Below are 144,179 nucleotides of genomic sequence, written 5' to 3' on the forward strand. Positions count from 1 at the left end.
GCCAAGTTTATATGCGCTAATACTAGAATTATGAAAATGCGTTGAGAGTAATAATATGGGTTGAAGCAAGGAACAACAAAGTCCTATTCCCGCTTTGGAAAATTGAAAACAAAAGTCCTAGTGCTTTGCCAGTTAAATCAGTTTTTAGTGTAATATATTTTGATGAGATTTATAACTTTGAGCAGGGAGAAAAACGAGGTTATTGCACTTTTGGTCTGCGTTGGCGAAGTTTAATATGCAGGGTTATGATGAATAGTACTAGGACGCTTGAATGGATGACCAATTGTTAGATCATAATTTGCAAGTTGTGCTATATGATGATGTTCTAAATTTTGTACACTTTTGAAGAAATTATGCGCGGTCATCAGGAATTTTTAATCCTGATGTATCTGTTGATTTCTGACAAACCACGGTGAATTTGTTAGGCTTTTAGGGATTTTAATTTGGAGGACGATGATCTTGAGACGATAATATTTTGGCGCAGTGGCCCAACACGGAGCTGCATAAAAACGTATTGGGCGAATTACCGCTAGATACAAAGTTCTCTTAATATTGAGATTCAATTTTGATTTTCGCCCTATTAAACTGTAGATCGACTGAAGGCGGCGTTGGCTTTGTTTAAAGCATATGCCGCAGGATCTTGAAACTTTAATTGTTTATCTAGAATGACGCCTAGATATTTTGTTGAACTGACAACTGGAAGTGGAGAATTATCTATTGTAATGTTAATATTAACGAAGTCAGTAGAACTTTAAAGTTAAATACTTTTTCTCCTCATTTGCATTTGACCGCGATTCTGAAAATACATTTCGGCCGGTAGGTGTACGCTGAAATTAAGAATAGACAGGAAAGTAACTTTAACTAAAACTTGACTGTTAGATAACGTAGGATAAACCTCACAAATGTATGAGACAACTTCTTCGCTTTCCAAAGTCAAGTAAAAATACCAAATCATACCCACTAAAATCTTAAAATTAAATAACATTGTATCATAATACATCAATTATGTAAGTAACAGTGTAGCCATTTTTATATGATACGTATGCAGCTCAAATTAACCGAAAGAACATATAACTTTAATTCAGTAGTGTATTTTTACCTTCCAGTATTTGGAAGATAGCCTGAAGAACAGCATTATAAATGTTGGTCATCAGGGAGTCCTCGCATACTATGTCTCCATGCCTGTAGTTCTTCGGTTTGGAGAGTTCATGATACATATATTTATGCTACTTTAATTAATTCTTAGTGTATTGCATTGGAAGTGTCTTCTTCTAATTCTTAGTGTATTGCATAGTGAAATGGGATATTTCTTTTTATGTTTCCTAATATTGTAGGAAGACAAAAACAAATGTTGGAAATTTTACTAGTAGTTAATAATTTCATGTAAAAGTGTCACTGTAAACTGAGTAGTTCAAAATTCACCGCAGAATCACTGTTCGAATCTATCAGATCAGCTATATTTCCAATTTCTTAGCCTGAGAATCCCAATATCTAAAGTCGAATTATGTTATCCGGTTTATTGTCTGATGTAAAGTCTTAAAGCAAGACACATGCTTGACTGTTTTTATTTATATGAATCATCTGCCTTGCAGTTATTTTAAGGCAATTAAAACACTCCGCAAAATTACCAGAAATATTTACGTGTTTTTTCAAGATCTGAATCACAGTTTTTGCCAAATACCGTATAAAAAGGGCTCTAAACAGTACATTAACTTTCTAGCTTCTTCCGTAAAAAAGAAAATCCTCTTCGAATTTCTTTCATAAATTAAAGAAGACTATTAATGGTATTCACTGAAGTAAAGAAGGGAATAATCGTATAAGCATAGACAAAACAGGAAAATGGAGCTGTTAACAATTAAGCTCAAAGAATTATTCGAAAAATGTAATTAGCTCTAAGTTCTTGGGAACTTTTATAGCCCTTTTCTTGTAAAGTTTCACTTTTAATACCTATCAAAAAGCAACTTCAGTTTTATAAAAGTGTGTATAAAAAGGGACATTTTATTTAAAAAGAAAATATAGCACTAAATTATGGAATAAAAAATGCTTTTATTGTTTATACGTTCCGCATTTATGAATTCATCTACATATGCCAAACATATTTATAAAATAAGAGTGCTATTCTTAGTTGCTTATGTTTTTCTTTATCTTTCTAAAGTTTTCATTCTGGAAATGTAAGAATGAAATTTAATGTAAGTATGAGAACTGTTTTGCATTCAGATCTATGCCTATGACAAATTTCTTTTGAACTCTGACAAAATATAATTCTACAAAGTTGAAAGAGCCCCGATATTTTGAAGAAGTTTTAATAAAAATACAGTTTAAATATAAAAATAAACAGTTTAATTTGACTGCTGTAACAATGCGGCTAGACACTTTTTTGCTCTTTTAAATTTTCTCTGGGGAAGGGGGGAGTCCTAGGAAAAAAAACATTTCGAAAAGTACTCTTTTCAGACTTTAATGTCGCCTATTCCGGCTTTCCACCAACACTCCTAATCAATGCTGGGAACGGGAAAAACACAAAAACACTCAACTTTCCACCCCGTATATACAACACCCCTCTTCCACTCTCTTTGGTACCCACCCATACACCGCAACTTCTCTTTTCCTCACATACGACTCTGATCTAAGCCAATGGGAGAGGGAAGTTTTCCGAAAATGTCCCTGACCAAAATCCCTACTGCATCCAACGCGCAAGCGCCATCCGATCCTACGCTGAATCACACAACCTCGGCCTAGACTGGATTCAGAAACGTGCAAGGATAGAGAGCGTTCACTGGGCTTTGTTTTCGAAGGATCCGGGGAAGTGCAAGACTTAGCTCATCTTGACCAGAACAGCAATGGACAAAGATACGCTACGCAAGCAGATTGAGAATATGCGATACCAGGCCCAGATGGAACGTTGGCCACTTTCCAAATCCATCCAGGCGTAAGTAAAAAGGTCTTCTTGATTTAATCCTCACTCTAGGTTCTTGTTAGCTGGGCATATAACAAATATGGCGGTTGTATGTTGATGGGGTGAACTTCTGAACTATATACTTAAAATACTTATTATATTTGCTCTACTAAGAACTATTGTAATCGGACTTTGATATATAATGAACTTCCGAAGCTATAAGAATCTAGTAGTAAAGATAGGTATGTTTTGAAATTCAGCATAACACCGATTTGTTTATGTCTTGAGAAGGATACAAAGATGCATTTAGTTGTTTCATAATATACATAATATATATTCTCAGCAACTGATATACTTACCGATATTCTGAGTAACTAATATGAAATTTTTTAACAATTTCCCGATTTTAATTTTTTCCCTATTGTGTTGTTTAATGAAAATAAACGGGGGTAAAAAAGCTTGGATGTCTAATAGTTATTTAGTTTGCGTAAAATAAATCAAGATGCATGTATATGCGTATTTTTAAATTTAACGATTTTTTTTAAATATGTGAAGAAGCCTTAAATATTTTATTTTTAACAAACATTAACTAAATATTCTAAGTAACGTTAAGTATTAATAATTCATATACAAATCTTTCACTTTAAAAAGTAAAATTATTTTATTATTTATAGTTATTTATTTAATTAATTGAAATAGAGCTGAAAATATATTTGAATGTAAATGTTCGATGTGAAATGAAATATCGAAAAAACAAATGAAGAGTCCAATTTTAAAAAATTATAAAATTGGCATCAATGAGAAGGGATTATTTTTATACCTTCATAGCCAAATTTATTTTTCAGAAATATATAGAACCTATGTATTAAATCACAATTTACAAAATACCATTTATTGAAATTTCAGTTTATGTTGAAACGGGATGTGCTCTTAAATATATATGCAATACTGAATTCAAAATGTTTAGTTTCTATGAGCTGTAAAAGGAACACGCCACTATAAAATTTGAAATTACACAAAAAAGGCTACTTTAGTTTGGCTTAGATGATGACTAAAACTATCGATTTCGAGGGCGATCAGACGCAGGCCTCTTTTCTTAAAGAGCAAATACTTTTTTGCTCCGGAAGAAGAAAGACCTATCTTTAGTCGCCCAACAAATGGCTCAATTTCCATTCAAAAATCTACGCTGAACTAAGATTTCTCTTTCACTAATTTTATAGATGCTATGTTTATTGAAATTAAAATAATTTAATTTCCACTGAAAAGCAATTCATACACCTTTTGTGAAATGGCTAAACGCAACGTAACCTTTTTGTTTCAATATTAATTAAAAAATTTCATTCAATATTCACTAGTAAATAAGCCTCGTATTTCAAATATAATACCACTTATGGTCAGTATATAGTAATTTAGGTTTTTAAAACAATTTCTTTCAAATATCTGTAAGTCTATGTATTGTGAATTTTTAGAAATATCTTCTGAAATTGAATGTTGGAATACTGAAATTCTAAAATCTGTTAACTTCAGTTTTTGTGTATAAATTATTTAGCTTTTTCAAAAATTATGAATTCGTTCGTGTTTTAAGTTTTTCAGTAAATTCTGATTCTCTACTAAAATTATTTATCAAAATTAAATTTATGTAGTTGTTCAGTATTTTATCGATTTATTCCCTCGAAATAAAACTTTTATATCCTTACGAATGCTACGACTATTTCATATTTTTGCTTCTTTGTACGAAGTAAAGGAATTATAGTAATCTCGAAAAATTTCTTGTATCATAGTTCAACGGAAATATCCATTTTGACTATTCTCGAATCCATTTGAGCGATTTTTTGTGTAACATTTGTACGTACGGACAGAACAAACTACTCTTTTTTTTTCCAAAACGGATTGTAAAATAGATTCAAAAGGGATTTTTCGTGACGTCTGTACGAAAAACGATTAACCTCAGAAAGTTGAAATTTTGTATTACTTAATCAGAAAGTTTAAATTTTGTATTACGGGACTATTGTAACATCTAGTTTTATACCTCTATTTTTTATTGCAATCGCCAGTACCAAACTATATGTATTATGTACACCCATACCCTTACCTGACTTAAAAGTCCTTAACCAAGAAATTTTCGCAATCGATGTCTGAGTCATATACTACCAATGCAGAAATTTTTTAAATGGAGAAAATATTCAGGTTTTGGAAAGGCTATATTTTTTTAAAACCTTAATTTTCGACAACGAAATCTAACTTTTAATGCGATCACCCGCAATGCTACAATTAATGCTACAATGCTAGTTTTGCTATTTTTTATTATATTTAGAAAAAGGAATTAAGTAGTTAAAAAGGTTTTTTTCTGTGAAGTAGGCAATATTTTTGACAGAATTATATATTGAAAATATTTTTATTTGGCTTAACAAGCAACCTATTTTTATTTCAATTTAAAACCGAGCAGTGAAATGATTTTTATTTTTATTATTAGCGGCGATTTTCGAAGTAAAAATCGCCGCTACACAAAGATAAAATAACAAGACAAGAATAGCACAAACTCAATATCCATGTTCACATCGACCTATTTTCACTTAAAAAAATCAGAGAATTGCACAAACTTGGCATTTCGCACTCCCTTGACTTTATCCATGTACACATCGACCTATTTTCACTTAAAAAACATCAGAGAATTGCACAAACTAGGCATTGCATACTCCATTGATAATACAAGGGGCATCCTTCAATATACCTTATTTCAATTACAAAATTTCCTTTTTTTTTTTTTTTTTTTTTCAAAAACAACCGTAGGGATCGTTGCCTATAAAAGTGTGTGAATAAACGAAAATTATAACTCTGCAAAGTAAATGAAAGTAAAAGCTATCATTTAATCCGAATTATTCACATTTTTATATGACAACCAAATTTCGTGTCGAAATATCTTAATTACTACATAAATCAGAAAACACTTAAGTAGATTCTCATGCATATGAATTTTGAAAGATAAAGTGTAAGTTATCAAATAACATTGCCTAGTAAATGTTACCACTAAAATTTCTTAGGAGATAGAAACATAGTTAGGCTATTAATATATTGTTATTTAGTATTTAATTTCTTTACCTGTTTCCGAGAACCTCGAAAAGACCGTATTCTGAGATATTATTTTAGAAGCGTACCCTAAAATTTAACTCAGTAACGTTTATGTTCTAGTACAAATTTCTAACTGTAAGCTGGTTTACAGATAATTATTCATAGTAATTCGTTTAACTTTCAGCCAAATTCGCCCATGTTGAAAATTTGTTCTTTTCTCAATCGAAAAGAACGTAATTGAATGTACGTAAATTGAATCTATATCAATTTATAAAGTGCATTATTGGTTAAAAGACGTTTGAAGATTTGTAAAGTATTGATTCGCAAATGCAGCTTTTTAGAATTCCCGAAACAATAAAATACAAAGTTTACTTTTGTCTAACACTATTTAAATAAAGACTGGACCATTTTTGACATTCAGAAAATTTTTCATGCATGCGAAAATAATCCATTAAAACTTTTCTCTTAGTGGAAGTCTGACTGCTCTTTTTCACTTGGGAAAAGAATATATTGAATCACTCTTATAAGCTTAAGCACCCTTGGAGCAAATAAGATATGTTCAACAGAAAGAAAAATTGATTGGAATCATTTAGAATGATGGAATATAATCGAGACTAAATAATGAGCTAAAGTTATTTCGACCCACTTTGGGCAATAAATTTGCCGGCCATTATATTGACTTCATAGTAAAAATGCCCTTTTCAGATTGATTTTCTAGCATAAGCAAAACAAAATTAAAAGCGGGAAACTTTAATATTAAGCCCTGTAAAACTGACGTGAGGATAACTAAACTCGACATATTTTAAGTAATGTAACTGTCATTAGAATTTTAAAATCCCGACTAATAGAATCTATCTGAATATCCAAAAATCCCAGTAAACTGGTTTGTCGTCTATAAGCCAAAAAGGTTTGCTTATTTCTCTAATTGATTAAAGCAAAACACACGAATATTATTTAGGAAAAAACCACGAAAATTATAGAGTAACCAAAAACTACAGCCAAGACTATTCGCCTAGATTCGTGTTGAACAGCATTATATTCGGCGGTCTTACCTTTGTCTCTGGGTAGACAACTTTAACCATATTTGCTACAAAGCTAGTTTTGCTATTTTTAATTATATTATATTTAGAAAAAGGAATCAAGTAGTTAAAAAGGTTTTTTTCTGTGAAGTAGGCAATATTTTTGACAGAATTATATATTGAAAATATTTTTATTTGGCTTAACACGCAACCTGTTTTTATTTCAATTTAAAACCGAGCAGTGAAATGACTTTTATTTACATAGGTAAGACCTAAAACTAAACATATAATCTTGTTTTTATTTTATTATTTTTTTGGTGCTAGGATTGAGTGAACAAAAACGTTTAACAATAACCAAATGTATAACCTACTTTCATTTTTAATTCGTTTACTTACTTTTAGACATAAAATTAAAATAAAGTTAGATGATTCTTAAGCAAAATCAGAACTGAAAAATAACAGCTATCGTCGGCATACAAAATGAGTATCTCTTTCTTGCATGGTTTAGCTTTTCCTCTTGATGTGTTCGTCCACAACAAAAAAGAGTGCACAGTTTTCTGAGATTATTTTTAGCCTTTCAAACTAAACGTTTAGGTTTGAGGGCCACCTCATTCATATTAACTACTGATGATTAGGTTTTTATTTCTATGCTTCTAACAAAACAGTTCACGAACATATTTAACCGTGCCATTTACTTATTAGACAGGTATCGCTAACATGTTTTGCCGTAGTCTAAATAATCCAATCCAATTGCTAATTTTCATGAACATGTGCAGCAATTTTGTAATTAATAAGAAATATTTCCACCGCCATATATTGATGCAGAATCGTTTGGTTTTATGTTAGCAGAACTTACTCGACTATTTTTGATAAATTTCTGTATTATATTTTGAAGAATTTTTTAATTTGAATCTCAGATCAATATTTACGGAAATTTATTCAACTTCTGATGCCGAATAATTACTATTGAATAAAATGAATTTGGTTTTGCCGTTACATTTTTGTATCTCTAGGTATTCCGTTACATTCAAGCTAAGAAATAGTAAAAGGATTCATATAAAACTGAATTCATCATTTTCTAATATATGAGCTATTTATTTTTAGTAGTGTAATCTGGATGCAAATAGCACGGTCATTTCAATGAAATATTAAGTTTCGCTGTGCTTCAGGCAGTTATGCTGCACAATATTCGAAGTACTTAAATCTCACATCCATCTGTGTAGACACATAATCTAGATTCGAAATATGAATTACTCATCTATTACAAATGACTTCGAAGCGGAAGGTATTATTCCCTTGGGTTGGTTTCAGATTGTCATGATATTCGAATCTAAACTGTAGTTTAGGTGGCATTCGAAACTACGTGGATGTTTCGAAGTAACATTGCGTGAACTTGGTAACAAAGTAAACGACCGCTTTCATAATAAGTTTGAAATGAATAAGTAATTTGCTGTAAAGTAATTAAGTAATTAGCCATTTGCAATTTAAATTCTATGGAATGAAACTTTTTATTCATTTATCTGTTCTTAATTTGAAGAAATATTACCGAAACAAATCGTGTATATCGAAAACAATTTATATCGAAATAAATCATGCTTTCTGCCACTTCAGGATACTTAGTTTGAGATACTCGATGTCACTCTGTTATCGGTTTTAGTGTCAGCAGATTATATATTTTATCATAATAAATTTTGCGAAAATTCATGAAATTTTTTCTCTGTTAGTTACGTATATATTTCCCATTAAAAATAAATTAAATTTTTTCCTAAAGATTAGGGATGATATTTTGTGCTTTCTTCTGTAAACTTCATCAAGTCACGAAGAACAGGAACCAAATGAAACCTTGGAATAAACGTATTATTCAGTAAATGCTATTTATCGTGCCTTTTCTCCAGTTCTGTGAGAAAATTACTCTAAGCTAGGTAACGAGATGTGATAGTTATATAATAAGAGAGATGTCATTGAATAAAATAGAAACAATACAATGAAATCTGCTGTTATTTTATGAAATACATCTCTTTGGTGTTAGCAAGATGATCTCCATGCTGTGCCAATATCTGAAATGACTTCTGCCAATCGTCTTTTGATATGGCTCAAATCATGAAAAACGTCTTTTCAAATAATATTGATTTAAGAAACAGGAATTGCTGTTTATAGAAATATTAAAAGAATAAAGTGACGAAGAAATAATAGACGAAGAAAGATTAAAAGAATAAAGTGGATGATTTCACATTACACATTTTTTCCGGCCAAAATCTGCTGGAAAATGACTAGTATTGAGTAAACTATCGGGAATTAGATGCGGGAGGAAACATCTGCCTGCTGTCGATTAACTGGGTCGGATGCGACGGATCTTTTTTAGTAAGCGTAACTTTCAAATAAACATTGTCTGTTGACAGTTTATGCTTCAGGGGCAGTTTCTTTATGAAACTCTGCATCTTTTGACTTCTGAAGATACTTTTTGCCCTTTGATGATGTAGGTGACTTCCATTCAACACTTTGACGTTTAGTTGTATAAGATCATAATGAAAACTCGAAATTTTACCTCATCTGTAGTTAAAGCATGGAATGATGTGTCATCCATTATTTAGAGACATAATATACAAAAAGACTTTCAAATGCCTTTTTAATACCGTGATAGATCATACCATTCAAGAGTACTGGATAAATATATTTCTATTAGAATACAGGTCGCTTTATTTCTGTTTTACTTACTTTACTGTAATTATACAGTCAAACCCCTGGATATAAGGAGCGAATCTTTTTGTCCCTTCCGATTTCCGATATATTTAATGTTATGTTATACTGTTACAGCGAACTTCTAAGGTATGAAACTCTGATATAGAGAACTATACGGATAGCTTCGATTGTAACTTTTTAGTATTTTCTGTAGAAGTTTTAACGACAAAATTACTAATCCTTAAAATATTAAACGTTTAAGATGTTAGGATCCGCATTTCGAATTACTTCCATAAAGGGAAATACCTTTACATTGCCTTTCTCTCATGTTCAACACCAACGAATTTTGTATATATGTGAATAATTTTAGTCAAATTTTATGTAAAATTGTTGTATTTTTTGTATAATTCAACATGAAGTGCCTCAAGAAACAAAGCTGTGATGTAAAAATAAGGCTAAAGTGGCAATTCTAAGTAACACTGAGTAAATTTTTATCTCTAAAAATTGGCGAGAGATCATCAAATTGGCGATGTTTTTGGCGACAAGCTTGGCCCACAATTTAGTGACATTTTGATCCGATCTCTGAATAACTGCAATTGATTCCTATATGTAACTAAAACCATGTTCGGCCCTTATATGTAACTTTAAGCGTATATCCTTCCAGTAATTTCGAGAAATCGTGAAAAATTCTCGGCGCCAGGGAAAAATTATATAAGACCGAAGAACGCATCAGCTTTCAGTTTTTAGTTTAAAATCGAATTCAGAGTATTGAGAGATCTCCGTGCTAGCTTTGCTCTTTAGATGCGCTTTGCATTTCGTTGTTTTTAACGTTCTTAATAATTTAAACTGGTAACTGCTGATTTTGCTTAATTTTGATGAGAAGAGCTGTTCGAGTAATTTTGTGGGAAGTTCCAGAAAGATAAAGTGTTTCTTATGTGATAATAAATTTCATTTTTATTATTATTTTATCATCGGTTCTGTGTGCATTCAGTCCATTACGAACCCATAGGTACATAACAATATTTGTACGGAGGATATAATATGGAAACTAAAAGTCGATTCAATTCTAGCAAACAATTTTAGTGATGTTTTTCGCATGCTAAGTATATTGATATTTTTGATAATCTTACAAAGCAGGAAAGAAATAGGGAAACGATCTTCTTACCCATAGTTTTCTGAATAATTCTCAGTGTTGCATGTCTGTCATCACCAGAGCCATTTGTAAGTAGTTTTAGACTATCACAAAGATTTTCGTTTATCTTTCCTTTTACTTTAGCAATGAGTTCCTCGCTCCAAACAGAAACTAGACGTCGGGGTTTGTTTTCGTGTTCTAAATCGTCCTTACCATCTCTAAATTACGTAAAGTATACAAAATCTCTACCTAATAAAAGTATATCTCTTTATTTCTTAATCTTCACAGACAAAGATGCGCTTTAATGGAGTTTGAAACATAATTTAACTATCGCTGTGCTAAAGAGATAATCATCTTTCTCTGTTCATGTAGCAAGATAGGTGCTGTCTGTGATGGTATACGTAGGGTAGGGGCATGCCATGTTGCAAGATTGGAGATTAAACGTATTGCTTGAATTTTCATAGCACGCTTGTTAGATGGCTTTCATGTCTTGATCAGTATTGTATAGAGCTGTTATAAATGATTCGTCAGACTCCAAATGCTGTATTTTTAAGAGTATTAAAAATACAGTAATATTTGATGCATGAAAAATAACTGGAAACTCGCAAAGTTTTCCTACAAATGTTTTGTTTGGGGCCTATTGTAGCTTGGTCCACATCCAAGAGGTAGCCGAATTCAGGCTATACGTTTTGTAGCATTTCGCTATCAATGGCTAGCTCATAAGCAATGACTACCACTTGTATGAGTGTCATGTAATATACGGGACACATGTAAAAAGATTTCAACCATGTGAGAAAAATCCGAATACTTTCATATTCTCTTCTTATGTCGATCATTAATGTTAGTGTAATGTTTTCGAAAAAGCAGTGTCTTGAAATTTGATGAATTATTTATATTAACATTGTATAACAATTTCCGTTCAATGTTGCATTGTATATTTCTATGTAAAAGATGTTACTAGTGTTATAACGCGTTAAAAAAAGGTCTGAGATATTTTTATAATCAAATACTAGTAATTTTCCGTTGCTTGAAACATCAATTATTTAAATTATAAAAACTAGATGTAATTTATACTTAGCAATATATTTTTCTAATTTTATTATACTTATCTCTTCAAATCCATCGTTTTCAACTCTTGGAGAACGGAAAATAAGTGGCACCGACAACTTGCTTTGTCTAAAATCCACGCCTGATTTTTCACTCTGCGAACACACAAGCTGCAGTAACCTAGATGCCCTGTGGTTATTAAAAATTATCAATTGATACATATTTAAAATGTTATGTGTGCTCTACATTGGAACCACATTTTGGATTCTTGCTATAAATAAGGATATTTTTTAAAGAGAAGGAAGTAGATATATATGTGAGATAAAAAAAAGATTATAAATCAAAATTATAAGCTAAACTATCTGTAACCCCTTAATTCCTCCTCTCTATTCTAAAAACTGTCATTTCTAGATCAGTCCATCTAGCATGGCTTGCGTAACGCTGATGACGTAACTAATTCGGAACCTAAACTCGCAATTTCGAGAACTGAAACCTTTCTATTCTAAACCAAAACCTTCTGTGGTTTGGTTTAGAATAGAAACCAAATTGGTTTGGCACTGTGAGCTGTGCTTAAAGCTCGGAATACAAATTTATGAAACGAAACGTTTATGTATTCACAGAGCTTACAAATGTAAAACGAAGCACGCCGCCGTTGGACTGAGTAACGGGACTAATGGGGGCAGGAAATAGTTCACTGTATGCAGAATAAGTTGTTTCTAGCAGACAAAAATTGATTCATCTATTCCTGTAGAAATCGCATCTGGATATCGCTAAAATTCAGTTTTTGTCAAAAGTTTAATTGCACAGTGCGCAAAATTATTTAAATGGGGAAGATAAGAGAAGAATCTTTTTACTAAACTTATTCATTACAAGTGTTTGTCGCCCAAACACCTAAAATTTATAATTTAGATATTTGAATGGCAGGCACTTTAAAATTGCTTTTCGGGTTTCTTCTTGCCCGTATGTTGCCAAACCCCTGTATTAGACCACAATCTGAAGTTTGTAAATTGTAATTTTTTCGTATTTACGAAATTTCATTTTTATATAATGAGACGAGAAATTGTTTCATTTTATGTATTCCGATATGATTCCTTAAATTTTTTTAAAAATTAATTTGAAAGACTCTTACTTTTCCACCTAGAACTGTATAATGCTGCATAACTACTTACCGTATGGCAATAATATAGCTATACGGCTTATTGCCATACGATTAGCTATATAATTTACTGTATGGCTTGTTGCCATGTGGCATATAAAATTCTAGGCAAAAAGTAACATATTAATATCTATTGTTTTGACAGGTAAACCTGGCATTATTAAACTGGCTGTATCCATTTCTATTTCTTATTGCCTTATTAAGAGAATTAATTCATCATTTAAGTGCATATATGTTTCTTGTATCAGTTTCTTAAATCAGTTTAATCTAACACATTTAATGTTGATAAACCTATATTTAATTTAGCCAGTTTCACGTAGAAAATAAGAGAGGAATGCCCCTTCTCGTAAGCCCACATCCATAGTGAGTTTCGCTGTAGTTAAAAAACCCATTCCAATTCTGTGTTTAATTTAATTGAACAATTAAAAATTCTAAAATGTCCTATCTTTTAAAACAACTCATTAACAATTTCTTTTGTAGCTTACACTAACCAAACTCATATTTGTTATAAGAACTGAATTGTGTTGCTTTAACGACGCATATCACGTGAGACAATTAAAATCGTTGTGATTGCTTGTAATTGACTGTCTAGAGAATTTCAAATTCGTAAAGAGAGCGGGGAGTTTTCCATGGAGTAGTTTCTGGAATGTTCTCATTTAACGGAGCTCGCAATTCATTTCAGACTGGAATTCATAAACTAATTATACCCAGTAGATTTCTAGTTGAAATCACTGAATAATTGGTTGCATTATTTTCTGTTTGACGCAGATGATGCTTTAGTCTCTTGGTCTGTTATTCGATATTTGAAATTTTAAGAGTAGGATTTGCAGCTTAGTGAATTGTTAAATAATTAACATTCCACAAATTAACTTCCTAAAATATACCTGTTTGATATTTAATATTTTAAGTGAATTCCTTTCCATGGTGTCTAAATCTTGTCCTTAATATTAAATAATCATGGAAGACACTTTCTTGTCATCTGATACATCTATACTGATAATCTGGACTTGACTGGACTCAACCTCTGTACTGTACTGGACTGATAATCTCATTTCGAGGAAAAGACGGTGATAAAAGGAGGTATCAATTATGTGTTGTATTTTACCTGTGAATATTGTTCTTAAAAGTCATCTTCAATGCATCTTCTTAACAAATGCGTAAAATTAGGAAGTTTACAGTAAAATTCTGTTTTTCAAAACCAGCTGCGGATCTGCTTCTATGATCTAGTGGTTAAGACCGCTAAATACTAGTAGTTCAACCGGGGTTCTAATCTAGACGAATGATCTTGTTGCGTGGGTAATTTTTATGGTTTGCCCCAAATGTCACGTGAACATGAGCCAATTTCGCTCCGAACGTCCTCCCTCAAGGCATCCCTTCCTTTAGGCAAATAGCCCTTGTGTGCTTTGCCACATCCAAATGACTTCATCTTAAAAAATTAATTAAGCGAGGCAATTTCAGATACTACATTTTAGAATAAATACTGGTAACTATTGTTAGGAATATAATATTAAATAATTTTGTTTACTGATTTACGGATCAAGTTCTTTCCGGTAAAAGAAACATAGGCTAATCTTTAGAATATGGTAACGGGTAGTTTGGCGACAGTTTGGTAAGGCGATAAAGGTTACTAGCTAGGACTTTAGCAATAATCTGAGAAGTACACAGTTCGAATCACAGATTATTTTGTCTCAGAGAAATGAGAGATCATGAGACATGTCATGTGACATTTTCCGGAAAATTCCGATCGTGATTTTAGCTAATAAGCACTTAGAAACAATTTCGCTGCTAAAGCGCAGAATCGCCCACTTATTTGTTTGGCGCTTTTTACAAGATTAAGAAGAATTGGATTTTTGTCAATTTTCTTTGACTTTTTAAGTGAAAATAGGTCGATGTGTACATAAAGTCAAGAGTGTGCGCAATGCTATTTTTGTGCAATTCTGAGATTTTTTTAATTGAAAATAGGTCGACGTGTACATGAATACCGTGTATGTGGAATTCTTAAAAACGTGGCAAGCAGTTTCCGATTCTGCACTTTCTCCCAATTTCGCACCTAATCTTCGCCATGATTAAGCATTTTTATTCCATAAAAGTTCTAGTATAAGCTAAATTCGGCTAGCAAATTGTTGGAAAAAATGTTCAGTTGTTGAGTTAAAAAAAAAAAAAATGCCTTTACTTCGTGAAAACAAAATGGCGTCCAAAACAAAACTAGCAGGTTGCTGTAGCAGGGTTGGTCGCCAAATTTTCGCCAAAAAATTGCCAAGTTACCATAATGTAAAGATTCACCGAAACATATTATTATGAACTTGTATTTTGTTGCAAACTAAAATCTTATGCGTAATCAATCACTTCAAAAAAAAAAAAAAAAAAAAAGACCGCTGTCCGCATCGATATACCTTTTATTAACGTTACGGCAGATTTCACAACCTTTTTTTTTTTTTTTTTTTTAATTGAGTTGATTTAGAAGCGAGAACGTCTGCCAGCCCTAATGAGCTTCATTGATGAAGGTCTCTTCAACAACGGCACGACCCAAGACGCCGGAAGTGTAGGTTTATTTTGGTTGAAACCCAAGAGGCCGGAAATGTAGGTTTATTTTCGTTGAAACTTAGGAAAACTTGCTCTTCATGTAAATTCCCGCCCATTAGCGGTCGAAAGGTAAAATCGCTGAACACTTGGCAATTGCCCCTTGGGTTCGATTCCAGGCGAAATGTCTGGCAGCATGAGTGTTTTCGTGGTTTTTCCCATGTGTGAAACATGTATGCGAATCAGTTTCGCTTAGAAAGCCCTCCTCGAAGGCATACCTCAGGCAGATAGCCGTAGTGTGCTTTGCCATAGTTAGCTAAACCAGACCATCATCTAAATTCTCATGGCCGTCTGTTTGACGAAGAGGCACACTTTTTATCCCTACGATGACAGGCTGAAACCACATATTTGTGAGGTCCTTAGACATTTGTCAGTGGCGGAGTGGATATTTCATAGTTCTAAGACCTTCGGAAGCTCATCTATAGTCAGTCCAAAGTAATGTACAGCGTAACGCCATCATTAAATTAAGGCCGAGCTTCAAGGGTAATATCACTATACCGAAATCGCGTAAATCAAAATCTTGCACCGAATGCTTTGATAGGTCTAATAAAATGCGATGTTAACTCTCTGATTAGACACCCTAATTTCAAGCTATAGAGCAGACGTATAAAAGAAAAATTTACTCAAAGATATTTTTTTATTTTACTTTATTTTACTTTTGAGTTTTTTCATATCGTTCCTGAGCAGGGATTTTTGAAAAGGCTAGAACATTCTCAACAAACTAATAAATCTCTTGAAGAAAGTTATATGGATCAATAATCGTTGGAAGCTTTTGTGTTTCCATTTATGGCAGCATAGCTGAATTTTGTTAATTATTTCTGTAAACTGCAAATTTTTACTGGCATATAACGCATTAATGAACATAAATGTATAGCATCTTCTGTGAAACAAAGAAATGGTGTAGGATTTTTTTATCTTCAATATACTGAGATCATTGGTTTTTCATTATAAAATATGTAATTAACTGTATAAAAGATAATAGAAATTAAAATAGAATTAAAAAAATAGAATAATGGTATTTTAAAAAAATTAGTTGTCACTGTTCCGAACTCGATGAATAGTCTTCTTTAGTTTCATCTTTTATATTTAGATGAATTTTCATTAAGTGGGCTTTTAAATGTCCTAAAAGCATATTTTATGCCGACATAAATTTTAAATATAAAAAATTAGAATACCAAATTATATTGTTTTGAGCGTCAAATTTTTATTGCAGAATTCCCTTTAAAATAAGTACTTTTAATGGCCCAAATTAATAATTTTGGTGACTTGCATTTCGCTTTTGAATTTATAGGCAAGATGTAACAAAGTCCAATACATTCTGCGTCATAATACTAATTGCATTATAGTATATGCTAATAAATAGGTAAATTATTTTGTTAATAAGGTTATTGCTTTCTGTTTTCGAAATAAAAATGCGAAGGTAATTTTAGTAAATTTATTTGTATTTGCTTTGAAGCTATAATTGAAAGTTCCTGCAGGAAGAAGCCCACCAGCGGTAGAGCGGTAAAGACGCTGAACACTGGTAGTTCGGTCCGAGGTTCGACTCCCTCGAACGGGCTGGCTGCATGGGCGTTTTCGTGGTTTTCCCCATGTCTAACGTGTATACGATCCAGTCTCCCTTAGAAAGTCCTCCGTGAATCTAAAAACGGAATACGCTGACGGGAATATGGAGCTCATAGTCTGAACATACTATGTGAAAAATAGGCAATTATAAATAAATAATAATCAATAAAAGAAAAATAAGTATTTTAATATATAAAATTCTGGCCTTTTTTTAACAATATATCAATTACGTTTTGGTAGAAAATGTGAAGAAATAAATTTTAGAATAGAATAAAAACAATCATTTTACCTTTTTCTTGGTCTTGTGACCATAGGAATTCAGGTAAGTAAAACTGGAGATGATGTCTGGCTGTACCCCGTTGTCTCTTATTCCTCCATTTGGCAGAAGCCCACATTCTTTCGATTATTTGGGTCTAAAGACCCATTTCGGAGTTAACAGAATTGTATTTATGATTGACTCTTAAATGATGAAATCCAGCCAGCGCCGTTTGATCAGTCTGATACGCTCTCCAAATATCAGAGTAAATCGCACTTCCTTCCTGAATGTTTTCAACAGTATTCTGGAGAAGATTATCTGCACTTTTATCAGAAACGGTTGTTAAAAACATTTCTTTGGTCTCTCGACAGACGCTGCCGAAAACCCATCGTTCCGACAATTTTCGAGCCGAATTATTTTTTCTTTTTCGTAAACAACCTTTTGCCTATTTCCACTATTCGGCCAGGTCCACCTATTTTTATTTTTTCTTTACTTTCCATGTCAAGAACACAAATCTCTCTCATATAAATATTCCAGTCTATAATTGATTTTTCAGCTAAATTAAACTCTTCATAACAACTTATGACTGAAGTTAATTCTTTTTGCCAGCAATAAATGAATGCTACTGCTGTTTTTAACGGGATACGATTTCCCTCAAAACCAATTACCTGTTCTTATTCCCAAGTGTTGATTACAAATTCCAACGTGGCACTTCCAAAGTTCTGCTTTCCAATGGTACGTTACCTATCGTCTGGAAAAATGGATATTTTTATAAAAATATAACGGCATCTTCTTCAGAATTTGGTAAGGCCCTGATTCGCATTTTAATATTTGAGTTTGCCATATCAACGAACGGATAGCTTAGAAAGGCGGCAAGCAGAAAAATATAAAACAAAGCACATGGTTGCCAATTTAGCGCCTAAAATACGTGCGAAATCGGGATTGCCAATTTGGCGAGTTATCCCGAAGATTGGCATGGTTTCGATAATACGTAAGTACTCTAATATAATTCTGAATGCGTACATATATTTTTTCGCTTCGGGGGGGGAGGACACTCAGCGAGCAAAATCGCAATGTTATAAAAATTTGGTGTTTGGGACTTCATAATATTAGAGGTTTATCAGATCCATTAATTCTGTTTAGGAACATCCATTAGCTCATAATGATATTCTTTAATTATATCACACGATTCAACACTAAGACGTTTAATATGTAGCATTAAAAACATCTTCTACAGATTACGAAGGCCCGTATTTTGCAAAGACATTTGCATTTTCTGAGTATATTTCTTCTTAAAAACATTTTTCGAAATTTAGATGATTTAGCTCATTTTGGAGCTTTGAAGAATATTTTTGGGAACTTTCAAGCCCATTCTAATATTCTAACTAATAACTGAAAAATTAAATTACTGTTGAAATAACGTTGTTTGACCTTCTGTGAACTCATTTCTATTAGGCAAGCATACCCTATCCATAAAAAACTGATTATGTTACCTATTAGTATAAGGTATAAATGTCACTTCCATAATTTCTCCTCACCAGCATTTCTCAACTCTTTAAGACATTTTGTGCATGTTCGGCTCCATTACATGCAGAAAGGAAAATGCCATTCCACATACATATTCTTAAAATTACACACTCACAGCTTTGTACAATACGTTTTTCTACTTCGATCAAATCCCCTTTTCTCCTTTTTTGCTCAGTTGGTGTAGTCCATCGGCGATAAGTTGGCGAATGTCCTTGGATCTTTCAATTTTTAAAAAGGGACTACCCGATTATAAATGTCATGAGTTCAAAAGACGTTTGACGATCGTACGTTTCGCCAAACGATTCGTTTGCCTCTAGCAAAATATAGAGCTTGTCAATGCAATAAAAGGCATTGACAAATTAGGCGACATTTTATAAAAGGTCAATTGTTAAGTTTCAAGTATTGCATCTGATAAATTCAGTATTGCTTAGACTAAAAACTGTGACTTCAATCTATGCAGAAAACATTTCTCATTTCGACAGAAGAAGCAGTGAAACTGAAGAAGCGTCAATTTTAAATGTTGATAATGATAAACGATTTTTTTTTCAAGTATGCTCCAACAACTGCAGTAAAAGTCGAAAACATCCCGCTATATAAAAACTTATATACTGACAACAGAAGATTCTTCACTTTCGAAAACGTCAAGAAGCACTTAATAATTCAAGGCAATGGTAATACATTTGTGTAAGATTGAAACTTTGGGAGGGAAAAAATAAAATTTAAGTGACACATATATTGTTTGGGTTTTGCTCTATTTGTGTGTCATTGTTTGTCAATTGTGTCACTTTTTATACTATTATTTGTTATGTTGGGGGACTCTGTTTGTTGTTTGTTTTTTTTGAGGTCATTTTTCCATTTTAAGTGCATTTTCCGGCCACTTTTAGAAGAATTTTCAGTAAATTTTTAGGTCATTAAAAATTGCTAAAGTTTAAAAAAAAATATTACTTAAATTTTAGATCATTAAAATCCGGACCCTAGTGATAACAATAATGTAGAAAATATATATACTTATCAATTGCTTTTGTTGGAAATTAAATGTATTTAAAATTTATGCCACATAAATTGTTAAAAATTAATTGTTAAAATTTTAATTACTAAGAAATGTCTATTATTTTTAAGTCTACAAGTTTGTTTAATTTATAATTACAATTATAACTTTAGAAATTACGGATGTTAGGTCTAGTTCTATAGAAGCTGTTGCCAAGATAAATAAATAATAGTGTGACTTAATATAACGTACAACGGCCGAAAATATGTAGCAAAACTCTTCTAAAGACATTTCTGCAAGCAAAATATGAGATATTTTTAACGTTTCTTTCATAAATAAAGGCAGCAATATTATTTAGAGACGTTTTTCAAAAATGTATGCAACCTAGTGAATAATTTTTGGTGAATTTTTATATAAGGGCGGCACCAGTTAATGTAATAAGGCTTTATATTTATCACTGATGAATATTTGAAATGAATGTTGCAGAAAACTTGGATTCCGCCACCAGAAACCATCAAAAACTGTACACCAAAACTGACGTCTAACACTGGACAAAATTCATGAAATTTTCTGAAAGTTTGAAATATGTGCTTACCATTCCATAGATCGTAATTCTTTTTCCTGAAAGGACAATGCTTCTCATCTTTCAGAATTTATGCTACTGTTACTCAACACATAAACAACTTAAGAAAAGCAGGGCTCTTGATTAGAATTGTACACCTTCCAACACTTTGTTTCTTGTTATTCGATAACTAATCTATTGCGTAGAAAAAATACAGAAAAACATATACCGATATTAACATTCAGTAGAATTGCTGCACCCCCTTATATATGCATTCAATAGGTTTGCCGTGTTTTTAGCGTAGTTCCCAGTATACGTGTCGGCAATAGCCAACACATACATTAGCGTAATACCCATGTATTTTCAATATAGAGTTTAGGGCTTTATCTTTAATCAAACTATGCCCAACCATCTGTCAAGATGTAAATATCAGCGGTATAATTTTTCGTTTTTTAATAACATTTATATTTTTATAGAATAGTTCGCTTTATTATTAGTATTAGATATGAGCAATGCGGTATTTGTGAGACGTAACAAGTAAATTTACAATTTCGTCAATGAATTAGCGAATTTTCAAGGAGATTAGGATAATTAAAAAGTACCAAAATACCTTTCTTAGCCTAAAAAAAAACTTTCATTTATAGCATATGTAAAAATATTTCGTTGTCTTAATTCGCATTTATGTTATGTTACAATTAAAATTAGAGATTATCTAACATCTTCTTTATGTTCGTCCTCTGATACATATATATAGCAAATTTTATCGTTTTAGTGATATAAGCATTAAATAAAAGTTTAAGTAATGACTAGATTTATATTATGTGGTTTATACAGGACATTCTGTCGTCATTTACTTTTAGTTGTAAGCAGTCGATCTATATATCAGTTTTAATATCATAACTTTGCCTCACATATCCTCGCTCTTTCTCGTTTGTATCTGACTTTGAGACCTAATTAATTTGAAGCTTCCGCACGTGAATCTCCTGCCTTTCGTAATAAGTACTAACACAGGATGAGTCTGCATTGTTATGTCCGTCGCTAAGTACACAAATAGACATTAGATTAGGAGAATTATTAGATATTGCGAGACAGGAACTGCATTTGTGCGGAGGAAATTAAGTTCTATGTAAGTATTATATACCGTACAGCACCTCACCCAGCAATGAAATTCACCAGCTTGCCAAACTAACGCATTTATCCCTGAAGAGAAAGCAATTAAGGTTTGTGCTGATTGTTTCGCATAATCCGAAAACATGTTTGACCTCTTTTACATGAAAATGTTCTTACAGTCTTTCTAATTGTTGCTATTTGATATTGAATTTTAAGCCATTAGTGGAGTTGAACCCCGCTATAGCAAAGCCGTTTTATAATGAACCCATTAAAAAAAACTTTCAAGAATATTGCATTCCTTCGGTGGTTACATGTTACCTACCTTCAGTGCTTACCTACATCATGTTAACAAAATTTGTAAAATCACTTAGGTTAATAGGGAAGGCTATATTTCGATAGTTTAATGAATAATGCCTTCGATGTCATCGCAATTCGACTCAAAGAATTTATTTTGGAGCAAAAATAAATATTTTACAAGCTGATACTCCTGAATGCACTTGTGCTGGTATAGGTGTAGATAAATAATAGTTTATTATATTGCAAAAGTAGAGCGGAGAAGTACATCAAATAATCGCAAAATAGAACTTGAATGTTTATAGATTTACATATACAAATCATGCATTTCTACAGTTGTTCTGAATTATGCTTCGGCATCTGTGCAGTTTCATTTTCTTGAACTGTTGGTTATTTCGGGGACTTTAGCGAAATAAAAAAAAAAAATAATAAACCAGAAGTTAGGCAAGAAAATATTTCTTTCTGTGATAAGGGAAAGTATCCGGTGAATTTCATAGCAGTATTTGCTTTGAAATTCATTTTTATTTTCTCGAAAAATTTCCGTTCGTAACAATAAATACCCTTATCTCTGCTTCAAATATGTTTTCAAGAAAATGTTAACGTTCCGTGAATTTTATACTATTCTGTGTGGCAGCCTTTGACAGAAGGAAGCTTTCAAATCCCCATCTTATTTTTTAGTTTGTCTTTTCAGCTCGCTTTTCCTTTCCAAATGTTTTCTGTCTGTTTGCATATTTGCATTTGAATTTTTCACGATTTTGATTTTCAGTGAGTGTAATCATTTCTTGAAATCACAGAAGTTGCTGGATTTACAGGATGTTAGAAAACGATGCCTACTGGCTTTAGTTTCTTAAATATTACCTTAGGCATGTATTTAAAGTTAAAATAAGAAAGGTTTCTAAAAGTACCTGTTATATAACAATTGTACGTATTATATATTCGATTAGTAAAAATGTAATCGTGCTTCAATTATGAAAATTCCATGTTTTACTTGCAGAATTCTCAAATATATTGGTAATTAAAAATTTCATGGAGTTAATAAACTACGTTAATAATAGATGCTGCTTTACTCAATATGGAAAATAGCAACATATGTTTTGAAGTAACTCCTAAAATCTGTTTGAAATCTCTTTGATATCTTTTCAGCACTTATCAATGTCACTAAAATTGTTTTCTAATATACCACATAATATTCTTACAATTCACAAGTAGGTCTTGAATACTCTCTCAAATGCGCATAGAATTCACACTAAATTTCTTATTTAAACTTCACTGAGTGTCATCGATACAACACTTTTGCGTATGAAGTAACAGCAAGGCCGAAATTTTGATGTGATAGATAAGTACTAAGAAACCGTAATAAAATTATACATGTAGTTAGTACTACTACAGAACAAAAAAAAAAAACCCCATCACTTCCATTTTGTATTTATATTTGTAAGAGAACAAGCGTTGCACAGACGACACACTTTTCAAAATTACTCTTGCCAAATTCAGAAACTTATTTTTATCCCAAAAGGAAGATAATTTTGCTATAATCGATTACAAGAATACCTGCTCTTTTTCGTATAATAGTAGCCGTTTTGTGGCGAGTAAGGATAATTTTATTATAAGCTTTTATTTAGCTCACTTATGGTGTTTGTCACTACGGTCAAAAGCTTGTCATCGATTTTTAACTACCTTCTAATAATCTATTCACTTCAAATTTTAAACACAACTGTTTGTAGATGACAATACAAAGCAATGATATCATCTTTCCAAAATTCGATTTAGAAACTATTTTACAAATAAAAAATTGCAGAATTTTATTATTTGCATCATCAGATATAGCAGAAAGCAATCTTTTAAATGCAATTTGAGTGAATATTGACAAAATTTCTCATTTGTAGGTGAATTTTCGAAAATCATTCGAATTAATTGGCTGTTTGACGTCTATTATATTAAAATCTCAGCATCTGAAGATACATCGGTTACAAAGTTTCGAAATTTTCACTGATTATAAACCAAACAATTTGCCCTCTACATTGTTTTAAAAATATACTAATAAGCGGAAGTACTGGTTCTTCCTTTCGCTTTGGAAACAATTTAAAAGCTAGTATTCTCATTACGTCACAATCAGTGAATTAAATTTAATTTCGATTTCGAATAAGTCGACATCGATATAAATCAGTGATCCCGATGATTTAAGGTGAGAAAAGGTTTTAGCAGTTTAGTTTATAATTCAAAGCATGTTGTAATTTCTAACTTAAAGAAAGACGAATTAAAACCCGTCGCTAAGGAATTAAGATTTAATAATTTTGGAAGGCGCAAAAAGTATTGCTCTAAAGAATCTAACAGAAACAATTACTGAAGAAAAATTGATCTTTAATTATGGATAACAATACAGTATGCTAAACCGATTTTTTCAAAATGTGAGTTTTTTAATTAAATGTTGAAATGATTTTTTGCACATATCTTCTTTTGATGGACAAACTACGCCCAATTTTATTGTTTTCATCATCGGATAGACCAGAAAATTCTTTTAAATGAACAATTTAAACATAATTTCTGATTTTGTTTCGATTATTTGATGGCCAACTGTTGTTGGATGTAAAGGAGTGATTACTGATTGTTGAAAAAGAAAGAGTTTTCAAATAATTAATTTGCTATACATCGTGTCGCTGAGTTTAAACGACAAATATTTAACGAAATATTTTGATGTGGACACCGTATGACTTCTTTGTACACATTTTTGCTGCACTTCATTTAACCTTATTTCCACGAATTGTTCGGCCCGCAACCGGCCGAGCGGTAAAGTCACTAAACAGTGGTAGTTCGGTCCGAGGTTCGAATCCCGCGAATGGGCTGGCTGCATAGACGCCTTCGTGGTTTTCCCCGTATGTGTGACGTGTATACGAGCCAGTTGCTCTTAGAAAGTGATCTCTCCTCCTAAGCAAATAGCTCTTGAGGTTTTGACGTAATCACATAAACTAATCCTCGAATTGTTTGTTCTAACTGAATTAACCGATCTTTCAAAGAAATTTGAAAATGATGTCAAAAATTAAAAATTTTGAAATAAAATATCCCGGTCTTTTTATCTTACGATAGTCAAATTTATGTAATTTTATGTTTTCATGCCGAACATAAAACTTTCTTAAATATAAGTTTGAATATAGTTTTCTTAAATATAGATGAATAGGGTATTGAAATAATAACTAAAACAATAAACGTTTTATGCGGGCGAACTCAGAAGTATCGAATTTGCTGCATTGCTTCAAGGAATTGAAAGTAAGTATACAGAAATTATTTAGTCGGAGTAGCTATATTAAAGCTGTTTTTTGATTTAACAAATGAAATAAAAATTTCTGTGACACATAAATAAATAAATAAAACTATCGACGTGATATAAAATAATAAATTGATAACAGATTTAGCATTTCTTATTGACTTAATCGTAAATTTGACCTCAGTCATTGGTGGGGCCTTCTGGCCCCTTTCTTCAAAATTTCTTTTCTGTCTAGTATTTTTCACATAATGCTATTTTTTGGCTTATACCATTTTTTCCTGATTTTTGTTAACCATTCTTCAACTAGCTCACTTAAAAGATGAGTATGTGCTGTCTTATGAAAATAATTCAGATTTTTACATTGAATAGAGTAAAACTGTTTCTTTACTACAATGTTTTTTTAGATTTCACATTGATCAGGGACATTTTAATAAAAAGCAAAACTAAGTATTTCTAATCACAAGCCCATTTTCTTCTAACTTGATAAATTAATCATTAATTTCATTATTTAGAGCTGGCACGTTATTCTATTGCTCTCCTACACGTATATTACTCTATACGTTCGACGATGAAAGCTGTGGGAAAAAAAATAAAATAGAATAACGAAGACTTCCTTTTCTTAGTCTCTTCAGTAATTATCGATAACATTGCTAAACTTATCTTATGAAGAAATAACTTTGCAGTAATATTTATGTAGTTTGATTTCATTTCTCAGAGCTTTCTTTCACGATTGTTTATAGGCGTGCGTGTTTCCGAAGTTTGTTGCTGATTGTTTAGATAAAGAATCTTTGATCATTGTGAATAATAAACGCAGTCTTTCAAGAACACATATAACGATAATATTTTCTTATTACAACTGCAGTGATATTTTGCGTGCTGACAGTTTGTTTTGTTGTGTATTTAAAGAAATTCTGTGTAAAAAATTTTCGTAAATGGTCAGCTATGTAAAAATTTGATAGTGATTTTGCAATGTTGTCAGTGTGTGTATATATCACGTTAAATGTTTTCACTATGAGAACTGCTGTCAATTATAGATACTGGAATGCGAAAATTGTTTATTATATGATTAACTTCAATTATTTCTCAATCTAAAATTCCCTTATTATATTTTTGATTGCATATCTCGTTGCTATGAGCCAAATGACTTGCATTACCAAATCAATCAAATCAATGTTTGACATGCCAGTTCAAGTTACTTTTTCTATTATCAATTTATCTATTATTTTCCTATTATCAAAAAAAGACATTGCGCATAGAAATTATGGTATGGTAGGTACTGACGTAAGTGAAGTGCTCATCAATGATCGAAAGGATAACACTGCTTGGATACTTGCTGATAGTTCAGTTTTACTCGGGTTCAAATTCCGGGGAACGAGCTGGATGCGTGAACATTTTTCGTGGTAAACGTAAATACGAGTTAGTTACCCGAAGAAAGTCGTCTACAAAAGACATCCGTCCCTTTACGAAGATAATCTTTCTTTGCTTTGTTATGAAGCCAATTTAGATCTAGCATGAGAACTGAATTTGCATTCTTTAAGCAATACAAAAAATGCTCCTTAATTCATTTAAAGCAAATAATTTTTCAATTAATCATATTTCTACCTAACCCAGATAACATTTCATTGCTGTCAATCTTCAGAAAATCTAGAATATGAACATATCTTGGAATTCGAATTGGGATACTTGGAATGGTTTATCATTCATTCTCAAAAATATATCGACACTAGAGTGCTTCTGAAGTACACTAATCAGTTCTAATGAAGTACACTAACCAGTTCTAATGACACGCTAAACATTTTTTTAAGGGAACGTAGCCGAATATGACCAAATATGTATTATACATTCTTTTAAGTATTTTGTTACAACAATTAAAATACGTATTATCATGAACTACTGTGGCAACAATTAAAAATTCTGCCATAGTAACGATAAGCTTGGAACAACAATCTCTACGTATAACAAAGGAAGAGTCTGTTTGTGTGTGTGTCTTTCGTTTGTGTTGCGCGTAAGCTAATAAACACAAGGTTACGAAATTTGGTATATAGATGCATCTAGACAAGAGCCAGTGCACCTCGAAGCGATTTTTTTCAAAATTTGAATGAGATTTTTTATTTTATGTTTTTTGATGAAATCGCATGAAATCGATAATTATTTTTCATTATATCAGGAACAATGGCATGCAGCCATTGTTGCTGGCCATTGTTGCTGATATCAGCGCTGTTGTTAAATAGGTCTGAGGCTGTGCTCCGTCTGTTTTTTTTTTTTTTTTTTTTTTTTTTTTTTTTTTTTTTTTTGCAGTAACTTCCAAATACCGGTCCTCATTCGGCATTGTAACTCTGGGGCGACCTGTGCTGTAACGTCTACTCACATTACCATCATCTTGGAATCGTTTCCAAAGCCTGGAGATGACACTCTGGGCAAATTCCAAGTTCATCTGATACTTCCAGTTGGGTACGACCACATTCCAGACGGCCGATAATTCTACCACGTAAAAAATCATCCAGATGCGTCCTTTGTGTCATAACTATTCGGTTATTGCACTGAAATGCTTATAAAGCGCCTGCAAACAATTTTACTTCTTTGCCTGTATTCCTTATATATCACTCACTCTCTTACACTCTCGTCATTGTGACGTACCATCGGTGTCATCTGGTTACTTCTTGAAATTTGCATATGATTCTTGAAGATGTGTGTAGTGATTTTATAGGTGATATATTTATTTTAGAGTTCGATTTCCGCGTGACTCCGAATTATCCTTAATTTATGGACATAAGTGTATTTTGATCTTTGAGTTGGTATCATCATGATATGTTGACTTGCTGTACTTAGATATTTTCAACTGTTAAATAAATAACAACAAATAAACAACATTTCATTATAAACCGAGATTTACAGACACCGTTCAAGAAATTTTAAATTAATAAGGTTTAGATTTGATGTCTCGAAAAATGTAGTAAAAAGTACTCTTTTTTAGAAGTCATTTCTCGTAGTTTGGAATTTATAATTGACAGAAAATGTGTTCATGTACTCTTTTAAAGTGAAGATTTTCAGGTAAGAGATTTCATTAATTTGGATATATTTCATCATATTATTAAAACCTCTCTAAAACCGTCATTCTTCTTAGGAATGTAACGCATCCATCCATGCATAATAGATTTTTTTTCAATGACATCCATCGAGAATTATGATGGCTGCGAAGGAAAAAAATTAAGTTTTTTTTGTCTCCTCATCGTTTGTTAATGTTAAGAAACTATGACAGCATTTTTCATGAAATGTTTTTAGGCTGTATGCTCGCGAATTAAGTATAGACTCTGTAATTTATTTACAACTGTATTATTTTGCATTTGGAAAAAATGTATTGATTTTTAAATATCTAATACCGGTGAAGAAATCATCAATATTCATTTTCCAAGTCCTCTAATGTAGAGTCGTATCTTTATAAACATCTTATTGTTCTCAAATGCTGTCCAACTTCTTAAGCGCGGTATGGATTAACGTCAATTTCTACACTTCTAAACTTTTTAAGCCACTTCTCATAATTATCCACAGATAAACTGTCGAGGATTTTACGTCTAAAATTTTCCTTCGAGCTACCTTTTTTGCAAGGGGGATTTAAACAGAAAAGCATAGAATGGTCTAGATGTACTTTTACTAGTTCAATTTGTACCTATTATAACATTATGACTTATTAAATTTTAAGATGCCTCGTATAAATTCCAACGTTTTGAATATGTGTTTAAAATTCTAAACTTCCGTAAAACATAAAGGTGTGTGAAACTCACAGTAACGTGTACTTACTTTCAGTCCTATGAACCTTTTCAAGCACTAATAAATTAAACAAATTACATATGGAAAAGCAAAAATTACATACAGAGCTATTACAACAACGTTCATGAGTTTTTTTTTAGTCCAAAGGGATTTGAATCCCGAAGGACTATTAGTTTCGTTTTGGCATTTTGCGTCGGACGGATAAATGTCGGTTCACTTTTCAAACTGTTGCCATAAAATGTTAGAGCCCTGCATTATATTTAAAGAAATTAATTAATGAAAATCTGCGTAAATGTATGTATATTTCTCACATTGTCACAAAATAACGGTACATAGAGTCATCGAATTTTGAATAACGTAATCCTCCAACGAATATGAGCATGTGGAAGACCAAATTTGAAATTTGAAATTTGTTTTATGATCGATTTCCTATTTTTTAAAACTTTGACGAATTTTTGATTAACAAACTCAAGGATTTCAAAGCGAGCAATGGCAACGTTGTGCAGAAAAAACATTTTTATCTCCAGCGCGTGAGTCTCTGTATCGGAAATTCTAAAGATATGCTCGTTTGAAAACTATTTTGCGATATTGCTGTTGCACTGGATCTTATGGTTTAAGTGCGAGGAACATGATATTTAAAATAAAGAAAGGTAACACACAAAATGTTAAATAAACGCCCCTTTGGACGTAATTTAAAATCTGAAACATTTCAGATTTTTTTTTTATAGAATTTACTTTGTATAGTTTCTTAAACAGAATGTAGACTTTAATCTATTTCTATTTAAAAAATTTCTGCGTATTCTTTGCAGTGAGATTAAATTCAGTTTCAGCAGAAAGGTATTTACTCGATTATCTTAAATAATACAAATATATGATTTTCTTTATGAATGACAGTAACAATTTGTTTTCCTATCATTACGTGATCAGAAGTATTGAAACATACCTGCCAATTCGCAGTACATCCATACATCCTAATTCAAGAAGATAATCCTGAAAACATGTAGGACAAAATAAACATAAAAAATGTCTTGATATAAATACTAAAATAGAATTTGTCTTTCCATAAATGTGCTTTATATTCTGTAAAATCAGGCAGAAGAACGTGTTAAAACTACATATTGTTTTTCTTCTGCTGTAAACAACTGATTCTTTACATTTATATGCCGGTAGATTGAATGGTTTAATACTTTAAGCGGGATTAGATAATGTTAATACAGTCTACCAACTTCCGAAGGATTAAAGCCTTTAAATCAGAAGATTTTAATGTTTATATCTCTGTGGAAGCGGTGAAATAGTATTTATGGTCTCAAGGAACCGGTGCGTACGTAATGATTCGAAATTATAGTTATGCATATGATAATCTTAGTTATCAATATTTTTGGGGGGACAGAACTTCACGAACACTACTGTTCTGTGGAGAAGCAACTGAAACTAGTTATTCTAATAACTCGTTATGCATTCCAATCTTATTTTCCTGTTACAAAGCGAAGTATCTTTGTAGGTTTTTTTATGATTTTTCCCATATATAACGTAAATGCGGCCTAATTTACTTAAGATATACTCTAGAAAGGCATCCTTTTTAAGGCAAACAAACTCACTGCATGCTTTACCAGAACAAAGCTTAACCTAGCCTTTAATTACGGATTTTATAACGCATCCAAAAGTATACATAATTCTTTAATTCTGTTTGTGAAATTATAATTGCATGCGGCATGTTATTGATTACATTGCTTTTAAATTTTTCGAAAATACTAAGGCTTTTGTGGAGCTGTAATTCAGCCTCATTTAACTTTTTACATTAAAAGGAAGCTTGACAAAAATCATTTCGTGACTTTAATCTAAAACTGTCATTTTTGTAATAAAAAGTAATAAAAGTGAAATATTTCGCTACGATAGAAATGAAGATGCACTTTTCCATATGGTAAAATGACAACCTTCAACCAAATAAAATATTCTTCAGAACATAATGCAAAAAAAAATAATATGCAGCATCGAACCAAAAAATAATATGCAGCATCGAACTGTTTTCTTTCTACATCATAATGGTATGAAATAAAGGAAATCAATATCGACGTGTCAATCTTTCGCTGGAGTTCTTGTCGCAGTACATTTACGATATCACACGAGTCAGCAACAATAGAAGGTGGAATAAAAGTGTGTATCCCTTAAGCTATTCCATGAATACTTCCTAAATTTCTAAGTAAGAGATTTTGTGCATTCATCGTGAATGACAGCTGTGCGGGAAACTCATTCAGTTATTGATTTGGTAGGGTGACTAAAATTCTTTAAAGAACTGTCGAATTGTGGTGAAACTTAAATATAAGCTGCACTTTTTAAGTAAAGCGAATTTGAAATGTGTGTTTTGTCCACGACCTTTTTAAGCAATGTTCTTATAAATATGATTAACGTCTTTTTGTTTTTCAAATTCTAGATGGGTTCTTTAAGTCTTAACATAGTAGGTGTTGGTAATTAAAATAACTGTATTGCGTGTAGTTTTGTAAATTATCTCTTTGTAAATGGAACATTTTCTTACGCCTGCAAACAGAGCGATAGTAGAACACTAATTGTCTGAACTGTCCGATTATCCGAATGCTTCAGTATCAAAGTGAAAGTTGAGACGATTCGTTACATTAGTTGATGAAACTGAATGATGTGATAATGAATATCAGAAACACAAAACGGATAATGCAGATGAGATAAAGGAATCTAAATTGGGATAGCAATGAAATTCCTGAATTGAATAAATGTCGTGAAATATTTCTGAGCATCAAATTTTCATGTCATTGGTACATATCTCTCTTCTCTGAAAGTAACATTGGATAAGGTTCACGAATTTGATTGTGATGAGGAGGTCGAGGATTTGATTATAGCAATGCACGCGAGGTCCTTCTGCCTAAAGGAAGGGATACCTTCTTGGAGGGCATTCTGGGGAAAACTGGTCCGTATCCACGTTACATGTAGAAACTAGAACAAAACGCCTATGCAGCAAGTCCGTTCGCCTGGAACTGAACCCAGATCGAACTACCAGGTTTCCACGCATTTATAGATCGGCCTTTAAAGGGTTCTAATGCCCAGAGATTGCGCCTCAGTGGTTTAATACTTCTGTTTCAAACGTACCTCAGACTACTTGCAAATGCCGAATAAAAATTGATATTTCGTTTTGAATCACTTGTAACTGAATAGGTTGGAAGAACATGTTTTTCCTTGCGCGTAACGGAATGTGTTTAGATTTATTAGATTATGACAAAACTATCTGCTAAGAAAAGGGATTCCTTCATTGTAAAACTAAAATTATAAAAGCATATTGTAAAAGCAGGCATGCTATGATAATACAAGCCAATTCAAAACAGAATATTGCACAGTGTTGTTTTTTCTTTTCAAACCGAATGGACGACGAACAGTGAGCTTGCTGAAAGGCTTAGAGATAGTAGTAGTTTTCATGTGTAGTGTTTGCTTAATATATTGGAGAGTTCGGTATTAGAAGATAACATAAAAAGAACAGGCCCGCTTATTAAACATAACATCCTCATTTAAAATTATTAATTTTATTAAGGCAAGTAGAGGACTAATGTCTAATACTTCTCCATTGCTGCCTGACTTAATTTTCGAAATTCGGCATTAGTAGTCTACTATCGTCTATGGAAGCTTTCTAATATTACAGTGTGCTTGACTGCTTAAATCGCTGTACTTTTTCATGCAGAATTTTTGTAGAGATTCGAAATATAATGCTAACCTGTATACCATTTTAAAAATGAGTCATGATATATTTCTCAATTATTGCAAAAACAAACTTTAAATGATGAAATTATTATAATTACTGTATTCACTCATTCCAATCCTAGCAGGTAAACAATAGCAAGTTGTTACGAGTCGACAAGACATCTTTGATGTATGTTTTATATTATGAAAGTGTGTTTCTCATCAGCTCACGAAAAAGATTATTTAAAAGTGATCTCTATATATTCTAAGTAAATGTAAGCAAGTAGTAAATTTTATTAATCTTAATGCCATAAATGTAATTAATTAAAGGCATTTTAACGCCAATACGATATGAAGCGCGATTTAAACATTCTTATTTTCTGTGTGTGTTATCTGCAGGAAAATCAAAAAGAAATTGTTTTGTTAAAATCCCATTGTAATTCATATTGCAGTTATCTGTTTTAGGGGGGTTCTTGTTTTATTTTATTCAAGTGGTATTTTGTATTTTTTCTAGTTTCTTGAGAGTTGGAAAAAAATTGGATTTTTTTTACTTGGATGCTATATGTCGATATGTGTAAAAATTTTCTCTTTTTTAAATTAACATTTTTTGATTAACTCCTGATTTCAAAGATAACGTTTTATTTTTTGTTTTGTCCCTGTTAGTGAAAGCAGGTACTAATGTGTATATTTTAAGTCAAGCGACATAAAGCTACTTTTCCTGAAAAAGAATATCTATGTCTCAAAATAAAATAATATATCTCATTTCGAAAATATAATATCCAACTAAATGCAATCTTCTACTCATTTGTACCACTTACTTTGCCACCTCTCCCCCTCAAAAAAAAAATAATAATAAATAAATAAATAAAACACCAAAGAGTACCAAGAAAACAGCTGTTGTAACTTAATAACCCTTCTACTACGAAACAGTCAAAAAAAAAAGGGGGGGGACAACTTCGTAAGCTATATTGCATTTTTCTTGTGTTGCAGTTGCAGATATCGAAACAAGGCCTCCTAAATCTTTCCTGTTATTTGACAAATACACTAGTTGAACAGGTACATGTTAAGAAGGAAAACAATGGCAGTTGGGACTTAAATGCAATAAATCTTGCGAAAATGCGCGATTAAGCCAATGGAGGCAGTGCGAGATACTGCTTGCATTCTAATGTTTCCTACCCTCATATTATTTCTTTCAAATAGGATCTTGCCTGTGAAAAGAATTCAGAAGTGAAATGAGCTGAGTCCAGTACAGATTTGCCTGTATTGTCCAGTACAGATATGCTAATTTAAATTAATATTTAGCATATATTTCTTATAAACATGGTGCATATCGCGATTTTGAAAATCTCTATAACCTGGCTTAGAATAGAAGAAACCTTACCATTTTGAATTTTTTAAACAATTTTTTTTTATAAGAAAGAATACGAAAAGTTAATTCTCTGCGTTGTTTATCATGTATTTGATAGAGATGCATAGCAGCTGAAATCAAAGTATTTCGATAACTATGCACTGTTCACAACTGTTATGCATTTCTTAAATTAGTTGTTTATAAGTTATTTAATCTTAACAATCCCTAATCGAAACAGTGTTTAACATAAACAGTGATAAATAAGATTAAATCCTCTGCTGAAATGTCTTCATGTATCTACAGTCATTGGTATGCTATATTAATTAAAATTTGTGCTATATAAAGAACGAAACTAAAAGCTGTCACGAAAGAATTATGAAATTAACTGAAAAAACATTTCCAATAACTAATAAGAAAACTTTGCAGTATATTCCGACTGAATTTTTATAATTCAGTAATCAAATTGGTCACTGGCTAGCCACTGAAATCGAAAGCGTTATAGAAGAAGTTTTCAGGATTTAAATTATAATAATCAGGGGGAAAGAAGTTCATATCTTACGCTTTTAGATTTTGGTGTTATAAGGTAATTAAAAAGTGTTCTTTCAGCAGTGTTGCTATTGAAAATATACTTCCTGAATCAATCCATACCTTATAATCACATGATTCCATCACGAAACATGCGGTTAATAAAAACTTTGCTGCACTTTGAGTAGTATAAGAAGATTGTGGCCATTTACTGATCACATAATTGCTACAAAATGCGTCTAAAGTGTAGATTTTCTCCATTTCCTTTTGTCTTCAAAAAGATGTGGGTTAGACATGGCTTATCAAATTAAGCGAAAACACGCTAGAACTATATGCCAAACTTCATCCAATTTTCGATCTAGAAAATCCCAAAGGATGAAAAATAACGGGTCTTTCAATACCCCTTCTCTTATCACCGCCCTTCGAGAGAACTTATGGATAAAATATATTAAGTACTTCTATTCATTAAAAAAAAGAGGAAAATATAGGAAAATCACAATCATCCATTCTTGAACGTGGAAACTAACCAACCGGAGTTCAAAGATCTGTCAATTCACCTGTATTTGTGAGCTATCATAGCCATCTCTAGAACAGGTGGATAAAAGCTGATTCTTGTCGTTCACTGATGATTTTCTGGTACCCTTTTGGTAAAGAGGGGATCTCGCTATGCAAACTTGCAAGTTTTCAGTTTCGCAAGGTCATGCGTTAGTATTCCTAAATAGATAATTGTGATCTAAAACACCAAATTTCTTATACGCTATAGAGTTTCCACTCGGCATTAATGGAAATGTAACTAGAGAACGATGCTTTCAATCAGACGAAAAAAGGGATTTGTCTTGCAGCAGGCCACAGACTTGTATCGAAAAATCATTTATAACTATATTTGTCAATGACTCAACTGCCATTATACTGGTTAAAGTGTACTGTAACTACTATAATTGCCATTATACTGGTTTCTTCAAAACAGAATGAATCCGTCAAACATTACAGTCCTCGAATGTAATTTTTTATCATTCCCATGCATTTTTAGCCCAAAGGGTGTTGGAATAAACATATTTTTAACGTTAGCCCAGAAGGGCTATTTATTCGTTAGCCCAGAAGGGCTATTAATTTCGTTTTGCCACTTTGAGTCGAAAACTTTAAATGTCTATTTCACTTTTCGAATTGTTGCCATCAAGTATTATCGTCTTCCGTTATATTTAAAGAAATTAAATAGTAAATATATGTATGTTTCGCCCATTGTGATAAAACAACGGTACCTAGAGCCATCAAATTTTGAATAACGTAATCCTTCACCGAATATGGGCATCTGGATGCCCGAATTTGGAATTATTTTTATTATCGATTTCGTATTTTGTAACACTTTAAAGAATTTTTGATTAACAAACTGAACGATTTCAATGCGAGCAATGAACTCAAAGCGAGTTCTGTACGAAAAAAAGAATATTTTTATCTTTAACGCTCGAGACTGTATATCGCATCGTAAATTCTAGAGCTATGCTCATTTTAAAATTAAATTGCGATATTGTTGTTGAATTGAATTTTATGGTTTTAGTACGAAGAACATATTTAATAAATTAAGGTAAAACACAAAATATTAAAAAATGCCCCTTTGGGCGTAATGTAAAATCCGAAAGCTTTCAGATTTTTGTTTATTTATTTTTAATATTAGGTTAATTATTGTTCCTCTTACAACGTAACCCTTTGAAAAAAATAAGTAAAATAAGTAGAATGTCCGTTATTTTTCAGATAAAATATGTTCTTGCCTCTTTACTTTAAAAATTCGTTTATAATTAAAACTTATATCTTGGAATAGATGTTGGTTACAACATGTCATATTGTATGTTGCAAAATAACTGTAAATCAAAAGGTTTGCACTTAATTTACTTATGCTTTCTGAATTTAAATGATATTGTAGATTAGTTCGAAAATTAATTCTTTTCTATGCTTGCAATTTATTTTAACTTTAAATTTGCTTTTTTACGTATTTACATGTTTGTTAAAATGTAAATCAAAAGATATTTATTTCTGTTGAATTTATTGTATTTGTAATTATTTACGAGTTTTGTTAACTTTCAACAACATATTCATATTAATTTATAAATTTATTTCAGTTTTTTTTTTAATTTGACTAGTTTGTAATAAATTTAAAATGTCTTCTCAGGAATACGTTTATTAGCCTTTGATCTCTATAATGAATTTTTTCATCTCGAAGAGATTACATGGAATGAGAGGTTTCAAGTTTCTGCGTGAAGCTTTCAGAACAAATACCCTTTTATTTCGAGATTAGCCCTTGTGCTGAATTAATGAAACCATTCATAATATTTATTTAGTTTTCGTTTTATCTTCAAGGTTTAATTACTCCGGAAATGTTTCTCATGCGCAATGTAGCACTTTTTTCAAGCGTGTGGGCATTATAACGCTTTTTACAGATGAATTATGAACGAAAGTACTTTTATCAACAGGCGTTAACGATGTGAAATATTTTCCTCTAAGTTTTAATTAAAATATTTCCTAATAACTGTAATTTTCATTCGAATCATCGATTTGAAACGCTTGGCAGAAGCAAATAAATTTTTGTAGTTTAATAAACATAAACAACACCATAATTTATTTCGTAGTCATATGAATATTTAAGCACACTTTATCTATTTGTTATGCATGTATTTAAGGACATCTATTTACAAATTTATAAAGTATATACAATATGTATCCTTTTCATTTATATATCGTTTAAATCAGTATATCTCATCCCCTTGCGAATTTTTTTAATTTAAACACATTTTATTTAATTCAGAAAGTCTTTATACAAAAATCGTATTGCACGTTTGCCATAAGGTTATAATACATAGGACTGAATAATAGGATAGGTTTGATTACGGCAAAATACACTAAACTCTTTTTCTTAGGAGAAGGATGATGTTGCAGAAGGCTTTTCATGGAAAACTGGGTCACAGAATACGTTGCATAACGAGAAAAGCATAATGCGCCTAGCGAATTCACAGAGAACTGCGAATATTCAGTGGTCTTATCCACTCGGCTAATATGAATATATGAATAATATTTTTGTTTCATAAAGTTGAAGAAAACTGAGAACACAAAACCATGACATAAGTGCAGAATTCAAGTCCTGGACCATGAGTGCCGTTCTCTTTTCTCGTGCTCATTTAATGCAAATGTGAACCAGTTTCCTTTATAAAAAGCCGAAGAAAGAGTGCACAAAGGTTGCTCCTCATCAGCTAATTTATCTTGAATGATCGTTTGTAATTTAGTAGTCCATTATTTTAGCATTAATTTCCTTCGAAAATTCCACTGACTAAACTTTTATGAGAGAAAGGAATTTTTGAACTAAAATCCTACCATTCAAGGGGAATTTGTAGACACTTTGGTCCTTTTATTTTGGATTTATACGAGATATCAGTCTCGTTTCAAATTAAAGGGACGTTTAAATTTTACATAAATTTGAAATTTATCTTTCTTTCGCGATTTCATACTTCTGTGAATCAGGATTTTTATAATCGAAATAGTGAAAACTTAGCAGACTCATAGTCATGGGGATCTCGAAGATTTTCATCATTATAATAGCCGTAAAAGCGCATCTGCATAAACTATGTAAAACACATCAAGCACAGACTTTACATTAATTAATTAAATGCTCATAAAATACTCAGAATACTGCTTGTAATAATATTTATTACGATAACAGTAATTTAAAATTACGCTGTTGCAAGGTCATGATCAAGGTTTGTCTTCAGTCGGAAACTGTCTGGAAATCCATGTCTGTATTATTTCATTTTGATAAGCTTTTATCTACATGCTCATATTTCAAGTGCTCAATAATATCTCCGCAGTATTCAGTTAATTAAAACATATGAACCGTTACTCGTTCCCTAAAAGATAGTCGTTTTTCCATTTTGGTACTGAGAATGTTGCTTTGGATGAATCGGAACGATATTGCATACGCTAGGGGAAAAAAGTAGTTACAAACATTCACACCTAACACAGTGTGGATATCGAGCCCGTGAACATGGTAGTTAGGGGCTGTAACCAAGAGAGATGACAGGAAAAAAATCGGATTACTTGAAATAAATCCCTATTTTAAATAATATAATGGATCACTGCATAACTGTGTCAGGATTTTTGATTGCTCCATTAATCAGCGTAGAAAGGTTATACTCTGCTTTAGCAATACAACAGTGTGTCAACATCTTTATAAAGGTATGTTATTTTTAAATTAAAAATTTTCTTCTACAGAGGCTGTTCGCACATTTTTTAGACGATTTGGTAAGCGGTAAAAAAAAATTGTTTGCTACAAAAGAAGTAATTGCAATTGTACTATGTTAAACGTCAAATTGGAGCCTCAAGTGGGACAAAAATTCCAAACAAGTATCCAAGGAAAAAACGGACATCTTCGACTATTGCAAAGGTACGTTGTTTAATGTTAAAAGAAAATCCCTCTAGTCAAAGGACAGTTGCAAAATCATTAAAATGCTCCGTGTTCACTGTAAACAAAATGATAAATGTTGATTTAAATCTTAAGAAAGCGAAAAAACGCAATGTGCATCGTCTTCTTCCAAAGCATATCGCTCAACGCAGGACACGTTGCAGAATTCTATATGAGAAACACTTATCCAAAGAAACACGAAAAACAATTGTCACACTAGATGAAGCATGGGTGTATTTAAATAATTGTAACAAAAAAAAATAGCCATTTATTATCATAAAAGGGGAGAAAAAATTTAAGTACATGGTTCAAGGAATCGAAAGTAAGTTTTTCTAAGGGATTCATGATTGTTGCTGGTTTTTGTTGTAATGGCAAGTTAAAAATAAAGAGAGTGCAAAAAAATGTCAAGATTAACTCCAAATACTATCAGGAACATAACATATTTTATCGCCAATTTTTCTGAATGAAATATCATCGCTTTACCCACAGTGCCATCAATCTGTGAGACTCCATCAGGACAAAGCTAGCAGTCACACATCAAAATCCACTGTAAATTTCCTAAAAGAAATGGAACAAAAAAACTGGTATCAAGGCCATACCCTTCACTGATATCCCTACTAAATCTCCCGAGTTGTCACGTATGGATTTTTGTGCTTTCGTACTTTTAAAAACTGCATTATCCAAATGTTGTCCCAAAACCCTAACAGGACTCTGGAAAGCTGTTCGGGAGGAATGGGATAGAATATCTCTTCTGCTACTTCAAAAGGCATTATTATCCTGGAATTTGCGGTGTCAAAAGATAGTTTAGAATAAGGTATGTCAAATAAAACATTTAAAACGCAAGAATTTTATGTAATTTAATTTTGTGAATACAATATGCATCGTCTAAAAAATGTGTGAACAGTCTGTATAAAGGCATATATAGCTCTGCATAGCTTTTTATTACGGAACACTGTTATGAAGATTTTTGCCTTGACGAATACTACCGATCGGCATAAGGGGGCCGGCAGCTTCATAATGGGGCACAGTTATGATGACGTTTTCGAATGCAAAATTGGAAGTCGGCGAGCTTTAACACGCTATACTTTTCTAGCTTCTATTATTGCGGACGCTATTTATATATCCACCGGTCTGAACGGTATAGTGGCTGCCGTATCGTGAGTCCGGGTTCGAATCCTGGAGACGGCTTAGGTCTTTGTAAATGTGTAATATCTTTGTGGCATGGCTTTACATAAACTACGTGGCGAATCGAAAGTTCTCGATAGTAGTGGTGTAAAGAAAGATTTGTAGAAATTTGTACCCGTCGCCTAGAGAGTCTGCCTTCAAACTGGGATAGAAATACAGTCGAGCTATCATCTATAAGGTGCCCAAAATCCATGTTGGTGATAGACACAATCTTGCTCTACTCGCCGCGATAAAACTCATGAACTTGATCTGATGTTACTGTTAGTCAAGCGACAGAAGTTACAATAACTACATTTATTTTTCCTTGTGATGTGCATATTTTATTTGAAAGTTATTACCGTTCTCTAAAGTCATCATGCATATCTAAAGTGGTATTAGATCCGAATATGCTTCTCCTCAAGAAATGTATGTTTCGTCCTAACGATACTAGAAATCTGCGCTAATTAATGTTTTAAATGTTGTGCAAGTTTACCGTTAAGTCGTATACTTACTGTTATATGTTTTAACTTTCTTTGAAACTTGATATATTCGTTACAAAGATGAAAATTTTCTGTTTGTGAAATTAAAAAACCAATAAAGTGTAAACTGATTAATTTATAACAACTCAAACGTCTTGATTAAAAATAGACTCAATGTGCCATTGTTTTTGTATATAATACTTAGATATTCTATCAGTTTTAAATTTGCAATTTATCCTTATCCCATTTTATTTTTAAAACTATACTGAAACTTGTAACTTCTTCTTTCTCTAAACTTTTATTCAGCTTTCTTACCTTAATCCTTTAAATCTTTCTTATCTTTCTTATTTCGTCAAGATTTTCGACACCTTTATTTTTCCAAGAGGGATATAAGGGAAAAAGTCAACCTGGGGCAGTAGAATACGCGCTTGGTAATGCGTAAGATTATAAGGTATTTCTCCCGCCTTCTAAACGTGCCCTCGTGGTGTAGTGGTCTGCAGGCACGTATTCCAGAGGTCCGTGGTTCGATTCCCGGGGGAGGCGTTGCTCATTTTTCATCTCTCCTACTCGAAATAAGCTAATGTCTCCACAAAATAACCGAGTAAAAGGTAATAATTGTAAAAATTCATACCTAGAACTAATATAGGTATCAGTCTTTAAGACAGGACTTTAAAAATTGTATGGAAAAGTAAAAAGATTATCAAACTATAGAGAACTGTTAAGGAGAAAGAGACAATTTCCTCGTGTATAATATAAGATAATCTTTCATAGTTATAATAATTAATTGGTCTCTTGTATTCAAAATCCATCCTGTCTTATGAAAATCTACAGTAAGCAAGTAAAACAATATAAGTTTCTTTACTGGTGTCCGTGAACGCATATTTGGGCTTCGTAAGGCATTTGAAGTAGAACATGGGACCAGAACCTCTGACTAGTTTAAAAATGAAGACTACTAACAGCTCTTCCAATACTGGATTCATAGTGTATTCAAAGATTTCAAAATATAGGCAATAAATACAATAAAAAGAAGCATTTCAACCAATACGGCAAGAAATACACCGGTGTTTTAAAACATTATAATACAGCTACAGTATCTTTAACAGAGCATCATATTTCTTTCATGGCTTTTAAGTGACAAGCGAGTGCTCCTTTTTGGCTCTTCTTGTTTCTATATTTTTTTTCTTAAGGTATGTAAAAAGCTTTCGTATTGCATTTTGGGGGGTTTAATATCCTGAAACTATAGAAATCACATTGAGCATTATGTAAATATGAATGCATCGTATTCGATGGAATGGGAACAATCTTTGTTCAAAATTTCCGTTTTTTGCATCATAATTCTTTATATTTCCTTAAAAAATAAAGCTCTTTTGTTGTTTCATTTATTTTTATCATATATGAATGAACATTTCGTTGGTATACAAAAATGAATTTCCTAAATATGTGTATTAATTCAAACGACTCACTACCAAAACTGAAATAACGTTTTCGGCATCTAAATATAATTTTAAAGCAATTGTCGCCCAAACTATAGCCAGTGGCCGATTGGTTAAGACCAGTGAATATTGAGAGTTTAACTTGGGTTCCATTCCAGGTAAACACGTTGGCAACATGGTTGTTTTTCGTGATTTTCATCGCGTGTAACGTGAATGCGAGCGAGTTTTTCTTTAGAAAATCTTTTACAAAGGCATCCCTCCCCTTAGGTGGATAATCCTCGTCGGCATTAAATAACATAATTTAACCGCCAAAACCGTAATTGTATGAAAATGTTTGCATACCTTTAGCAAATGATCAACAAATTCCATACACAAATAGGCTTTCAATGACTCAACGCAATTTCGAAAAGAATTCTTGCAGTCTACTTTTCTAAATTTGATCCTCTCTTTATATATCTCGACAATTTTCTAGTATTTTATGTTGCATTTAATGGCTGACTTTTTTCACGTTTTATACGACGGACAGTTTGAGTAATTACTCCCTCGAGGCTTGGTTACCCTGGTGATAGCGTAACGATTGTTAATTGCCTGAACGTATGGTAGCATCTTTATGCCTGAAGCTCTCTCTTTTAACGGCCTAAGAGAAGCATTGGATAAACAGAATTTTCAGAATATCTCTCTGCTTTTTTCAAGCGTGGAGTGAACAATTACGCTATTATCTCTAGCTTAACAGCTTTTGGAAAAGTAAATATTAGGCTTCTTTAAAAGTGATTTTAATAATAATTTTCTCCACTTCTATTGCTTCAGAATCGATTGAAATTTTACCTTTTGTTCCTTGGAGCAAATAAAACAATTTTCTTAGAGGGAAAGTCTTTGAATGCATTAAAAAGGCCGAGCTTTAAATTTCCATCTTCTTTGTGCGGATGAGAACAATTTCGTCTTTTTTAGCATGTATATTGAAGTTTATTATAATGGAAATTTTTCATACTCCCCAAATCCTTCAAAATAATTTGAAATGTCTAGAAACGGATATTTTAAGTCTTAAATAAGGATGTTAAGAAATGAAGTGGACCTTATTATTTTATCTTTTGGTATAAAAATTAGTTTGCCCCCTTTTTTGGTTACAAATTTCGACGAACATGCAGACTGTGATTTTGAGCTATTGTACCCACATTTCATTTTTCTTAGAATATGCACTTGATTTCGTTTATTTTATTGTTATTAGATGAGTTAAGAGAATCGGTACCTTTTTTTCATTTTTTCTTACAAATTGGAATTGGAAAGGACAAGACTTTTTTCTATTTGTTCCGTAGTTCATGGTAAAATGAATAGTTTATTATCAAAAAGGTTTGCAATTTTCAAATTTGTTGTTGTAGAAAATTAATATAAATTAGTCTGGCTTATTCTGTGATAACTGATATTCAAATTGTAAAAGCACCGATATTCGCCATTACCAGGAATACACAAAAAAAATATTCCACAAAGGACGTTCCTTGCTTTGCTTTAATGAATTAACCAAGCAGAGTGAAAACTTGTTTAATTATTAATTATTTAAATTACTTAAACTGAGATAGAAAAAACAGTATCTCCCATTTAATAAAATTTTCATTTTGTTTTTTTTTACTTAACATTTGCATTAATGCATCAAATTTATTTAAGGCATCAAAAGATAGATCACAGCAATGGGCTGAAAATAATAACATCTTGAAGGAAATCAGTGTAAGATTTGTATGCATCAATTTAATATTGCGGGAAACAGAGAAGACAAAAAAAGGTTTTTCAATCTGGTTTTGTCTGATTCATTTAATCACGGCAAAGCACACTGAGCTCTCTGTCTAAGGACAGTTGTGCCGTTGGGAAGGACGTTTTAAGGAACTCTTGCTCTTATCCACGCTACACATGGGGAAGCCACGAAAACGCCCCCGCATCTCGTTGGCTTGGAATCGATCGAATTTTTTCTTAGTTTATCACAAAAAAAAAAAAAAAAAAAAAAAATTTCAGTAAATATTAGGAAACCTAATAAATAAGTCATAAAAGTTTTAGGTACCTGTGAGCAGAAGTTGAGAAAAGGTACATCAAGCATAGAAAAATCACGTTTGGAGAAAAACGCGTCTTTACGTAAAAATCCTCATTTATTAAAGCATTCGATGACAAATTAAAACTAGAATTTTTACAGTTCTAATTTTCATAGAGATTAAACAATGGTATTTTTAGAAAGATAAAAGTGTGGAGAATTTGAAAATGCAAAAATCCTAAATCGCCATTTTTTGAAGATTTTTTGGGTTCCTACACCCCTTAAGATTTACATATAAAAGGCTATCGTAGAACTTTAAGAAAGGAAATTAAATATTGTGCGTTTCAGGGACCGAAATGGCTAAAGCCATGGAACACTAGTATTTCCCTCTGATTAACTTCCAAGCTAGCCTGATGTGCTATTATGTACAGATGCCTGCGGGATTTTTCCCGTATAAACATAAATCTGAACCAATTTTCCTTATGGAGTTCTTTAGTTTCTTCATGTACTACTTAAAGCAGATATTTGTCACAACTAAGTAAACATTATTGACACTACTGATTATCGATGCAATGAATATTAGATGAATACATTAAACGCGTACATCCAGAATTTGCAATGGGTTATGAATAACAGAGGTAAAGTGACGTATTCAGAAATCATTTCTGAAAGATAACCCCTAGATTAACTCAAATTTTAATGCATTTTATGATTAGTAAGATTTCATTGAAACTTTAGAGTAATTGTGATAAAATGACAAAACGTATAGAAACTATAAATGTTTTTAGAATTTAAATCCTTCTTTGATGCATACATTTTTTCATGCGTGTGGTAGTTAGAGTGATTTTGTCTTCCATTTTTTTAAGTTTTGAGAGTTTGCGCTCATTATAGGGCATGTCTTCTCTTCCGTCTTATATTTCAACTTATATCTCAAAATTATCTGCATGTTTTATTTATTTTATATAAATTAAATATAATCAAAAAAGTGGACAGTGGACCGGGTGGATTAGAATCAATCAAAAAAAGTGCAACAGATGAGTACTCTTTCCTATTATCGTTCTAACGGCACACCAGCTCTATCACGGAGTTAACTAAAGGGCGTTTAACGTGATGATCCCAAAAGCTCGCCAGATTTGGACTGTTAGAGTAACCATTAATAAAGAATGAGCAGTAACTACGTTTTGCCACTTAATGAAGGTTCACTGTGAGAATGATGGTAATAATTTCATTTAGATGTTGGGTAATAATTTTTTGAGGTACCTACAGTGGTCAAAATTGGATTACAGAGATTTCTAGACAAAACTTGAAGAAGACCCTAGACGAAACTTTGATGGTAAACGAAACCGAGAATTAGATATAAGAAAAACAAATTATAAACATGCTACAGAAGTTGTGTTATTTCTTCGAAAATCAGTCTCAGTTGAATATTATACTAATTATCTGTGTTTAAGGGTATTCATTATTATTTTCCACATCTGCGAAGACCAAGAAGATAACTTTTAATGGTTGCTGTTTAAAAAGAAAATATATAAAGTTAGAGGTAGTTAAATTTTGTTGGTAATTTTGTTAAAACGGTTGCTTCAGATTCTGTCACTACTTTGTAGGGTTTTGCATAACAAATTTATTTTAAGTTTGACACTTTTACTGAACTTCTCAACTTCCTTCACATTTTCTAGCCGAAATGTAAATTTAAAGTTAAGGGAAGTGCGTATTTAAACGGGTGAATCGCTGAGTTTATTCAGAGCGTGTTTTCGTTAGCCAGCGCACGTTTCGTTGTGGTTTCGCTATTACGCTAGTAAGCCTCTTGGCCAATTCGGATTATCATCATGCCTGGTTAGGTTTTTGTGAGTCAACCTGTTGGGCGTAACGTGTTATCCAGCACTACTTATTTGTGACTTGACTTATATTCTACGTTTTAGTTTCACCGCAATTTCACGATACCACTATAAAGCACGAAGATCGTGCCTTTCTGTTAATTATTTGAATTTAATAAAGAGTTACTTTCACCCTTTTGTGCTGGTATTTATTCACGCCTGTTCGACAATTTGCCAGGTTCATTGTAGCATCTAATTTAGTTTATATTGGGGGAAAAATAAAGAGAACGACCCTACAACTTTAAATTATATTATCAACTGTTTGATGCATCCTTTTCTAAACATTAACGTATCCCTTTAAACTAGATACATTTATTCGTTTTGACTTTCCAACTTAAAAATTTCCCTGGCACCAACTTAACAGTTTCCTTGCATAAAAATAACTTTTTTGGTGTTTTGTTTTTAGAAATTATTTAAAAGCTAGAGAAATTCTTGGAAAATTCTCATTCTCTTGCTTAAAAATGTGAATTATTTATTATGTGAATCTTTTATTTATTATTTTTTATTAATAAGACTGAAATTAATGTTTCACATAATTAATATTGTCATCTTTATAATATTTATTAATACAATTCTAATTAGTGCTATATATAATAATTAATATTCTTTGATTCTCTACAATTGATTTTTTTAATTTATTTAAAGCTTTTATAGAAATATAATGTGCTTATTCATTCGTACTTTAGATTTTTTTTACCCTCAAAAAGAGCTGCAGGCGTAAAAGAGCGCTCATGAAGCTTAATACTGCTGGGAAATTATGCACATATATATTTTTTCTTCTTCTTCTTTTTTTTTTTTTTTTTTTTTTTTTTTCCTTTCGAATTCTTTTCCTCACTGCAAAAGCAAAATTTTCATTTCTGCAAGTTAAAGTATGAGAAATATCATAATTTGTTGATAGTGAGAGTACTATTGATAAAAGGATCCTATTGCATTTTCTTTTGTATATTTGTTAAAACATAATGTTTTGCAGATACAGATAAGGTAAAAAATTATTTATAAGGTTTATTCCCTTTTCTAATCATTTTTCCGAACGCAGAAGTCACATTTTTACTATCTAAGGTGGGATTAAAGTTGCTACTTCCTAGTGCTATCCAGCGAAAAGACAGGAATTTTTGATACGGGAAGCGGCATATCAAACCATGATAAAAATTCGTGGCTAGTTTTCTACTAGCTCAGAGCATTCAATCGGAACTCGTGCATGAACATAGAATTTACAAATAATAAATATTCGAGGAATTACTTGGGCGAAAATAAAGCTTTCCGTTTAAGATCTAATACCAAAATGACTTGAATTTTTTTTAACCATGGTGGCAAGCTATGTTCATATTCAAAACACTACGCTTAGCTCTGTGTGTTTTAAGTTCTTAGGATAGCTTTTAAGAAACGTTGTGCGTAGAAAATGATTTGAAAATTAGGCAAACTGTTTTATTCTTCATCATGACAATGCTTTGTGTACCATCGTTTATGTTTCTTTCCCCAGCGTTAAATGAGGGTTAAAGTTAAAAATTCTGATTCGATTTAGAACACCCAAGTACCCACGAGAGGGCAATAAAAACATCCATGAAACAAGACTTTCGGAAAGTAATAAGCAGATGCGGATAAGTATAGTTGAAGCAAGGAGGTTTTTTTAAGTCAGATTAACGTCAGTATTTCTTAATTAATTAATTAAGAATTTTAGTTATAATTCTTTTCTTTTCCTTAGAAAGTCATCCACGAAAGCATGCCTCCCCTCAAATGCTTTGCCATAATTAGGTACACCAAACCAATTGAAACCTTGTAGAGACATTAGGTACATTTTTGGAAGCAGGCAAGATGAAAAATTAGCAACACCTTCGCCGGGAATCAAACCACGAACCTCTGGGAACCTCTGGAATACGCGCCCAGCGTGCAAACCGCCACACCACGAAGGCATACTAAGAAGGCGGGGGAAATACCTTATAACCTTTTAATTTCATGTACACACTCACCATATTTTTTTAATCACTTGTTTCAGATCTGTCTTTTTTGGGGGGGAGTGCGTAGGAACATTAAATACCGGTAATTCATCCAAGCTTCGATTACCACCTACTCTTATGTGCTGGTTTCTTATGGTCTTCATGCGTGTTTTTTTTTCCTTGTGTAACGAAACCATAAGAGAATTCATCTTCAGTAATTATTCACTAAAGTATCTCTCCTAAAATAAATATCTCTCTTGTGAATAACCGTTAATCTAATGGTGGTTAACTTTTGCATATTTGCGTGTCAAATTATAATCTGTGTTGATAGAACCTGAATTACTTATCCCCTTTTGAGGAATACGTAATGGGGTAATATACATGGTTTATTTCAAGCAAGAAGTTACTTTTACACAAACGGATATATTTTGCAAATACAACGACACAGAGGCCATCTGTAACAATACTCACATAAGGAATAAAAAAATGCTATTTTAATTTTTTTTTTTTTTTTTTTTTTTTTTTTTTTTTTTTTTTTGCATTTAAAATTTTAATATTCTTTAATCTGAAGGGTCAATTTAGTTATAAATTACAAACTCGTGAGAACACTGTGGAGGAATAGGAAGTTCACACAAATACACATACAAAATAGGAAGTTCACAGAAGTTAATTTTCAGGGATGTTGATAGCTTCGAGGCCTGAAGAATTTCCCAAGATGGTCAACAGTATTCAACAATAGCTATTCCCATTAAGATGTCTGAAGCCTAAAGTAATAATATTTTTTTCACCTTCCTGCTACACAAGAATAACACCTCTCTCCGTAATGCAACAAACCACCCATCTCAATTAGTACCTGAATCTTTACTAGAACTTGATTACCGCTTAGAACCACAAAGCTCAGACCTCGGTCTTCAGATTTTATACAGCTTCAAAGTAATTTTCTATGCCATAATCTACTTTTTTACTTTATAAAGCTGAGCAAAATAAGCACTAAGGGCTTCTGAAAGACACTGCGCTTAGGACCCCAGACTTGTTTAATTGGGTCCATATCTTTACCGAAGAACTTCCGTTCGCCAAATTTTATTAAACTTGCTTTTTATTTTAAATATAACCCAAATGTTTTGGGCAATTATGAACACTTTTTTGTGATTTTTATGGTAAATAAATGTAAATGGCTGAAAATCGTAATAAAAAATCGTAATAATTCCCTAATAAAAGCATTGTGTCATTCTGTGTAAGAAAAACCGTTTTGATGTATAATGTTGGCACAAAGGAAAGAGCAAACTTAAAAGTCGGCTTTATTATCTAACCATCGTTACATATATTATTAAGAATAAGTGCCTAGCTTTTGGGAATGCAATTACTTAGACAAGTTGTTCAGAAAAAAATCAAATTAAAACGAATACGTCTGCCATTTATACCCATGAAAACCTATTCGTGATAGTATTTATCAGCAGTTATGGCAGCTACAGTCTTTGAATAATGGATTGCTTGCAGTTTGGAAGATAAAATTTGTTCATAATTTCCCTCTAGAGTCGGAAAATAATGGAATTATCATTTTATGCTTTTCTATGAAATACGGTGCCTTTGCCGTAGTAAATTCAATTACTTCTCCGCCGTTTCATTACTTTGCGTTCCGAAATATAGTTTGGATATCTAATTTTCGAATTATTCTGTCCTTTATATTTTATGACAAGCCTTTTTTTAGTCGGCGCGAAAAAAATAAATCGTTCGGCATTTGTGAGTTTTCCAGAATCCCTTGATTAAAAGACTTCCATAAAAGTTAATAAGATTATCTAACTTAATTTTACTGAGGTCTTATTGGTCTACCTGCATTAAATTAACAGTTAATAGTAATGTGTTCCATAATTATTTATGAAATGTTATTCATTTTAAAATATCTGAACTATATTACTCAGCTTAGGAGATTTATCCAAAATATATACGAGTTTGTTTTGGATATAGCTTAGAACCCCTATTATGTAGACGAATACTGTACCGAATAAAAATAGAACTTAGAACAAAAACTAAATATGCGGCCATGTGTGATCTTAAAGACATCTATAGATTTAAACAAGTTTGCAAATTTATGTGGTGCAGTAAAAATTTTAGATCCTTTTTAACAATTTTAAAAATCATTTCCAGATGTCATTTCGTAATAATTCGACGAAGCTGTACAATTTTGTACTAAGCCGTGTTCGTTTACTTAATTTTCTTTGAAAGGATAAATTTGATAACTTCTTTAATTTCCCATTAGGGAGGTTGTAATCTCTTTTATTCGATCGTTTATGCGTATTGGAGACAGACCTACGCTTTGGAATCGCTCATTCAGAAACATGAATAGGCCCATCAGCGGCCGAGCGGTAAAGTCGCTGAACACTGGTAATTCGGTGCGAGGTTCGAATCCCGCGAACAGGCTGGCTGCATGGGCGTTTTCGTGGTTTTCCCCATGTGTAACGTGTATACGAGCCAGTTTCCCTTAAAAAGTCCTCTACGAAGGCATCCCTCCCCTTAGGCAGATAGCCCCAGTGTGCTTTGCCATAATTAAATAAACCAAACCTAAACCAGAAACATGAAAGGTGATTATAAACTTTTCTTTGAGCCTTGTATATAGTACACCTAATGTAACAGTTTTAAAAATAAAAGTGTACATTTTAATAAAAAAAAAGTTTGTGTGTTATATTTATTTTTTAAGTAAAATGAAAAAAAGATAAATTTGAGAAATGTTGTTGTTTTGGACTTTCTCACAATATGTCGTGCTGAGTTTCTTTACCTTGGTTTCTTTTCTGAAGTGTTTCAATATATGATTAGTATTAAATTACCGGCAACCGTAATTTCTTTTCATCTTTTGAACGTACAAAATTGAGATTTTTGTGGTATGTATACCTCCACCTCGATTATTATGTACTGGTGTAATAAGAATTCTATTGTGTATATCTATACATTGCTACAAAAACCAGTTCTTTTTTTTTCTTCCAAGGAACTGGACTATTGGAATTTCATTCAAACTAATTTACACGAAATTGTAAAATTTCTTCCGTAATTTCGCCATCCGGCTGATACAGGCCAAGAAAGTATTTTCATTACTTGAATGAGTAATCATGCACCTAATAAAGAATGACAAGTCATTACTACAAATATAAACATGAGAAAACCTCTAATATCAAAGGGAGTGAAAACACTCAAGTTGCCCGTTGATGATGAAGATAATTTGAAAAAGATCTTGGCAATAATCCTTGAACGCTGAAAAACGGGCTGGTATTTGGCGATGAGACAAAGAACGGGACAAGAGGTGATTTTGCTTTTTGTCAGAATTCTATAAATATTTTCCTTAAGCTGATTTTGAGGAGTTTAAGAGAAGCATTAACTGGTTAAAGTTAGTAATTAGTTCTAGCATTTAACTGCTGGAGTGGATGCTTACATTTGAAATAAATATTTCTACTTTCTACTGTATTCATTAGTTGTGTATAGATATAATAGCGGCAAATAATGTTAAATTACATTTCGTATGTTTGAATATTAAAATTCTAAAAATGCACTATCTGCCTAAGGGAAAAGATGCGTTCGTAGAGGACTTGCTAAGGGTAACTAGCTCCCATACACGTATACATGGGGAAAACCACGAAAACACCTATACAGCCAGCCCGTTTGCCGGGATTCGAACCCCGGATTGAACTACCAGTGTTCAGCGACTTCACAACACCGCCTTTGATGGTCTTCGTATTTCTCCAGAGCAGCTGGGGAATAAGGTAAATCGCTTCAATTTTTCGGCCGAACTCCAAAACTTACAGGCCTACCAGCGGGGGAGCGGTAAATCGTTGAACACTGGTAGTTCCGACCTGGGCTCGGCTCCAGGCCAACGGGCTGGCTACATGGGCGTTTTCGTATTTTTCCCCTTGTGTAACATGTATACGAACCCGTTTCGCTTAGAACATCCTCCACGAAGGCATCCTTTCCCTTAAGCAGATAGCCTACTCTGCTTTGCCATAATCTACCAAACCAACCAACCAACCAACCAACCAAACCAAAACTCTTATATTTGAAATTGATACCTAACTAAAATTGCCCCCCTCACATTTTGCCTATTTTTAAGGACGAGGTTGGCATATCTAAAGCTCCTAAATTTTCTGAAGTTTTTCTCTTATCAGTTAAAGTATTCTTAATCGAGACTTTCAATTACAGGAAAGTCGAAGCAAATTAAAACTTGTGACCATGAGCAATATGATCCTTCCCTGCAAAACTCAATGATATAAATGTTCATGTTGCCATCTGCTGGAATAATAACGAACCAGATGCTATAAACGATTCTTTGGCATGAAGCCAAAGCAACGCAAGACGCTCCTGGAGAAGTAAGTCTCTTTAAAAGTTATCTGGCCACGGTCCTCTAGAATATGAGGACATTAATTGAAGAATAACAGTGCTGAATAAGATAAGAATCTGCAAGTGACGTCAGAAGTAAAATCTTTATCAATAGCTGTTTCTCTGAACTTCTTGCAAATGCGTTCCACAGAGAAAAAAAATTATACTTTATATTTTATTTATTTAATTTTTTAAAGGAAGAATTTTAAAAATTTGGAAGCAGAAGTTGACATAAATATTACATAAGATAGCAGTAAAATTTTATATTTTGTGTTATTAAGGAATTGTAGAAAGTTGGTATGCATTAGTATATAAACTGTACACATTTCTCCTTCTTAAACGTAATACTGACATATAGTACACCACAGCTCCCTATTATCGGTCTAGAAGTTAAATTGAATGTAAATATTCTAGCTGTTTATTTTATTTTCAATCTTATAACGATTTTAAATTATGGATTATAGGATTATGGAGGTACAACATCTTGTACCATACCTTGGCCTTCGAATTAACTTTTTTTTTTTAAGTATAGATAACTTTTAGATAAACTAATAATAAAATTTTAAAAGCTTCCGGAAATGAAAGAAAAAGAAATAAAAATTTTTGCTGGCTTCTTCAATCTTTTCTTATTTTTATTTTATTTTTATACCCCCTTCATTCCCGTTAAATAGAGCTGCTGCTTCCAGGCTACAGAGAAGTTCTGTTATTTTCCTGTTTTTATAGTACTTTGGGGTAGAATTTCGTAAGAAACGAAATGGTCTCCACTGAAAGAACTTTTGGGAATGGTACCAGTAAGTTGTCGAGAACATTTGGTGAAAATATTGTTAGGGCTAATAAAAACTGCAAAGTCATTCTTTCAGGTTATATAGTGGTGTATTTTTTGTTTTGTTTTTTACCTAAATCGGAGAAATTACCCCTGTCAGTAGGATTTCCTACATTCAAAATTAGAACATAGACATTGTGTTTATAACTCATGACGTAGTTTTTCAAGCTTCAGCAAATTTTGGGTTTTTATCATTCTAAGAAACAGCAGTCCGTGAATTTTATTGAATAGGTGAATTTTGTTGAATTTGTTATTGCATTTTGCTTTTAAGCAGGATGCAGTCAAGTTTTAGCAGATGTCTTTAGATTACTATACTTCAAAAGTAACGCGCATTTTATTTGGGAAACGATACCGTTGAGCTGCAACTTTAAACGATCGTAGGCAAATAAGAAAAGCTGATTTCATACTTATTTACATAGTTCATGAGTTTTTCGGACAGGTTAGATAGTCAACATTCTAATATATTCTATTTCTCTCTGTCACATCTTACTTTGGGAATAAATTTTCCATTCGAACCTCTCAGCAATAACTTTGTTTAATTTTTTAAAACTAAAACATTGCTATTTCTTTGAAAACATATTCTAGTAGGTTTATTTGCCTATTATATAAAAATTTAATTATGATTTTGTAATAATGAGTCTAATTGTAGTTCTATACTCGTTTTTGCATAAACATCAGTTGAAAATTTTTAAAAAATAAATAAAGATCAGTGAATACTTCTCACGCTCCTGCAAATCATGATCTGATTTTTTTTCAATAATCGCCTTCTCCACTATAAGAAACAGATTATTAATTCGAAAAGACACTGTAAATGTACGCATTTTCATATAACAAATAAGGATTTCATAAATTTTTATTAAAATATTTTATTTGACCAAAACTATAATAGTCAGGAAACCTGTCGTCTTTGAGTCATTTTTTAAAAATAGAGTGTCTCTAGCCAACCATTCAAGATAAATTTAGTCTCGCAGTATTTTTGAAACACAGTTCGTAATGCATTTAATGCATCATTTTAAACAAATTTCTGCATAATGATTTACATTTCTTACAATATGCGTTTCTATTGACGACTTATTGAGACTTAAAACTAGCGAAATTTAATTACTGCTTTATATATGCGACAGCAGTTTTGTTTTCTAAAACAAGTACTAGAAGATCTGTATCTTTTCCCCTTCCTCAAAGAGAAGTAAGTGCTCTGTAGCTACCTTTCCATTTCTTATTATAAACATAACACTAACTTAGAGGATGTTCTTATTTGAGATAATTAAATGTCAAAGGTCTTCATTCTGATAAAAGAGAGTAATTACTACGTTCATGATGAAAGCTTGCTGCTGTTAAAGATTACTATCCGACAGATGACAGTCCTTAGAATCTTTGCCTGCTCATTACGGCAACATTCTGAATTACAACATCACAGCGTAGTTCAAAATCTAGAGTGCTTTTCCTGAATTAATTAACAAACCAACTGACAATATTATGGAGTTAATTCGAGATTCATTGACGATATTTTGATTAAATATATTTTAATATTAAGATTAGGAGAATAAAATTGTTTAAAGTTTCATACGATTCTAGGATCATTATATCATTTTCAAATGTTGCGGTTTCCAATTATCAATTTTTAAATTCTGCAGAGGTTTATTTTAATAAATTTTTGTTTGAATTTTATATGATAATTTAGAAATATAATAAACAAGTAACTTACTTGATTACTTGCCGTAGTTAACTTTGCGTAAAAATACCGTGGTAATCAATGCCATTCGCATAAAAATAAGAAGTGTTTTGTAAGGATTATGTTAATTTTATTAACAGTTAAATTTTGATTTAAAGTTCCTTTCCTGTCGATTATTAACTTCAACTTACTACTTCCGGCCAGAACGTAGTTTTAGAATTACGTCTGAATACATAATGAGGAAGAGCGGTATTCAACCGCGAAGTTTTTCGGTCTTAGTGAGAGAGATGCTAAGTATTCTGGCTGCACGCGTCCGCCTTTTTAGACTACTTTCTCTTAATCTATTATTACGCTCGGCCGTACTTTAGGCCCTTGATAGCTTCGCAGCGTATTAACGTTAAGGGGCCAACTCTGTTAGAATTTTGATAGCTTCGGCTATACCTCTTTAGTTTAGTTAATGCTTAGTATCTTAAGTTTAAGTCGAAGTGTCGGCTTTATTGTACACTCCAAGACTGAGTTTTGTTAAACTTTAGTTGGAATAATAAAGGGCTAGTTTACCCATCTATCTTGTTGTTTCCTATCACATGAACTCAAGCAATTATTCGCTTATCAGTTCTTAAGATTCTTCACATTCAGCAGTAATTCAGCATTACACTGTGAGGAATCCTACATTTTTTTTAAAAAATGTTGTTCTGATCTGTGGGAATTCTGATTATGTCTGTATTTTTAAAACCATTTACGGCCGAATTTAAAATATTATTAAAATATTTAAATCTGTGCACTATGTTGGCAGAAAGCACTAGGTAGCTAATTAAGCATATGAAAGGACACACGTTTAGTTAAGAATGAAAATGCAGTACGATAGTATATGTGAAACCTTGGTCAGTTTAGTGCATGTTCATTATAGCAGCAAACTGATCCTTTCCTAAGCAAACCTTATCCGATATGAAATTAGAAACTTGAAATATTGTACAAGAGTTATTTTTGTAATATGCTTAATTTTATTGCTACTTTTTAGGCTTGCTCACTTTCATAAAGTTAACATTATTATCTAAATGGGACAGTAAAATATAAAAGGACTGAGTTATATTGAATACTTCAGTAACAGTAATAATAATAAATCTGAACTAGAAATTGTTATGGAAAGTGACCCAATTGTTAAACAACAAATATTGCTGAGTCTGTAAAGAAAAATAAGAAATGATTAGTTTAAAAAGAAGAATTTATAATAAACTAAATTATTCAAATGCAAATTAAAAATTTTATATTATTACTTACCCTTATAAATATTTCAAACGCCTAAGATCAGTTTTAATGTCATTATTTTTACTAATCACTTGAGAGGCCAGTCTTCGATATGGAATGCGTAGCTCGGTATTAAAAATAATAGCAAGTGAACAAGATTCCAAAGATATTAATGAACCAAAACTGCTATAAAATTTAGATAAATATGAGAACATAGAATACAATGTAACGTTAAACAAACAAATTTGCATGTAAGCAGAGTATAGTGTTGCCAAATCCGGATATACAAACGTTCCAACAGCAGCGATTTTTCCCATCATTTTTTTCCTTTCAGTTCGAATAACATCATCATGTAAATGCTCCTACCAGCGGTGAGGTAGGGAAGGCTTGCATTCTACCATAGCGAAGAACTTGTTAGGTATTTAAATAATTGAATACATTATTAAAATTTTAATTTTTAAATAAACATATTAAAAAGTTAATTTTTGAACAAATAATTTTAGCAAAAAACAAAAAATAAGCAAAGAGATGAAATAAAATTTGAGAATTTATTAGAAAAAGAAATGTCTTAGCTGTAATTAAAATAACGAGCAATTTTTTTTAGTTTTAGTTTAGATTTTCCCGTGAACTTTATAGAGATTTTCCATTCTTACATCTAAGTATGATGCTAACTATAGCTATTCCTTCATTAAAGCAGTTTCCAGCTAATTGAGACTAGCTGAAGAAGGTAAACGTACACAGATGCCATGCTCAAGAACATCCTAATATTTTCTAGGGATTGATATTAGGGGGAATCTATTATTTTATAGCGGCTATTCTATGTGAGAAATGTCCTGACTCTTTAGATATTCATTAACGATTTTGGCTCAGTGGAAACGGACATTATCATCCGCAAAGGGAAATTCAGGACCAACTACTGCAGCATATAGTGTCACAATGGAGTGTAAGACTTTATAGCAACACCGCACAGAACCATCTCTAAAGATGTGCAGCTGGATGCGATATCCAATTGAAATTCTAGCCCATATCATGCTCCTGCCTCCTCTGAATATGTGATGTTCGATGATGTTCTGTACATGATTCCGTACTTCTTGTTTCCTCCAGACCCTTGCACCCTATTCATCTGATTCCAATGCAGATCTGAACTTATCCGATCCTTTAACAGGATGTAGCACCAATCTGATATAGTTCAGTTGAGAAGTTGACGGCCTCACTTGCCTCTCGGGTTTGGTCAGTTAATGGAACACAAACATTGGTCTCGGGCATGCAGTTCCTTCCTTCTTGTGAAGCCTTACTAGTAAATCTAGTCTTCCCAAGTGATGCTTCATCCATGGATGGACGTCGCTTGTCGATTTCATTTAACTACTACAGTAATATATCGATCATCAGAAAGTCGACTGGGTAGAGGTCTCTAGACAACTGTTTGACGTGTTTGGAATTATTCTCATATTCGGTAAATTAAGCAGTAATCAACGCTAAAGACACTACGACGTTATTGATTGATTGCCTTGTTTCAATGCATCCGAGATCGCACCTGCACTCATTATCTGTCATTCATTTTCTTTTGGAATATCAACAAAATTCAATACGAATTCAATACGAATATCAACAAAAATAATCTGGTGAAAACTATAGACACTTCATATCAGCATTTAAATTATCCTTCTTAAACCCTTCAAAATGCCGGCGTCTATATCTACTACCTAGTTAGCATATGTTTGGATAGTCAGTTTTGACTGCATGTAATATACATATTTGTACTCTACACCTACAGCAATTTTCAACTACTCACATTCAACTACGCTTTCGATGATTGGTAATTTTCAGTACACGCTTAACTTTTGGAAATCAGCATAGTGCTCTCTGTCGAAGGCATGCATGGAAAGACATCTAGAAGAGCATTATTCAGGTGATATCGCATTTTGAGCAAAGGGTGTTTGAAAAAAGAAACTTGGATGCTTTTAATTAGAAATACAGATCCTTGTCACCCCGCCTTATTTGTCAGAATTTTAGCCTTTAATTAAGATGGTTTTACGAGGAGAGTTAAAGATATAAAAACCTTTAAACATATTCCATAACCTGTTTTAAATAAAGCACTTAATTTAATATCTATATAAGTGAGCTTTTGTCTTCTTTCCTAAAATAAAGATGTATCTACTGATTGCTCTTGTGCAAAAGGTTAAAAACCGTCAATTTTATTTAACAAATACATGCAAAAAACACCGCTGAAGTTTTCTACAGAATTTGAATTATTTTAATATTTATTAATATCCTACAGTAAAGTGATAATTACCTACTTCTGGGTTCTTAAAGCCATTTAAGTTTAGATTACCAAGATTTCAACTGGAGCACTGCGGATCGAACTATAAATTCAGCTATAAATTCAAGTGGAAAAAAACACAATTTAAAATTTATCTGCAATAACTAAAGGGACAGGGAATTTAACGACTCCTGCGAGACAGAACGTAATTCTGTTTGCCATCGGCAGAAGTTTTACCCGTGTCGTCATTAATGTCGAATATTCTCCGTCAGATGATTGATAGATGAGCTAAATTTTGCTACGGAGCTGCGCAAAATTCTGTCTTTTAATTTATATGCCATTGGCTACATTCGGTACCGTTAACGATAAAATTCTTTTAATGTTTGCGCCGTTCATTGGATAATTACATAACCCTGAACCAAAACGCATTAACGTCAGGAGTGATAAATATAGAAATAAGCTTGCAGTTTTGCCAGGGAATAATTTATTCCTAATATAGACTTTGCAACTCAGTTTGAGTATCATGACTTCAGGGTGACAACGATCGTAATATTTTTGTAAGGCTTTGTAAAATCTATATGTAATATTTTGGCACTCGGGCATATGAATGAAGCTAGGCAGAAATGATGACACAGAAGAAGTTAATTGTTTTGATTAACACATTTTTATTCAGTTGAAAGGCATATTATCATTCATTACTAAATAAGATTAAATTCAATGCGTCATAATATTCTAACAAAGGAATGCAGATGAGAGCAGCAGCATAGGTCTTAATGGGAGAGGGAGAAAGCGGTCTCTCTGACGCAAAATGGCGCGAGTTCTGTATTTATAGCAGTGGTTACGTAATAGACTGGAATGTACTGGTCTAGGGTGAAATCCTGAAATTGCAGAAAGTTAATTAAAGGTTGCTTGTTCGTATAGAGCAAAGCCGTCCTATTTTTTTATATTTTACATCTCCCTCCTCAAAACAAGAGGCCGGGCGAGCAAAGCATTAGTACATTAGTGAAGCAAGAAGTATGAGAAAAGACATGGAAAAGACATCCAGGACATAGCTTACAGGCTTTAACTATGCCCTATCATAAGTCATGATCTTTCTCATATAATTATAAAATTTTTGAATTATACAATTTTGCAATGGAACTTATAATTTATAAATAAACATACAACTTATAACTAAATTTAGAACTATAAGACAATAATATATGGAAGAATAATACTAAATAAATTACAAGCATCAAAGTCCACAATTTATCTCAAAATGTCCATTGAAAGTAAAATTTTGATGTAAAGTCCTTTTCATCGAATGAAGATACTGGTTGAAGTCTCTTTATGCCAATAAGTTCACAAGATAAAAATAAACTCACAAATATCGTGCACTTTTTCAATGAATATGGTTCCATAATACGTTTTGAATAGAAGATGTTTAAAAGTTTTGCGGGGAACATCTTTTCGTATAAAACTTAGAAGAAATACAATTTATGCATAATTTATTACGTGCATTCATTCTTCTCATCGTAGGTAATTAACAATACATTCACATATTTTAAAGTAATTTAAAAATTCAATACAAAACATTGATACCATACCTTAAGAAAAGAATTCAATATAAATCTCTAATAATATGATGTAATATTTACTATTCAATTTGTGTACGACCTCTGAATATTATCTCTGATTTTAATGCCAAATATCTCGGTTAATTTTTGTCATGAGTCAAACTTTTTATGCTTTATTTTTTGTAAAGAGAACAAAATTTTCCTAAATATAAGCACGGAGGCAACATATAAAAAGTTAGATTTCGTATTCTATACATTACATTTTTTAAAATTTAAAAATACAAAAATATGAGTCTTTACATCATTTAAAACATTTTCGTAGTTGGAACGATACGTCTGCGACCAATGATTGCAAAACTAAAAGCTGAGTAAGTATTTTCGTGAATACGGAGTATATTTCAGTGTAGTAATGTTTTATATGTGAGCACTTAAAAGGGAACCTCTTGCCTAACAACTAGAAAGTTGGAAGAGGATATATCCTCTTGTTTTCCTTTATGCTGCAATACTGGGAACTACAGGTAGATTACAGTTCTTGTGTAAAATTATTTAATGCAGGTTATCACACTTGACTTTGAAATATTTCTCGTAAGGAATTCCCGCGCAGAAGATATACGAGCATATGCACTATTTTGCAAAAAAAAAATCGAAGCACCAAGAAGGAATTTTGAGATCGTGGCGCAATTTGATATGCAAAAACATCTTAATCGAACATGCAAATGATTAAAGTTTCAAGGCAAATGAAGAGGAATTGCGATCATAGTACGCAATTCGGAAATTTTAAAAACAGCAACAGAGGCGGAAAATTTTTCTTCTTTAAATTTATCCATTGTAATTCCGTAAAGAAGCAACTAAAGATGCCATTACGACGACATCGAAGACCTTACAGACAACTAAACGACTTCGAACGTGGTCGCATTGTAGGGGTGCGTGAAGCTGATTGGTCATACCGAGCAAGAAGCCGCCACCTGCAGCGTACAGACACTGCTGTGCAAAGATGTTGGCAGCAATGGTTGCTACAAAGAAATTGCCGACGAAATGAAGCTTCTGGAAGCTCAAGGAGCACAAATGCGAGGCAAGATACGGTGATTCTTTGCCAGGCCTGAACCGCCCCCAATGGTATCGTTGTCTACTATTGAACGCACTATAGCCACGTTTACATTTTCCGTGGTACCGTCCACCATTTCATGGTGCTTGTCTGAAGCGGCGTTACACTCACAGAGGCCTTTAAGACGTTTGCATTTGACCCCAGAACATTGGCGGAGTCGTCTGGAGTGGTTTCGCAGCCCATCATCATGGCTGCCATTAAACTGGTATCGTATAGTTTTCAACGATGAATCCCGCTTTACTCTTGAAGCAGATGACCATCGTGTTCGTGTCTGGAGATGACGGGGCCAGCGGTCTCAATCAGCCTTGTTTTACAAAGGCATACAGCCATAACCCCTGGTGTGATGGTATGGGGCGCTATTTCTTATGACACCAGGTTATCTTTGGTCATCTTCATACATCTTTAACAGCTCAACGATATGTTGATAATATATCAAATCATTTTTATCTTTAAGATTCCAGATCATCATTGCATAACGATATCGTTATCATCTTGCGGCCGGTTGCATTACCTTTCATGGAACGTCATCCTGGGGCCATTTTCCAGGAAGATAATACCAGGCAACATACCGCTGGCATATCTCTGGACTGTCTCCGTGCGGTTGATACTCTTCATTGGCCAGCACGATCACCAGATCTTTCACCAATCGAGCATGTCTGGGATATAGTAGGCCGCCAGTTTCGGGCACCACAAAATATCGCTGATCTGGAGCGACAACTGATGAATGCCTGGCAGAATGTGTCGCAAGATGACATTAGGAACCTGTACCACTCCTTGCCTCGACAAATTCAAGCATGCATTGCCGCGAGGGACGGTTCGACCAACTACTAATTTGAACGTGACTGTGAGCCATGAACAGGGACTATGACCTTGATTTTTTAAACATTTTATTATCTGTGTATGAGGTATAAACATAGTCAATTTCATCAAAAACAACTACTTCTTTCATGGTGCTTCGATTTTTTTTTGCAAAAGAGTGCATTAAAAATATACATTAATAAATTCTTTACACACATGTATATACGTATTGTTCCCTCCGTGATTAAATTTTAGTAAAATGTATTATTTGATACTGCTAATTTATTACATATCATGCCTGAAGAAAATCTGTTATCCTATTCTTTGAAAATAAACAAAGGTATAGTTACTCTTATTATTCACAGAGTACTTCTAATGAAAAAATTGATATCATATGCAATACGTTTCATTGCCTTTAAGTTTAATAATTTAATGTCAGCTTACAGTTGCTTCATTAAAATTTACTGTCTCACAGCAACGTTTATTTAGTTTAATGTGTATTTATTTAAATTCATCCTTTTCTGAATGTGAAACAGTATTTATTTAGCGATTAGAGCCTGAAGAGAACCTTTTACTCAAGGGTTGGAATTTCGAGAGTATAAATTAAATATGCTTCATTTTAATTCCTGTAGAAACTTCGTATTTTCTGTATGATTGATTGCTTCCTCAAAGCAATGTGGCTGCTCTGGATTTATTTGAATTGCTTTATTGCTACTATTGCTTTCTTCATTTAAGTATCTTGAGCGTTTTGTTTCGTATATTGTTATGATGATCCAAGGAGGTTAAAATAAATGTAGTAAGCCTCTTCCTTATGCCCCGTACAATGAAAATGAAGCCATAAAACATCATGACTTATCATCACCGCTGCCATAGTCGAGCTCTTGGTAGATTTTGTTTACATTGTAATCGATGTTGTCTACATGTTAGCTTTCATTGAATGTTTATAAGTCTTCCGTTCTAATTTTAATACTTAGCATAAATACTTTTCTACTCAGTACATAGAAAAATTACAAGGATTGCAAATAACTGTTTAAAATTCATTAAAAGCTAGGTACATGAAAATGTGTAAATGGTAACTATATGACATGGTAAAACCTAGAACACCAGTGGGGTTCCAAGGGTATTTTACGCAAATTATGCCTAAAGATACTTTTCTGAGCCTCCGGACTTTGATATTTGCTCTAAAATCGACGTAATTTTATTTAACAGTTTGTTTTGTAGTCTTTATCCATACGCTGTGTGGTAGGCATGGTAAGTCGTGATGTCACGTTGTTTTCCTTGGGTTCATTTTTGTGACGCCATGCTTACTTCTTCTATTCTAAGTTCCTCGTGATGACCCATAATAGATTTCACTGTTTGCACACGTTTTTAAAAGTACACGCCATAAATACTTTTCAGTCTAAATTCTTAAGGGCTTGTGTTATAGCTAGTTCATAATTGGTGGCTTCATTGGTGATTAATGAGTGAATAAGTCCGGCAATGATTTGGGTAGGGAACAATGGTTTTTCTAATATCCTTTTTAGGCAGTTTCATTTAGGATTCGATTCCAGATAACGGAGCGGGCTGTTTGTACGGGTGTTTCGTGTTATTGGTTTTAAATGTAAAACAAATAGATGGACTGGTTTTCTAAGCTTCCTAATTTGATGCTCTTTGCAAAGATCTTCCGTGTCAGCATTCCATTTGGCAACGAATGTAACGCTTCTTAATATAACTGTTAAAAAGACTAATTATGTTTCCCGGAGCGAGAAACGTGAAAAATCAACTGTACCCTCATTGAGATGGGTCTTCCAGGTTGCTAGATGGATATGCTAACGAATATACAGTAAGGACAAGTATGAAAAGAATACTACAACTCCGTATTTTCTTCTCAATTAAATGGAGGTTAAGAATGAATTAAGATGAATTGTCATCTGTTATATTTAATTTCGGGTATCACTGTTCAGACTATTAAACTGCTTGATGCAAAGATGAAAACTAAACTGAATTCTCAACGCGGATCGAGCCATAAATCTTCCAAAGATGGTAGCTGGCGCCACGCAATAAGAACTCACACGATAGGTAATATAAGGAATTATAAATTTAAAAATTATAATTTTTTATATTGCTATGTTGTAAGGCACGTAAAATGTTTGTTAATTTAATTTATATTTCTTTGTTATTTACGTTTGAATTTAAGTCGTTAAAAGGTTAATAATTTCCATTTCTTTTATGCTTCAATGTTTCGTGGCTAATTAGGAACGTAAAACTATTGTAACGTAAGTTCTACACCATTTATTACCCATACTTTTTATACAGCGTGTTTTAAAATTTCTGAAAGCTTAAAGTATAAGTATGTTTTCTTTCTCAACTGTCATCTGCCAGGCAGTATCATTTCATAAACGTGTGAAATAATTAATTATTTGTTTTTATGTTTCCATATTATTAAAAAATATCTTTGCATAACATTATAAGTCTTTATGCTAAGTTTTTAATCTTTGTAAAAGAGTTGTTCATCAGATTACATTTTCATAGCTGCCTAAATATCATGTTAAGAGATGTAGCTATATTCGTTTCACATTTATCGGTAATACGGGGAATACATTAATATTCTAAATAAAGAAAAATTAATAATCATAATAATTAAAATAAGAGTTCTGAAATTGATAAGATGAATGCTTTCGCTTAGAAATACATAAAAGTGTAAAAAGCAGGCTAAAAATTACTTTATTTTTTTAGAAATTTATATTTTTTAACCCCTTCTATCTTTCATTTTTCTTCTAAACTCAAGATAAATATCAATAAATAGATTTAAATATATAACTAGAAAGCTCAGCGGTCATACGAAATGACCGCTGTTCTAGATATTTTAAATTATAATTAAAATCATTTGTGCAATGGTGTCTGCTAATTCAAACTGAATTACCCAGGGCAGGCGGCGAGGACGTCCCTTTGCTTACTGCCCCACGGGATTTCCCCCCTTTTGCTTGCTTAATTGCTTAAAGTAGAGTGCAATGAAGAAAACCACTGGCGGTACGTTTCTTAAGAACCACCGCTAGCTCAATAAATAAAGGTGATTTAAATAATAAAATGTTTAACTCACATGTCAAAGATCTCTTTGTGCACAACATTTCTTGTGTAGATCTTTCCATCATTTTTAAGCTCGCCTTCCAGAGGACTTTATTTTTAATTTTACGTCCGTTCTTTCACGAACTCTTGAACAGGCAACATAAAGTTGACCTTGTCCAAATGCAGGCTCAGGTAAAAAAATGCCAACACGCTTAAGTGTTTGGCCCTGAGACTTATTGATGGTCATAGCAAAGGCAAGTGTTACAGAAAATTGTCTGCGTCTCAATTGAAACGACAACCCTGTGCCGTGGCAACTTCACCCCATTAGCTAGTACAGTTACGCAAGCAACTAATAAACTATCGGCGAAAAACATACACTTAAAGTCACATATATATATATATATATAGGGGATGAAATAACATTATCTTTTTCGAAACGGCTGGCTCCCGGGCTTATCGAAGTACACTGTTGGATTCTGTAGGTCCGTGGCACGCCATTTTGACCATTCGCGTCTTCGTGGAACTTTAATTAGCGGAGATAGTAATAAAAACCAATTTTCCACTACATTTTCCACTTTCTTTCTTGGGTTTTCCGTATTAGAGGGATTTGGCTGCGTGCCAAATTATTTTTTGTCGAATATCTACGGAACGGCGCCGAGTTGAGATTCGAAACACGTATCCTCGGATTCCAAAAAATTCTCCGAATTCATCGATACCGTTCTCATCTTCGTACGACTTTAATCGGCCGATATATTAATCAAAAACTGCGAAAACGTTAATTTATGCGCTCATTTTCCCGAGTGGCAATAATAAACTATCGGCGATAAACACTTAAGCCGCTTATTTATAAGATTTTTTACGTTTAAAAATGCTATGATTTTCCCTTTTGATTTTTACATGATAAGAGTTACATGATTTTCAATTCCAAAGAAAGCCTGAAGAAATTATCTCGATTTTCATCGCATTGCATAAGTTTTTATCGTGCATCATAAATAATGTTGTAAGAAGAATATAATCAGGCTAATTTAGTTCAATAATGATGAATTTAATCTGAAATAACCTGTTCGTTATCATGGAACATATCGTATAGCAAATACCCAACTATGATATCAGAAATATGGAACTATTGAGTTAGAGCGTTTTAATGGTTTTTCCCATGTGTTACATGTATACGAGCCACTTTCCCTTAGAAAGTCTTCCACGAAGGCATCCCATACCTTAGGCAGATAATTCTCAAGTGTTTTTCCATAAAGAATTAAATCCAAAGGGATAGCACGTTGCAAGTAAAGGAATGCCATCCCCAACAATAGCCCGTCACTTCCTCCATTCAAACTCAGCAGTGCACTTATGGCCCCATGGTGGATTTAATTCTAAAGATGGTCTTTGCAATCCATGATGGAATTTCTTATACCCCACTCATTTCTACCTGTATTATGATATCAGCTACCACCTGCGGAAATAAATTGCCTAGCCGAATGGGCCTATTAGTAGCCAAGGGATTAAAATGGTGGAAGCAGCCTAAATTCTTTCTGAATTCGATTCCTCGCAACGGAAAAAATTTTTTTCCATTTGTATTTTTAATGTTTTCTTCTTATGTAAGGCATATACGCGCCTTTCCTTTTATTAATTACTTCATGAAAACAAGTGTTCCTACACAGATAATGCTGAACGAATATTTATATAACTAACCAACCATCTCCATTGAACCTTATTTTAACTTCAATCTGGTAAATTAAAACTAAAAATTATCCTTATCCGCAAACGACCTTGTAAAACATATTAGCGTGTTCTTATATATTTTATTAGTTCAAAATAAATGATTTATCTTTGAATTAGGTATTCAGTTCCTTGAACCAAAAGATTATACCCCGTTTCAGTGGTTAGCTCTCTAATATCTAAATTCACATTAAGCTACATTTAATAATCAGTGTTATATAGTTACCAGCTAAGTTAAACTATTTTTAATGTCTACATGTTAACCAGTCTGTAAAATTTCAAGCATTCGTAGAAACAGAATAAAATTAACGTAATAAGATGCGTTCAGTTCAAAGTTGCATATCTCTCATCGAATCTATTGTAGTCAAAACATACGGAAACAAACTGTGAGTTCAGACACAAGATTCTAGTGCTTTTAAGTTATCAAGGAGTAAGTGCATTCACAAAAAATTGAGAATCGAATCATTGGTTTCTCACATACTTGACTTGGCAGTAATGATTTCAGCAAAGAATGAAAAATATGCAAGAGTGGAACGAAAACAAGAAGCTTAGACAAGTAGAAATGCTGCATAGTATAGTAGTCTACTTTTCCGTATCTTGGCTGCTTTGTTTTCATTGCTGTATAATTTCCTGTTATTCCTTCATATCAACTTTCATCTGTGACACAGGTTTGTATAATATACATGCAATAGTCCACGAATGTTCACTAACATAAAAGTATCTTGAATATTGACATCCATAGATTTTCCTGAGAGAAAAGAAGACAAATAATTACATCATTTTTTTATTTAATTTTTTAATTGGGGACTCGCAAGTAAATCAAGGGATATAATATTTCATCAATAAAAAACACGTGTATTATACGTATTTTACATATATCAATATAAAATAAATTTTTTATCGATTCCAGCGGAGTCATACCACCATTCCCTCGCGAAAGCACATGTTTTAGTATTATCGTTCTTAAAATTTGATAACCCTTTCTCTAGAGGTAATTTGTGACAAAAACATTCTTCTTTAAATAAATAAATACTTATTTAAATCAATTTCAAAAATATTCTTCTTTAAATAAATAAATTCTTATTTAAATCAATTTCAAAAATATTCTTCTTATTCTAGAATTTATTTGCAGCTGGTATTGGAAAAATTAAAGAGCTTAAAAACGCCAAGATAACAATCGGAATTTAAACTACTACCTTTCAAAACATTGTAGACCTATTACTTAAATGCAGGAAGGTTATAAAAACCAAAACAAAAATCATATTATTCTCTTTCACTACTCTTGATAAACAAAATCAGTAGAAATTACCTTTGAAATGACGCTCGTGAATTTTCAGAAAATTTAGGTTATTTGAATACAGCAATACATAAGAGGACTATCTGCTTAAGGGAAGGTAGGACCTTCTAAAGCAATCTGGCTGACTGTATACTCACGTTACACGTGGGGAAAACCATGAAATGCCATGCATCCAACCCTTTTGTTAGAGATCGAGCTCGGGAAGAGCTACCAGAATTAACTACCAGAACCCAAAAGTTCCACTAAGCCACTATGAGTTTCTTTTTCTGAAAGGCAAATTTGCTTAAGGAAAGGAAGCTGATAATTGTTAAACTACGTTCTATCATTAAAAACAGTTTTAATAATTTGATTTCACCAATATTCATAATCATAAATCTTTCTTTCAACCTTAATAAATTAGACAAGATAAAAAAAAGCTATAGTCATAACATCTGAATATTTGCTTTTCTTGTGATCTCTTTAAAACAGATATCAAACATCAGACTCTTGTAATATTTTTGTTCTTAAATACGTATTTCTTATCTATACTAGGAATTTTATTTTTAGTATATGATGCACATAATATTATTCAGACGGCAGCCGCAAAATATATCTTGCGATTTATTAATCTGAGAACAGAGTATAGAATAATTGCTTGCGTATACTTCTCGTAAAGTTAATTTAACCAAGATTCTTGTGGCAGGAAGTTCTCGAAATTCTTTTTGGCGCAGTTATTTCAAAAATTGCAGCTTGTAAAACAAGTGAGTTAGAAAGGTAAACAGCTTTCTCAGAGCTTTTCAAAACAGCAGTAAACTTCTGCTTGCTCTCTGATAAAAACTTCAGTTGCATTTTAAGAGTCTGTCAATATTTTTATGTCTTTCAAATGCAGATTCGCCTTTTGAATTATTTCACCGACGCTTGCAGAAATCCGTCGTCATATTGTGCTCCTGAAAGTAGCGCCAAAAGGGAATAAAACTTCGGGATTGTGTATTTTCAATCACAGAAAGGAGAAATAAATTAGAATTTCAACCACTTTACAGAAAAACGAATTTTCTGTTTTCTCTGAATCAGATGCCTAGAAAGTTTTAAAAAGACGATTATACGAATTTTCCCTGATATTTCAGAGACTGAATGCTATTATTCGTATCGAGTCAGTAAGTTAAAAGAAAACTGAAAAATTCAATTATCAATAAATGTGTGTAATGCGTTTTCTTTATGAAAGCAATTCAGAACTTGATGCTCTGTGGGACGATCTCAGTTGCATTATTGAAAAATAAATATACCCTGCAGTATGATCTTTCTGAAACAAACGTTTGAGGAACTAATGAAGTTCCTAAACAAAAATTAAAAGAATTTTTCACGTAAAACTATACGATTCTTAAGAGCTCGTTTGCTGGCATAAATATCATCAGTCATTGTATTCAGATCTGCTCAGTAAATGTAAATTTTTCAAATATTCATCCTCGAAATGTTTTGTGATTTCTTTAACTTAAATTAAAACGGAAGTTGAAAATTCATCAGGATATAAAATACTTTTATGTGATCCTTGTATCTTATTTGATTAGTTTTCTGATATGTTCATAATTCTGCATATGCAATATTTGTGTTATCAAAGTGAATGCTAAATCTAGAGTTTGTGCAAAACAGTTTTATGTGCCTTTGCTTCTCTGAAATCTTCTATTACAAATATCCTTACTTTATCCGAAATTTGAACTCTGCCCGTCAGCTTAAAAGCAGCTAGTGACAAAAGTATTGTAAAGGTAAAAATTTTGAAATGAACCTGACGGACTGAATTTTTGTCTTCTTTATTTAAATTATTCTTTTCCATAGAGTAACCAATCCTTTAACATAAACTGTTGGACTAACTGTGACAACAAGGCTGCCCTCTGGTGAGTATCGAGAGAACTACTTCAGTAAAAGCCAAGCGTCCCACTTGATACGTTGTATCAGACTCTTGCTCTGTAATTTTCTTAAAGTTAAATGTAATGTCCGTGTGTAATTTAATTCTGTTAATAAATAATTGGTACACTATACAGGACTCTTCTATGACCCTATCTAAAACGACCCCCACACAATAGTAATTTTGGTTTAGTGAAAATGTCTTAGAATCACACCGAAAATGTTCATGCTTATAGAAATAAAATGGGCAGCATTCAAGGTTCTCTTTAAGGAAAAGGAGGGAGCAAAAATTGTTCATTTACGTTAACTGTAACTTTTTATTACTGCAAAATTATTTCTTCTTGCCCATTTGTTCTCTTACAATTTTTTAATGTTCTTTGTATTTCAGATCTGTCCTTACCTTTAAAAAAATCTGATGTGTACACCACATGACTTCCTTGTACTGAATATTAAATTATACGCATTTTTCCTTGCATTTCATTTAAACTTATTAGATTGAATTAAACCTACTTCGCCGACACCGCATAAACCACAATAAAATAAATGCATTCTTTAAAATTCACTTTGTTTACCATAGCGACACTCTGGTGCTAGGTTCACTTAACAGTATTATATTTCGTTCATATTATAACTCAGAATGCATAAAATTTATATCATTTAAAGAATTATCTAATCGTTGCCACATGTTCTATTCAAATACTATAATAAAGCTAGAACGATGTATAAAAGAAATTAAGCAAACAAAACAAAAAAGAAACAATTTTTCACAGACGATTGAGTATTTCTCATTCAATTAATTCAGTTCTCTCTTGGCGAGAAGGCAAAAATACATAAAAACTCAAAATATCTGTATTAAAAATTACGAAGTAAATCTTAAACGCTTATTTCCTCGAAAAAATTCCAAAAAGGATTAAGCATGATTTAAATAATAAATGAAGGCGTCATCTTTGTTGTTGCAAAGCTCAGCCTTTCTAGATTCGCAACAAATCTACTAGTTAGATTTGTTTTAAATGTAAACAAATGCAGTTTTAAATGTTAACAAATATGTCCGCCGTGTTATTTAAAACTTAACCGCACTTAAACAGCTTTTAAATTGTTGATAATTGTACAAATATTGCTTCCAGAATTACGAAAGGCATAAAAACCTTAACCGGAAGATAAGAACAACATAATTCAATCATTTTTAAAGCAAAAAGTGTACTATTTACAAACATATAAGAGTAAAGAAACTGAGATCACTGAGCCGAGTGGATATATATATATAAATATATTTATATACGTTTGGTGCGGCCGATTGCAACCAAAGTACGAGGTGCACATCTACATGTTATAGCAGTCCTATATACAAAATTTCAACGTTCTGAGGCTACTCGTTTTTGAGTTATGCGAGATACGTACGTACGCACGTACATACGTTCGTACAGACGCCACGAAAAATTCCCTTCAGAATTCATTTTAAAGCAGTTTTATAATTTTTTCGGAGGAAAAGAGTGTTTTATTCTGTCCTTACATACATATATCACGGAAATACATCGTTAAATTGCACTTGAAAGAGGTCAAAATGGGATATTTTCGGTGAAATATGCTGCCTGAAACTTTTCGCGATTACAATACTTCCTTTTTACTTCGTACAAGGAAGTAAAAAGGGCATAGTTCTACTAAGCTCCATTTAGTTAGATAAATCTCTGTCATAATTTACGCTTTTCTCATCATTACGTTGTAGGGTTCCTCACTGTTGTTGTCCTAAAATGAACGTTGAGGTGCCTAGTGAACTGTTTATCTGTGTTTAAATAAGTAAAGATGTAGACTCAAGAAGGGTTATAATACCCTTTATTTTACTCATTAAGAATAACAGTTGGCCCTTTTCTCGGGCTTGCAACAAAGCCTCCACTTAGGCTTAAACTCAGAATAAGAAATAAAAACTAAACTATAACTAAGAGACTTAGCCGAAGCTAACGCAAGTATCTAACGTCGTTGGCCCTTAATTTAAACTAGCCGGCGAATATCAAAAGTTACGTAATATACGGCCGAGCGTAACAGCTTCAAAAGAGATCTTCACATCGTGGGTTCGGTTCTCAGCCACGCTCACAACAATTTTTGCCAAAAGATGGCGTCACGTTTACTTCTCTTCTAGAGACTGCACTAGGTACAAAAAGTACGTTCCATCTTACTGGATTCAAACTCATCATTAAAGATACCCTATTTATAATACATTGGTAAAGGCCGCACTATGCCGATTGCCTCTTAATTGCTTTACGACATAGACATATTTTCAAGAGAGATTTAACCCGAAGTCAAGGACGCGCTACTCATGATTCCTAGCTCTGTCTCAGGAAGGGTCCTTGAACCTCCCTCAAGTACTTCCTCTAAATCATTAGCATTCAACGCAAATCTAAAACCTCATTCTGGTTGGGAGTTGTAAGTGCAAACAAGAATTGATAGGAAGGTGACATTAAAATTAAAATAACTGTTATAAAATTAAAAGATAACTAATAAAACTTTCAATTTTTGAAAAATTCTGTCTTTTTTTCTTAAAAGCTAAAGCTAACAGCAAAGACATAGTTTAAACTGTAGGTATTTTATGAATATTAAGTATTTTCATACATCTCTGATACCTGTCATGTTTGGTATCTAATTTTTATAAGTGTAGAGTAGTATTTACTAAATATTTGCTGTAGCAGATATGTCGAATATTCATTAAATGTTTATCAGTGATTCCAAAAGAATATTTTTCCCATTCATTTCTAATTAAATTTATGTGAAACTTTGCATGAACTATGGAAATCTTAACTGATTCTTTCAACTTATCAAGAAGTCCAGCCGTAGAACTTTCTCTGAATAAGCGAATACACATGTCATTATTAAATATAATATTTTATTCTTGCAAATTAATCTCTGTACTCAAAATGTCAAAGTTCCTTTGAAACACCTTCGAAAGTAATTTAATTTTTTATCTTTCTTTCTCAGTGATGGAAAATGCAAGCAATTTTTCGTTTACTTTTCAAAGGCAGGCAATAAGATTAAAATGACATTTCTTTAAAAAAGGAAAGAAAAAATTCCTTTTTGAAAATCTATTTCTGATACACATTGTGAGAGAAATTTCCTTGGAATTTTTCATTTGTAGACTTCCGAATAAAAAGGAAAATGGAATTTCTCTTTTTTACACAAAATGAAGAGTTTTTATTGTTAGCATGTAAGACCTCAACCCACCTATATAAAAAATCTGATGTGTGAACCACACGACTTCCTTGTACGGAATATTAAATTATACCCCTTTTTTCTTGCATTTCATTTAAACTCATTGGATTGATATAATCTACTTCGTCAATAGCGCATAAACCACAATGGAATAAATGAATTCTTTAAAATTCACTATATTTGTTTAGCATAGCGACAGTCTGGCCCTAGGTTCACTTAACAGAATTACATTTCATTCATTTTTTAACTATGTCTATGTCGTATCACTTAGTAAGAAACAGTCGATCATTAATGGCCTTTACCAATATATTATACTTGACTTTAAATGCTTGAAGAATCGAGTAAGTTGTATCCAATAATATGGAAGTACTTGTGCACATGCTGTGCTAGAAAAGCATTTTATTAGACTGGAGCTCTGGTGGCGCCATCTCTTGCGGGATGTATTGTAAGGCATTTTTAAAATTTCATAAAAATTATTCTTCTATTCATTTTTAACTCAGAATGCACAAAATTTATATCATCTTAAGAATTATCTAATCATTGCCACATGTTCTATTCAAATACTATTATAAATCTAAAACGATGTATAAAAGAAGTTAAGAAAAGAACAACAACAAAAAAAAAAGTTTTTCAAAGGCGATTCAGTATTTCTCATTCAATTAATTCAGTTCTCACTTCGCGACAAGGCAAAAATACATTAAAACTCAAGATGTCTATATAGAAAATTATGAAGTAAATCTTAAACATTTATTTCCTCAAATAAATTCCAGAATGGATTAAGCATGATTTAATTTGCAATAATAAAAGAAGACGTTATCTTTGTTATTGCGAAGCTTACTTTCTCTAGATTGGCAACAAGTGTACTATTCTGCTGTTTCAAATGTTAACAAGCAATGGCCACCATGGAAAAAATTATTAGGCTTAGCGGCACTTAAACAACTTTTAAATCGTTGATACTTCTAAAAATATAATTCTAAAAATAAAGAGATTCAGTAAAGGCAGAAAAACCTTAACCGGAAGATAAGAACAACATAATTAAATCGTTTTTAACGCAAAAAATGCACAATTTACTAACATGTAAGAATAAAGAAACTGAGATCACTGAGCCGAGTAAGAGAGTGGGTTTAGAGAATGGTTGTTAAATACATATATTTATATACTTTTGGTGCGGCCATTGCGACCAAAATACGAGATTACATGTTATAGCAGTCCTATATACAAAATTTCAACATTCGGAGGCTACTCGTTTTTGAGTTAGCGAGATACGTACGTACGCACAGACGCCAAGAAAAATTCTCTTTGGAATTCGTGTTAAATTAATTTTACTATTTTTGGGGGAGAAAAAGAGTCTTTTATCCTGTATTTACGTACAGATGTCACGCAAAAACATCGTTAAATTGCATCCGGTAGCGGTGAAAATGGATATTTGTGTTGAAATATGATGCCTGAAACTTTTCGCCATTACAATACTTCCTTTTTACTTCCCCATTTACTCGAAAGATAGTAAGACTTAAATGATGAATGTTAATAGAAATGCAATGGTACTAATTCCTGTATCATCTCAAAGCTATAATGTATCATTCCGAGACTATTTAAAAATTCATTTGCCCACCGTAAAGAATAACTCAAAGTGTGAAAAACATTTTAAGGATAATTTGACATAATGTAGCGCGCCCTTTGCTGGCATGATGCCAAAATAGTAAAACCTGTTCAATGAGAATGATAGATCATTTTTCTTGAGAGGATTCAAGTATGATTTATAGAGATGTGTAAACAAATCGTTATTGAAGAAACCGACACTAGATCCCAGGTTGACCAAAAATGTTTGATAGTTGCAAGCTTGACAGAAAGTCTCGATTAAGTTGAAAAACGGCTATAGATTTTATAGAAAATAAACTCTAACCAGAAAGACATTCTAGGACAAGGCAAGGATTCCAGACGGGGCTATTAATCTCGAAACAGGACCTTGTGTTGTATCACTATAAATGTCGGTTCACTTTAGATGGTTTTTTCAAATTGTTGCCACCAAATGTTGTCGCCCTGTATTAAAGTAATTTAAGAAATGAAGAATCTGCATGTATGTATGTTCCTCGCATTGTGAAAAAAAAACGGCGGTGCCTAAAGTCATAAAATTTTAATTAAAGTAGTCCTCCACCCAAAAATGTGCGGCCGAAAGCTCGAATTTTGAATTTCGAATTTGTTTTGTTATTTATTTCATATTTTATAAAACTTTAATGAATTACTGATTACCAAACTAAACGGTTTGAGAGGGAGCGTGGAAACACGGTTCGAAATTAAATATTTTATCTCCATCGCGTGAGACGGTTGTCATACGGGAAAATAATAAAACAGTTATCTTTTAATTTTAATTTTAAAAACTTGGCGCTATGAAAGCAATATGTTGATGCGGCCTGAAATAAAATACTTTTATCTTCCACGCGCCAGCGTTTTACCATTCAGTGAAGCCTAAGGTTCTTTTAAATTTAATCTGGAAGGTTACCGTGTAATAAACTAAGCGATTTAAAGCAATAAACACAATTATTAAGTGAGTCAGACATTTAAATAATCGACGCAAAATGCAGTTTCGAGACTAATAGCCCTTCTTAGATAACCTTCCAAGGTTATTTTACAGGAGCACGCGCGCGTCGTATTTTTCACGACATCCGTTATTTTACCGGGTACGAAAAACGACAGAAATGAGCGAATATTGATAATAAATTTGTTAAGAAATAAAATATTAATCTTATTGTTGCAAAATACAAATGATATCACATTCAAATATAAGTAAATTATTTTTGAGTTATGTTAGTGAGATGGAATTGCAATGATGCATTTCATCATAGAAAATTTTAAATTTATTATTTAATAATTATATTTTAAAATCGAAGCTAATTTTAATATTCATCAAAAACAAATATAGACAATAAAAAAGGAAAACACCTTGGTAGAAAAAAAAGTAAGTTTAGCATTATTTACTTCTGCAAGGAAATTTACTTCTTACTGGTTACAAAAACGCACTTTAAATTAACTTTATTTTTTTTATTTATTTCTAAAAAATAGAAATAAAAGAAAATAAGGAATGGAAAGAAAATAAGGAATAGAAATCGCTATTGCTCTCCCATCCAAAGGTTTCCTTGTCTAGACGTCTCAGCTTCGATATGCGAAAAATGTGCATTTAAAAACTAAATTTGTCGTAAATTTTGCGCATGCGCGCGTGCTGAAAGGTTAACACCCATTTGGGTTAAAAAAGTGAGCTAGCAGGAGTGATTGCAAGAACAGGTTATAGTGCGAACTCAGCGAGAACAGAAAATCTTTTAGGCGACCGTTAAAAGCTGAAAACTTTCAGATTTTTTTTTCATTCATAGTTATTATAGCTACATTATTAACTATAAACCTTTTCTACACAAACGTTTTTTAGCCCATGTTCCTATGTAACTAAATTTCAGATGTAATTTTATGCAAACTTGTCACTGATCCTAACTGTTGCATAACTTTGGGGTATTACTATACTCAGTTTAAAATTTCAATATTCAGTTCTAGTTTCAAATATGTAAAAATGTTTTTGGGGGGTCGGTGATAATTCATAGTACGTAAATTCTTTTTTCTGTAATTTTTTTCTGCTTATTGTTAACACTTTTGATGCTTTTACAAAATATTTGCGGTTAGAAAAATGTACGAAGAACAGTTTGCCTATCTTACTGGTGATCACTGATAAGTTTCTGTCACTATTCAGTTTAAAAACTTCATTCGTTTTGTTTCCTCTTTTTATGTAACACATTATCAAGCTGTCAATTGATCACCGAAAAGGAGAAGAAATTGCTGAATCTTCAAAATTTGGAAATAGATGATGTACGATTTTTGTCATGTACCAAGAAAAGAAACGATAAGCAGTTGTAAAGAAATATTTTGAAAACTGCTTGTCTGAGTGTTGATTTTACGTGTATTCCTTGTTCTAATCTATTTGTAATTTTCAAAACTTCAAATCTTGATAGAATGCAGTTAAGTCGTACACTTACTGTTACAAAAATTGGCATAATATATAAAATAGACACCGCTATACTGTGGTACGCTATAGAGTAGATGCCGCTTAATGTAATAATGGTTAACGTTATCATCCAGATATTGTTATCGAATTGCCGAAGTCTCGCCCATTTGAATATGAAAACATGCAACATACTTCACTGATCAATGATCAGTCATAAAGTCACTGATCAGTGAAGTGTAATGTATACTGAACTATTAATAAACAGTTCAGTATACATTATCAAAATATTTTATAGAATAATTTTTGAAACAGAAGGTAAGTTTCCAAATAAGGTCAAAATACATTACAAAAATTGTCAAGTGACACAGAAATGTCGCCAAGTATGGTATTAAATCACCAAAAAGCTTAGTTTTGATTTTAATCAACAATTTGAAATTAATTAAAAAAACAACCTTAGTTTGGCTTAGATTTAGTTCGATAGAACAGATAGTTATTCCATAGAATAATCTATCGATTAACACGCCATTTAGACACAGGTCTCACTTTCATTCCCATGTAGAAATACAGTTTCTGGAGAAATTTTTCTTTCTTTACCTTTCTCACGAATTTTAAAAAACGTCAATAGATTCATCTACTAAGTCTGGTTCTTTTTTTCGGCCTAATTTATAATTTTAAATTGCCATGATCTCTTTTAGTGAGGGATGTTCTCTAAGTTTTAAGATTAGAGATTCAGGTCGATTAAATAATTTCCAGAAATGTTATGAGCAGCTCATAAAGCGTTAAAGGCACTATAATTTTGACAATTGTAAAAGACACAGTAAACAGTTCATAAACAAATTTGTGCCTTAAAATGCGATGAAAGTATTTATTCTTACGTTTCTGGTTACTATTATATTTAATTAATTAAATTTCCTTTCGATATGAAGCTCATTTTTTTCTCGTCGTTTAATGTAGTCATTGGTTAGTAGTCTGTTATCAAAATAGCTGTTCGGTTAATTGTTATGTTATCAAAATAGTTGTGGAGCAATATAATTACCTTAAGCAGAGCTGCTGTATTAAATTTTACACTTTCACTAAAATTCTGAAGCAACTTAAAATAAAGCACCTTATATGTTCGAACACGGCAAATTTAAAGAGTGTGATCCAGTGTGAATAATCGATCGTCCATCATCTTTTTTGTTAAAAGTTCTTTTTATATTTTTGCTTCCTTGCACGAAGAAAAGGAAGTGTAATAATCACGGAAACTTTTGGGTGTCGCACGTCAACAGAAATATCCATTTTGTTGGTCCTATGTCTGCAGCTCAGATTTTTCAAGTTGCTGCTCTATGGGGAAAAACTGGTTTTGGACATGGGTCAGTTACGTCAGCTGTGCCCGTTAGTTCAGATAAACTCTTAGTGGGAACGGGCCTTAACAGGCCGTATATGAAACTTGTGTGCTGTCCACATCAAATTTTTTTATAATTATTGAAACTGTATGAAGAAAATAATATTCATCTCTAATTATTTATTTTTATTCAATGTCTATCCATCCAGCTAAGCAATATGCCGTGAACAAAACTGGAATTAACTTCATCCATAGAATATTGAGGTTTAAATAGTTATACAATAAGAAAGCTTGTATAAACCTGTAGTTACAACAATGTGTATAGTATTTTATAAACAGCCGTAAGTTTTCAATATTGGAAATCCTGTTTAGAATATAATGAACATCAGAGTGAGAGCCTACTGGGAAGCTTCCTTATAGAATGGTAAATTAATTTGCTTTTACTTGGATCTATATATATATATATATATATATATAGTATACATAATTTCCCAAAACAATGTTTTTTGTTTTCATTTTTTATAATTTTTCCATGATTTGACGAAAATTTTAAATACCGATCTCTAAGTAGAGACTTAAAAATCCTCTTTGAACATGCAGTATATTGTAATCACATGTTCGCAGTATACATATTTATGGTAAAGTATAAAGCAATAAATATAAAAGGTGATTAAGATATTGGAATTCACTCTAGCCGAATTCATTTGATTAAGCCAATTACAAGTTAAACGGAATTTTCGTGTCCTTTGTAACTATTCAGTTTATTAGGCTCCAAAAAGGATAAAATTTCTGTGTCAGCAGAATAAAACTCTACATTTTTAACCTTGCATCCATTTTGATGTTCTGTGGAAATACGTTTGATATAACGTTTCTTTCCTGTTGACTAATGACAATTTGACATGAAAGCATTAAGCGGAAGAAAACAGCCCATTATAGTCTGCTCATTTCTAGATTTTAAGACTCTTTTTGAAAGCTAAGCCTAGAAAAAGGGACCTCGGATATTGCTATAATAGGAAGCAATCGCTCCAATTGGAGAAACGCCATTCGTTGCGGAAAAAAAGTCTACATCATTGTTCCGGCTAATCATGATCCTTTTAGTATCGTTGCTGAGCTGGATTTAGTCGTTGGTTAGGAAATAATGACATTACATCCCGCTGCATTATAAGCACTTAGCCGGCACTAGGAGCAGTTACTGAAAACTAGGAAGTCTACGTTCTTAGCTGCTCAAGCACCCTAAAAGAAGTGCTTTTAAATGTGAGTTGAACAGATATGGTTACTCGTATTTTATTCTCCTTCGATGTCAGATGTAATATTGTTGATTCGTAAACATATAAAATCTCGGGTTTCCTTTTTAATGAACTTAATCTATATATGTATACAGAGTGTCCATAATTTATTAACCGGATAAAGATATGTTTTAAATATTACAAAATAGGAGACAAGGAAAAAACTGAGTCTAATTTAGCACTTAGAAGTATTTTATATTTATACATTTTTTTTATTTTTCCTCTGCAGTGTAATTTCGGTTATTCAGGTTGTAGAGTCATTAGGTTAATTGGAAGCAGAAAAGATGAAAAATATGCAACCGCCTTCGCCGGGAATCGAACCACGGACCTCTGGAATACCGGCCCAGCGTGCTACCGTTTCACCACGAAGGCACGCTAGGGAAGTGGGAGAAATACCTTATAAGGTCTCCCCAGAAAAAAACATTCAATTGGTGTGACTTCCTTAAAACGAGGTGGCCGTGAAATTGGTTCACCTCTATCATTCCAGCGATATGGGAATGTTTCTGATCAATGAACACGTAAAGCTTTGTAGCTCAATCATAGGAGGCTCTATTTAGTTGAGGAAAAAAAGTGTGACTATATTTCTTAGAATTGCGGTACTAAAAATAATCTAACTAATAATAAATATCGAAGTACTCATTCGAATTAATTGATGACTCCGAGAAAAAAAAGACATCAACCACTTTATTATCAGTTAGGTCGCATCAGACGTTGACTTAAGAGCTACCTCGCCTAATTTCAATTACAAAATGCGCATATTCTAACACCAAAATCCTACAGTTACGTCAATTAACCTCTCCTCAAACATGAAATGTACTTCATCACTCAGTACCATTTTTTAAAGAAATTGATCATCATTTACTGATACTGGCAAGAATTTCTACAGAAAATTCCTTACGAATCGCTCAATCACTAGGTTTAATTTGTTGACAAATTTGCAATTTATACATCGTCAGTTCAACCGGTCATGAACAACTTATGAACCGTCCACCTGGGAATTCCTATTTTCAGGCTGGCACGGCGAATGGATTTGCTGAAGCTGCACACAAACACGTCTCGAATGGCGGAAACATTTTCCTTACTCAAGCTTGACCTGCTTGCACTTCCTTTATGAGAAACATGTCCGGTTTCTCGAAACTGTTTTAACGAACTCTTTTAATGAATAGATTGTTGGTGGAAGCTTATTAAATTCATGTCGAAATCGCCTAAGCAGTTTACTGATTTCGAATATTTCATTTCCCATAACTAGAGAACGCACATTGTTTTTTCAAGGTATGACGCCATTTTATCTGTAAACAAACAAGTTCCCTAGTGCCATTCCCAAAGATTAGAACCAACGAAATGTCTTGAACTAAAGATTATATCAATGTAAATTATTTCCTGTTACCTCGTAAAATTGCGTCTAAATTTAATTATATTATCCGGTGTTTAAATAACGGAAAACTTGTACTTCTGCGTATAATTAAAAGCATGGATAGGTATAATGTATGTAATTTATTGAAGAGGGGAAAATACAGCATGATTCTCATTTTAAGTTTCTAAATATTTTATTCTCAAACAATTTTTTATGGTACTGAATTCTTATTATTCAGTTAGGACTGCTTAATGAATAAATATTTAGTTACATGATATTATCTTTATAAACAATCGGATACAGCTCTCTGTAACCATAATGTCTCATTTATACATAAAAGAAAACAAGCATTAGGTACAAAATGAAACCAATGTTTAATTTTCATAAATTATAGAATTACGTCCCATTTGGGTAATTAAAAATTGATATTTAAAGTTAAAAACCAAACAAACAAAATCAAAAAACAAATTTATATTAATAGATATCTTACCATCCCGAACTTTCACACAAATTTTACTGTGTTTGTACATGCTTTCAGTTAAGTGATCAACCATTGTAGACAGCCATTCTTCTATCAGAGCAGTTTCCAACTTCCTAAAAATGGCTCAAAAAGGTTAAACATGCAGAGCAGCACTTTCGAGGACATCCGAAAATTTTCAATGAAATTAAAGCGGCCACTCCATATAAGAAATGCCCTCACTCTTCAGATAGTCGTTAATGATGCTGGCTGGATGTGAGCGGGTATTATCATTCGTAAGGAGGAAACCAAGACATACTGCTGCAGCATAAAGTTTATGGTACAGTAATTCATCCCATTGCCGCACAACCGTCACAGAACCATCTTTAAAGATATGCAACTGGGTGTGATATCCCACTGAGCATAAATTCAGCGTGAAATTTAAGCCTCCGAATGCGGGATGTTCGATAATGTTCATGGGCCTGTTTGCGTGTTCGTCTTTCTGTTCATACCCTCACTCACTGATCATCTGATTTCAGAGCAACTCAGGGCTCCTTCATGAACAGGAAGCTGTGCCAATCTGAGATATTGACGACAACATTTAAATCTTGCCCAAGGTATTTGAGAGGTTAATGGAACATGAACATTTGGTACTAAGAAAAAAGTCCCTTCGTGTGAAACTTTCATCGCACAGTAATAGATATTATTTTATCAAGTGACAGCAAACATGCATGTAGCAATTGTGGAGATCGTTCGTTGATTCCACTTAGCTTCTGTAGCAATATGTGGATCTTCAAAAGGTATGGTTACCCTTGGTCAACCGGGCACAGGTCTCCAAACAATTGTTTGACTTGTTTGAAATTGTTTCCACTTTCGAGAAACTACCAAATATAAAATGTCAAAAAAAAAGAGCGACATCATTGATTCATTGCCTTGCTTCAAAGCGACGACAGCGAGCCAGCTCTTACTATCTGCCATTCCCCTTTTTTTCTATCCCAGAAAGATAAATATCATCAAAGTTTATCATAGAAATTATAAACACTTCGTATCAGCCTTTAAATAACCTTTTTGAAACCTGTCAGAATGCTAGCGTCTTCTATTGCGTAATTAGCATATGTTTGACTGGTTGTAACATACAGTATTTCCGTGCTGTCGTCTGCATCCGCAGCGATTTTCAGATGCTAAGATTCTACTACGCTTTCGTAAATTGATAATATGTGTGCTTAACTTTTGGAAGAGCTCAGGTGCATTTTCCCGAAATGCATTCTTCATGCATGCGCGAATGCATTCTTCCCAACCTAACGTACTTCGAATTTCTTTATTGGGGAAAATTTATTTTGGTGACTTTGCTGTTTCGCTCAAATATGTATAATGCTTTCAATTATATTTTGAGACGTGAGTATATTATTGAAAATGTTTAAAATCAGGATTTTGAATGTCTTATTGTAATTCTAAAACTATCTATAAAAGCTGCTCTGGAGTAAGTGTAATCTATACCTTAAAATAATGCATTTATTATCCCAGTATGCATTTCTTAATTTTCCCTGGAAGCTATGTAGTGCAAGTTGTGGCATCAACACGCGCTGTATTAGGTTTTGTGGGCATAGAAGTTGGCCCTCATTGCAGACAAGAAAAGTCGTTGGTTTTTTTTTTTTTTAATTATTGCGTTATTCTTTATTTCAATAATGTATCTATAAAATTGTAAAAATTAAATATGCACAAACTTTTCTTAAAATGTCTCTTAATTCACATGACAATATAACTGGGGCAAGAAATGAAATTAATACAAAAATACCCAATCGTGAGTAGTCTTTTATCCAAAAACGCACTGAATGCAGCATAGAAAAGGTTCAGATTTTTATATTATAAGAAATTACAAATTATTTCTTTTTATAAATAATCACTTTAATTACAAGTCTAGAAAGGAAGTAATATTTGTTTTATAAGCTGTAAGTTACCAATCGCATTTATGTTGAGATCATATAAGGAAAGATTTGATGTCTAAAGGTTTGTAATTTTATTACTAAGACTATTATTCCAAGATCAAATTATTTGCATGCAGTATGTAAAGCACGCAAATATAGCAGTTATTGATTAGTCTTATAACAAAGAAGTACTGTGCCACAAATTCTCCTTCAAAAACCCAATCAAATAGTTTCTATAGATACCTTTATTATGAAATCTCATATATTAGCTTTATTTTCTTCCATTGTAAAGTTACTGTTTCTGAGTTAGCTAACAACTTAAATGTTATTGCCGAGTTAGCGATTTTAATTAGACCAGTTTCCTTTTCTTTTCTTTTTTTTTTCCTTTAACAGAAAGCTTTTCCTCTCTGAAAAAATTAGACTTATTTATTTATTGTTCTTTCTGAGCAAATAAAATTGCTTTAGATAAATTGTTGTTGTGCCAATCATATTGGATCATATCAAATGAAACAAGTATTATCTCACTTGTCTGATTTAATCAGAAGACTAGCACGAATTTTATCGCGGCAAGGAGTACAAGAACGTGTGTGTCTTTGGGATGGGCTTTCAGTATATTGGTAACAGCACAACTTTGCCCTGCTTCGCCCCAATTTTGATGATAAGCACGCCGGGGGAACGGGGCTGAGCGTTTCCTGTCCATATTCCCCCTACACTAAACCACTCCCGAAGACATTCGACTCTCAGTTTAGTTATGTTTTGAATGCTTCCATGCCACACAAACACTTACGAATATCCATGCTTGCTCCACAATTTGAACTCGAGCCTAGCGATATAGCAGACAGCACTAACCACTATACCGATTAGGGTGACGTTTTAGGTAAATGAACTTGTCCATAAATAAAAATAGCAAGGAAAAGAAACCTATACTTGCTAGAAATAATGACATTTTTATTTATCTGCCGTGACACTAAAAACTCTGACAGCTGTCTCTGAGGTTACTTGGTTGTGTATCCTTAAATACTAAAACCCTTACTACTTTCCTTAAAGCGGCTAAACTGATGAATAATCGTGAGTTGAGTAGATGGACTGTTTAGTGTTGGTCATGAACCTGAAATATGATTGATCAGGCAGCAATTCCTTTGGGGTGACTAGTGATTTTAATTCCCTGTTGTTTGCTCATGAATAAGTGCAATACTGAACCGTAACGCATTATTAATAATAATTGTAAAGCATCATTAATTTAGTAATTTTATTATGCTACCAATAATAAAATTACTAACAATAATATTAACAATAAATTATCAATCCAATATGAATTCTTTAAAGAAAATTTAAAGTATTAATGCCAGGTAAACATATTTTTAGGGCAGTCATCTCTTTCAAAATCGTTCTCTTATCACTTAATGGATTAGTTCCTTGCAGAATTCGTTAATCCTTTGTTTTTCAAAGTTCCATGAAATTTCACATTTTTCAGAGCTTTGCACTGCTTCTTGAAACATTTAAAAGCTAACAGGTACCAGTAATGCTGAGAATTTTTATAGCATGTTTTTTTCTCCTCCAAATAAACTTCCAGTCGGTTTTCGAGCAAGAACTAAGGCAGTAAATATGATTTAAATTCTGGAAATTTAAAAATGTTTTCTTTGAAGAGCTGATTTTGCTTTCAAAATCTACAAACTCACATTGTTGTTTCTAGTTTTTCTACATTTAGTGTTAAAATTGGAAAATAGGAGTTTATTTTTATTCTAAACATTTGTAAAAGAAGACAAGAAAAGGCAGCAGACAGTTTCAAACGTTATGAGGACATCACTCAGTATCTAAAAGTGTCCAGCGCATTTTTATACAAACTTGAGTCCAGTCTTCGAATTCTTCCAAAATTTGCATTTGCGTCAGTTGCATTTTGAGAGACAATTTTTATTTTTATATTGCGTTTTTTCTGTTGTTTTAGTATGTAATGGATTAAAAGAATATCTGGATCTAACTTGTTAGATCAACAAATTCTATCGGTTGCAATTAATCCAAAGTATATAGAAAATTTTCTCATTGAGACGGATAAAAGTTTCATATGTAAAATTTTAGGAGGAACTGATCTAATAAACGATAATTTCGATAATTTATTGAAGTGTTTGGTGACATGGATAAAGGTATTTAAAGTACAATTTGAGTACAATACCTACTAATATCATTCTACATGAATAATTACCTTTTCTGTGGAAAATTAGAAAGCATTTACAAATGTTTGTGGAGATGTGAAAACGAAACATAAATAAAAAATTACATTTAGTATCTAAGGCGTCTATAGCATTGAATGAATAGCTCCAAAATAAGATATAAATGAAAAAACCACATTTATTATATTAAGCGTCTACTAAAGCATTAAGAGAATAGCTCTAGTGAAGACTAAGAATTTCATTCGGAAATGATAAACACATTTATACAAAACAATTGAACATTTTTGCCATCATATATTTACTCCTGCAATAGTTCCAATCATATAACAAAAGCCTTAAAAATATTTTGTAAATATTAGAATGAAATGCTAATGATAATAAGAAAAACTAAATATATTTCCAATTTCATTGGACTTTAAAACCATTATTGAAGATAAAAATTATCTGAAAAAAATCGAACTCCTTTTATTTTTCTTGCAAGCACTTGAAATGAAAAATGAAAATTCAATTATCGAAGTGAGAAAACGTACAGTCTGGTGGAACAAAAGATATTAAAAGACAGATTTACTGTTATTGCCATGTTGAAAAGCGAAAAACCTGAAGAAAAAAGGTAGACTAAAATTCTTTTACTGTATGCTTCTATTATACCTGTAGAAAATTCTTTCAGCTTGCAAAAAAGCAGTTAAATAATAAGAATAATTCAGAAACTTCTTCCTTCAGGCCATAAATATTTTTATAATACATTACATTTCCTCAATTGGAATTTTGGAATCATGTGAATTTATATTGTTTCTAAAATAAGTTTTGGAATCGTCAATATATACTAATACAAATTTTGGAAACCCGAACGAATGTTATTTGCAAAGAACCACCGAAATTTATTAGTAAAGAAACTTTAATAATATATTACTAAATTTATGTTTTGCATTTTTATTATTTTACGCTCAAATTTTTTGCATTCCTTTGCCTTCCGAATAATCTCTACATTTTGAAATACGCAGTTTCATTGAAACCTTATTTTTTTTTATAATAGCCGATGTTTTAAATTCTGATTTTTACATACTTTTAAAGCAACAGAATTATAAACAGAGAATAAGTTATAATTTAATCCTTATTCATCTGCAGCTTTGATTTACGTCTGAATTAATTCTCTTACTAGCGAAGTAGGTAGCTTAGCATTTCATTTATGTAAAAACCACGAGAGCTATTTTTTTCACAGATTTCGAAGAAATTATTCTGGATGAAACTAACTTGTATTTAGACATGGAGATAAAACGCTTAAATTCTCACGCAGTAAATCTGTTATACCAAGGAACCACAATGTTATCATTGTCAAGAAGTACGAAGTTTGAAAATACATTTCAAGAATGTTAAAGGCGCTGCAGTAAGCTGCTGTTCAAAACATGTCATATGTTAAAAACTCTTTTAGAAATCGTTTGCTGGAATAATGTTTAATATTAATGACAGTTCTGTACCTACTGGGCCGATTGACGAAATTCAACTTGCGTTTTTCATGTCTCGAAAGCGCGTCTTAGGATATGTATTAGATTTATATATAGCATCGTTCTAATATAGGTATTTTGATACAAAATCGGACTTTTTCTGAAATAACATACCAACTTTTTTCTCATATTTCAGTTCTACGACTCAAATTACGCCAAACTGTCAAGTTTTGTAAAAATCGCACGAGTAGTTTTTAGAAAATTAGCTCTCAAAATTTTAGCTCCTCAATGTTAATTGAGTTTGGTATATATTTATTAATATCTCTTTTTTTTATTAAACATATTGGATTCTTCCTTTCACATTTCGAAATTTAGGTTCATTCCAAATCAAATTCACCCATTTTTTATGATTTATTTTTAAAATTTGTATTTTAAAATAATTTTTATAAATTTTTCAAAAAACGTTTCGAATTATAATCTATAAAATTTTTACCATCCTCTTAAAGTAGACGTATTTCTAAGCATATCTCCAAAAAATTACAGTTTTTTATTCAAATTTCCGAATATATACGTGAATTTGTATATTGCCCCGTTTTAAAATTTAGCATATTTGTTGAAAGCAATAAAATATCAAATGCTGTTTAGACACTTTGCTAAAATTACTTGGAAGTAGAAACGATGTGACTTTTTCTTCCGCTCATGCACAATGTGAGAAGGTAGGAATGAGGTGTCTTTCTTTTTCTCCGCTACAGCATAATAGATGGGTAAGAAAAATTGGTTGCCACATATTAAGAAGTTCGCTAAGTTATTTATTCTTGGCGCAAACTGAAAAAATTTTGCCAAGATAAATTTTTGAATTTCTCCGTAAATTTCGCACCAAATTTTACAAAATTTAATATCTAGTCATAATTTGAGTCGTAGAATCGAAATATGGAAAAAACATTTTGATGTTATTTCAGAAAAAGTCCCATTTTGTCTCCAAATACTTATGTTAGAACGATGCTATATATATATCTAATATATATCCTAAGTCGCGCTTTCGATACATGAAAAACGCAATTTGAATATTGTCAATCGGCCCAGCAGAACGGAAGATAGTCCAAAGGGGTTTTGTCCCTGAAAGACTATTGTTTTCGCTTTGAGACTATTGTTTTCGCTTTCAAACTGTTGCGTTGAATCACTATAAATTTCCGTTTCACTTTTCAAACTGTTGCCACCAAATGTTAGAGTTCTGCCTTATATTTGAAGAAATTAAATAATGAAAAATCTGCATAAATGTATGTATATTTCTCGCATTGTGATAAAACAACGGTATATAGAGCCATCGAATTTTGAATGACGTAATCCTGCTGCGAATATGGGCATGTGGAAGCCCAAATTTGGAATTTGTTTTATTATCGTTTTCATATTTTGTAAAACTTAACGAATTTTTGAGTAACAAACCCAACGAATTGAAAGCGAGCAATGGTAACAATATACGAGGGGGGGGAAACCTTTTCATCTCCAGCACGCGGAACTGTGTATCGGAAATTCTAAAGATAGGCTCATTTTAAAATTATTTTGCGACATTGCTATTGAATTTAAATTTATGGTTTAAGTGCGAAGAATATGATATTTAATAAATAAAGGTAACACACAAAACGTTAAAAAAACGACCCTTTGAAAGTAATTTAAAATCTGATTCAGACGCTGAATTGCGCTATCAGTGTGAAATTCAAATTCGTTCTTTACGTGTGTGCTCTTTGTCTGTATGCCAATAAAATTTAAGCTGATATATTTTTGACATGAAACATTCAAAATGCTAAATGTGTTCTTAACGAGTATATTCTCCTTTTTAATATTATTCCACAGAGAATCTATATCTTTTTAATAAATATATATTCTTACGAAATGCCCAGCTGCGGTAAGATAGCTTCCCCGCAAAACATGTTTAGGGTTGCTATATTTCACGTGAAATCGCTCATTTGGCGACAAAATTGGCGATATGCCATACACAGATGGAAAATCTTCTGGAACGAATTCCTACCGGTTTGGCTCAGAAATTTCTCGAAAGATCAAACTATATAGACCCTGCTGGTACGCGGAGAGTTAGTCAGTGCCTAGTCCAGCGAGTCGATGGTCAGTCTAGTTAGTCTCTTCGTCGATCGCGAATCTATCGAGTGTCTCGTAGTCTATCGAGTTTTATCGTCAGTCTACTATCGAGTTGGTGCATCGAGAGAGTACATCGCCACTTGTAACGTGGAGAGTCTCGAGAGTACGTTGAGTTCGAGAACGACCGAACCGAGTTAGCTCTATTCTGTGCTTTGCCATGAAACTTATCGTTATAGCCTGAAGCCTGTGTTGCTGATTGTTTCAGCGCGTTTGTTGTAGTTTTTCGACGACTGTATATGTAGTTTTGGAGCTGTCTTGAGTAATACCGACTAATAAATTGTCTCCATTCTTCATCAAGTGTTGTCGTTAATCACTCCAAATCCACGAACCCGTACGTAAGAAAAACGTAACAATATGTTTAAGAAACCTGTAGATTCCAAAGTAATGTTTATGTAATATTATATGTGTTAAAAATGAAAATGCTCAAACAATAAGTACTTTTGATCTCAAATCGAATTTAAAATGTCGGGTAATGATGGCACTGAATACCGAACAGTTAGTAACATGTGGCCGAATACTATGAAAATTGTGAAATTTAATGAGTTAATTTGTGTTTTCCGCGATATATCTCCAAGATGCTATTAAGATGGTGTAAATATTCACTCTGCATATTATTGCATTATCTCTTTGTGGAAACAGTTTTCATTCTGGATTTCTTTTTATAATTCAATGTTTTGTTTTTAAGAGAAAATCAGTTTTATTACCAGAGTTAAAAAATAAAAGATTTAGTGTTAATATGGTAGTATTATTTGTAGTTCAATAAAATACCCTTAAGCTATTAAGATGCTGTAAATTTCACTGGGAAGATACATTACTTGAACGAGATGGAAAAAACAAATGCTTTCAAAAGCCAGTGGTTCAGGTTCAGTTTGGAATGTACGGGGTTTGAAATAATTTAGAAGTTATTTGCTATATTATATCGATACCTAGGTGATGCCTAGAATGCTTCAGGAAAGAGAACTATATTCATAGCGACCTAATGTGTACCAGTAACTATCCCAGTTTTGAATGCATTTTTGACATACTACAAATGGATGTAAAGGTGATAAGCCAGTGCGTTTAATGAATGGATTCAGAAGTTTTTTTCTACAGTTATATAATAAAAAAATTATTTGGAGCACGTAAAGTATAGCATCAAACTTCGAACTTTAAAGAGATGCATTAGAAAGAGATATGCATTCTAAAATGTCAAGCGTAGCATTAAAGGACTCAAATATCTTTAATAGTACACCTTCATAAAGAAAACAGAAGAACATTTCATTCTGTCCTATTTTGTAATGAAAACGGTTCAGACTATTGTGCGAGTTGCTATTATCAATTATGCGTAGATCTCTTGTTGGAATATTTTCTGAAAGATATGTGAAAGTAATGTTTAATTAGGTAACATAGTTATTGGACCTGAATCTAATAAAGCATTAACAACAAACATATCTTTTGAGTAAATGTCTCTTGCAACTTTTTACGACTCTTTTAGAAGTGCCCGCAAACTTCTGGTGCATTCTTCAGTTTTATGCAGAGGTTTTCAATAAATTAAACTTACGCTACATCAATTTATTTAATATTTAATTTTATAAGATATACTGTGACACTTTCATAAGCCATATTTTTTAGAATATTTTTGGCAAATCCAATATGTAGTATCGAAGAAATTTTTATCATATTTATAATCGCCATCTAATTCTACAGTGGATTAAAATATTCGATTAGCTGTGCGATATTCTAAAAACATCGCATTATTCGTGCAAAATATTTCCCAATCACATTTTTGAGAATATATATTAATTTATTTAAGATGATAAAAAAGCACCTGCTATTCCCCACATACTATTCCGTGGTAGAGTCTGAAATTTCTGTGTATCCACTATTTTAATGTCTCAAAGAGGTGAGGGTGGGTTTCCAAAGATTTTAAATCCCTACAAACTTGTATACAAATAATTTACGATATATATATTATAAATTTAGACAAAGTAAAATTTTTCAGATATTCTTTATAATATAGAAATAAGATGCTTAATAATACAATAAAATTATCTGTTTGTGAATAATACATATATTTTAATTATATTTTCATATTTCTTACTAGTATTAAGGTCATAACAGACTATGTGCTTTTAAAACTGTAAAACACTTTTCTAAACTGTAAAACACAATTCCAGTTAAAACTGTTAAAGGCCGTTCCCACTGGAGATTTATCTGAGCTAACGGAGACAACTAACGTAGCCGACCCATATCCAAAAACATTTTTCCCATAGGGCAGCAACTTGAAAACTCTGAACTGAACATAGTGGAGCTAGGACATGGAACTGACTCCGACACGTGGACCTGACGCCTTTAGCTCAGATAAACCCCAGTAGGAATGACCCTTTACAGTTTTTTTTTTAAACTTCTAAAACAGTTTTTCCATACAACGATATCATTGTTATGTAGAGATAAAGTGTTGCTTCTTAGGTGAGACAACGTTGGTTCAGAAGGTTGCGTGTTCAAATAACGTTTGGGTCTCCAGTTCTTGGTTCTTAGCTGATAAAAATGTAATAAGATGCCGATAAAGACTTACTATCTTAAGGGTATTTTATTGAACTTCAAATAATACTACCATATTAACACTAAATCTTTTATTTTTTAACTCTGGTAATAAAACTGATTTTCTCTTAAAAACAAAACATTGAATTATAAAAAGAAATCCAGAATGAAAACAGTTTCCACAAAAAGATAATGCAATAATATGCAGAGTGAATATTTATAATTATTTTAATATTTGTAAGTTACTTTTAAATTAATTATTTTCAATTTATACAATAACAAAAGTAGTAACTTTTTATTCCCTTATTTTATAAATATTGATACCATTAGCTTAACGCGGAAGACATTTTTTTACAGCCTGATTATCAGGTGTTCCGTTAAACGTGTAATAAAAGAAAATTTCGTAATATTTATATGCGCACTGCATCGGATGACTAAGGTTTGACACCACTGAAAAGAAGAGTTATAATATTTATAAGCTCAATTTGTTCTTTTTGTTTTTCGCAAATTTCATGATATATATACTAATAGTTAACAATATTGATAAATTAAGAACCAAATACCTGGAAATATTTTGGAATAATGCACCTTCGCGAAATGCTTCCCTTCATCTTCCTGAAGGAACAGATTTCCTGTAAGAATAGGTTACATTCACTTTACTAATGATGTCCTTACATTGTTGGATAACCAGCTCACAGCCAAATGGATTTGGAGATCTACGTTCGCTATTTGTCTTTCCCGGTCACCTAGATATAACATTTCCTGAATAAGAAGCTTGTCGTCATCAGATACAAATTTCATCAGTTCATAATCTGGAAAATTTATCTGACAGTTTGATACTACAAATGCTTCTCAACCCAGAGGTGTAAAATGCTACTAGAAATTGGGTTGAAAGAATGCAAATTATTAATAAATTTCGATAATTGATTTCTGTTATCAATTATCGAAATGATACTACGTGTGTATTCAAGAACTGTAAATGGTAAAACTGCTGACTTTCCACATCTTTTACCTGCAGAATACCATTTAGATTTTTAAAAAAGTGTAATGGTAAAATCATACCGCAATGCCAAGACAGCAGCCATGTGTAATTTTCTTATTCTATATTTATTTTTACTAAACGGTTTATGCTTAGTCTCATTCAACTACTATAGCCGGGATTATTTTTGCTTAAAAAATTATTTCTTTGTTGTCGTTTTTGCTGTTGAACTGCATTTTTACACGGGTCAGCTTGTAGGATTTGGATTTTTGCAGTCCTCGTTAAGTTCGTATATTATACTAAGTAACATTAATTATTCATTATTATTGGAAGGAAATTTTGTTTTAATTAGTGGGAAGGGGACTCGCATGCTGCAGATAGCAGGAAAACATTATTTATTTTGATACCTTCTTTTTCAGTAAAATATTCTTGACGTTAATGTTTCGCTCTTGTCTTTTTCCTTAATCTTCAATTTTCTAAAGTAGAACAAATAAATGTGCTGCCCTTAGTGTAGTGAAGTGCATCTTCTTTCCTTTCTATCGTTCCAGAAGATCTAGGATAACATCTTCTGATATACTTACTAAAGTATCCCATAAGTCTAAGGATTTACTCCATGCTCGTATGTTTCAATAAACTTCAGGTATAACCATTCATGTTATCTCAAAAAGTTTGTAACTCGTTCTCTCTCTTATCGAAGACATTTTCTCATTTATGGCTGATCGTGATGTGAAAGAAGCTCGCAAAAATATACGTATAAATACAACCATATGCTGGTGTTTTCCAAGCATTTTTATTCCGTTTTCGAAAAGGGATAAGTAAGTCACTTTCAACTATTGCATGATACTGCTTTATGAAGCTGTAAATTTTCTGAATTACGGATTTAAAGGAGAAAATATTCGAAGTACTTTCAACTTGTCTTCACTTTTGTAAATGTCTTTGTTATTGTTAAGTGTATAAGCGAAGTTGTCTGACGCTGTATATAAATAGCGCTTCAGATTGAGAGGATTATTGAAAACATTAATTTCTCTGCATCCGTCGATATTACATTCCAAAATTTGCGGCTATGAAACCGGAGATAGTAGCAAGTGCTGCATGAAACAGGATATTCGTGTAACCTACATAATTACGGTTACGTTTAAATTGATTAAATATTCAAGCACGTTATTACCAACATTAAATAGAGCAATAATATAGTAATACTTAGCCTACAGTACTTAGACTACCATATATTACAATCTAAAGTAACGTTAAATATATTGTAAACTTCATTTTATTCGTTTTAGTTAAATATAAAAGTCGAAAATTCTGATTTTTAATTCAATTCACAAAAGATGAACAAAAAAGTGAAGAAATGCAGTTCTTCATTTCATTATTTTTTCAGCATAATGTGTATCAAAGTATTACAGAAATGAAACATTTTCCTATCACTAATAGCTTACTAGTAATTTCCAAGCGTTGTAATATCGCTGTTCCTTTGCTTGGGGGAATTTATTGTCATAAGAACTGTCGGAAGATCTGCGACAGCACATTACTAACCAGAATATGGTGAATGTTAGAAGAAAGTGTAGAAGCAATTTAAAAAGAACATATATCGGAAACAAAATTAAATATTATGTGGTTACCCGATACAGATTTCTTACAAACGTATTTATTATCGAGTTATAAGGTTATCGGTTATCAAGTTTTAAAATGAGCTAAAAGTTTGGGGTGTTTCTTGTAACTTAAGAGTACCCATAAAGCTCTGCAATAATTAATTCCCCTATTCGAGCCCACCAGTAGCCGAGCGGGAAAGTCGCTGAACTCTGGTAGTTTGGTCCGAAGCTCGAACCCCGCGAACGAGCTGGATGCATGGTCGTCGTTTTCGTGGCTTTCTCCCTATGCAACGGCTCACCAGCGGCCGAGCGGTAAAGACGCTAGAACACTGGTAGTTCGGTCCGAGGTTCGAATCCCGCGAACGGGCTAGCTGCATGGGCGTTTTCGTGGTTTTCCCCATGTGTAAAGTGTATACGAGCCAGTTTCCATTAGAAAGTCCTCCACGAAGGCATCCCTCCATTTAGGCAGATAGCCCTCGTGCCCTTTAGCCATAATTGAATAATCCTACTCACTGTGCAACGCGTATAGGTGACCCAGTTTCCCTTAGTCCTCTTCAAAGGCATCCCTCCCCTTAGGCAGATAACCGTGAAGACTTCATTTCCCGTAATCACATAAATCAAATCAGATCCCTCGTATTTATTTTTATCGACTCAAAATGGGCGTGAAGATACGTAAGAGAACGGTATTAAACGTGTTTGAGTTGCTAAGTTTCGGCTATGTTATGGTCATTGGCGAGGGCATTGCCCATTTTTCACATTTCTTGCATCGAAAAGTCTAATGACCTCATAACTTGATCTTAAGTTGACTTCAACGTTTTTGATACTATTCTTATTTTTAATTTCTCATCGTAAGAGAATCCTGCGACAATACATTACTTTAAACCCCTTATAAATTCCCTACTAAAGCTTTCTTTGCATTGACAGAACACGTTTGTACTTTTTTTTTGGGGGGGGAGGTTCATTTTGGATAATAAATAGACCTTTTTTTAGTCATTTAGGTAAATCTATGGTTCATCAAGGGTCATAATGTGTTTCCGTGTACAGTGGAATCTCGAAATACGAGTTTAATTCGTTACAGCATTGAGCTTGTATAGCATATTTCTCGTATTTAAAAAAAACTTCCCCATTAAAAATAATGCAAATCCAGGTAAACCGTTCCGCACCCCCAAAAATATCAAAATAAAAATCAATTTTTCTAATAAATAACACTGGTAAATAATATAACTGTAGTTTACCTTTATTATAGCTTCCGACACCGACCTTTTAACTGCTTCTCATTAATTCACACCAATAACAGCTTCTCAACATCTTCTAGGAGTTTTGGATGGTGCTTGGAAGTAACGGTAACACCTTTAGCTACAAAATTTCTTAATTTCTTCCTTCTTCTTCAGAACACTGCACATCGTCGATGTCGAAAGACCTAAGTCTTCGCCAATACCGTCATACTTACACTACGCTTGTTTATCTATGATTTCTTTCTTAATTTCAACGGCCATAGCTTCCTTACTTTTCTTTGCAGCACTGCCTGAGGCTATAGTCATCTTGAGAGGCATCGTGCAATAATTATTTTGACGTTAAATGTAATAAACAATTGACTCGCAAGCGCACAAATACGTAGATCAAAGAACACCTAGTGATCTGACGAGGGGATTCCTCGAGTCGAGACGGATCGGGAAATGGCGCCACGCATACCAACAGCCTGGCTCATACTCGAGTCAATGCTCGTATTTAGAGACAAATGTTTCGCTCATACTTTCCTCGTATCTATAATTTCTCGTATATAGAGGTGCTCGTATCTCGAAGTTCCACTGTATCTCCTGTTAAACAGTTTTCATACAGGGTTCTACAAATTGTTCTGCTTTGATCCATTTCCTCGGCAAAAGCTGGTGAACGTTATGTTGTTTAGCTTTTCTAAGTTATGAATCTAGGTTTATTACTTTATTTATTGTTGCTACAAATGTATTTAAAGGCTCAGTAATGAAATTCTGCATTGGCGTATTTTCTGCAATTAGTTAACATTAGAAATTATTTAACATTAGAAACAGTACACATCTTTTTAGAGTTTTCGTTTGGAGTCTTCTTTCCATGTAAAAGTGATGACTGACGGTTATTCCCTTTTGGATTAATAATTCTGCTTATTTTGAACGTAGAAATTTTAACACCATTCATTTCACAGCGTTTTTCCCTTTTGGATTAATAATTCTGCTTATTTTGAACGTAGAAATTTTAACACCATTCATTTCACAGCGTTTTTGAATTATGGAATAGAAATATTTCTCTTCCGAGAGTAAAAATATGTTGTTCAACCACAGCTTCTTTACGTGTGATAATTTAAAAGTAGCAGACAGTATTTCTCATTTAAAGTAATAAGCTGTTGCCAGCAATAGAATTTTTTTAACTTATGGCTTGGCCTCTTTTTGCTTATTTATACCATAGATAAATATACTATAAACTTTCGAAATTTTAGTGGGAATTAGGAATTTACTTAGATACACAAAAGGGTTATCTTGTGATAAGATATAATAAGTTACGTTATAAATAGTTCCAGAAACAGGAAAAGATGTGTTTCCACTTTAATATCTAGAACTTTCAGCAATATTCAATTACGATTTGAATATGATCTTCGAAGGACGTTAGGAAAACTATAATATGCATCTCTTATTCAGACATCGATGTTTTATAACAATTTCAAATTTTTTCACATTTCATGCAGTTCTAAATTAATATGAATTTTGCATATTATGGCTTAACGCTTTTTTAAATTCATATTTTAAGTATTTAAATGTTAGCGCAATAACATTGCGCAAGTCACCAAAATTTTATATTACGTCAAATTCTAGCAAAAATACGTGAACCAGTTCTTTAGTTTTAACAAGCAATGTAACCGATTTCTTATACGCTCTACTTATGTAAATTATCTACAAAGGAAGAAATTGCGGTAAAATTTCTGCGAGAATACATTTTCCGCAAAATCTCTGAGGGGAAAATTTTTTTTGAAATTCCACCCACCCCCCCACAAAAAAAAGAGCTTGTAAGTAGATTTATTGATCTATTTTCATGATAAAAATAATTATCTGATAACATTTAATCTAAGAAAACTATCTAGTAAATAAGTCATCATTCTTCTAGTTCTATAAAAATCTGCGCCAAGGTGATGCTTTATTACCATAAGCACCTGTTTTTACTAATAGTCTGAATATCGAGATTCTTCTGCCTCCAGCAAGCAATGATATACAGATTTTGATGAGATATTCTATGATTTAATCCAAATGCTATCTGTCTGCTATCTCTTGCCGGCGTGCATTTCTTGGCTCTTCAATTTAATCCTATAATAAGATTATGGGGCGTAACAAGGCTTCATTCAGTGTCTGCGACGCTTCAAAATCAAAAGAATATGGTATCAGTTTCGTACTTCAGCATTACTTATTATTATAGCGTTTTACATTTTTATGAATGACAAAATTTACTTTGGGTATTAATTTGTTCTTTAGGCGAATGCTTTCCAAGTTCTCTTTCAGATTGTTAATATGTGAAAAATATTCCCTAATCAATGTAGACGCAAGATAAAATATTATAGAACAGAGCTTATCTTTTTACGGTTATAAAATATTATTGTATACATGTGCACATCATTAGTCTATTGAATAAAAGATGACTTTGTTGAAAACTAAAGAATGTGAAAATGAAATATTTTTTTAGTCTCATCAAACTAATTTTCCCATACCTATCCCAGCAAAATTTTCAAACATGCACGTTTTAAAACACAGAATTTCGTACAATTGCACGTGATGTTGAAGGAAATAAAATTTTTAATTTAATAATTAATAAATTAAATGTTCATACAATCATAAATAAAACCATTACTGCAAATCAATGTATACAATAGCGAAATCTTTTAAAACTTTCTTAGAAAGCAATGTAATTTTCCTTAGACCACATGTTTGATTTTCCTGTTTTTTAGATGTCTAATAATGACAGTTTGATAATCTAATAATGACAATTTATGAGCCAGTTTCCCTTATAAAGCCCTTCACGAAGGCATCCCTATGCTTAGGCAAACAGCTCTAATATGCTTTATTGTATTCAAATAGCCTAAACTAACCTAACCTTTCTATGAGACTGAAATAAATGAAATGTTTACAAGAGTGGTAGAAACTGTAAGGTGCTATATAATTTTTAGTAAAGTACAGAATCTTTGATTGTAATGATTGATGGCTTTACATGGCATTACTTCACATGGCTTTATTTTTTTAATGTACTCAAGAAAATAATTCATATACTCGAATTCTTTTTTTTAAATTTGTATGCTCAGAGAGAGTGGAACATAAAATAAAAGGGGAAGGGATCCTCTTTTGTTTACATATAAGCATAAGTAAATTCCAACCATACTTGGTGCAGCACATTCTTTACTAATGTCGCCTTTGCCACAGCCTACCTAAGATAATGTAGGCTTATGGGCAAAGGTTACGTGAAATCAATTTTTGTAATCTACCATCAAAGAAAATGTTTCGTGGATCAAATAATAGGAACCGAATTGTGAAACGCTTTACCATCAAATTCACTGTGATAAATCTATATGCCCGCCGCATTCGAACAAACACTCAGAAAAAGACATATTCTAAGTAATATTTTAATGACATTCTAAAATACGAAGATTATCTTTTTATTTTTGTTTACCAAATTGTATATCCATATTAAACAAACTACAAGCTGCTGAAATTCAGTCGGTCATTTTAAATAACCCACAATTATTGGACTGTATATTTAGGAAATGATTATAAACTGCAAGCGTCGATAATGCAACAGTGGCAGCCATTGGCTTCAACAAATACATAACGATGAAACAAAAGAGACTGAACGAAAGGAACAAAATTTTTTTAGTATAATTTTGGAAATTCTGCAAAGGTAAAATTATATTTGGCAAGGCACCTCTTGGTAGACGAGTTGTGACCGAACGAGTTACTGAACGTTGTTTCGAACATTTTGAATGAAGATATTCGAGTTTAAAATGAACCTCGTTTCCCATTTCTCTCCTGCCGATCATACTATCTAATTTGATGCCATTAAAGGACTCGAATGCATTGGATGCTCGCCGAATGTAATACGACAGTCTCTATGCAAAGTAAAGATCCATTTTCAAGCCATTTCCAGCCTTATAGTAATAAAAGGATTTCGAATATGAGTGCTATACGAGTTTACAGAATGAAACAACGTAATGCGTCTCTGAGTGGTATGCTGTTCTCTCAGGAGCAAGATAAGAAAGAGTAAGATTCCTTTAACTGTGTTTTTGATGACAAAAGCATCTAATATAGCAACAGCAGAATTTCGGCTCAATGATCAGAATGAGACGATCAGACGGTATTTATTCCTGCATCTTAAAGGAAACGTGTCAATCAGTAATTCTTTTCTCTTTGTTATCCATGATTCATTCTTTCCTCTGAATTTAAGCATGGTATAAGATTGGTAACATGCAGATATGTGGTAAAATATTCATTATAGATATGTTAAAACATATCTGCTGTGGATAAAGCAGCATATAACAGTAGTAAGCAGATATGTTATATTGCTGGAAGACAATGCTAGATTCCCTCTTACACTGAAAACCAAATAGCCGATACACCAGTTAAGATAGATTTTGTTCTTCATGATCCATATTCTCCAGAGGATTTGATTTCCGCTGTGAGAAAAATAATTTATCTTTAATAAATACGCCAAAAATTTAAATAGTAGATTATTATATTAATAAAAATCGGAAATCTGCTGAGGTATGTTTTTGGAGCTTAAATAAATATAATTCATGCAAAAACAAATTAAATAAATCAGGAGGCAAAGGAATTAAATTATTTAGCAAAATTTAAAAAAAAAACAGTGTAAAATAAAATCGAAATCTATATTTTACTGGATTACGGGATGCTACGTATATCGTACCTTTACATCTGGTACATCACCATGTGCCTAAATAAAAGTAACGTAATAATTCCTTTCGTTATCTGTATACTTTTATGAAACATCCGTTATGTGGGCTGTCTTATGGTGCACTAATATTTTGTTTTAATAAATAGCTTTAGGAAAAACAAGAAGTAGGTTTTGTAAAACATAAAAATTATTCCCAGATATGGAACAAGTCTTCACTTTACTTCTTTCTTATATTTATAGTTAGCTGAATTTTAATTTTTTTTTTTTTTTTTTTTTGCATGCACCAGTGCAAAATGGTAAATTAAAAATTTTATGTAATAGTGTATTTTGAGGCAACCTATCCCCGAAATTTTGCAATCATATGCCTCATAATTATGATGAAACTTCTAGATTACTCATGTCTTGAGATGTACTCTCAGTAATACAAACGTATGCCCTTTGGAAATTCCTGTTATCCATTCGTAATATGCTAACCTATGTTTAATGAAGTTCCTGTAGCAAGGTTGCATATTTGTTCTCATCAACTCTAGTAATCAGATTTCATGAATGATTCAATAATAAATGACCTTTCTGATTTATAAGGAGAACGAATAATTTCCCGTCCTTTATATCAACAAAGAATTTCATTTTCCGAAAACGGGGCCCACCAGCGGCCGACTGGTAATGTCGCTGAACATTGGTAGTTCGGTCCGAGGTTCGAATCCCGCGAACGGGCTAGCTGCATGGGCGTTTTCGTGGTTTTCCCTATGTGTAACGTGCATACGAGCCAGTTTCCCTTAGAAAGTCCTCCACGAAGGCATCCCTCCCCTTAGGCAGATAGCCCTAGTGTGTTTTGCCATAATTAAATACACCAACACCATTTTCCGAAAACAGAGTAAACAGAGGAAGTTCGTTAAATATTGTAACTGTTGATTCCGAAGCTATTTATATTGATCATATAATGACAGCATTCTTGTAATTTATAGGTATCACGCACTTTTATATGAAATGGCTGACTTTTATTGAACTGTGTTACTTAAATAAAACGGTGAATTGTTTATATAAAGAATTCAATGCTACGTATAACCTTTTATAAAATTTTGATTTTATTTGCATATGTACAAATTAGAATGGCAGTTACCCTTTTCAACATTAAACTAACGGGCAGGAATTCTTGCTATACAATCTAACGCCATACTTCCCTTTCTTTTGTCTATCAAAATTTTTCTTCATTTTACTTCTGACTTCATTTTAGCACTATTTTATAATAACAAAAACCAGCCTGTCGTGATCTAGGTGTTACAATTCATTTTGGTAAACTCCAGCTTGCCTTCTGTGTCCTTTTAAATGATGGACGTACGAACGTACGATGTCCTTTTTAATGATGGACGTACGAACGTATGATGTCCTTTTAAATGATGGACGTAATTGTTCACATAGTATGTTTTTCTTTTGTGAGATTTTTATATATATATAAAGACTTGGTATTCTTTCAGCGCATAATCAAGCGGTTTCAAAGCAAAGAGGTTCAGATATTTGATGTCTATTTCAAAATTCCTTAAAGCAATTATCAGCGGTTAAATCGCGGTTTAGTTCTTCAGTACTAATATTGAAATCATCTGTTATCAAATAAATTTATTCATAATGAAGATCGCTTTTCGCTTCTGCTAAGTGATGGGAAAGATTATTTTAGTTCTTATTATCCATTTTTCGTCGTAGTAAAATCTACTGCATAAGGTTTAAATCATTATGCTGAATCTTTTTCTCTTCTTGTTGCGTCTTTTCCTTACCTTTGATAACGTAAAGTCAATTTTATTTTTTTTCATAACTTAAAAGGAATCATTTTTATATTTATTTCAATTTGCTGTCTATTAGTTCTTTCTCTTTAATTTGGAACAAAATTTATATGCTCTCAAAAATATTCATACGCAAGATGAAAATTCTGTGAAATGGAATTTTAATTTCATTCTGTAACTGCCACTTAAATCCACTTTTTAATTTGATTATTTCCTTTCGCTGTTCTAAACATAACATACTGTCTGTTCCAAAGGCAATAAAAAAATTATAAGAATTCTTTTCGAAATGAGTTATTGCAAAATTAATCCGTGTTATGTAATTATATTATGTTAAAGACGCATGTGCTTGCGTAAGATAAAAGGGAACCTGAAATGTTTTATACAATAATAATCAAAACAAATTTTCGTTAAATTTAGTTACAATAAGGCAATACTATGGCCCTCCACTAAGAATTAAAGTAATTTAAGCATTCTTAATCTAACATCAGTAACACAGTCTTAACCTTTTAATGATACATCTGTCCTGCTAAGACATCTCTCGTATTCTCGAACTGTAACCTTGTGTTGTGACTAATCATTTTGATCTGTACATAATTCAGATCAAGTCCACTATTATGATCAAGAGGCAGATTTGCGCATTTTACTGATCAATGCCTTAAGAATGTTATAGGTTAGATTAAGCGTTTTCCCAACTCTGTCCCAATTTTGCGGCGACAGATCCAGAAATCTCTCTTCCGCTACCACTGATCTCTGGAGAATACTTTTGAATCAATAATAATTTAAGTGCCTCAATGCTGCATAGACATCATGCATTTACAAACATCCATCCTTTTTCCAGGATTCGCATTTAATCCCGATGGTATAGCTGTAGAGTAATTAGGTTATTTTTGAAACAGGAGGCATGAAAACTAAAAGATGCTGAAAACCTCTTTTTAGTTTTCAAAACTAAAAAATGGTAAAAAACAACTAAAAGGTGGTGAAAAATCATCATCCACTACCTTTTAGTTCGAGCGCCACTGTAGAGTCATTAGTTTTTTTTTTTTTTATGCTTCAGGCGTGAAAATTGTGCAGTCGCGTGTGTCCTCGCCAGGACGTGAACCTGGACCTCTCAAAAATACGCGCCGAGTGTGCTAACCGTTACAACACAAAGGCATGCTGTAAGGAGCGAGAAAATACATATATGGCAACCAGCTCCGCTAATCACCATACCGAAAAGAGTAGTTCAGATGTAATAGCAAGAATATGTGAAAAATACATTTTTTATTAATAAATAACGAATTCACCTCCTGCGCCGACTTAGCTAAATAGCATGTTCACTTGATGATGATGCTTCTGTAAAAATAAGGAATTGTGTCAAGCAGTTTTGATCTCTGTCTTTATGTACCTATGTAATCATCTAGTCAAAGCCCGAAATTTCATAGCAATAATTCACATAATGTGTCTGGAAAACCTCCAACATCATCGTTACCAACAATCACTCCAAATATTCATCACCGCATATATACGTATAAATACCATATTTTTTTATTCTAAAATGCCATCGATTCTGAGATATGCCCATTAGTTTCGTTGCTACCAGCGGAGCAAAAACTTTGATTGTAAAATATAAAACAAATTAATTGAAAACTTAAAATCTATCTATTAAACATTATTTATTTTAATTATAGACATCGGTTTATTAACAACAAAAGAACTTAAATTAGTAATATAAAGAAATTTTGTGTTTTGGGATATTTTGAAGTTAAAAATATCGTGCAGCTCGGATCATAGAACTTATAACCGGAAAAGTCTGTTTAAAAAGGAAATCGTTTAAGGTCCAAAATGACGGTTATTAAATCTACCCTTCAATGCTGGGCCAACGCCAGCTATAAATATCATCAACTATACACAATCGATACTATGTAAGTGAGCTTTTGGATGTGTTATTCTTACATCCCGGACAGATGAAGACGAAAGGATGTCATGATTTGTTAATAATTCTGATAATTATTAGATGCTCCACCTTTTTAGAAACATGTCAGTGCATAACGTATATTCCTAATAATCATTAATGGATATTTGATTTATAACTTATTCGTCTGTTTAGGTTTTAGTTATAAAATGTGAACTTAGATTAAACTGCTAGTTAAGCTAGCTGATTTATTATAGAACTTCATAAAGCTAAATGTAAGACTCTGTTATACAATATGTTGAGGGAAATATGTAATGAAAATTGATTATATATCCCGCAAAAAAATATATAAAAAAAAATAAAATGGAACAGTTAAATGATAATATGAATCCAAATTTATTTAAATGGCATAAACATAAATTATAATGGGGATATATTTTTATTCTTGGCTTGATAAAACTTGATTTCTAGAATTGGTACAACGCTTTTTTCTTTCTAAAGGTGTTGTTATTGAAAAGAAGTAAATTTTTCTAAACTTAGTATTAGAGGTTTCATAGAGGGCCTACTCAGAACTGAATTTATAATATCCTTATCCAACTAGGTAAACTGTGCAGTCAAAATGGCGCCTAGTTAACATCCATTAGAATTGTAAGTATATAGGAATCTAGTTTTGTTTAAACCAATGTCCTTCACACCCTACTAGACTGACAAGCGAGTTATCCCTCGAATCTGAATTAATGTGACAAAATTCTGAAAAAATTAATTTAACCTTTTTATTAAATCTCTAAATTTAAAAGAAGGCTCCGCTTGTTCTTATAAACAAATTCCGCTACTTAAGGGTCGTTCACTCTGGCGTTTATCTGAGCTAACGGAGACATCTGGTATAGCCGACGCAGCTCTAAAACCAGTTTTTTCCTCATCGGGCAATAATTGAAAAATCTGAACTTCACGCATATCGAAGCTAATCGACACGTGGAACTGACTCCGTAAATGGCCATTCAGACTGGTGTTTATTTGAGCTAACGAAGTCAATTGTATGTGTCGACTAGCTCAGCTAGGAATGGAGTTCAAATTTTTCACCTTGCTGCGCTATGGGGAAAAACTGGTTTTGGAGATGGGTCGGCTAAGTCAGTTGTCTCCGTTAGCTGAGATAAACCCCAGTCTGAACGGTCCTTTAGCGTTGATAAACCTCAGTCTGAATGGCCCTAACTAACATAAGTCGTAATTTGATTTCAATTAACATAGTCGGAGACTACAGAAGATAGTCTACTTAAGCTGATTCAAATATTTAAACGAGACGTATTACAGTCAGTTAGCGAAAATGGCTATCGGCGGAATAATCTCCGGCAGACTGATGTAAACTGCAGGTAAGACTACAAAAGCTCTAACACTGAAAAACATTCAGAACTCTGGACTTAATTACTCGAACTGCTAATTTGCATTTTGGTGAGGACTACGGAAAAGAGAAGTTATAGTAAAGGTTTAAATCATAATCGGTTAATTAACAAAAAATACCTTTTAAGGACTTTAACATAATATTTCAGTTTCTGTGTGAATACGATACGAAAGTAAGGAAAGAACTAGTTATTCATCATAGAAACTAGTAACTATGGTACAGTTATACAGATGTACAAGAGACGTAGTGGCAGCGGAATATTAACTGAACTTGGCCTTAAGACACATGTGGTGCTTTTAAGAAGCTTATACAGATCGAGTCTAAGAGAACAGGCTCTGTCATGAAATGGCTGATTTTTGCAGTAAGCGTTTGCTTGCTTTCTGAGGAAAGGAATGTAGTCTTTATTAGGATGCTTGAAATAGAGAACTTCAGTAAGTCAATATGACAAAATGTTAATGGTTATCAGAACACATCGATTTTCTCCACATACAAACCAGTTTCGCTAATACCATGAATGTGATAATGAACAGGCAAGGGAATTTTGGGGTATTACAAGTAAAAGTAATAAATAAAATAGAAATAACGATAGTCTTGCTGGGAAAATCACGAAAAGAAACTGTCAGTAAAATCAAAGGTAATCAAATTAAATTAAGACATACTTTGATAAAGAAAAGGACCTCTATATTGGTATTTATATATTATTTCTTAAATTAAAAAAAATTGTTTTCCTTGTCACTCTCAAATTCTGAACAAAAAGCTAGTATAAGGACATTAAAATGCAGAAAACAAATATATTTAGATCTGATGTGTTCCTTCAGACATTGATAGAAAATTTTCATTTTTTAGAAAAGATCATTATAGTTTAAGTTTGACCTTCATATTTCTGTTTAACATTGTTATTTTTACTTTATGATAGAAAAATTTCATTTTTTAGAAAAGATCATTATAGTTTAAGTTTGACCTTCATATTTCTGTTTAAAATTGTTATTTTTACTTTATGATAGATAAATTTCGATTAAAACTAAAAAAATTATGCATCTATCATTTTAAAACTTAAGAATTATAAATTGATATAATTCAATTGCATATGTATGCTAATTAATATATATAGTTAGTCAAGTTAACGTTGTATGCTTTCAAATGGCAGGAGCTTCTCGTATCAATCAGTTATTTTGCTGTACATCATCAACTGTCATCTTCAGACCCTTACCTTCCTTTTTTTCTTTCAGGCTTCGAGAATATATCGAAGAAAATGAACGCACAGATCCTCTTATCCACGCCCCCGATAAGAAAAACAATCCTTGGGCCGAAAAAGGAAAATGTCTCATCATGTGATCAGACTTCATCAGCAGCGAGTTCAGAAAAACTACAAATCACCATTGTTCTTTTACGTTCTATTTTCTTCATGGACGGAACTTAACGCCGTTACAACCTGGGGGCTGAACTCTTCTGTGTATAAATATGGCAGCTATCGAACTGCTGCATCGGAAGTGTGACATTGTGTTAGATTTGGTAATGTAAAAGACTTTATTTGGGAAAGACAGTCGGGACCCATGCAGTTTTCTTGAATACAAGGAGTGTAAAGAATCTCTTGTTCTCTCATAAATACTTTGTATAAATGATTTCGGAAATAGTGTTTTTGAAACAAATTAAATGCAAATCCAACCTCTCAGTCAGCAAAAATTATCAAAATTAAAGAATTTGACTCTTCTTTGATTATTATGTAGCCAAAACAATAAACGCATTCTGTATTTAAATTTACTCAACCTTCTTGGAATTATTTTTTCTATAAATAAAACTTATAGCAAAACTTCATAAACTTTAACTAAAATTTGGAAACCTTAAGTAAAGAATAACCTTAAATAAAACTTTAAAATGAAAACCATGAATAATATCCCATATATAGGCCATATGTTTCTAAATAATAGAAGACTGAAAGAGAAATTTTTTATTTACTATCATCAAGAAAAGAAATTTTAATTCATTTGGTAATGAAACTAAATATTAGATTAAATAAATCGAGGACAAGCAGTAACCTTTATGCAATATAAAATTCTCTTTTTATTAACAATTGAAAGCAAACATAAGTTGAATGTTTTCTTCTTCGCTTTAATTTAACTATTATGGTGAGAGATTTACTGCTGAGACTTATTGCTGGTCTCATGTTATTTTTCGGTAGCAGAAGTGGATTTGTCATTAAATTCATTAGTTGTGAGTTCAGAACTTTTTAAATAATTAACTCGTAAATACACATCATTATTTAAAGAACATTAATTGTAAACTTTTCTAATTTTTTTTATTTGTCTAAAACGAGTTATAACCTGATAACCATATAACTATAAACCTCATATTAATAAAATTCTCATTATTAAGAAACTAAAAATCTCTCTAGAAAAACTTCGTTTATTTCTTAAGTATTTAATTTAGCCATATATTACTTAGCAGCAGAACTTAAATTGAAGTAAAATTGCGCATCTGAAGCAATAAGAAAATAGTAAATTTTATAGCCATTAAGCAGATGAATTAACAAATTAGTTTCTTGACATAAATGAAAAATGGTGGTACTGTTTCTCTAATAAGGTCGTTTTCTGTCAAGAAATTGATATATTCTTTTGTACTGCTTTTTCATTTGAAATTGTCTCTAATTTAATCAGTAAAGCTATATGGGTCTCGGATAATACTGTGGTTTTTTTGTAACAGATATTTGTCGTAAATATTTTGTGCCTGTTTTCTGTTTGAGCTTTGCTCAGATAACATATTTACTCTAAGAAATTTTCTGCGGAACTTCTATTCGAAAATTATTTCACAGGAATATTTGTAATTAGTATTTTAGTCATATATGGTGATATGTATGTTATTGAACTGTATGAAAAGTCAAAAGAAAAAGACAGTTATATCATTCATCTATAGATGTCATATTTTAGTGTTTCTATACAGTATTGTAATATTGGTATTTGTAATATTTATGATTTTGCTTAAGGTTTTGAAAAATTGTGATTAAATTGGCAAAATTTGTAAACAATAATTCTCATTTCAAGAACTATGTACTTTTGCGCATTTTCTATTTAACGTTTTATTAGCAGTTGTTCCATTTTATGCGATGTAACTGTGTACTGTGGAATGTGTTTCTGTGGAATGTTAAATATTTCTCTGAAATGTGTTTTGAGAGTTTTTTAATTACAATTCTGCTAAATATTTTGTTGAGCAAATCATTGTAAAATGTGACTGTGTCGCTACGTAAACTACCAATGAAGTGGTTCTTCTAAGTGTGCGCTTACACTACGATTTAAGTATCATTGTTGCTTTATTTTAAGCATCATTGTTGATTTAATTATACATTCTAAGCATTATAAAGATAATTACAATATCAAAAGCTCTGGGAATAAAGTGTCAAACCATAGTCAACCACAAAAATGTAATTTCACATGTACTTGCCCCGGTCTATTTTCTTCGCAAATCGTTATTTCTGCTGCTTATTTTCTATTACCATTTGCAGTGAATAAAATACGCTGTTATTACATAAAGACGCTTACGAGTTCTATATTACACACAACACAGAATGAAAAATAAGGTATCAAGACTTACTTTCAAGTTCAGAATACTTTTCCATCATCAAAAATGGCATCACATTCATCGCTAAAATTGTCAGTTTGCATCTAATTATGTCTTTTCTTGATATGAGAACACAAAAAGGTCTAGAAAAAATTTTAAAACTCAGAATAAAATTCTTAAATCCATCCTCAATGCTTAATGGCTTGCGAAAATTTTTTAAAGAAAATTACTATTCCACCTTAGAACTTAATTATAAAAGTCCTCGTAATTTATTCCATGGCATGAACTGGTTGGCAGTTACCCTTCATTTACTTTTAAATATCTCGATCTTAGCCTACTAGGTAAATCTGAACTGCAACCATTTCTCTGCAGAAGCTAAAGGTCTTTATTTTCCCGCAGAAATAAAGGGTTTTCTCTTTTCTAAGGGGCAGTGTTGAATGTTTAACTGGACTAAAATAACGCAATGTCCAACTGAGAATATTCCAATGAGATTCAAGCTAATAGCTACATAATTAGCTCGTCACTTGTAAGCAGGTAAGGATTTTTGATTTGATTGAAAAAAAATAGCGTTGAATATTTTTCAACCCCTTGTGCTTTGGAGCAAAGATCAACGTTGCATTGATATTTAGCTTGTATGTTGTCTTTATATACTACTTCTGAGTGCTTTCGCTGAAGTGTGAACGCACCTTAAGAGAAAGGTTAGAAATCTTCGTTTAATATGCAGCGATTTAGCAAACTTCGAATGAGATTGTACACATCGACTGGGCATTCCACTTCGAAGCGAAAGACCTATTCAGTTTATATATTCAGTTACTTTATTAATGACTGCAAATTCTTTAAACAGGTTGTAGAATTAGTGACCCAAAGCAATATGTACAATCATATCGAAGTTTATGCATATTAAAGAATACTCATATAAGAATAATATGTGCAATCATATCGAAATTTAGGTATATATTTTATAAAGTAGTGTCACTGTGAGCAACATGTTCAATTAATTAAGACACAATAACACGCCGAATAAATACTAATTCAGAAGTCAAACAATAAAAATCAGCGTTATACCTACAAAATTTTCACAGAACTAGTTTCGATCGTTTTACCGAACCATCATCTTCAGCTGCAAAACCGCAAAAAAAAAAAAAGTTCGGTAAAACCATCGAAACTAGTTCTGTGAAAATTTTGTAGGTATAACGCTGATTTTTGTTGTTTGACTTCTGAATTAGTATGTTCAATTACATCAGAACTTTGGCTAAACGCAAGATAGAGAATCTGATATGTTATTCTTAAAATTGTGACTTTTAATATCAACTATCTGGATTACGCCTTAGTATAGATTACAACGTTCGTACTGCCATTTGGAAAATATTTGGAGAGAGCAACATTTTATTATATTCTGAATTCAGTGTTTCTTCACATTTGTTGCGTCCGTTTGAAATTAAAATTGCTGGAAAGATATTGTTTACGAAATATATTTTTGAATGTAGTGTTGCTTGATATTGAATTTTGAAAGAGAATTTTATCATTACTTTTTTTGTGATCGTGAAACATAAAATACTTCCGTCACTTTTGCAAATAGTATATTCACTAGGATAAAAAAAATTCACTGTCAGTTTCTAAAATAATAGTGTCATTTTACTCATACTGATTCCATACTTCCAAGTGCTTTGTAGTCAGTATTTCGAAACATTTCAATAAAATTATTCAAGCCTTACACATAGACATCAGCATTTTAAGAAACACAATAAATTAGTAAATTGTTTTATGTAGCAGTTTAAGAAATAAATATGCACTGCAAACGTATTAAGTACAATAAATTTGTCAATATTTCTTAAATAAATGTAGCTTAAATTTAAAAAAAAAATTCGCAGTTTATGTTACGACGGCCTTTCTCTTCAATTTTATTTTTAACCAAAAATATATTGTAAAAGTTATTACTGAGAAGGAAATGTTTTATTTCAGCCTAGAACTGAATACTCTTCGATATGTATTCTAGTCTGTAGCCATGGCATTTGTGAAAATTCTAGTCTGAATGTTTAAAAAGTAATGTATCATTTCGTGATAATGTTCATCACTTTACAATAAAAATTCTCTAAGTATTTATTCAAAATGTGTGATGTATGTTTATATAGCTTTGCAAATACATATACTTATTCTCTATTTAATCTATTTTTATGATTGCTTGAAAATATGATTTCTGAAATTTTAAATCTAAAAACAGTTTGAACCGAAAAAGATTAAACCGGTAAGTGTGGTTTCGAAAGTAAAATGAGATATCATATTAGCAAATAAAAATTACGACAATTTTTTTTAAATGGAATAAAATGACATCTAAAAGCTTACTAATATCTAACGAAGTATAGATAATCAAGAAAATAATTTAAGAAATCTAACATTATGTTAAAATTTCTTGTCACTTAATCTCTTAACAACCGAACAATATTTTATTTTTTAACTACGTGCAAATGCAAACATTTTGCTCTTCAATTTGAATGAGGCCTCTGAATATCGTCTATGATATAATATCAATATTAAATATCTCGGTCAGTTTTTATCGCGTGAGAGTCAAGCGTTTTTGTGTTTTATTTTTTATAAAAAGTATAAAATTTTCCTAAATTTAAGTACAGGAGCTTTAAGAACATGTAAAAAGCTAAATTTCATACTTTTTACAAAATTTATCTCTTTAAATTTAAAAATCTCAAAACATAATATGTGGGTTATTTAAAACATTTTTTTTAACTAGAAACATATGTCTACGACCAATGGTTGAGAAAATAAAGGTGGAGTAAGGTCTTTTGTGGCAATATATATGTTACATATAAGGAAAAACATGAAACCTACATGTGATTAACCCAGTCATTTCCCTCGAATCTACTAACTAATATTTATTCTTCGGTGTTGTTTTTAATTCGATATCTTATGGTATCTAAAAACAATAAAATGTTCAAAAAATAAAATGTCAGATTTTTTCCAAATTTGTAACCCAGATCTGTGTTAAAACATTTAACGTAAAGAAAGCCATTGGACCTTAAGTATAGATTTATATTAATTCAACTATACCAAGCAGAAGAATAACTTTATTCAGAAATTACCAACGTCGTCGATCGCTCGAAATAGTTCGTGATAAGGGCGCTCGTTCATGATATGCATTTATCTCATTAGTAAGTTTATTTCAGGATATATCGAATTGCCTGGGAAAGTCTAAATCGTCTGCTATTTTAAGCTAATTGGATTTAAAAGTATTCTTAGCAGGGAGATTAAATAATACAGAAATTTCGCATTTAACACAATGAGAAGCTATAATTTCACCGAGAAGATATTAAGATTTATATCCAATTTGAAATTATAAGCATTCACATTTAATTCTCCTTCTTTGCAGTTAGACTTATACAGAATAGTTAAGTAATATATAATCGTTTGCCCAGAGATTTCCAGCTATTTGCGTTAGAAATATTTTTCTTTAAATACCACTTAAATTATTATTTTCAGTTATGCAGGAAGTATTTGTTTATTTTTATTTATTTTAGAAGCAATGAAAGCGAAATTATAAAACTGTAAAATTTTATAAGTTTAAAATTTTGAAATAGTAACTTAATTTGACCTCAAAGCTTCACAAGCGTACTGCAGTTATATTAACTTATAAATAAGAGCAGTTTAAACTTGTTGGCGTTAAACGGTCTCTAGTAATCCATATGTGCAAAAGTAAAATCGTTTTGTATTTTTGCCAGCTTTACTTTACCTTATGCTAATTGAGCATTTATCATCTACGGAATATGACAAATGTTACTATGCCGCGAAACATAAGATATTTTGCTTTTCGTCTAACTGGCTTAACAAACTGCAGTTCTTGAGGTTTGTTTTATCTTTCAATAAGATCTTTAATGTGTCTTTAAATCAAAGCAATATATTTTTAAATAGAAGTAGTTATTTAAAAACAATATACATACATCTTAATACTTTTATTTTTCTTTCAATAATACTTCTAGCTGATGCCATTTACATTATATCATTTAGAATAAATTATAAAATCAATAGTATCGTAAATATTTTTCGTCTCATAAATGCAATAAGCACTGTGATGTTGTAGCATTTATTTCAATGTTTTTCGTTTGAAATATGGATTATCCACATTAATGCACAGTTAATTCGAAAATGTCCCTAAACAGATTGCAGTTTAATGACGTGTACGATAAAAGAGAAGTTCTACATTCATTATAATATTTAAATAGGGTTTAATGAAACTAAAATTTATAATATACAGAAATTTTCCTTCTTTTATTGAAGAATTCTGTCATATTGTTTACCTTAGAATCCCTATTCCCATGCTTTCAGACAGCGTAAGAAATGTTGAGAGAGCTATAATCTTATTAAATTCTAACTCTGTATAATAACTTACAGCAGCGGTTCTCAACCTTTTGACTGATGAGTACGATCTAAACAAAAATTGAAAACCTTTAGTACCACCAAAGTACTACTACCACCACCACTCTTGAACAAAAGCTCAGATTGCATACATTTATGAGTGTTAGAGAAAAAAACTCTAACATTAGAATGGATATTGGGGTTTTAATTTTTGAATTTAATAGTTAAAAATAATTTGCTTCTTTGCGCACCACCTATTTTTCTCTTGCGTACCACCGGTTGAGAACCCTTGACCTATAGTTTAACTGCATATTTATGCATTCTAATGTCACACCTTGACCAATTTTTTAGTTCACATTCATCTTTATCATCCACTTATTGTTCTTCTATTGGCAGACTTTACAGAAATTAACAAAATTTTCAAAGCAGCAAAAATTTCTAGTTCCATAAAATGCAATAATCTTCATTTTTCTTGTTTTCCTTCATCCCCAGTCCGAGGAACTGCACACGGAAAATCCATAAAACGAGTAATCTATACATAGCTATTCAAGAAGCCAGTTTACTTATCATTGTCAACCATACACCGCTGAAATAAGATTTAATTTATGAGAAATGAAAGCTAAGAATATACCAACAGCATTTCAAAAATTAAATCTTTTTCTCCCCAGATAAGCTTGGACCAGTAAACCAGTAATTCTCGCTTATTTTAATAAAACTGACAGCATAGCTTAACCTATATAACCTTCACGCAATTCTTAAAAAAAATTTGAAAATCTCTTCAGAACTTGAAGGTGGGATGTTAATAGTTTTTTTAAAGAATATTTCTTAAAGAAGGAATCATCAAATAAAAAATAAAATTAAATAATTCTTTCTTTATTTTTCCATAATTTGTTAATAAAATAATTTCTTTATTTTTCATAAAGAAGAAATTATGAATTATGATTAGGAAGAATATATGGTCCTTTGTTATTGTTTAATAGCTGATTATATGTCTTCCGAAGTGAATCTATCTGTATTATAACTGAAGTTATACTATGTCTCTCTCTTATAAAAGTCAGGTTTTTAGTCAGTAAGCATTAATAATGGATTTGAGTTAATTACTGAAAATTAAAATTACAGCGAGTAACTAAATACTTGAATTCAAAAAAACTATAAAATATTTTCTTCCTCCTTTCCACATACCTACAATGGTGTAATTTGGCATACTGGATGCGTATTCGAGAGGTCCAGGATGGAGTCTCTGCGAAAGCATTGTACATTTTTCACGTCAAAATAACCTAATGATTCTACAAAGCTCAGGAAAAGTTCATTATTTTAAACATTTTATCGTTGGATAAAATGAATTAAACCGAAGATGTATTTTCTTTCTTTCTGTTCTTTTTATTTGCCTCCCCCAACCACAGTGTTTGAATTTTTTAGTTATTAATTATTTAAATGATATTCAGTAGTTCTTGCACTTTATGATGTATGAAGAAACTTATTATGTAATATTTTTCTCTTAAAAATTTTCTTCAAAATGTGAATGTGCTTTTTAAAATTTCTTTGAAAGGTTAACTGTTGATTATTGCGTAAATAAAATGTGCGATAAATATACCTCACATTTTTTCCTGCCATTTACGGAAGAGAAAAGCAGAATGAATCCCTTTCCGCAGAAGCAAAGAAAAGTTATATTTTTGCATTGCATATACCTTATCTGTTATAATTTATGAATAAAATTTAACAAAGAAGACTATTTAATTTTAATAAATTCTTAATCACATCATGCTAGTTTTAAGGCATAATTGACATCTTCCTATATAAAATGCATGCGAACGGGATGTTCCACCTATATTCTTTTATTTCAAGCTTTCCTGAATTTGAAGGCTAAGACATCCGTAGTAGATTAGATAATTATACTTTTATGCAGTAAAAATAGAACGTTGGCTATAAAAAAGACTTGGATGTCGTTTTTAAACATGGAGATATTTTAACTCTCTTTTTTCGTTAAAAACAGCTAAGCAGTAATTAAATAGCACTTTTTCCAACATTAAGGTACTTAACGTCAAACTTAATATAGGAAGCGCAAAGGCATTTTGTCCTGTGAATATTAAAACATGTCCTTCAAAAAAAATAGTTTATTTATTTTTAAGATAATTAGGTAAAGATAAATGAATTTATATGTTTTAAATTTTCTAAATATATAACAAATAAACAAAGGAAATTGGAATGTATTGCAGGGAATGTAGTCCTATTGCAACATAAATCATTCTTAAATGAATAAGTTTACAGTAGTGTTTCATTAGATCTCGGCTTGTCAGAAGATTACTGGTTAAGACATAACACGTGAGGACTAAGATGCTTCCTTGGAGAACTTTCTAAGGGATATTTACTCGTATTTGCGTTACATATGAGGTAAGTCTTGGAAATACATATGTAGGTAGCGCCTTCAAGAGGATTTCAACCATGCAGAACTATCAGACTTCATTGGTGTTATACACTCGAAGTTGTGCGACAGGTTAGAAAACCAAATCGAAACTTTACTTTCTTCAGTACTAACACTCGAATGATAAGGCAAAAAACTTTCAAAAAGTGATTATGTGGATGCCAAAAGTGTCATCTGTAACTGTTGTTAAGTAATTTATTTCTCACATCCGTAAATAGTTTTCCTTAGTATATTTTATATTTAAAGAATAAACATTAAAAAATTTTACCAATTAATGCGTTTAAAGATATGATTATTACGAGTATAAATATTTGTTAAGAATTTGAAATTTTTTCTCGCTACTAGGATCGTAACATTTAATTCTTTGTACTTTTTTGGAAACACTGCTCTCTCAAAAGAGTACGCATCATGCGGCCAGCTATGAAAGGAGCACGTTCTTTCTGTTCTAGTTACGAGTTAGTAAAATTACAGTATTTTACTAACTCGATAGATACCGTGTAACATGGTCAACGTCGAACCACTGAAATTCGAAATGTTTTTAAAACAAAATGTTTAGAAAGGTGAAACGAGAAGTGGAAACTGGCTCTTGGCGAACTCTCGCAAATAACAGCCTTTTGTCAAAAACAAGGATATAGCTGATCACAAATAACGAGAATAAAGACAGTTTTCCAAAATAAAGTGCCTGTGAATAATGCAGACATTATTCGAAAAATTCAAACAGTAGATAAATTACATTCTAAGTTAGAGAATCTACACAAGGAATGCTCTTTCGGACATTGACAAGCCTTTGAAGCAAGCTTGTATGAAATTCAAACTGACCTCGGAACACGCTAGGTAAGCGTTCAAAAATTTCTCAGTCCAAATTTTATTCCAAATATTTAAAGTAGTCCTTCTTTGGCAAATGTAAAGTAAAATTATGTCGATTAATCTTCCCGAGATCTCAAGTTTATATGCTGAATGGTTGTCTTTCAAAACATAGATGATAATGATCAGTTATCAAAACAACTAAAATTACGTTATCTTTAGATGAACTTTGATTGCGAAATCGAATGTGAATTTTGTCCCCACCCTTTAAACACCTCAAAGTGTTTTAAGAATCCTAAAGCAATGAAAGAAAGGCACACAAATTTGGCTTCTCCATCATAACAATGCGTCAGACCTCGTTGCTTTCAAACCAAGACATTCTGAAGAAACAAAGAATGAATGGCATGATCCTGTGTGATATTTTCTATTCATGACTATCAAAATCCTTATGCATGAGAATAGATTTGCAAGTTCTGATGAGGTAGTAAAAACTTTCATAGAGAAGTGAGACAGAAGCGTGGCAATCTGCCTTGCTAGTAGTTTTCGTTTTACTCTTTCCTATTAAATTTAAGGATGAAATAAAGTAACTAATTACGGTAAATGGTATATATAGTTTATTCTTTTCAATGCTTGATAAAATCGAAAGTAATGTGCAATCGTTAAGACAGTTGAAATTATACATAAATATACATAAACATACAATCCCATATTAAGTGAGAATGAAAATATGTTTGCCCCGGATATTGTTAAAGTGGAAATGCAAAAATGCGTTTATTTACACATAAAACGTGTTAGAGTAGACTAAACTCTGCACCGAAAAATTTTTAGAGCCGTTCTATGGATACCGGATTAGACTTTAACAGAAACGCCAGAATATGAATCTTTGAAGCTGTCTTTTTACAGAAAAACACACCAAGTTTTAGGATTCTAGATTATGTCGCAAACTGGAGAAAATCTGATATTACCGAGTGCTTATACAGAAATTTCCGTTATGAATGACGAGGATGGGAAGAAGATAATATTTGCAATTGCTGGGGCGAATAACATAAAACTACAAATGCTTTAGAAGGCTGTCATCATAAATTCAGGACTGATATAAGAAAATCTCACTCAAATGTCTTGGAACTCCTACTCAAATTAAAATGAAGACACCCACTATAGTGTAAAAGTGTTGTGGACTTTGAAGACAGTAAGATAGCTGCTGAAACTTACTTAGAACACAAAAAATAGTAATTAAATGCTAATTATATTGCATCTTTTCCTCTTCTTTTTATAGCTAAATATGCACACATTTTTGCATGTATCTGTGAATGATCTTAATTAAAAATTAGCATTTTTAAATTAATTATTGATTTTAATATTATCAAAGCACTCGCAAAATGAAAAATTTAATGGAAAACTGATAGCTTCAATGAGCATAATTATAAATTTTAATGAAAATAAATGTAATTAATATAAATGCAGACTAGCATAACAAAGTTAAAAAAACTAAATAATAATTAAATAAAATATATAGTGCAATTTGGAAATTGAGCCTTCTAAATGCAAACACAGGAGTATAAAATAATGTGGCTTGTGATTGGTGATTTATTTCTCTTTAGATGCGCTTTGCACAGCGTAATATTTGACGTTTTTAGTAGTTTGAAATACAACTACTGATTATATTGCGCGATGTTGTGAACACTTGTATGAAAATCTCTGGAGGAGTTCTGATATATTTCTTTTGAAAAAAAAATAAATTTATTAATATATTATTGGATTTGTGCTTTCAATGTATTACGAACCCTTAAGCGCGCAACAATATCATGTACAAGAAAATCACGACTGAACGACTTCTCTATGATAGAGCCAATTGTGTTCTTAAGAAATTAAGTAAAACGACCAAGAGATATTTCAAGCTTTGTAACAAAATTTGCTTAATTCCACAAGTATAAATCTTCTTATAAACATTCTGTACAATTATATGAGCAATAAACTCTTTTCATAATTTTAATTTGCTTTGCTCGAGTTTAAAACCATACGTCAACCTAATCTGAAGACAACTTTCATTCATAAATTTCTGTTAAAAGACAAGAATTTTTTGTCTTTTGATACTGTCTTCTAGCAGCATTTAATTGTTTTCGCAAATACGATACTTCAGGCAACCACCAGTGAACTTTATGGAAACCACACCTTCCAAGGGAATAAACTTTCTCGCTGAAAGGACATCTATCTTGCAGCTCTTGAATGCATTACTTCTGATGTGTGAGGTCAAGTACAATATTCAATGAAGTTTAAAATATTCATGCTTGCATCAGCACAAAGATTATGAAAATATTTCCTTGCTTTAGCAGAAATATTATGAAAATACGTCCAACTTGCTCTTTTCATATTGAAGAAATTTGTTTTTCTAGAAGCATGAAAAGAATACTTACTATTGAGAATTTTCCCTTCGAAAGAAATCATTCTATAATCATATGAAGAATTACAATCGGGTATATGCCATTTTCCAACACGCTGCAGAATTTCCATCCCAGCAACAGTCACAGCAATATAACCGTTTCTTTGAGTCGCGCAGAAGGTAAGTGCATAGTCTTCATTAATTACAAAAAGCTACCACGAACTATAGAAATTCGCTTAGTTTTATACCCTTGAAGCTAGGCACGGGTTTAATCATATCAAATTTACTGCTAGCAACCATGCGCCAAAGAAAGCGCCTTAAGACTATTTGAAGAAATATGGTATATTTTACATAGATAAGCATCAATATTAACAGAAGACTGAAAACAGTAATACTTAAGACAGAATTCAGATCCTTTAAAGGAAATGCCAATAATAACAGCGTTATAATCACAATTTTGATAATCTGAAAAGGCGATAATCACACTTGTTCATATGGTAATTGCTGCTCTGATAACTTTAGATATTCTGTTAGAGATAAATCTATAAGAATTCGAAAAACTAAGAAGCTCAGTATCAAAACAATACGGCTAAACAATGGCAGCATCAATATTATCGCTTTCAAGATTCAAAACAAACAAGCTGCTGAATATGCCTTTTTGATTTACGAAAAATAACATTGAACAGAACTAAGATAGTCCTTAGATGTAATAGCCATAATCGATACGAGCAGTCATTCGCTCTCATAAACGTGTGGCTAGAGCAGCCGTTAGAGAAAGGTTATGTATAACACCTACTTTTTTAGCTTCATTTTTCAACTTTTTATTACTTCTTAACTTACAGTTCATACAAACTTATTCATTAGGATTCTAACGCTCTCACTTTTTATATTCTCCAGAGCAAAAATAGCAAGACAATTATTTCTACAGTCTACGCTTATGTAATTAATTACACCCGAGACATTAAAAGCACCTGCTAATGACTATAAAATCTTCAGCACATATTTCACAACAGTTTCAAGGATCTCAAGGCAATTTTCGAATTTTCAGAAGCATTTCAATAACAACTGATGGTACAAGTTGAAATTTCTAAAAACAAAAAGAAATTGATTCGCACCAACGTTCTTCTAATTTAGAAATCTTTGGATTTCGGTCTCGAACATTATCTAATATTTCTAAATTTTTAACATCATTCGGAATATTTTTAATTAACACAGTGAGATATTTTTGCTCAAAACAAATGAATTTCATTTTCTTCAATACTAGGAAATAATTTATTTTTATCACTTTCTGAAGCACAATTATATTTTCGCTAATACATTTAATGTGTTGCATTCCATTTTTTCTTTCTTGGGATCAATTTGAAGCTCAAAGATTTTTCATTATCTTCCGAATTGCAATTTTCAGCCTCGATTATAAGGGAACAGTTCGATGCATTTTGTTTATTATTAAGACAACAGATGTCGCTACCAGATCACAGTAAGATTTTTTCTAGCTATGGTTATTTCCAGTTTTCTTGCAAACATCATGATAAATTACAGACTTAATCTTTTCAGTTTGCTTAATAACAAGGACTTTCAACTCAACCAACGCTTTTCTTGCATCTTCCCATAACTGCTTGTTCATATTCCACATTGAATGAAGGGCAGCAATTCAATAATTTTTAAAAGGATTCTACTGAAGCAGGAAAAACATTATCGTCACAATCCGCCATCTTGGCCACGATAGCTGCAATCAAGAACGCCTTATATTCTAAATAAGATAATAAAGTACATATAATGATTTCACGATGTTAAACACATAAGGAACATTAAAGTGCCACCATGGATTCATATAATTACCGCATAATGAATCAAAATACAGGAGCTTACCGACCTTCGACGCACCACACAACATGGCATCCGCAGACCAGTCTATAATATATATTCTTTTATTTAATTTATTAAGAGATGAGAAATATTTTATTAAAGTAACTTCAATTTCGCAAAAATAATTTAGAAAGGGATTTGTTTTATTCACAAAACTCTACCACCAACAATAATGAAACTGTTTTCATAAAATATTTATGAGGTTGTCTGGAAAATAATGCAGGTTTTTGCAATTGTTTATTTTTCCTGTACATTTTTCGCAACAAAAATATTTTGAATTACATTGATTTATATATCATTTTGAAGCTCTTTGTTTCGCTCTATATTTTTATAATAATCATTTTGTTCCAAAATTATTTTCAAAAATATCTACTAGGTGTTTTTGTTTAGATGTCAAAACGGGATTTTCTGCAAATTTACTTTTATGAGTACAAGCTAGGCCACAGCGCAGCACAAACGGCTCGAAATGTCAACGAAGTATGGGGTGATAAAAGTGTTAATGAATCTACAGTTCAACGGTGATACTAAAAGTTTTGTCTTGGAGAATTTGACCTGGAAGATCAAGAGCATCGTGGACGCTCTTCAACTGTTGATGAAGATGATTTGAAGACTTTAGTTGAAACAAACCCGTGCATAACTGTTCGAGAGCTTGGCGTAAGCAAAACAATGATTTCTTATCACTTAAATCGTATAGGTAAGTCAAAGAAGCTCGATAAGTGGGTGCCTCACGAATTGAGCGAAAATAAAAAAAATCGCCGTTTTGAAGTATCGTCTGCACTTCTCCGCAACAAAAACGAACCTATTTCTTGATCGAATTATTACGTGCGATGAAAAGTGAATCCTCTCCAACGACTGGCGACACTCAGCTCAGTGGTTGGACCTCGGAAAGACACCACAACACTTTCCAAAGCCAAATTTGCACCAAAAGAAAATTATGGTGACTGTTTGGTGGTCTGAGGCCGGTCTCATCCACTACAGCTTCCTAAATCTGGGCGAAACGATTACAGCAGATAAGTATTGTCAGCAAATCGACGAAATGCACCAAAAATTGCAACGCATGTGCTCGTCATTGGTCAACAGAAAGTGGCCAGTTCTTCTCCATGACGATGCTCGGCCACACGTCGTGGAACTGACCCTACAGAAATTGGACGAATTGGGATACGAGACTCTCCCTCTTCCCTCATATTCGCCTGACCTCTCACCGACCGATTACCACTTTTTCAAACATCTGGATAACATTCTACAGAAGAACTGTTTCAGAAACCAAGACGAGGTCAAAAACGTCTGTGACAACTTTATCGCATCCAGAACTCCAGAATTTTATTCTACCGGCATAAATAAACTTATATTTCATTGGCAAAAATGCATTGATTCAGCTGCTGCTTATTTTGATTAAGAAAATTGTTTTTGAGTTGAGTTGTGATACTTTTAAGATATAGGTTAAAAACTTGCATTATTTTCTGGACAACCTAATAGCTTATTTTGAGGAATATTCTAAGTTTTAAGTGCATGACTGGTATCAGTATGTAAGTAAATAAACCCTGTAGCCAACGTTTTTAAAGATTAAACAAGTTTAAAAAAATGAACATTTTCTCGTCTACAGTTGCTAACTTACACGAACATATAATGGGAAAAAAAAGTATAGGGGCGATGTAAATAGCTGCAGACTATGTATCATTTGTAAGAAAGGAAGTTTAAAAAAGATTTTGATGATGTATGAAAAGAAGTTTCAAAATTTACTGTGTAAAACTGTTAACTATAACTAGAAAACGGGTAAAAGGCTATCTTGTTTTCAACGTCTTAATGACTTTTATATTATTGCTGTTAAAACTGACTATCATATTTTTGCTGTCAGATTGAATATGAGTAAGATACAGTACTTTTTTATGCACGTAGTCGAACTCAATTGTATCATTGCTAAATCTGATATGGTAAACTAATCATTTTCAGAAAATGAACTCATTGAAAGAAGCCGAAAGTTTTTTGTAAGATAACAACACTGAATCTCGAAATAAATATATAATAATATAATAAGTCGACGTATCTATGAACAGCCGACAGACTGACCATGTTCTAAAGTTATATGAAATCTAAAGCATAAGATCAATAGAAATTCTGAAATCTAGTTTGCCAAGCAAAAGGAAATGTATTTCTTTTATAGCCGGCTTTTCTTTTCAGATTTAAGAGCAGGAAATCCAGTTTCTTTTATGCAAAAAAAAAAAAGCACGTTTATTCACTTAGCCTATAAATATGTATTTTTATGAAAAGGATGTAAAAATAAAATAAGCAGGCTCATAGGAAAATTCTTACGCTCACTGAAAAATGAATTATCAATGCTAAAAAACGCCTTACCTCTAAAAACCTATGCACAAATTCTTTTGGCACATGTAGATGAATCTTTCATGTATTTCCTTTCCTTTTTGTGATCAAGCTACTGAGTTATTTTTATGTCTATACTTTTGGAGTTTAAATATATAGATTCTTTACATCGTAAATCTATGTTTTTGTCTTATACGTTATTTATAATAGTATATTGTGTAAACATCATAATGTTTAGGCATAGGAAAAATTTTTTAAATTTTTAAGGAATTCGGTTCGATGAAATGCCACATGATTCCAAGCCTTTCGATGTATCAGATTACAGTGATATTAGCTCTAACATAAGACCTCCCATACAAAGAGCACTCTGAGTTTTGAAAATGTTGTTGATGAAAAAAAAGCTTCCCTTTAAAACAATCTTACATTTATAATGGATATGTCAAAGCTTAAATAGTCTAAATACCAATTTTGAGTTAAAACTTGTAAGATTATTTTTATTGAACAGTTATTTTTATATTTTGGATCTTTACAGTCACTTCTTCGTTCCTCCCCCCCCACCCGAATGCAAATTTAGCTCGCGTGTATTTAAGGAGAGGCTTTGTAAACAGCAAGACATAGCGGGTTCTGCCTCTCGAGACCACGTCACTAGGATTGCTAGATAAAATAAGATTTACAGTCTTCGGCCTTGCTTTATAATTGCCGATAATTGACGTTCACGCCGGTTACGTTTTGAGCCAACTTCACTTTAAATTTACTTGTGTAGCCTTAGGCTACTAGCTTAGTTGAATTTAAATTTTACATTTGACTTACTGTATTTAAGTTATCTCGCCAAAAGTGGTTGGCTGAATTATAAGCACAAAGGGTGCCTTCTGTTCTTATTTAGTTTTAAATTAAGGGTCTTTTACACCCTTCCGAAGTTTCAGTTATGACTTAGCTATAATTCGCTTAACGTCTACCGAGAATTTAGCTACAATTTAGGATTGCCGAGAAGATATCTAAACTCTACAAACTAATTAAATGTGTTTTCTTTTAAAATAAAAATTAAATAATTAGTTATAATTTACTTTATTACATTTTTAATGTTATATCGGGTATATAATATAGATGTATCTTTCAGAAAGGCGTTGTATGACTAAATGCTTTAAATTCTGAGCAGTACAATACATTTCTTAATCACTATACTGACATAATATGTGAATATACTCATTGTATCTGTATCGGCTAGCATTACCTTAGCCCATTAAAAATCACGTGGGAGAGTATAACTTCTTTCTGTTGCTGGCCGAAGATTTGGGGTGACAATTGTGACAGTATAACTTCTATTCAGGCCTTCCCCCAAATTTGATCGAGAAAGCCCCAACGATAGCATTGTAGCGGTCTCTATCCCTTTTCTTCTGTCATCAATCTCTGGACTAAATTCTTTACTCTCCTACTGATAGGTTTTGTTGAATGTACAAAAAACATGAATGTTCATTTTCAGTTCATGTTTTACCGGAGTTCTGTAGCACCGCAGAACTGCGTTTTCCATTTCATCCTCAGGGACGAAAGCTAGGGATAATTTGACGACAGTTGTTAAAGGTTTTTACATCTAATTGATATAAACACATAAATCTAGAATTTTTTGGATACTTCATCCCCCTGCCATTACCTATGTGGTTGGTTTGGTTTATTTAATTATGGCAAAGCACACTAGGGCTATCTGCCTAAGGGGAGGGATGCCTTCGTGGAGGACTTTCTAAGGGAAAATGGCTAGTATACACGTTACACATGGGGAAAACCACGAAACCGCCCATGCAGCCAGCCCGTTCGCGGGATTCGAACCTCACCATTACCTATGTGAGGAAACAGGATAGCAACTAAAACTGTATAAGTTGTCTCGAGAGTTAGTGGCTTCAAGAAGTCTTAGATAAAACTTTAATTCAACTGGTGTAATGAAAGCTAACATTTATTGATTGTTTTGATTTATTTTTCTGCTTGCATTCATACATATTGTTGCGTTCTACGGGTTCGTGGATTTGGAATGATTGATGGCAACACTTGATGTAGAATCAAAACACAGTTTATTCGTCTACACAGGACAGTTCCAAAGACGGGTTTCAGCAACACAGCCTATAGACTATCAGGCTATAATGGTGAAGACAGCTTCACGGCAGAGCACTAAAGTACAGCTCCCCACTCCGTCGATCGCTCTCAAGCTAATCTCTGAACTCAAAGCACTACTACTGAACTTAATACACTCAAGATACTCTTCACGGTAAAACTGCTACTCCGCGTATAGGCAGGGTATTTATAGCTTTTGACCTGCCTTCGAGAACATTTTCGCGAAGACCAGTAAGAATTCTTTCTAGAATGTTCTCACTCCGTCTATGACATGTCGCCAATTTGTCGCCAAACGGGCTATTTTCCACCAAATCTGGCAACCCTAAGTCCGCTTTGCTATCTTACCGCGCTTGGGCTAAGGTAATGCTAGCAGATACAGATACAATGAGTATATTCACATATTACGTCAGTATAGTGATTAAGAAATGTATTGTACTGCTCAGAATTTAAAGCATTTAGTCATACAACGCCTTTCTGAAAGATACATCTATACATCTATATGATTTGATGTAAGAAACATATTTTCATGTACTTTTCATGTCCTTATTCATATGTAGGTATTATTTAGTTAATGAATTCATTTTTCTTTCATACAGAATAATTAAAAATATATTTCATTTTAAACTTGCTGTCATAAATATCTTCACGAGTTACTTTTAAACAAATACTGAGTTTCAATAAAGGCATTCTTTACATATTCAAAATGCAAAATATTGCATGAGAAAAATAAAAGAAATGTATATACTTTATTAACAGAAAAACATTTTTAAAGCCGGAATTTTTATCTGAAAAGTTTTAAATTTCAAAAATAAATCTTCCTTGAGAACTTAACAAAAATGTTGAGATGACAACAAAAGAAATAAATGAATGTCTAACTTGTCACTGCCCCATTGTATAGAAAGAATAATAGCAACATGTTTTGTGTAAGGGAAATTGCTTTATAAATCATCGTCTATACTTTAGAGAGTGCTAACTCCAGGGAAAACTTCAGTCTTTTATGCACGTTTATTCAATTTTAATATTTCGCCTTGAGGTTTTTAACACCAGAGGTGCTATTAGTCTCGAAACTCATTTTTGTATCCGAATTACTTTTCAAATTGCAGTCAACAAATGTTATTGCGATGTACTATTTAAAAAAATTAAATAATGAATAATTTGTATGTATATGTTCCTCGCACTATGGGAAAAACAACGGCATCCAAAGCTACAGAATTTTAATACATGTAGCCTTCCATCCGAACATGGGCATCTCGAAGACCGATATTTGAATTTGTTTTCGATTTATTTCAAATTTTGTACAAATTTAGCAAATTTTGTTTAACAATCTCAACGATTTGAAAGAGAGAAGAGGCAACTCTGTTCGAAATAAAACACTTTTATCTTTAGCGCACCAGACTGTTGCCATTCTACAAAATATAAGATACTTATCTTCCAATTTTAATCCACAGATTCGGCTATTTGAAAGCAGTGTGTTGCCACTGTCTCAAATACAATATTTATTATCTCCATGCACCAGCGTTGTGAATAAAAATCAAAAGATGACTCGCAGCTTGAAAATAGTTTGGTAATATTAACACGCATGTTGCGAAAAATATTTCGAGGGTACTTGAAGATTTAGCTTTATCAGCGCGTTATAATTATTTTATAGCTTTATAATTTCAAATTAGAACTCTCTGCAGCCGTGAATAAATTTTATCTCATTCTCAAAATAAAGGCACTAACTATTTCAGCTCAGATATTTCAGACATTTCTATCAGAGATTTTCAGATATATCATGTAGTTTGAAAAAATTAATTAGCAGTACGAACTCTTGTACTCTTGCTAAAGTTAATTTTATCATCCTCTTTGAACACCAAAGGCTCAATCAGGGAGCTTAAAGCCGCTGATAACTTGTAGTTCGACTCAGGCTAGATCCTAGGTGAAGGGGCTGATTAATCTTCGTGGTTTTCTTTGTATGTAACTTGAAGGTAATAAAAGAGAAAGGAAGGAGAGGAAGTCCTGCACGAAAGTGCCCCTTCCTCTAGGTAGATAGGCTCGTGTACTTTATAATATTCAAATAACCTAATCGAACACCAGTATCCACCTGTTTAAACAGCACCTTGAATTTCTGTTAAGATGCCAGTGAATTTTAAAAGACTTGCAAGTAATGCTTTATAAGGGGAATAAATAACAACTATCGTACAGTTAGAAACTAAGAATTGTTAATATACTGATTAAACAAGACAAGGCCTCAATACAAAGCTTGGCGCATATCAGCCCAAATGGGTTTTGCGTTTAAAAAAAAAAAGTTAATAATCTTGGCTTTTCGCTCCTTTAGAAAGTTATCCGGATGATAGAGGAAGAAAATCCAGCATCTGTGAACTCTGGAATAAGATAATATGGCTAGACTTTGCTAAAAACATTTTCGAAGTCCATATTCGAGACCACAGTTGTTTTCTTCTTGCTAAAACGTTCTACAATTTCTTTTCAACAATACTGAATACTTGCAGGAGGGTACTGTGTCCATTAAAAAACACCAAACTCTATGGTATTAAATTATTTTTATTTTTGATAAAATTGTTCCCACTGCAAGTTAAAATTCTTTCAAAAAATTTACCTGTGTTTGGCAAAAGTCTTCCTGTCCATAGCTGTTCAGATAAAATGGGTTTGCATAGACTGCGAAAAATTACTCTTACTGAGATTTTCCAGACTCCTGTGGTGATTATCTGAAGGAAGTTGACTTTTGTAATACACAAATGAACAAAACTACGAAAGCCTTACGTAGCCAGTCTGTTTAGCCACCGGGAATAGAACCTGGAGAGAATCTCCAGTGCTTCACAATTCTGCAATGAAACTATAGACTGTATAAGTAAACCTAAGTATAATAGAATACAATAAAAAACTATGTAGAAATCTTTACTTCAAAATAATCATATTTTTCTTCCAAAGGGAAATACGAAATGATAGTCAAATTTGAACTATAACTGATTTTTGGAAAGCACACTGTTAAGTATCTTAAAATAGAGGTAGTTTCATGTCTATGTTTAGTAGAACTAATATCTATGAGCAATTTATTATTGACCATAATCTTAGTTTAGCCTTTTACCAAAAAATATGATTTTGCCTAGAGTGCAAGGAAAATAGAACTCGTGAAACTAATGCTTCATCACAATGAGAAATACTATCGCATTTTAGAGAGTAGTAGAGAATTTTTTTTCTTTTTTCGTAGTGTGCTTTTAAGAGATTATATTTCTCCTTTTTCAAATGGGTTGAAGGCGAAAAATCTGAAAAGAAAATGAAAACAAAAACATACCCCAAAATATGCATTTTAAAATTCATACTGTCTGGAGAATTTCATAGCCTGCTTCCTAAACCTTCAATGTAAAAAAGTTCTGAAAGGCATATTATAAGTGTTTCTTTCGCCTTCTTAGCATGCCTTCGTGGTGTAATGGAAAGCACGCCCAGCGCGTATTCGAGAGGTCCGTGGTTCGAGTCCCATTTGCTCATTTTTCATCTCTCCTGCTTCTAAATAACTTAATGTCTCTACAGTGGTGCCCGAACTAAAAATGGTGGTGGATGGCGATTCTCCACCACCAGGATTTGGCGATTAGGTCCCCTAATCTCCAATCGTATTATATACTCAAAAGGGCTTCCTATCATGCTTCTTGGTGTAATTTTCAGCACGCTCGACGCGTATTCGAAAGGTCCGTTGTTCGAGTCCCGGCGAGGGCATTGTAAATGTTTCGTGTCTCTTGCTTCAGAATAAACTAATGTCTCTACAACATGATTAAAATTTTGTATCTAAACAGAAATCAAAGTCAAAATCTCATTTTTGATGAATTATTCAGTGACTAGTTAAGAACAGAATCTTTCTTTCTTATCTTCATAACATTATGTATAAATAAGCATTTCACGAAAGCTTTCTTTTCATACTGTTGTATGCGTACGGGTTCGTAAGAGACTGAATGCGGACAAAACCGATGTAAAATTTATTTTGCCAAAAGAAACACTTCACAGTTCTAGAACTTTCCACAAAAATACTCACACAATTCTTCTCGGTATCAAAGAACATGATCAGTAGTTACACTTCAAATTACTAAGAACGTTAAACACAACGCAATGGAAAGCGTATCTAAAAGACGAACCTCTCTCCAGAGCCATAGGTAGGGTTTTCTGCGTCTGGGGACAACTGAAGATTTTGCGTTCCAAGAATGTAAAACATTTCATTATAAAATTTTACAGCGTGAATTTGGTTCCTCTTGAATGCTGCTCCCGGGAACAGATGTACCCCTTACCTCACCCTATTTGCAATTTAACTACCGTATTTGCAATTTAACTTTAAAAGCTTTAATAGAAGCATAGAAGCATACATGTGAGTGATAAGTTTATTCTTTCCTTGCAGCTCCTTTTCGACAATATTTATATGGCTGCCTAAATCAAAAAGAAATGCTAATCCATGTATCAATATGTTGCTTGTAAACGGTATTATGTTTCTGCATCATGTGAAATTTTGATTTCTTTCATTAAATCAAAAAATCATTTTAATACATCTCAATTTAACCACTTTATGTCGTTAGAAAAAAATCATTTTTCCGTTGTCATTTCCTCAAGCAATACAAAAATTCTCGATGATTCCATTTACAAACTTTTGGCACAGGGTCCTTGATGAATAATGCAATATATAGCAGAAACCATCTTCTGAATTTTGTTCTTCTTTGGTTAAATTTCATAATTTTATTAGATACTCATTTTTTTCCAGTCAGAAGCTGTACCATCATTTTCTAACCATTTTATCTCAACTTAATTTAACGTTATCTGTCACAGTTTTTATTTCGGAAAATTTTCGCAACAGTTTTTCCTTTCATCTTCAGTAATTCTTCAGCTACTTCAAATTCATCAGTAACACCTCGTACAAAAACGGCGCGTTGTGCTATGTCTGTGATGCCCGTACTCTAATCAACTGCCACTGAGAATGCTGCCAATTTTTTTTTTTTTTCATTTAAGTGACATCGTAAATCACTAGTGATTTGGTTAATACGTCTCTTTATTTTGTTAACTGACAAACTAATATTTTTAAATAATTGCTGACTATCAGAACAAAATCCCGCAGTTTTAATCAAGGATTGTTTAACGAATTCACCATCACTAAATGGTTTTGATCTTTTCGCAATGATGTGCGCGGTAGCAAAACTTGCATGAACTGTTGCTTTACTCCCAAAAAATATTTTGTTGTTGTTGAAAGCCAGATTTTTAAAAATGTAGTTTCCCCCCCCCCCCTCATTTTAGGTTCCAATATTTAAAAATTTTCTTTATGATTCTTTTCGAAATGGCAACATAAGTTATGTTTCCCTGGAAGAACTGTTATTCCTTTATTACAAATAAGACATACAATTTTATTTTAGCACCACCACAAAAGCACGTAATTTGCCATTAGCCTTGAAACACACATCCTTCTTCTGACACTTTTTTACCCTTTATTAAACATATATCTTGCAGTTTAATCGCTTACAAGTTTATTTCAACAAGATGAATTTTCATATAAAAGCAACACTCAAACGTTTTTCACAATTTCAAATGACCGGTACTGATATAATATAGATTTAACGACAAGCACAAATAAAAATTTACAAGTTGTACGTTAAGTTTGTCTCTGTCTGCTCAGCAACATGAATTACATAGCTGTCCATACATCTTACCAACCAGAGACTGACTCAAAGTACCAATTCATTACGAAAAACAAAATGTGCTGTCATCTGTCGGCTGGCGAATAAATATTTTGATTGTACTAACGTCCCACCTTAGCCCAGTCATATGGCTTGGCACTCAAGCATACAAAGGCTGTAATTTCTTCATTTAACTGACATCGTAAACGCATTCCCTTTTTTTTCCCCCCATTTCAAGGGCATTTGCGCTTATAAACACAATCTACGTGTTTCTAATGTTGTTTACATTTATATTTTAAATGCTATGTGTTGTCTTTTTCCCCTTAGCTTTTGTTGTAGATCTCGCACAGCCCTATTGGCTGTGCGTCCAAGCTAGCTTCGAGCTCAACTGGAATGTAATGACGTTCCCTGGCCTTCGAGCTATGTGTAGAACGTCTTTATGACTGAGCAGTGAGCAGAGGGACGTGTTACCGCCGTTAGGTCTAACAAACGCTATGCAAATTGACGATAATCCGGCTTCAGCAGATGTTATTTCTGCTGAAGAAAGCTTAGTCTCAGATAAGGAACGCATTATTAAACTGATATCCTGGAGCTGAACAGCTCCTTAAACTTTCTTCGAAGGAGATAAGACAGTTGCTGACACCGACGCCGTCGTGATAGATGGAATGTCTCAAATCCTGGTGGATCTGAGGAAGGAAAGGTGATCTTCCTGAAGGTTAAGTTGAATTTGCCACTTAGCTCTGGTTTAGTTAAAACTAGGAGCAACAGTAATAATCTTAAATAATAAGCAGTTAATGGTAAAATACTACTAATAATCAAAATAGAAATGCAGAAGCTTTCAAGCCTGCCACTACTATAACAGTTAAAAGATGCAGATCACACTCTATCAGTTTAAAATAAGTTTGATAATATAACAAAGAGTCAAGATGAAACTCCCCTTGACGCACATGTTATGCAGAAGAAACCTGTTGCTAAAGTCAACAGCAGAAGAAATCTGTCACTGGCATTCTGCCAATTATAATAAATCCAGGTGCCTGCTCGTTTGCTGGCATATTAAATCAACTTTCACAAAATAGACTGCCAAATTTCTCCGCAAAATTAATGGTGAATTACTCAGAATATTGCCCTTCACGAAGGATGATTATAAAACCCTGAGAGAATTACTGTATGTTATTAATTCTAAATATAATAGGCCTGTTAAGATAGTTCTACGTGATTTGCTGATTTCGGCTGATAAAGATAAGGCCAAAAGTGCACTTAGATAAAAAGGATTTTCTGTTCAAAAACTGTACAAGATACTCGTATCAAAACTAAATCCCCTTGCCCCTTTTCCTAATACACTTGATCCGAAATGAAAACAGGGGAAAATTAATGAAATCGAAGACCTTGTGCATTTCTCTATTTCGGCTGAAAAGTACTTTTCACAAAACATTTTTAACCAGTGCCATAATTACCAGAAACGGAATCATTGTTCATCCAATTTTTATTTTGAACCTCGATGTGTCAAGTGCGCGTTGCCACTAGAACAACACCTTGCACGAAAAAAGGCAGATTAGAAGAATCTAAGTGCATAAATTATCAATCTGTTAGTCACCCGGCATCGTATCGTGAATGCCTCAAATTCCCTAATCCAGAATCAAGAAGTCTGAAAACAATAGTACTGTAAAAAAAGGAGCAACTTATGCTCATGCATTAAAAAGCCATCGAACTGATGGCTCGCAGGATCAGGCCACAGTGAATAAATCTCATGTGGATAAAACTCTAAACAACAGTTAGCCCATAAACTCAAAAATCAGTAAAGCTAATGAGCATCCCGCTCAAATGACTGAAATCATAGAATTTCTTAACTACATTAAAGAAATGAATGAAATTCTTGGCAAGAACATTTCTGCTATACTCAATATTTAAAAAAAATGAATTCCCAAGTTGAAAGATTGCGATAAAACGTTTATGGTAAATTCGTCATATTCTTTGAAATTATGAAGGAAATTAATGATATTTGCAAATACTATATAAAAAAATAACTCCTAACATTTCCCACTCTTCTCTAGTTATTTAGCTGTACCCTTCTAGAACTATGGCTGCTGATTTCGTTCTTTGCTTCCCCCCCCCAAACCTGATTATGTTCACTTATATTCTCTTCAAGACAACTGTCTTCTAACATCTCTCAGCCAACCACAACAATCATGCTTTCTGGTGTCATATCTTTGCCCATGTAGTAGTAGCTCCACTTCGTTAGAGTCCGCTATCTACACTTTACTATGGTTATTAGGTTAAACGATCTGAATTGGTTTAGAAAGGCGCAGGCTCAGCATATCATTCACGGAACGAATTTTAATATTCTTTCCCACATCACGAAATGCTATATATCTTTGATACAAACGTCGCCTTAGCCTGGAATGTAATGACTGCTGAAATGTTTGCTAGTGGTTTTCGATTTTCTTAATAAATGATGTATACTGCAATCAACTGCCCAATGAATCAATGCTATATAGAAATCTATAAGAACTGTATTGAAACAAATACATCACTGAAATGTATTGGCGGGACGCATAAAATAACTTCGGGGGCTGCTTGACTACTGGCCTAATTAATTGAAATAGGATCCTATCTACATATTACATATCTACAGTTACTCACCGATGACTTTTGATCAGTAAAATAACTAATTGCTCTCGACCTTAGAAAACTCGTCCAGATAATTTAGTGCTGTGGTGAATATTTAGCTGTCTGGAAACATCCACTTACTTCTTATTGGCAGTTTTGTGAATGTGCTGTTCAAGAATGTATTCAGTAACAAGAGATGTATTCAGCCATCGAAGAGGCGTTTCATCAGTAGAAAGACAATTATGAAGATGAATGTTTTATTGAGAAATCTAGGGATTATTGATATACCTATATTGTATCTAGAAAGGCCGGTTTTAAATAATGATGAATAGTTTTTAATCTTTATATTATTGTATTAAGATTATATTCTAGCAAACTATAATTCTAGCAAATTATTATAATTCTAGCAAACTAAAAATGGGGCTTACTTTCTAACTCTTCATATTAAACTTTTATTTCTTGTTGTAGATATTCTGCTATTTTACTGTTTGAAGCTGATCCGGAGAGTTTTATTCTTAATTATTGTTATTATTATTTATAAGTTATTATTATTTATAAGGCGGAGACTAAGATGTTTTAACAACTGATCTGAATGAACAATATTATCCTTTTACAACATTCAGAAATTATTTTTTGAAATAACACATTCACCTACTTGGAACACATAAAACGACTTTCAAATTCACTTATATTATATATATATGTTCAACATTGCTGTCTTGTGTGCAAATTGTTCTTCGCATTCAACATTATTTCCTCACTAATTCCCATTTGGTGCTTGAGAAAATGAATTATTGATATTGATCTGGAGTACTGTATTCTCTTTCTCGTGATCCTCTTATCTCTCTTGGGTGAAGTATATTTGTTCAGAGATTCCCTTTGATTATTTGCAAAAAGTCTTCCACTATCTTCACCAGATTGTCTGGAACTAGTATTTGAACATACATCTCAAGAATTACTTTCAATATTAAAACGACTATCTATGTTTCTGGTACTTGAAATAACTTTCGCTCTTTGACTTCAAATTATTGGCAACCAAATTAAATTTCCTAATTACCATTAATCTTGGTGTTCTGTTTAACTTGACTTTTCAAAATCACATTAAAATGTCCGGGAAGTTAGATTCTGCACGTTAAAGTGCCGTATTAAGATTTCATGCAAATAATCTCATTTGCTGTCAAACTGAAAGTCATCACATTAATTAGAAAACTTTTCAAGCGCATCTTGTTTTCGTGAATAAATCCTTCATTATTCCTACCCTTCATTAAGGACATTGATAATTCAGTCCGTAATTTTATTATTCAGTTAAAAGTGCTGCTGTTAATTTAAAAACTGTCATATTCTCAAAGATAAATTGCAACTTTACTGTCGGAATGAAAGGTCATCAAACGACAACGGCGGAGAAATTTGAAGAATTAGATAAATTTTAGAAAATGAAAGAAAAAATCAATAAATAAACAAATTCTTTGATTACGATGGGTTAACATCTTAAATTAAAGTTTTATTAAGGTACTTTTTGCATTCTTGTTTTACGATTATTAGGTTTTGAAAATCTAGCATACATAAATAAAATAAGTAGTATAATACTTTTTTATTTAAGTAATCATTATGTATAATCTTTAAAAGTGCTTTTCATATAATTTCTTCTTCTGAATTTTGTTATATTTTGATATACACGTAGTATTCAAACAACTTATTTAAGCACTGAGCCCAGTCTTCTACCGCAGGTAAAGGTTATCGAAAGTAGTAATAGCAACAGCTCTCTTTCTAACAGAAAGTAAACTTATTCATTCTGAACATGAAATTCGAAGTTTATTAATTTTAACAGCGTTAAGTTAAATTATTGAAGATATTTTTAACTTAGCAAAAAATCAACCTTTATTTTTGTGTAGATATTTGAAAAAACTCAATCGATTTTGAAGGCGGTCAGACACAGATCTGTAGCAAAACTTTTTTGCAGAATGAAGGAAGTAACAACCGCTTTTATATCGTAAGTGATGGGTGGAGCAAAGCGAACACGAACGTAGCTCTATCTGTCGAGGGAAATAAAAATGAAACGTGAAAACAAAAATCTTGTATTCTAAAAGCATTAGAATAATATTTTGAAAGCTTTAGGAAGGATTATATTAGAATTAATGGCATTAACTAAAAAAGAAATTTTTTTCTCACTATAAAAGCTTTAAGGATATCTATATCACCAACTGAAGAAGCTTTCTGAAAAGTTTTTGCAGAACCAAAGTAATTGTGTATCGATAAAGCTTTTTCGGTTAATGAACTGGATATTTTTAAGCTTTTCACATTCACAAAAATTTATTGTTAATCGTTTAAAATGTCTTAAAAATTTATTATTCATTAAAAATGTATTGTCATTTTATTGTTAAAAATCTTTACTAGTTAGTGAAAAGATTAATTCCATCTAGTGCTTTCTAATGCTTTTAGAATTCTAATATCTTAGTATTTTAAAATTAAAACAGCCTACCGTTCCAGGCGTTACTGGCGCATGTAATTAGCCTGCTGCAGTGTTTCTGCTTGCACGTCTATGCGAGGTCTGAGCATTGTTCAAAGTTCAAGCCTACTGGATGCTTCCTTCATGGTGTTACACTTTGGAGATCAGCAATCTATGGACATCAGAAGAATGGTTTAATGTCTGATTTCGTATGATTTTTTTTTTCAAAATCTACACCGAATTCGGGTTGTTTTACCAATTTACTAAAGTTGGAGAGTTATTAAGTTTTCGTCTATATCAAGAAACTGAAGAAATCCGCAATGACCTTCCCTGGATTCGAACTCCGGACCTCCCGATACGCGTCAGACGTGCTTCCAGTTACACCACGAACGCACACGAAAAGGAGTGTGAAAATACTTTATAAAATGTTTGAAACTGTTAAGAGATAACTTCTTTTAATTCGGGTGGGCAGAGAAGAGAAACAGCATTTTACGTAGCGCAACATTCTGTAAGAGCTGGAGGAGATAGAGAAAATTGTAGAAGCCAAATGATGGGAATACTGGAAATTCTGCTATGCGTGGTCAATTTTAAATTCTTGTAACGACTATTCCACCTTCTTTCATTTTCAAAAACCAAATTTCTCTAACATATTTAATTCATTTTAATCAACACGAAATATTCAATAGCACATCAGACCGCATCTTTCATAGATTTTAGAATATTATTTTACAAAGCATTCTGTGCAACATTTCCATAAATGCAAGTATTAAGGCTTATTCGAAATATTATAAGGTTGCAAAACCTTATAATATTTCGAATACTACAAGGCTATTCGGAAAATTATAAGACTGAAATCTAATTTAACTACTCGAAATGAACGGAAACGAGTAAAAAACCAATAACCTAAATTTTATTAAATAAGACAAGACTTTTATTAAATAAGACTAAAATGATGTCTTTTATGAACACATAAAAGAAAAATTAAAATAGAGGCTGTGAAATTCAGTTAGTAATTCTATTATAACTCTCATGTTAAATTATATGCTAAATTAATGCATTGATATTTATGACATATTAATTTATATGTTATTACTAGTCATTTATTTATTAACACCTTGGATGAGCGATAATGTCTTCATATATCTGTTTTATAAAGCACAAACAGAAATTTTGCCAGTCGGCGAGGCCTAAGATCTTTCAGCTATCTGCCATATCATAAAATTGTGCTGCAGCATAATGAAGTGGAATCATGTAAAGCGTAATTTAAGTAGTATTTCTGTGTAACCTTTTCCAGCAAATATTACTTAATGTTATTAATGTGACACATAACACGCTTTTATAATTTAACTAAAATCATTTTATACAATGTATAATGCTAAAACTTTCTAGTACGTTCTACGCACTTTACTGTTGGCGATAAAATTCAATGACTATGAAACATATTTGTAGAAATATATGTTAGGTCATCCTTTATGTATGCATTTTATTTTGTCCGAACGGTAATCGTCTTTTAGAGACTGTGATAATAGGAGTTATAAATTTTTTTTATTATCTTTTACATTATACTGCGCTGAAATTTATCTGATGTGGACGCAACATGACTTCTACAGAAACTGGAATAGAGAATTAAAAGTTAGATTTCGTTATTTGCCCAAAATTAATTTTTTTTAAATATGACACTGCCAATTTTCGTCATTTAAACACTTCTGTATTTTTCCTGCACTTTATTCAAATTTGTTTCCTCGAATTATTCTAACTAAATTAACCAATTCCTCAAGGCAATTTAAAAATGGCATAAATATTTAAAAAATTTTGAAATTAAATATTCGAATTTTATCATTTAAAACACTTCTGTAATTGGAAGTATATGACTACGACCAATGATTGCAAAAATAAAGAACGCGTAAGAGCTTTTAAGCCGGGTAAAGGGTAGGTTTGTATATATGTGAACCTTATGTGTATATAATGTATACATCATACATTTTTTTTTTTCTGGCCAGCTCCATTTTTTTTATCAAACGGCCGCCTTGTGCCGGCTAGGAGGATCGGAGCTGTGCCCTTATAATAATAATAATAAGAAGAAGAAGAAGATTACTCTTTTATCCAGCTATATATACTTATGTACACTGCTCGACATTGAAAATGCAACACCAAGAAGGAATGGTCAGAAATTTATGCAAATTTTAGAGTAGACGCACGTCACTGAGTTATGCGAATGATGTGAAATGCGCAGCTCTCCGACGGACGTGAAGTAAGATATAAGGGAAGGAACATGCAGAATGGGCAATATTCGTGTCGTTATTTCTGCCAGAAGAATTATCGAAGAAAGCTGGTTTTTGTCTCGGAGGATAGGTCTAATAGGAGAGAATGCCACGCCGCCGTCAACGAAAGCACTTCCAGCATATAGACGATTTTACGAACGGGTATGGTGATCGGACTGAGAAGGGCGGGTTGGTCCTTACGTCAAATCGCAGCTGATACCCACATGGATACGAGCACGGTGCATCGGCTATGGCGAACATGGTTGGAGCAAGGAAATGAGGGAATAACATGGAAAGGCTCGTGGAGGTAGGAAAGACTTCCTACCTCCATGGGGAATAAGGAGGGGTGTAGGTGCAGCGAGAGTGGCGTCAACACGCATGGAAGAACGCATTCGCCGATAAGCCATGGCGGTCCCGCAAGTCACTTGTGCCGCGATTCTGCAGCACGTGCAAGATACCCTGGATATTCCCGTGTCGACCAGAACCATTTCCCGTCGATTGGTTGAACGTGGCCTGCACTCACGGCGTCCGTTAAGAAGACTGCCCTTGACCCCACAGCATAAAAGGCAACTTTTAGAATGGTGCCGGACTGGAGCGATGTGGATGACAGAATGGCGAAACGTCGTGTTCTCAGATGAGTTACGCTTCAGTTTATCCAGTGACAGTCGCCGCATACGTGTGTGGTGTCGACGTGGAGACAAATCGAATCCGGCAGTAACTGTGGAACGCCCCACCGCGCGACAACGGGGCATAATGGTTTGGGGCGCTATTGCCTACGATTCCAGGTCAACTCTAGTTCGTATTCAGAGCACTATAACGGCCCAACGATACTTGGATAATGTACTGCGGCCGGTGGCTATCCCCTACCTTCAGGGGCTGCCTAATGCAATTTTTCAGCAGTATAACGCCCGACCACACATTGCTCGCATATGCCAACATGCTCTGCAAGGTATACAGATGCTTCTCTAGCCACCGTACTCTCCTGACCTCGAACATGTGTGGGATGTGATCGGACGCCGTTTGCAGACTCTGCCCCTGCTTCGTTCAGAAGACGAACTGTGGCAAAGGGTCGAAAGGGAATGGAGAGCCATCTCTCAGGACACCATCCGCATTCTTATTGACTCTATGCCTAGACGTGTTTCTTCGTGCATCGCTGTCCGCGGTGGTCCTACACGCCGTTCTCGCTCTGTATTCTGACTATCATTTTGAAATAAAGTTAACTTATTGCTGCTTGCTGTCTCTGTCGTTTTTCCAAATTTCATCACTTTCTGACCACTTCTTCTTGGTGTTTCATTTTCAATGTTGAGCAGTGTATATATATATATATTCACATTTGGTACTGCCGATTGCAACAAAAAGCGAGTTGCACATCTAGATGATATAGCAGCCCCATATGCAAAATTTCAAAGTTTTACGACCAATAGTTTTTGAGCTATGCAAGATATATACATACGCACTTACAGACGTCAGGAAAAATCCATTTTAAATCCATTTTACTATCTGTTTTGGAAAAAAGTGATCTTTGTTCTCTGCCCGTGAATATAGGCGTCAAGAGAAAAAAGTTGTCCGAATGAGTTCGGAAACGTTCAAAATGGATACTGTGTTGAAATATGATACCCGATATTTTCCGCGATTACAGTACTTCCTTTTAACTTCGCACAAAAAACAAAATGAAATGAAATAATTTTTTTAATGAAATACAGAAATATAAGTTGGAGCTTTCAAAACTGAATTTAAGTTTACCTACTTTGTTTTTCTCTATTAATAAAGTCAGGTAATGAAAAAAAAATTCTTTAAGTCAAATGTTTCTCAAATGAAATGTATCATTTTGTTATTCTTTCCAATTTCCTTACAATACCTTAAAATTAAAAATATAATTAAAAATACCTTACAATTCCTTAAAATTTTCCAATTTTCTTAATTTAATAGTGGGTAATTCTTAATCTTGAATCTTCTTATGGTCGAGTACTAATAACTTAATTCGAAGAAATTATTAACTTAATTCGAAGAATTCCATTCTATTGGGAAAGTTTTCTCATGTGTCATATCGGTTCACATTTATGCATTTAGGACTTTTACGTTACATGTAACTGTATTATGGTCGTGTGATTATTAGAATTTGCTCTTTTGGGCGTTAGATCTCTTAGAGGCACAGAAGTATTATAGGTTGTTTAAACTAAGAATAAACTTTAATGTTGATTAAATCATTTTCGTATTCTTGAACTAAGAATAAACTTTTAGTATTAATTAAACCATTTCTTATGCTTTATTTTTAGCTTATTTTGAATTTTTTTCGCATATTTTGGAACATATATAAAGATAGTGGCAGATTTTTGCAAAGAATTTTTAACCAATTTCTTACATGCAGAGAAAATGGTTCAGTTTCATCAAAATAGCTGAATAATGGTCGCGTACGTAATTTCGAATCGCCAATATTTCGAGTACACATTTTCACAAACTCTGCAAGCAAAACTGTAGTTTCAAAACTTTTATTTTCTGGAGCTTTCTCCAGAGAGATAAAGGAAGGAGATAGTGCTCGAACGTTTTCTCGAAATGTTTCGCTATAACTTTCAAAGGAAATAGAAATTTCTTCGGTTTTCGCTTTTATTTTTCTTATGTGGCAGTCTCAAGAGAGAGAGCGTTTTTTCTGAGGAATAAATGAATGCTTATAAATGAAAATAATAAATCAGACTCCGGATAAATGGCAATAAAGAGTGCTCATATTTACCTGTTACGTTTACAAAACGCTTTTATATTCCGCACTTCTAAACGGTATTAAAACAAGAAATATTTTAAATTAAATAAAGTCTTTGTAAGACAGACAGCACTGGAGCATTTTGGAGTACTAAACTAACCTATAAAGTAAGTAGAGGTAGGATGATTGTGATTTTTCTCAATTCGGAGACCTAAAAGCTTCTCTAGTCTTTCTCATCCCTAACATAAAACTAATAAAGAAAAAACATTTTACTTAATATCTTGAACTTAATATCTAAAGCAAAATCTAGAATCCGTACTTAATAAAAATTTAATTTAAAAATACTGTTTTTTTAAAAAGATACTTGTATTTATTGAAAAAATGCAAATCAAACTGTGTAAATGAAGTACATAATTAAAATTGTTGAATCCTCAAGTTCAACATAATTTGATAAAAATAATATTTGAGAAACAGTTCAAGTTTTTTACATTTTCTCAGACTTTCTTAATTTTCCAGACATTTTTACATTCCTAGACAAAATTTTTACATTTTTTAAATCAAAGCAAGTATAACTGGAAAATTATTTCAAAAGATAACATAGATAAATGTGAAACTTGGAAAGCTAAAATCTTTTCAAAAAATTTAAATTGGGATATTCAGGACTAGAAGCAGGCAAGATCAGTCTTTAATGAGATCAGATCAAAAAACTTCGCTCATTAAATTGAACCAGTTCTTTTTATGGCTCACCATTCATTAGTAGTAGTCTTGAAGAATAATCCAGATTGGTGATAATAAAGCTAAGAGCTAACAGAATAGAACAATTAATGCGATCGTAAGAATCCACTCAATGGAATTGCTAGTTCTATGGATTGATTTCTTTTAGCTGTAGTTTTGAGATTCCCTAAAACTTCCTTTCTATATAGGACTAAAAACAAAATTGTGGAATAAAAGAATGTTAAAAAAGCTAAGAAATGATAAAAAGTAAACTCGTTTTTTGTTAAAAGAAATAAACATTCTTTGGTTAAATCGTTTTTTCTGAGGAATCGTTTTTTCTAAAATGAGAATCAAACCTTCCTGGCATGTTTCCAACAAGAGCTTTCGGTGAATTGTAAAAGAGCTACTGTTCTTTTTTGACGAATCAGCTTTCGCTCGCTCGGAAAGATTAATCCGTTCTGTAAATAAGAGCACCAACGAATAGCATACCTCTAGTCAGGACTACCACAAAGTGGCATGGAAGTGGCGTAGCGACAGACGAAGTCGCGGTCCACCTCGGACTACTTATTTTGAGGGCAGAAGTTTTCACGCGAAACAGTGTTTTATAAAGGTTAGTAATCTGGATCATCGAAAGAGGTGAAGAATAATGAGATCCTGAATTGACGCTTGAAATTAAATTGAGAAAAAAAGTAGTTTTTACACAGGATAAAGTATTTAAAGTTATTATTGCAAGACTGTAACAGCTACATGTTCTTATTGTACTTTCTTTCGAGTGAAAAGTATTGATATTAATTAAATTATGATCGCAATGACATTAATAAAAAAGAATTTTTAAGAGAGAGAGTTCATTTTTTGTCTATCATTGCAGTGCTGAAGAAAGCGAAACACGGAAACTGAAGGACGATCCTTTTTGAACTTTTCCAGTATTTTCTAAACTCCAGAACAAAGTTCCTAGATATTCCAATATTACTACAACTTTCCTCACAACTGCTGTAAGTGTTGCTAGTTGTGAACAGAGGTTTCTAAATAAAAAATGTCATTTAAACAGTATTTAGAACTTACAAATATAGAGTTTGCGTTTAAGAAATCTTTCTATATTGTCTGCATAACAGTATCTAAAGCAATAAAGTAGACACCACAATGTCATCAATAGTTTTGCGAACAGAAAAACAAGCAAAATAATGTAGCAATCTTCTGTTTTGATTTTTGCACTTTGAAAATATTAAAATTAAAGTTTTAATTTATTTACATATATGCCATTTTGATATTTTTTAGCTGTTTATTTATTCACCTGTATTGAGAACAATAAATTCAGCGGCTTTTCCAGGTGGCTGAATCAATAATCGCCCCCCCGGCGACAAAGGCTTTGGTTACACCACTAAAATGGAGGATCCAACTTTTCTGAAATTGGAGGAGTTTCTCCTTTTTTCCATAAACACTTCTACTAGGCGTCAATAAACATTTTTTTTTTAAATTAGGAATGGAAAATTTCGAATGACGATAAAAACTTCAAATTTTGAGTTTTCGAATCGTGAATGTTTTAAGAAATTCGTAGAATACGTGGATTTGAGAATTCAGATCTCCCATCCTTAAAAAGTTATCACAGGATAACTTTTATTAAAATAAATGCATTTTTGAATACTATTCACTCTAAAGAATGTAAATTTTTAAGACAGCAGCAATAACCAAGTTTTTTTTTTTTTTTACTTATGTATTTTCTAAATAGTTTGGCAGTGATCACTAGTATAATATGGTAGCTTTGAGTAGCTGCGCATTCTCTTAAGATTTGATGGCTTAAACTAGCATATTAATTTATGGAAAGGTTAAAAACCACTTTATGTGTCTCTCTCTTTACTGAAATAAAATATTTATTTGAACACCTCAACTATAAAAAGTTTATCTTAAAATGGTTAATATATCTATGAACATGCCCGTGCATGTTTATGTAAACGAAGGATTACATGCTGAACAGAAGTTTTTGGTTCTACATATCACTATTAATCAATTGCAGAAGTTTCTACATTTCACATACTCTTCAGAATTATCACTTCAGTGCCAAATTTACAACTTTATTATACACTCTGTTGCTAAATAATATATGCACCCAGAAAATAATTTAACCACAACTACGAAAAACTGCAGGCAAATGTAATTTGGCGAGCTGTTTAAAAGATTAAACTTGCAGCACCAATCAGCATTGTGGAGCGATACAACGCGAGTCTGAAGTATAAAATGTAAAAGGGCAGGCGTGGCGAGTGACGAGCATTTATAATCACGGCTTGAACACTGACGGCTTGAACACCGGACATTGTAACGAGAGATACCTTTAGACGTACTCGACGGCGTTAGGAACAGTTTCCAGACTTTTGAGGGAGGTCGCATCATACAGCTAAAAGAGGCTAGTTGATCGAACAGGCGGGTCGGCTGGCATATTGGGCGAAGCGATATGGTTGTTATCTTTTGTTGGAATCAGTGGCTCACAGAAGTCATAGTCAGTCGCACTAGTGGCTCGGGACATCCCCGGTCCACCAATGCTTGAGATTTTCATGCAATCAGAAGACCTACCACGTCCGCACTAACATTTATGCTATCATCAATTCAAAGAAGGCTATTTTCCAACTCCCAGAGATCCCAGAATATCCAAGGGCACGATTCGCAAAAGTAGATGACGCTAGGCTCAGATCTCGGCATCCATTAAGGCTCTTTGTTATTGACACTTCACTATTAGTAGTTTCGTCTTGCATGGTACCGCTCTTACTGAAGCTGGGCAGTGTCCGATTGGGAAAAAGTGATCTTCAGCGGCGAATAACGCTTTTTTCTGAATGCTGATGACCGCCGCATACGTGTTTGGAGACAGGGAGGTGAGCGATTTAGAGTACCATTTGTTACCGAGCGGCATACAGCCAAAACAGAGGGTGTGACAGTCTAAGGAGCGATCTGCTGACCTAGCCATTCACCATTAGTCGTGCTACAAGGTACTCTGATTGCTCACGGATACGTTGACAATATTTTGCATCCGATCGTACTGTCTATACTAGAAAGTCGACCAGGTTTGGGTTTCCAGCAGGGCAACGTTC

General features: G+C 32.5%; 1 protein-coding gene across 1 annotated transcript; it reads left to right on the forward strand.

Annotated features, from left to right (window-relative positions):
* The first annotated feature begins 2,713 nt into the window (after nt 1-2,713).
* Ggamma30A (guanine nucleotide-binding protein subunit gamma-e) lies at nt 2,714-110,594 on the forward strand. The gene is made up of 2 exons (XM_085817336.1): nt 2,714-2,926; nt 106,162-110,594. Exons 1-2 carry the CDS (start codon nt 2,838-2,840, stop codon nt 106,265-106,267), a joined length of 195 nt encoding a protein of 64 aa, XP_085673462.1. The 5' UTR covers nt 2,714-2,837; the 3' UTR covers nt 106,268-110,594.
* The last annotated feature ends 33,585 nt before the right edge of the window (nt 110,595-144,179 follow it).

This window comes from Stegodyphus dumicola, chromosome 5 (genome assembly GCF_044657685.1).
Source record: "Stegodyphus dumicola isolate Sdum_Otavi_A_Nest chromosome 5, ASM4465768v1".
NCBI lineage: Eukaryota > Metazoa > Arthropoda > Arachnida > Araneae > Eresidae > Stegodyphus > Stegodyphus dumicola.

What these genes read in the sequence shown, in the direction of transcription:
- Ggamma30A (XM_085817336.1), top strand. Translation starts at nt 2,838, where the DNA reads ATGGACAAAGATACGCTACGCAAGCAGATTGAGAATATGCGATACCAG. An exon ending in CTTTCCAAATCCATCCAGGC is followed by an intron (nt 2,927 to 106,161) that starts GTAAGTAAAAAG and finishes TTTTTCTTTCAG; the next exon opens with GCTTCGAGAATATATCGAAG.